Here is a 112089-nt window from a genome sequence, read left to right on the forward strand (position 1 = left end):
TCCCCGACAGTCGGGATTCCGACTGCTCCCTCGTGGGGGTCCACGACCCCCATAGAGGGAGAATAAAATAGGTGGCGAGCGCAGCTCGCCACCGTGCCCGCAGCGTGGCGAGCGCAGCGAGCCCGCAAGGGGCTTCATTGCGCTCCCCACGCTGTGCAGTCGGGATTCCGACGTCGGAGTACTGACTGTCGGAATCCCGACTGTCGGGGTATTATACCATACCCATCACCTGATGGTCAGCAACATACTGTAGTCTCGACCCCATACTGAGACGGTCGGGACCCACTTGGGGGTCAGGACCCACAGTTTGAGAACCGCTGATCTAGGTAGATTAGAGGAATAGTCAAGAGTATAGCAACTACAGTTTTTTTGCCAAAAAAATGCTAAATCATGCACTTGGGTCTCAAAAATCCAAAGACTAAATATTGTATAAATGGCACTATAATGGAAACTACTGAGGAGGAGAGTGATCTAGGTGTCACTATTTCAGGTTACTTAAAGGCAGGTAGGCAATGTAATACCGTGTTCTCCCTGCGAGTGAGAAATACATGGCTTTTACCCGGCATTAAAATGCCGGGGACTGCAGGGACAGACCTCCATTCTCACTGCAAGACAAATTCCCGGGTAAAGAAGTTCTACCAGGTAATTTGCCTTTTAATACGGGTTTTTATGCAGCGATAACGAGTCAACCCTTGTCTGCATACCTGGATCTCAAACATGGGTAATAAGAAGGGTTTTACCAGTGTATGAGATCAGGGTATGCAACCCATTCACACTGCAATAAAAAAAACCTGTGTTAAAAGGAAAATTTCCAGGTCGACATGCTAGACCCGGGAATTTGCCTGCAGTGAGAACAGGGTATAACAGAGCATATGAAGAAGGCAAGTCAGATGCTTGGTTGCATAGGGAGAGGAATCAGCAGTAGAAAGAAAGAAGTAATAATGCCACTTGGTAAGACCTCATCAAGCGTACTGTGTTCAGTTCTGGAGGCCATATCTTCAGGGCAACTATGGATGGTGTAATGGTGAGCACAATGGTTCCCAAACTTTTTAAAATCATGGCACCCTAGAGCAGGGGTGCCGCGGCCAGCCGCATGTCATTTATTTCTTCCCCTCAGCGCCGGGAGGAGGCTGCCGGCGAGGGGAAGGCAGAGGAGTGCGGGTCTCAAAGGGAGATCAAAGGTCCCGGCGGCTACGCACAGCAAGCAGGGCAAGGAGGCACCATCTAGTAGAGAAGGTCTCCCTGCTCTGCGTCCCCGCTGCTGTCCTCTCTGGCTGCCGCTGCCCTCTCTGACTGCCGCTGCCTGTCAGTGTCTCACTGGATGACAGGCAGCGGTGCCAGTATCAGGAAGCTCCCTCCCGGCTCCTAACTCCCCTTTGGCTGCATGAATGGTAGCACTGGCCGGCAATGGCATGGCCTGAAAATTAGGCGGAGCTACCTGGATGGATGTTGGAGAACACGGGAGGAAAGAGGTGGAGCTACACAGGGTCAGGGCTGATGGAAGGAGCAGAAGATGAACTGCCTGACAGATTTGAAGGTAAATAAAGGTTGAGGTTTTATTCTGTCAGTAACTGGTCTGCGAGTTATGCAGCGCTACTGCTGTCGGCTACTTATGTGGATGTTACACAGCACTACCTGTCGGCAACTGGTCTGGGTGTTTCGCAGAGCTACTACTTTTAGCAACTGATCTGGGTGTTACGCAGTGCTACTACTGTCGGCAACTGACATGACTGTTATGCTCCGGTCAGCAACTTATGTTGGTGTTATGCATCGCTACTACTGTCTGCAACTGATGCAGGCTTTCCACAGCGCTACCACTGTCAGCAACTGGTGTGGGCGTTACACAGCACTACTACAGTCAGCAACTTTTGCAGGTGTTACGCTGTGCTACTGCTGTCGGCAACTTGAGCGGGTGTTATGTTGCGCTACTAGTCGGCAACTGGTGCAGGCTTTAAGCATTGCTACTACTGTCGGCAACTGGTGCAGGCTTTCCACAGCGCTACTACTGTCGGCAACTGGTGCGGGCTTTACGCATCGCTGCTACTGTCGGCGGCACTCCCCGGCATTTTTTTATAATAAGCACACTGTCACAGCAGCATATGAATTATCAACGTTTCAGGTGCATTTATTGGAGCACCTTTTGTCAGGATACAAAAACGAAAGTTTTGGCTTGGAATAGACAGAATTTTTTTCACGGCACCCCTACTCCAAAAGTTCTGTAAATTGATTTGTATGTCATACATGGGTTTATTTATGGGTGAGGGACAGGATTAGCTTCTGTTTGTCCACATATTTTATTATTGGTAGCCCACCAGCAATGTTTTTGCCTTTTACAATGACCATAAATTATTGCAATTGCCTCTAGACCACTAAACCAAGGCACCCCGGCAAGTGTCCCGAGGCACCCCAGGGAGCCTAGGCACACAGTTTGGGAACCACTGGGTTAGCATTACTGCCTCACTGCACTGAGGTCATGGGTTCGATTCCCACCTTGGCCCTATCTGTGCGGAGTTTGTATATTCCCCCCGTGCTTGCGTGGGTTTACTCTGGGTACTCCAGTTTCCTCCCACAATCCAAAAATATAGTAGGCTAATTGGCTTCCAACAAAATTAACCCTAGAATGTCTGTGTGTGCACGCACATGTGGTAGGGAATATATTCTCTGTAAAACCCTGCGGAATATGTGTGCGCTATATAAGAAACTTAATAAATAAAATTCTGTGATGTAGGCCATGGCGCATGGCCTACATCACAAAACTTACCCGGAAAGACAAAATGATTTTAACATGTTTAGTTTAGAGCAGAGAAGGGAAGGGGGGGACATGATAGAAACTTTCAAATATATCAAGGGTTTTTAACAAGGTACAGGTGGGAGACATTCTTCACAGAAAGAGGAGAAACAGAACATGAGGACATTCTCTGAAAATAGGGTAGTGGATAAGTGGAATAGCCACACATCAGTACAGCAATTACAGTACAGCAATTTGAACATGCTTGGGATAGGCATATTGGTATCCTTACAAAGAAATAAGGATCAAATATGGTTTGAGGAAACATGTTTAAAAAGGGGCAGACTAGATGGGCCAAGAGGTTCTTATCTGCCGTCAAATTCTATGTTTCTATATTTAAACAGATTATAGTATTCTAGACAGCAAAATATTAGTGTATATCTTGATAATACAGAAAATCAACAAATCAATAAATCTATGCTTTTATTATATTCTGTTTTCCTGACTGCCGCTATTATTGCTGCAGATGACTTTAGCTTGTTGCACACTGTACTATTCACTGCGTATGAGGCCTTCCCTTTGCGCTAAACAGTTATATGTTAGAAGCAGCAGCCATTTTGTTGAACCATGACTTGCATAATAATATTATTAAAATGGCTGATCATTCAGAACAGAGCTATAAAAGTGATTTCTTATAGAATATTGTTTTTGGTTTTAGAAGCTTAAGAATGTGATGTTGACAGTATAATGTAGCAAGGACAGGAAGCTAGTCTCCACAAACTGAATAAGATGGGAACAAGGCCACACATGCGTAGACCCTCAAGGCCACTGAAGTTGGGTGTTGGGTTAATTATGACATCATGATTGAAAGCAGAGCTTTCCAATAAGACTCAATGCTTATGAGTAATTAATTAATTAATGTGATAAAGGTTTAAATATCAGAGTGATAGAGGGAGGAGGAAAGGCAGTTGAGAAAGAACAAGGAAGCACAGGGGGCTGGAGGTAATTATGAAGGAGGTTTAATCATGGCTGATCACTGTCCTTGAAAGGTGTCCATTTTGATTTGATTTAGAATTACTGTTTAAGTATTAGCTAATCAATTTTATGTTTCTTGTGTTAGTCTGCATTTGCAAATATCTGTAATGAAGCTATTCTTTAAGTAAAGCATTGTCATACCTTTTATAACAAGGTTGTGTGGGTGTGCAATCATTTCAGCGTTGCCGTTATATTTAAAGGTAATAAAGTAAATAAATTTGGTTTGGGTTATTTATCATATCTAATCTTATCAGATAAATATCTGCTTTATCAGTTGGAGGCCCCAGCGAGATTCAATGATGGTTGGTGTCCATATTTTATCAGTTATTGAGAAGATCAAAGTTTGAAAAAAATTAGCTATTGGAAAAAAAAAAAAAATGTGTAGAATTTTTTTAAAGTCGGTGCATTTGTGTACCCTAATCTTCTCAAACATCTGTTAAGGTATGGTAATCCACAATTACTTGAAGCGACTTCGCTATTTCATTATAAAACAAATAGATCGTAATTTAAGGCATGGAAAGACAACGCTGCATTTTGCAGACTGTCAGCTTGCTAAACCCCCCCCCCGCATCGCCCATTTCTTCTCTGTGTCAGAGAATAGATAAGGAGAGCAGCGAGAAACTTGGCAAGAAGTTGTAAACAACATTGCTTGGGTCAGGAAGGGTATTTCTTTGGTTTATTTGCAAAGCATGCAGACTATAGCAAGCATATTGGTATAAAGGTTATGCTGGCAATAAATTTTCTACTTTTTTAAAAAAAAAATATTCTTTAAATGACAGTATTTTTTTGTTTGTTTTTATTTTTGGAACGCGGTTGGATTGTTTGATGTATATTATCTGCTGAGGATATTGCTGAAGTAACTAATCTGTAGCGGTTGTTTTGATAATTAGAGTTTCTTTGTTTGTCCAATCTATAAATTTTAAAGAAGTTGCATATATTTGTTGTAGGTTTTCCCGTGCTTATAATTTGGTGATTAGAGATAGGTAGAGGAGATTGTGCATTTACGTCTCTTTCTGGTTGACTGGCCAGCAACATGTGGAAGAAATGGAATGCATGATTTATCCATAATCTGTATTGTTTGGAAACCCCCGGATTGTCTACTGTATATGGTTTATATAAGAAAATGTTAATAAATAATTAAGTATACGTTGCATTGTTAGAGCTAGCAAGCAGTCGGATTACAATAACAATTTGAGATAGTTTCTTTATATCCATAGACAGAGGTCAGTTAAAATACAGAGTTTAAAGGAGTAGACGCTAATATTGTAAGCCAAGTAACAGTTCATTTTTACCACCAGAATAAATAAAGTTAATTGGAATATTGTTTATAACAAAGAAAGTAAGATCGAGTTTATCTCATTGTAAAGTTTTTTTGGTCTCCTGTCTTGCGGAGATGAAGTCCGTAATGTAGGACTGATGTTTTTCTGCTATGGGTTTTTGATTTAATTTTTTTTTGGTTTATTAAACAAAGCAGCTGTGAGTTGGAAACTCTAAAGTGATGGATTCAGTTGATGTAATGCGAGATAAGGAGTTGTCCATGTTAGGTGAAGAAACAGGAAATGATCATGTGAATTCAATGTTTTTTTCATTTAATGAGTAATACATTTTGGATAAGAAAAGTGATATATATCGATGAGATATAAGTCCAATATAACATCTATTCTTAAAGGTTCATATTGATATATTAGACCGTGTTTTCTGTTGGCAATTTCTATTGCCTATTTGCTTAATCTGGATACATATATTGAATCAGATATACCTTGAGTAATGCGCAGATAAGTCCTGGGTTTATTTTTATTCTTATGAATGGAAGGTAATCAGTGATAACTGACTCAAGGCTGTGGGGTTTTCTTTAAGCCAATTTTTGTTTTGTTTTTGATTTGTGTTAATTTAATTTTGTTTGTTTTGAAAGGGGCAGGGCACTAAATTGATAGAGTATCATCTTAAGGGGTTAATACTGTGGCCACAGTTAGCTAGATAACCAGGGGAGATAGTGATCTAAGCGTGTAATGATCGCTTAGACAATGTGCAGATATGGTAACAAAGAATGACATATTGCATATAATTTTTTTATTTGACGAGTTGATTTTTTCCTGTGAAGAGTGCTGACCGGTAGCGAGATTCACAGGGGGTATCTGCCACCTACGTACAAGGTAGAATATATGGGGAAAAATAATAAAAGAAGACAGGGTGGGGGTGGTTAGTTGGAATTGGTGATGATGATGCACCTGTGAGGTAATGATTATTGGATGAGAGTGAACGCGCAATGGTCTGGTGACAGGTGGTGAAAGCTTCAAGAATTGAGATAGTATATCCCACTAACCCACATATGTTTGGAAAGATTGTACTGTCTCACTGAGGGGTTAATTCTGTTCAGTGAGAAGTGAGGAGAGGTGATATGTCTTTTAGAGCCTTAGGGAGAAAAAGAAAAAAATGGGGAAAAAAAAAGAATAATTTTGACATTTTTTGTTTATTTTTGAAAAAGCAGAAGGGAAGAAGTTTTTTTTTTCAGTGATGAGGAGAGAGTAAAATCAGAAATAACTCTGTAGGAGATTAAAGGCAGGAAATGGTTAATGAGATTGATAAGAGAGTAAAGTTTTATTCCTAAATAATGTGAAATATCCAATTAGTGTTACAGAACTGTTTTCCATAACAAGGACATGAAAGATTTTAGAATTGAAGATATTGTTTACCCTTTTGAAAAGGCACAATGAATAGATTAAAGTTATTGCAATGTTTGAATGGGACAGTGATCAGCCATACCCAAGGATGACCTCCAGCCCCCTCCCCATTGCTTCCCTCAAGGGATAATGTTGTTTTGTCAACATCTGTTTAAAAAACTGCCATTTTTTTTTCTCCAAATGACAAATGCTAATATGATGTCTGAGCTTAATAATACAATTGCTTTTGCTTGTTTTATTTAAATAAAAACCCAGCCAATAGAGGTGTGACCATTCCAGAGAAAAGATTAATTTACAAATTGATGCATTTCATTTTGCACAGAAAAAGCAAGTGTTTTAAAAAAAATATATAATATTATTATTATTATTATTATTATTATTACTGAGCCACTAGAAATTATTTAGAAAAAATATTGAGTCTGCAGGTAATGCTGCAGAATCCTTATCAAAGCCCTTATTGGAAAATACAGATTTTTATAGTGATTATTATAAGATGCATATTGAGTTGCATTTTTATGCTTACTGATTTATCTGATTGCATGTTGCCACTTTACTAGATCCATTGGTCATGCATATGAGCCCATAAATAAGGAATGGAGGTCACAATTAGGTGCAGCACTACTAGGTACTGCTACTAGTAATCACATTTGCTGCACAACTAATCATAATATTCTCTCAAATATTTGTAATGATTTAATGATTGTTTTTTTTCTCAGAGTGGTTTGGAAGAAATTGTGTATTATTAACAGGAATCCATGAGAGACTGCTGTCAGAAGGCACTAACCGATATGAGGACCCTCACGGGGTTAGAGGATTTTGATGAGTTTTTCATTACTAATCATGTCACAAGTTTCTAAACATCTATGGACCACAAGAAATAGTTTTTTTTCCAGATTTTACAACAACGCATACTATTTAATAGCCATAGTAGTTGCAACACTCCGTTATTGCAGGTTATCTGCCCAATGTGATTATTCTTATTATTTTTTTAGTGTAAATCAATTCACTTTACAGTTATGGAAGTATTACCGTCATCTAATCATTGATTCATGATCTGCATATCTCTTACTATCAAATAGCAGATAGTCAGGACTTACTACATTTATTTACAGCACAGTCCAATATACATGGACTCAATTAAGCCAAAGTTTTATGGACAGCCCCACTATGTCCTACAATGAGTTGCATGATTCCTACCACAATGCTGATTCAATATGTTTATGATCTAATGATGTGCTTAAATTCTTTACAGGATTCTCTTACTGACACCTTTTCTATTACTACTACTAAATCTAACTGACACAGAGCTGACAAAGTACAATATACTGACATCATTGCTTCATTTGAGGCTCTGATACACGCACTGACAGAAACCACAGCACTGGATATATCAGATTTATCATATACCTGTCTTTACTGTAATGAACAAAAAGCAGCGGCCTTGGGAGTTTGAACACATATACATGGGGGTTCACATAGACCCATCAGGTGCTACAGTTGCACACTTGACCGAGTGGCATCTGCTTTACCAACATGCTTAAGGACTGTGGCGGCTGCTGCAGCCTTTGTATAGAAATTACAGAACACCGCACACTATGTGTCTCTAATGCTACATCTTTTCTAATGAACTCTTCACAGACAAGACACATTTCCAGTGCATGGTTCTCTCGTTGGGAACTTTTCTCCCAGCGCCACATGACCTGACTATTGTCAGGTGTGGTACGCTAAATCCTGCTACTCTGCTACCTGGTGGGACCCGGGAGTCCCAGAGGATGGATGAGAGGCAGGATTTAGAACATGATTGTGAGGAATATTTAAAGCAAAATTTCTCCAATTAGACCTGATATCTCTGACACGCCACTACCATCTACAAAGATTGTAGTTGTCACCAACAAGGAGACTCAGGATGGCCATATACGGGATATGCGGTAGTATTGGATTTAGAGATCCTCATTTTCCATCGTGATTTTGCTATGATATAATACGCTAATATCACAGCAAGTAAAGGAGCTCATTGAGGCTGTGCAACTCCCTGCAAAGGCAGTAGTTGTTAAGTGTCAAGCTCACATGTTATAAAGTGATCTTGTTGCACTTGGTAACAAAAATAAGATGGCCACTGTTGTGAATCACACCACTATACAATTTAATGTTTTTTTAGCAGAAGATCATAAAACATCAAGAGTTGTGTATTTAAAAGGAATGTGCCAATGGATGATGAATGGATACAGTCAAAAGGCTAATGGCCTATGGAAAGATGGTGGGGGCAGACCAGTAGCTCCCCAAACCCCTCCTCCTGGCATATGCAGAAGCTGCCCATGGGATGACCCATGTAAGGAGAGAGGGCAGGTATTTTGATTTCATCTTATGCAGAGAAAAGGAGTCCCAAACTCATCTGCAAGAGAATGAACTCAGGAAAATTATTCCTATAGAACCATCAAACATTTCTCCTACCACTGGTCCATTCCTAAGGTTAAAAATATTTTTTTGGAATTTACATGCATATAAAATTGTCATTATATTTAAATGGTATCTGATATGTTATCTTGATTATAAGGAACATCCCAGCTGTCCCATGAACAGCATCCTTTACAGCAAAGAAATTTATTGAGAAATTTGTGTTCAGATATGTTATCCCATAAGGTATATGGTATTAAAAAAAAAAAAAAAAAAAAATCATAGAGGTACATATTTGACAGGAAAGGTATTCTAAGGAATAAATCAATGTATGGTTATTGAAGGTTGGTTGCACTCACCATTCACTAAAAGGTTTTAGTCAAAATTGAACATGTTAACAAATGCACATTGAGAACACATTATTTAGGGTGGGTGTGGAAATTACCATGAGTTGACTTGAAGTTTTGTCTTCGGTTTTGTATAACATTCACACTACTCCTCAGCAGCCACTGAACCTGTCCCCTTATAAGATCATTATTTTAATTGATATATACATTTTTTTGGGAGACCATCAATCCCTCTTCAACATCCAGCAGCAGACTTGTCACTCTAATTCTCACATCATCTAAATACTTTACCAGAAAAGCAAACAAGCTTATGAAGGGATGTTGTAATAAGGTCCAGCCTGGAGACTATGCAATGGTGAGAAAATTCTTACAATTAAATGTCTCATAGATCAAAGGCAAGACCCGTCCCTGTGAAACAAACCAATTGAATTAATGCATCTCACTGCAAGAAGGTTTCCGACCTGGTGGTGATATCAGTTGAAAGAAATAGAAACTGATGCAGATAAATATTGTGACTTTGATTCTAACTTAATAAACTTATTTGATGATGGGCCTGTCCAGGGCCCCCACACAGACCAAGACAAGATCCACGGAATCGGGGGGCATCCTTAGTGGTGTCCCTGCGGGTTGTGGGCAAGAAGAGGTCCACGGAATCGGGGGATACCCTTAGTGGTGTCCCTGCGGGTTGTGGACAAGGTGTAAAACAATGATTCCCATGAGTGACCAAGTTTCCCATACACTCACTAACTGAAGAAGTCATTTTTGTTTTTTAAGTTTTCATATTTTTATAGTGAATGAGGGTTACCAGGGATTGGTTGCTGGCAAGGACAGTGTGTATAGTTATCAAAGAGGTATTACTAGAGTCATGGTGGTGTATTCTACTTCTGCTTTTAATTTTAATCCCACAAGTATAATTATAACAGACACACATATACATTATACTACTGATGCTCCCAGGTTTCGGTATGCATCAGAGGATGGTAATAAAATACTGATAGCTAATATGTTAAACTAATTAAAAGGTTTAAAATAAATATATGAGTAATAACATAAAAGTAACTGAGAACGCCCACACCAGAACCATTGATAGAATACATCTAGTAAGGTATCAGTAAAGAAGAGGCATTCTAAGTAAGAATGGTAACAATGGTGCAAACATAATATCTATATGCAAACTGACATTTCTTCTTTAAGACGCTCATCATGAGCTGATAAAAAGAACAATAAGGTAAACTGATTGTTGGTTATATTGTCATCTACGGTATCACTCCGGTAATGTTGGGTTAATGGCTACTTATATTTGCAGTCAAATCAAACAACACTTCATTTTCTATGTAGGATTTACACAAGTGAATCTTATAAGGTTACTGACTCTCCCTAGGTTTAAAATTGGTAAAGAGTGTAATAACAGGAGATATTTTGGAGTACAACAAAACATGTAGTTATCATGTGACAGAGTTGGGTGTGCTAGTATAACATCTAGATAAAAAGGGTACTCATTGAATTGTTTCTCAAACATACCGTCTCGTAGGCCATGGACATTGCCACAAGGATTATAAGGTTTCTAAATGGTTACAAACAAGATCTATTGTAATAAAATTTTACTTTGACTAATTAATACAGTGGTGATTCAACATGAAGATTTGAAAGTAACACATGGTATATTAAAGAAACACACTTATTTACATTATCCCAAGTTTATAAAATTGTATTTGAATTTGTGAATATAATTAAAATATGGTACTAAATTGATGGTGACATTAATAGGAAAGTTGAATTAAATTATTTGGGTTGGAAACAATTTAGTTTATTGAACAGGTGTGAGTGATGTGATTCCCTACAGTTGGTTTATTTGGTTGAACCCCAATAACTGGTTCGCATAAGTCAATGTTATATATGCTTTAAGAAGTTTAATGTTTTTGCCAAGATAATATTATTGATTTTTCTGTATACTAGTGAAATGCTTCAAGAAGGTTTTCTGATGTATTAAGAGAGAAACAAATGATGCACAGTACGAGAGATATGAACTTTCTTCGTAATATGAAAAAAGTTGAGGATGGATTGATAATACAGAAAATCAACGAATCAATAAATCTATGCTTTTATTATATTCTGTTTTCCTGACTGCCGCTATTATTGCTGCAGATGACTTTAGCTTGTTGCACACTGTACTATTCACTGCGTATGAGGCCTTCCCTTTGCGCTAAACAGTTATATGTTAGAAGCAGCAGCCATTTTGTTGAACCATGACTTGCATAATAATATTATTAAAATGGCTGATCATTCAGAACAGAGCTATAAAAGTGATTTCTTATAGAATATTGTTTTTGGTTTTAGAAGCTTAAGAATGTGATGTTGACAGTATAATGTAGCAAGGACAGGAAGCTAGTCTCCACAAACTGAATAAGATGGGAACAAGGCCACACATGCGTAGACCCTCAAGGCCACTGAAGTTGGGTGTTGGGTTAATTATGACATCATGATTGAAAGCAGAGCTTTCCAATAAGACTCAATGCTTATGAGTAATTAATTAATTAATGTGATAAAGGTTTAAATATCAGAGTGATAGAGGGAGGAGGAAAGGCAGTTGAGAAAGAACAAGGAAGCACAGGGGGCTGGAGGTAATTATGAAGGAGGTTTAATCATGGCTGATCACTGTCCTTGAAAGGTGTCCATTTTGATTTGATTTAGAATTACTGTTTAAGTATTAGCTAATCAATTTTATGTTTCTTGTGTTAGTCTGCATTTGCAAATATCTGTAATGAAGCTATTCTTTAAGTAAAGCATTGTCATACCTTTTATAACAAGGTTGTGTGGGTGTGCAATCATTTCAGCGTTGCCGTTATATTTAAAGGTAATAAAGTAAATAAATTTGGTTTGGGTTATTTATCATATCTAATCTTATCAGATAAATATCTGCTTTATCAATCTAAATTCCAAATAATTAGTGAAATGACGTGTGTGTTGTGGCTCAGACCAGTGGGCATATGTAATAGGGTCAGAGTTTGCTGCTGGTGCAGGATGCCGGACAATCTTGTTTTTTTTTTTTTTTTTTTTTAAAGCAGCAATTATTTCCTAAGCATGGTTTTGCCTTATAAATGATTGCTGCAGTGAAAAAAAACGATCAAGATTGGCCTGCCTCCCACCCCTCCAGCAACTCCGACCTTATTACATACTGTATTGTGCTCTTTTGTGTGGCTCTGCATTGTTTAACACAACAGAAACATTAGAAGGTAAAATGTTAAACAATTACCCATTTTCATTAATACCCCTTGTGGACTGATAGGAGAATTTGGGCTATTGCACATGAACCTGGATTTTTGTCAGTGAAAATGTCTCACCCCTTGTCCAGTAACCCGGGACTCCAACCCTACTAGTGGGCAGAATTTTTCTTGGCAAAGAACACTGATAAGGCTCAATGTAAACAGGAAAGCCAGGTTGATGTGACCCTGATCACATCATAGGATTACAGCATAGGAGCAGACAGAATGGACAGTGAAATGGTTAGCAATAAGGTCATACATTCAGTTCCCACCACGGCTGTATATGTTGTTTGTATTTTCTTCCCATACTTACCTGGGTTTAATCCAGGTGCTTCTTGTTCCCTACCACAATCCAAAAATATGCTGGCAGGTTAATTGATTACGGAAAAAAAAAAAAAATCAACCCTAGTTTGTAAGTTTGTGCGAGTACATGGGCAGACTAGATAGGCCAAGTGGCAATATTTGCCATCAAATTCTATGCTTCTATTTAATCTCCAAGCGCCTTATCTGCACCTATCACTTGATCTAGCATCTGGAAAGCCGTCCACCCCCTCACAAATCTGCAGATAATATCAGCAGATTTGCGGCAGTGGCCGGTGTTGATGTGGGAGCTCTGCTATGTCTTGCGGATCCCTGCCTGATTACTACTGCGCATGCATCCGCACTTGTTTGTTTCCCGCATGCGCAGTAGCATCTTCTGGACTCCACTTGCACCCACATGGCAGGACAGATGCCTCTGTGTCAAGCTACTGCACATGCTCATTTCATGCTGCCTCATACCTCCCTCTCCATCTGCCTCATCCTACTATTCATTTAATTGTTCCTCATGCCCCCTCCCTTCTATTCATTTTATGATGCCTCCCCCTGCAAGTGCCTCCTAAAGTGCATCTCCCTGACAACAATATAGCCCCCAGCTTGTTTCCTCATACCGCTACACTACAAGGGGAAAAAAATAAAAGCCTTTAGAAAAAAATATATGACCTCTCCAGCCTCAGGTGCTGAATATAATCCCCCCCCCTGCACACTGTTAAGAGTCCACGTCGCTTCTTTGAGCATATGCCTAGCATAGAAACTATGCAGTTCAATGGGAGACAGGCACCGTGATAAAAGTCACTAGAATGCGAAAGGGATAGATCCACACTTCCGGAAAACTTTGTGTTTACGCGATACACACAATGGAGCCGGAAAAGGTGACATAACGCAGCGATAAGCGTTAGTGCATGTCCCTCCTGGAGTTTTGTAACAACCGAGCACAGTTCCAATTCTGGAAACCACTGTAAGGGTGCCCATCACGTGCGTACCTACCATAGGTGCAAGGGCTGCAGCTGCTATGGGGCCCGAAGCTGAAGGAGCCCATCTTTACTGTCTAAGAAATAGGTTTTACATACATACATTTATCACCATCAGTTGCTAAATAAGGGGCATTTACAAACTTTTGCTATGGGGCCTACGAATATCTAGTTATGCCCCTAGTGCCCATACATAGTGCGATATGTACTGTGTGTTTTGTACTAGATCGCATCTAGTTTAAATCGCAATTGCTTGCAGCACTCTGCAACTAGAGGAAAGGTCAGTGCCCCCAGACATTTTTCCCACTAGCACTGTTTGTAAGCTGGGTGTGATATACTTGATATCTGTGGTACTCTGGTCCTATAAAAAAAATATGGCCAGCCATGGAGACTATCTCTTTAATCAGACCACACTTGGGAGCTGACCCTTCAACCCAACACCAAATTCTCCACTTTATGCTCTTACACTTAAATCTTACAGTACATATGGAGAACTAAAGATGGTAGTTCCTAATTTTTGCGGCTACAGCTTACGCTACGGAACTTATATAGCGTAACCCACGCCACCCTGGGCCCACGCCACCCTCCTGTGTCCACACCACCATCTATTACCTCTAGTAAAGTTGTGGTGAGTGAAGCGGAGTGAGACGCCAGGCCCGCGAGGAGACAATGGTGCTATTCTGAAAGCGGCTATCGTAACTGGCGTAAGCTGTGGCCGCAAAGAAGAGGAAGTACCCTAAATAATTACTTAGCTCATGTTAAGATCTTGCTTCGAGTGAGGAAACCATGCTATCCATACAACTGGAAAGTTAGCCTACAGTGAGGTCAATGTCACCAGCTCTCATGTCTTGTGATATTTCACAAACCTTACGTAGTTGCTCCCACAAAACTTTGATTTTAAGCTCATTTGGACATTTCCATCTTTACCTTCTGTTCATGTTTTTGGAAGTAATCCGTTTGTTTCATGAGCCCAGCAGCGTACAGAGCTGTGTAATTGTTTTATTTATACCAAATAATCCATGGATTTGTGTAGCTGGGTTTGGACAAGGGCCTCATCCTGTCTCCCATCAAACAGCTGGCATTGTCATGGGGCTAATCTAAGGAAATTGGTAAGCTTTACGACTAGGCTTCTGATGTTTTCTTCCAAGCTGTTCACAAAATCAACCTCCCATTCAGATCGTCATTTAGTCCTCTTCATGACAGAAGTAGGTTGAGCTGTTGGCCTTTTTTCACTTGGTGATTACTTGTTCTATTGGCTATTTGAGGTGGGATTTCAAATTATTTTAATTTTAGAAACTATTTGTTTTGTACATACAGAATCCTGGGCAATATTCCCTCTGGTAGCCAAAGTAGTGGACACCTTACACATTAAGAGGGAAATTGCAGTTATTTTGCTCTCATCAACATAACACACTATCAAACTGTTCCATACCTTGGGCCTAGAACCAGCTCTTTATATTGTGGTTCATCCTTAAAACCTGAACCACCAGTGTGCCTTGAGGACTGTATTTGGGAAACAATGCTCTATTGTATGGTATAGTTAGGCTTTACATATCCCTTTAACAGGACTGAAACTAGGATTTTCATCACCCGGGGCAAGGCAGTAATCCATCATCCAGTGCCATACTTGCCTACCTGACCCTCTCTATGAGGGAGAAAATGCTCTGTTCCTGGACTTCCCTGGTAATGCATGATTCCATCACCTTTGAGTCATTGAGACAACTACACTGCAGTCTGCGTTTTACAGTGTTCACTTTATTGTCTTTCAGTCAATTATATTTGACAGGAAAGTTTAGCACACTCTTGTTCCTAGTTTAGTTTTTTGTTCCTCATTTCTACTTTCCTTTCTGAGAATTCTTTTGTTGTTGCCAATTAAAATTTTAAGAAAGGGTTTATTTTTTTGTAAAATAAATCATTAAACCCTTTAATACAAACAACTACTATTGTAATCACTGTTTATCAGCAATGATTGTAATATAATTATATTGGCTGTATTGATTTGAACAATGGGCCTAATTCAGACCTGATTGCAGTACAAAACCATGTGCACTGAAGGTGGGGCAGATGTATCGTGCTATGATGACACAATTCAGCGCAAATTGCGTCATTGGGATCTCCTTGGTCTGCCAAGGGGGTATGAGTACAAGGGGATGAGGGAGAGTTGTCCAGCTTTTCGGTGGCCCGGAGGTCCTCACGATTTTTGGGAGCCTCCTCGCCATTCCGGAAGGGTAGACAAGTATGCTCAAAGTACAATGAAACTTCCAGAGCCTCTGCCTAAATGGGTTATTACTATGTTCAAAAGTGTCCCCTGCTTTAGTGCTAAGGTGTGGAGATAAAGAAAAGAAATATGAACAATGCAAGGAAGGATAGACTTTTGTTTTGGGTGACATTCTCCTTTAACTTGATACGCAGCAGTGGCTCCCAAGCAGTGCACATTTTCCAGGTCGCTGCACAGAATCACAAGTGAAATAATTAGCACCACCTGTGGATCTTTTAAAATGTATCAGTAAGTTATGAGTGCACCGTGCATCTGCTGGGTGACCTAAAAAACATGAACTGTTGGAGGTCTGAACTGTTGGAGTTTCTGAACCACTGGTGTACAGTATGAGAAAACAAACAGGGTTGGGACCCACAACGCAAGTGGATCTCATGAGAAGTTCATGGGAGTAGCGCAGCTTAATAGTTTATTTTTATTTTTTGTAGGTTAACTATGGATGCATCAAATAATCTAGAATTCAGTAACTCTAGACACCTCAGTTACTATGATTTTAGTGTGCAGGAGGTTAAAAAAAATAACATTACTAATATCATTGTGTTCCTCCCTTTTGTGCATAGCTTGCCGAGCTGCCCATTTTCCCATATAATTTTGTTATACAGCATGAACTTGTTTTGACAGTTTGTCAGGCTGACTAAACTGGGTCTTTTTGGTACCAAATATTCTAGCTGAAGACTTAAGTACAGACAGTAATAGTGTGTACACCATACCTTCCAACATGACCCTCTCCAGGAGTGACATCATGCTCTGCCCCTGCACTCCCCTCTTACTCTATGATTGCCGTCACCTGTGTTGAACAGGTTAATTAAAAAGAAAGGTGGTTCACCACAGGTGATGGCAATTATACATTAAGAAGGAAGTCCAGAAACAGAGCATTGTGTCCCTCCTGGAGAGAGACAAGTTGGGAGGTATGTGTGCACACAGGCCGATATCGGCGGTGGATTTGGATAGCCATGTTTGATATAAGAGTTAAATGTTTTAGGAAATAGTATAATGTGCAGTAGCTAGCGTTTCAAATTATAATGATGTATAAAATACTGTATTACACCCAATGTAAATAAAACCAACGCAAAGTTGTTTGCTAGCTGCAAAGTAATTGGCCTTTCTCATAAAGCAGGTAACCATTTAAAAGGTTCTGAAATGTATCTAATTAAGGGATCTATTTACGAAGCCTTGGAAACGGAGAAAGTACCAGCCAATCAAAGTCTGCCGTGTTAAAGGATGTGTTTGAAAAATGAAAGTTGGGAGCTGGTTACTGGAACAAAGGGGTAGATTTATTAAGCTCGGTGAAGTGATAAAGTATCTGGTTTTTATCACCGGCCAATCAGCTCCTACCTGTCATTTTTCAAACCAAACCTGTAACTTCACAGTTAGATTGGCCGGTGATAAAAAACCTGACACTTTATTACTTCACCGAGCTTAATAAATCTGCCCTTTAATCTCCAACCCCTTTATCTGTCTCTAAAAGGGCCTACACACGGGGAGATGCTGAAGTGTTCTGAGCGATGGTAGATCACTCAGAACGCTCAGCAAGATCGCTCAGCACAGAGCAATGTGTCAGCGCTTTGTGCTCAGCGATCTGTCAGGGCCTGGTGATTATAGATTCATCCAGAATACTGGATCTTAATCGTTGGGCGATAGCGATGTGCGGATTGTGCATCGCTATGGCCCCTACACACGGATCGACGTAAGGCCATCTAGTGAGATTGCTTAGAAAATGCCCTACACCCCCCCCCCCCCGTTGTGTAGGTCCCATAAGGCTTAGTAAATAGTCCCCTTAATAAATAATTTAGAAATGGAAGTCAGCTACAGTCAGCATCCAAAGCATTTTTGACATACCACATACCATATAGACTGGAGCAATCCCAGTACACATATTCATACATATGTACATGTTATGCTGCCCCCTGCTGGTCTTATTACTTACATTTACTCAAGGTTTGCCTGGAAGATCAATTCATTTTTCAACAGCCGTTAATCAGAACAGAAAATTTTATTGACACAGATTTATAAGAGGAATAATTTCAAAGACAACTAAATGATAAGATGTCTCGTAAAATACTGAGTCCAGTCAGAGCCCACGTACAGATTCCATGTATCATTCATTCTCCTAATGTAACATCTCCGCTATGGCTACACAACATTGTATGACATTATATATACAAACACATATGTTACACCAGGCTGAGCGATGGCATAATCAACTATACTACCTGCTGATGGATGTTTGTGCATATTTGTATTTGGTTGAGTTTCAGCCAGGTTTATAGATGAGCCCTGTCACCCACCTGTACAGTATATCCAGTATAATACTGTAAGCACTGGACACAATGTGCTTGTAAGAGTATATAAACATCTGTTCATACAGCGCTTTATTATAATAATGTGTGTCCAGCACTCGTACGCCTTCTATATTGATCTACTCCACAGAGTCATTCATGGCTACCACCTTACTGTTGTTGTCAATGGCAGTATCAGTGATGGATCTGTTACAAGAGGTGCATCTTGCTAGGGTGGGAGCAGAATGGTAAGCAGACCCTGCAGAGATGTAATACACATGGGAAGCTGAAGGACAATGCTGAACACACATAGAACTCTATTCTGTAATGGAGAGGAGTAGTTACTTTATGAGGCTGTGTACACCAATAATATACCTGGACCTTTACAGAGCAGTGACACTTGCTTATCCCCAATATGCACATAACCCTTTGCAGACACAGCATGGAAAGTTATGTCCATAGGAATCGCTGTAAATCTGTTGCACAGTGATATGTAAGACTGTTGCTACAGAAAAGTAATATGCAGAGCCAAGGCACCCTCTATTGGACACAGCGGCCTAGACTTCTGTCTTACACAGTTATGGTACAGCTGGGGCCACACTGACGTTAACTCATTGAAGAAGAGCTCGGATCTGCTTGGATGTGGTGTCATCATGGAGGTGACGAGTTGTATATCTGAGACAAAGCAGAGATGGTGTTACTGTGCGTGCTGCATTTATTGCTGCGTCCTATATATACGTTATTACAGAACCCAAACTTGCTTACCGGAGAGCATTTAGCAGCCCTTCTGTGCTTGTTGATGGTTGGTCTTTCAGCACCTTGATGCAGCCTTTCATCTGCAAACAGAGAATTGTATATATCTCACACTGAAGGGATGACTTTTTATTTAAAGTGGATCTGTCACCTATATGTTTTTAATTGCATACATTTTTATTGAAATTTTGTTGCATACAACAATAAAGAAAAAGGATAAAACAAAACTTACAATGTAACATTATCAATAATAGCAATAACAACTGTCTCTGAGATAATGATATAAGAAAAGTGTACAATAAAATATAGGGTGATTTGAAGAATACCACCTCTGCATGGTTTTTACCTTTTGGATGAGTAAAAATAATAGACAATAAAGAAATAGTGTAGTCTCTATTGTAACTATGTGGTTCATATATTATAACCAGCAGCTTAAGCCACCGATGAGTTGTTCCACCTGTCCCATTTAGTATGATACTGCTGATGTGTACCTCGGGAGCGGTATGTGACCTGTCACCTATACAGTATGTAACAAATGTTTCAAAATAAAAAATATATATATATTTAATACACAGTATATATACACCATCTGATTACACTGAATCTTGTCTATCATTTTACAAGACAGTATATGCAGTATCAGGAAACATGGTAGATATGGAATACACACAAGGATGACAGTGGTCAGAAGACCAACAGGATTACCTTCTCCCAGAGGCTGACCTGTCATTCAAAGCTCAGCCCTGCCCCCGGCTCTCACATAGAAGCAGACCCAGCATATGTGCATGTGTATGAACACTAATGACAAAACCATCGATGAATATGCACAGAATAGTTACCTGCTATGGTGATGGTTTGTGTCACCATCACTATCAATGGCCATGCATATTTATTTTTCAGGCTTGCCTTATGCTGGGTACACACCAGGATGACTAGGGCCCGATCCCCTCAATCTAGATCCAATTCCGACCAATTGGATGTAGATTGTGTGGTGATTGGGCCCTTTTCTGTCCTGGTGTGGACCGATACCGATCCGATGCGCAGTCCCGCGGTCGGGTCGGTCGTTATTCAGATCCTCCCTGCTGCAGGGAGGATCTGAATAACGACCATACTGCCGGGTGCGGGTCGCCATTGGATCGGACCCGCTCACGGTGCACATCGTGAGCGGGTCGTGCCCCCCCGCATCATCGTGAGCGGGTCTGAAGAAACACTGACGACCCTCTCACAATGTGCATCGTGAGCGGGTCGTCGTGGTGTGTACCCTACATTATGGTCATATAGTACATGCACATTTCATTCTACATGGACCGTACATTACAAGTTGCATACTCACATCAATTTTGGAGGTTTTTGCAAATGCTCCTACTGGATGCACATGGTCATACAGAATGATCACGCCGACCATCACTCGCATGCAGAACAGCAGTGTCTCAGTGCTGGTGAAACGGCTGCGGTAGCCACTGTCGCAAAGAAAATATTAGAAATAGGTATAAGGCTGTGTGTTTTGGTGGGAGATCACTACAAACGTTATCATTTAGGGGGAAATTTACTAAAGGAAATTTGTAAAAAATAGGTGTATTTGTATCCAGAAATACACTTATTTTTGACATTTACTATCCCGAAAATATGGCAATTCGTAGTCGTATTGATGTGCTATCAATACGACTACGAATTGCCGTATTTTCGGGATAGTAAATGTCAAAAATAAGTGTATTTCTGGATACAAATACACCTATTTTTTACAAATTTCCTTTAGTAAATTTCCCCCTTAATGGCTGAAAGTCTAAAGGCAGGCATGTCTTTCAATTATGAGTAGCTTCAGCCTGCACATGTGTCACCCCATGCATGTCCACCTTGGCAAAGGATAGGCAAGAGGTTTGAGCTCTCTGTCTGTGAAATGGGTGTTCTGTTGTGAATTCATGTGAAAAATCCATCTCATGGAATTGTACATAGGCAAAGTAGGGGGGGTTACAGTTGCCCAGAACCCCCCCCCCCCCCTCTTGACAAGTGGCTACATTTATGACAACAATAACAATGATATATAATATGCTGCCAAATCATTCAGTTGAAGGGACAGAGCAGAGCTGCTGCACATGCACAGTGTTAGCAGCTTCTACCAATATGCAGTGCGCATGTGCGGGGTCCCTCTGCAAACAAAGCTGGTACGCCATCACTGGCCGTTCGCAACATAATTGACAGCCGGCGGCTGTTTGAGGGCGGCATGCTGGCATTTTCTGGGGGCGCCTGGCCATTGGGATGTCAGCGTCCTCCATCTCCCCGCGGCCATTGCAGCACCAAGTAAGTCTAGACTTACCCAGCGGCTGCAAATAGGGAATTCCATTCAACAATGGTGAGTGTTTTTAAATGAATTTCCCCGTGTGCATGGCTGAAAACACACTTGCAGCCGTGCACAAGGACAGCAGGGAAACTCTAGAGGGATGGCATTTACCTGATCGCTGGTCTCCGAAGATCTGAATGAGACCCAGGAGCCTTACTATAAGGTGGGAGAATGTGTGATTAAAAGTGCAGTATTGGTTCTGTTATGTTTGTGTAATTATTATGGTATGTTTAACCTTTGCATGACCATTATTAATATTATTTAAATGTTTGAGACAGCCTATACTAGAGACCATCTATAGCAGTGGTCGCCAACCTTATTTGGGGTGTGTGCTACTCGAGAAAAAAAAAATTGCTTGAAGAGCTACTAAAAATGTTTTTAGAAAAATCTGCTAATTTCTCATGTGGTCCCCGTACTTGCCTGGCCAACTTCCAACGTATACCCTCTCCATCTCGCAGTGACTCCCAACTACCTGCCCACTTATATCTGTGGAGCAGAGTGTCAGCTGCTGTCTCCCACCAGTGGCTACCAGTAGTGTGCATCTTCGTGGGTTCCAGGAGCAGCCTCCAGTCTGCTATTGGACAATGACACCGGATCTCTCTTCAGCTGCCGGTGGCTTCCGGGTTCTCTCTTCCTGCCTTGTGGTGTCTCCCGGATTCAGGTCCTGATTTCAGGCACTTAATCCCAGCTGACAGCAGTACAGTAGCTAGGCGAGCTACCCAAACTATGACCGTGAGCTACTGGTAGCTCGCGAGCTACAGGTTGGAGACCACTGATCTATAGTGTTCGATATTAATACTGTATTCCATACAGTATCCATTGTATAAAAAGACCAATGTGTGCATTAATTTCCAGGGTCGTTACTGGTTTCCTCTACCGCTCCAACAGACTCCCGCACTTGCTTTAATGTTCCGCAGATTGGGAGATTGTGAACTATGTTTGGAAACCCTCCTCTAGAAATCCTGCATTTGCCACTGTGTAGATGAACTTCCGTGCTTGTATGATGCATCAGAAGGGATGCATATTCTTTCAGAAGTGTACGTAACAATATTAATGACAGTAACAGGAGTGGATAGAAGTACAGTAATTGGTGCAACCATGTGCATGAAGACAGACAGATATTTGCATTAGCAAAAAGGAGCAAATATGGCGGCAGTGGACGGCTACACTCGTGAGCGCTTTGTGCCCAACTCAGAATTAGTCCCTTAATCATCATATAAGACCACACATGTAAATACTTGAAATTGGAAAATAAACATATAGCGCAGGATGCAGCCAGCTTAAAAATGCAGTTTACTGTGGTTTGGTCGCTATACATCAAGTGCCGGAATGGGATAAATTCTGGGGCTTGGACACGGTGGCCAAAGCCATGTTTAGATGGTGATGTCCTATAGAAGCCTATAAGGTTGACATGGCTGAAGGTCGACATGACTAAAGTTCGACGGGATCATTAAGTCGACACAATCATTAGGTCAACATGGGAAAGGTTGGCAGTCAAAAGGTCAGCAAGTTTTTTTTCACCTTTTTTTTTACCCAAATGTCGCCACAGTCGACATGGACACTAAAAAAGTGCACCGCTTCCCGTCACATGGCTCGCCATGCTTCAGGCATGCTATTTTATTCTCCCACCACGCCCTAGTGGATGGTAAGGCATGAAATACCGCCTGTCACATGTCGACCTACCCCATGTTGACCTAATGTCCCTGTTAACCTAACCCATGTCGGCCTTCAGTCATGTTGACCTTCATGACCTTCAGTGATCAACCTACCCTATGTCGACCTAGTGACCGTATCCTGTGATGATCACTCATGACAATATTGTGGCTATCAGAGGAAAATAAATAAGGGAGCCAGGCAGAGAAATGTTCAAGTAAATGTTGCTGTTGTTCAGCGGAATAGATGTAAATGTGAGTGAATGGAGAGTTGTGTGAACTGTAATTCTGCAGAGAGGAGTAACCCAGCCCCCATCTCCTTGTCTTCCTACCAGCCTGGGGCTTTGGGGGATGCTTCTACTATTGGAAACCGTCTGAGATAGAGAGGAAGAGAAATCAAATGCAAGACGTTCCCCTCTCTGTGACATTGCTATAGTGAGAATGTGTTTGTGCATATTATAGGTGTGGGTGCATACACAACTGAATATAATGTGATAAACTGATGTAGTATGTTGTATGTTGACACACCATTAATGGATTACTATGGTCGGGATGCAACAAGCATCACATTTTGCTTGCGATGCATCATCACATCTTTCTAAGCATAGCGAAGGCTAGCAATGCTGTATGCTGAATACATTCACAAAGGCCAGGTAGTGAGATTTGTAATTATAGGACTTCCAGGTTAAGGAACCTGTCATCCTTCCCTCGCAGCATCTAGTGATTTGTGGGGAGGGCTGGGAGGGCTCTGATTGGATCCCTTCAGCGGGGAGGTGCGATAGAAGCTTCAGGGGTTGACCTAATGCTTGTCTATCCTATGATCCACACCCTTTATCCCTAGCAAGCTTCCTAATATCTGCGGAATTCTCAGCTCTATTATAAACAACTCTACATTTATCTGCCATAACTTCTCTCACCTGATATGACTGATTTATTTGAGTTATTTTGTTTCTGTGCAGGGTAAATACTGGCTGCTTTATTTTTACACTGCAATTTAGATTTCAGTTTCAATACACCCCACCCAAATTTATCTCGCTCTGTACATGTTACATCTGCCCCACCTGCAGTGCACATGGTTTTGCACATTTTGACAACAAATTCGTACTGTGAATGGATCTGTATAACTTTTTTTCCTCAGATTGTAGTTGCAAACCTCTATTAGTGTCTGATAACCCAGCCATCAGAAGTTACTAGAGGTGGGATGGCATAAAAATCATAATCTGGCAGAAGCAAAGTATGTTATACTTACATGCACAGACAAAGCATGAAAGTATGTGCACATCCATGTTAGTGCTGTGAAGTATAATCATTTAATTTGTAGCCATTGTGTCATCTTCTATGGCATTATGGGGCTACTGTATGGTGGAAGTAAGGTCTGCATGTATCTGGTTATAACCCCACTTTAGGTTATACACTTCTGAGTATGTAGGCTTCACTGAGCAAATGGATGTTCAAAGACCACGGGTTTGGATTAGAATTTTGGGGTAAGGGAAAATGGTTTAGCGGTGGCACCACAGTACTTACGGAGTCTCCAGCATGACTCTGCACACACCTGCCATGGTGCTCAGACAGTCTGTTGTGTCCTCAATAGGCAAAGACTTGTTCTGTAAAGATAATGATGTCACTGGGGCACAGCATCATTACAATGTCTTCAAAGTATCACACTCCCACCAGTGCGTTCTATGAAGGATACAGGGCCTGATTCAGAGTTTTACGCAATGGTGATATCTATAGAATCGAGCAATTATTGGCTAATGGTGCATGTCACAGCCACGCTGTGCATGCATGGTGATTCTCTAGTGAATATTGCAGAGAGGATTTGTTTGATTGAAAGTGACCGTTTGTCAAAGGTAGCTGGCAGTGGTGGCATGTCCTAGCCTGTAAGTGCAATCTCATACACAGAAAATATGGCGCCATCGTGTTAGTTCCCATGGCCATTTTATGTGACCATAGTGTTAGTCTTGGGCATGACAATTGTATAAAACTCTGAAACAGGCCCATAGGACCTATCACAGATTGCTAGATTGGTAGATTACTCTCACTCGGTACCCAACATGTAAATGATACCTGTCTGACCTTGATACTCTATTTACCAATATGCCTCTTAATAAATGCTTTCCTCACAACCCATAATGCTCACCTCAGACACAAACTTAGTGGTTGCATTGCTCAGAGTTTTCAGCATAGGTGTAGCATCTGCGTAGAACAAAGACATGCGATTGGCCATTTCATTGTTTACATCACAGTCTGGATCCACCTAAGAGATAGAGATACACCCTTAGTACCGATAATACAACTGGGTAGGAGTAACTATTCAGAATGACACATTACCTGGAAATTGTTCAGCCGGTTGCGACTCACGGTTCGTCTGTAGTAACTAAAGTCATTTTGTATCGCAGGATTAGTCATCTGAGGAAAAGTAGAGGAAAACCATGTTATTGTTATACTGCTGACCAAATGTCAGAGGGAAGCTCTTGTGGATTACATGTAAATGTACACTACAGCAGAGTCAGTAAATGGACTGATTTTAAATTGAATCAAATTGTATCCAACAATTCTTATAGCCACATAGATTTCATGTGATTCCAGTATAGATCTATCGCTCGGTCACATCATCTGCCTGATAATGAACATATTTAACCACTAACAGAAAAACAGTTTCAAGTCTGTTAACATCATATGACTCCAACCCCTACTCAATAAGGAAAAAACTCTTCATTTGCAAGTAAGGTTAAATATACTCTACTAGTACGCTTTCCTAACAATGCCAAAACATAATCAGACATTGCTATTAATTAAATAGCCATTTGGTCTATTATGTTTAGAAAAGATAGTATTAATATATTAAATGTAAACATATAGATCAGGTATGCCCAAACTGTGGCCCTCCAGCTGTTGTGAAACTACACATCCCAGCATGCCTTGGGGAAATTTACTAGGAAATTTGTAAAAAATAGGTGTATTTGTATCCACTGCCATGTTGGTAGGACCAAGTACACAGAAAGGGGGGAATTTACTAAAGGAAATTTGTTAAAAATAGGTGTATTTGTATCCAGAAATACACTTATTTTTGACATTTACTCTCCCGAAAATACAGCAATTCGTATTCGTATTGATAGAACATCAATACGAATTGCCGTATTTTTGGGATAGTAAATGTCAAAAATAAGTGTATTTCTGGATACAAATACACTATTTTTACACCTATTTTTTACAAATTTCCTTTAGTAAATTCCCCCCTTTCTGTGTACTTGCTCCTACCAACATGGCATTTTTGCAGTAAGATAGCATTTCCAAAGACAGCAGGCAGGCAGCAGGAACTGATCAATGGCAACAATGGGAAATCTGATAGTCCACTAGGGGTATGGATCATAGGGTCAACACAACTAAGGTCGAAATGTATTGGGTCGACCACTGAAAGTCGATATTGGCTTAGGTCGACACCTCAGAAGGTCAACAAGGGCTTGGGTTGACAGGGTCATTAGGTCGACACAAGCATTAGGTCGACATGGGCTAGGTCTGCAGTTGAAAAGGTTGAAATGGGGTATTCACGTTGTTTGTCCAGAATCTCGACACAGTCGACATGGACACCTTGTCCCCTTGCATAGCATGTGCAGCACCATGCTTTGGGCACGGTGCAACGCTACTCTCGGCACACTATTTTATTCTCCCTCTTCGCCCTAGTGGATGGTAGGGCATGAAATATCGACTGTCGGTACATGTCGGTGCAATTTTTTTTTAGAAAAACCCATGTCGACTTTTTGATTGTCGACTAGCCCATATTGACCAAATGACCCTGTCGACCTAACAACACGTTGATCTTCTGAGGTGTCGACCCAATGCATGTCAACCTTAGGTTTGTCAACCTAACGACCATATACCAGTCATCTTAAATGCCTGTCCTTAGGTAAAAATTCCACCCAAAGCCAAACTTTCATAGCTTAGAGCAGTGGCTCCGAAACATTTTTAAATCATGGCACCCTAGTGCAGTGGTTCCCAACCCTGGTCCTCAAGTACCCCCAACAGTGCACGTTTTCCAGGTCACCCAGCAGGTGCACAGATTATTCAGTAACATTTTAAAAGATCCACAGGTGGAGCTAATTATTTCACTGATTCTGTGTGGAGACCTGCAAAACGTGCACTGTTGGGGGTACTTGAGGACCAGGGTTGGGAACCACTGCCCTAGAGCATCAGAATTTTTTCACGGCACCCCTAGTTTCTTATTCAGAAATTTGAAAAAAATTAAGTAAATTGTTATATATGTCATACATAAGTTTAATTATGGATGAGGGTCAGGATTAGCGGTACTCTTTACCTAGAACGGCGCCCGCGATCAGAATCGCGGGCGTCGGGGGTAAAAAATCGCGGTAATCGCGGGCATCGCGGGTAAATCGCGGGTACATCAAAATCGGGTACCCGCGATTACCGCGATTTTCCCATAGGGAACAATGTTAAAAAGCCTGATTGACCGCGATTTTACTGTAAAATGCCTCAATGCCCGCGATTTTCCCATAGGAATCAATGTTAAATGGGCTACAGAGCCCAAATAGCCCCAATTAACCCTTAAATGTCCCCCCAATTTTTGTACGCCACCCCACGATCCACGCCAACCCGAAGCGTGGCGAGCGCAGCGAGCCCGCGAGGGGCGGCGGTACGCGTCCTCCGACCTTTTCATGCCCTACTATCCACGTCGGCGTGGAGTTGAGAATAGAATAGTGTGGCGAGCGCAGCGAGCCACCGAGCCCGAAGCGTGGCGAGCGCAGCGAGCCCCGCGAGGGGACGCGGATACCTTCACAGGTAAACGCGTCCCTTCGCGGGCTTCACAGGTGTCCGCGTCGCCACGGACACCTGTGAAGTCCGCGAGGGGACGCGTATAACTGTGAAGGTATCCGCGTCCCCTCGCGGGGCTCGCTGCGCTCGCCACGCTTCGGGCTCGGTGGCTCGCTGCGCTCGCCACACTATTCTATTCTCAACTCCACACCGACGTGGATAGTAGGGCATGAAAATGTCGGAGGACGCGTACCGCCGCCCCTCGCGGGCTCGCTGCGCTCGCCACGCTTCGGGTTGGCGTGGATTGTGGGGTGGCGTACAAAAATTGGGGGGACATTTAAGGGTTAATTGGGGCTAATTGGGGCTATTTGGGCTCTGTAGCCCATTTAACATTGATTCCTATGGGAAAATCGCGGGCATTGAGGCATTGAATGCAAAATCGCGGTCAATTAGGCTTTTTAACATTGTTCCCTATGGGAAAATCGCGGTGATCGCGGGCATCGCGTCGCGGCCGTTTATGTGCTGCCCGCGATGTCGCGATCACCGCGATGGGCGCCGTTCTAGGTAAAGAGTACCGGATTAGCTTCTGTTTGTCCACATATTTTATTATTGGCAACTCACTAGCAATGTTTTTACCTTTTCCATTGACCATAAATAATTTTAAATGGTCCTGGACCACCAATCCAAGGCACCCCTGCTAGTGTCCCAAGGCACCCCAGGGAGCCACAGGACACAGTTTGGGAATCACTGACTTAGACCATGATGTTAAATGGATTCAGTTGACTTAAATAATATACAGGTTGAGTATCCCTTATCCGAAATGCTCGGCACCACAAGCATTCCGGAATAAGGGATTTTGGAATATTTTTTTTAAACATACTTACCTGTCCCCTGGTGGTGCCCCCGATGGTCCCTCGGCGTCCATGGAGTCTTCCGGCGTCCATGGCAGGCCTTCAGCTTCATCTCCGGTGTCTCCAGTGGTCCCAGGCATGCCGGTGACGTCACTGGCACGCGCACACACTCGCAAAATGCACTCCTGGGAAAGCTGGAGACGACGGAGAGGATGCTGAAGGCCTGCCATGGACGCTGGGGGACTTGGTAAGTATATAAAAAAGGGCTAGGGGGGGTAAAAGAAAAAATTCTAATTATTCCAAAAAAACACCGTTTTTGGAATAATTCGGATACGGGATGCCCGGATACGGGATACTCAACCTGTAATAGTAACAAAACTACAGAAAATGAGGGGATGAAGTTTTGCAAAAGCAAAGAAAACTCATACCGTTAATAATGACATTATAAATTGCTGAAGACATTAAACTGTGGTTCGAGCTTGCCAGTTTCTTACCTTAAGCTCATCAAAGCTGAGGGTGAAGTGCAGGATTTCAGCAAACTGTTTGGCCAGGGCCTGCTCTCTCTCCAAGTGCTGTGTTGGAGCATATGGGGGTGATGTGAGAGCTTCCAAGAGGCTGTGCAGTGCATTCTCTGTAGGGATCAATGATGAGCAGAACATATAAATATAACTTGCAATCCACAGGAGGTGTTTACATTCTGGAATGTTTATAACTTTTCTTTTAGCTTATCTCACAACTGTCCCTATTTCCACGGGACAGTCATGATTTTAGTGACTGTCCTGCATCCTGCCTGGGGCCGGCAGTGTCCCGGAGAGGGGGGGAATCTGTTGGGTGTCTCCCTATCACAGCAGTGAATAGACGCGGTGCGCATGCCCACAGCATGTATTCACAGGAGATGGAGGACAGGGGACATTGCCAAGAGCTCTCAGAATGCTGGCCATGCCACCCAGCGATGAAACGGGGGCGTTGTTTCGCAATTGCGGACATTTCCGCCAAGCCCTGTTTACATGAAGCCTTGCCCCTTTTTGGGATTGCACGTGGCAGGGCTGTGTGGGCATCATGATCCTGGATTGTTCAAAGTTGGAAGGTATGATTTTAGTAGTAGCACTAAAGGGGTGTGGATTTTAAGTTGGACAGGCAACAGGTCGACGCAAGCTAAAGTCAACATGGAAAATGATGCTACAAGTTTTTTGTGGAGGTATGCCGACATGGACACCATAATAGTGTACTGCTATTCTCGCCATGCTTCAGGCACGGTGCCTCACTGCACTCAGCACACTATTATATTCTACCTCTATGCCCACTGGTATCGTGAAGTGAAAAAGTCGGTTTTAAAAAAAAATTATAAACTCATGTAGTCCATTTTCTGTGTCGACCATTAACAACTTGATCTTTAGCTTATGTCAACTTTTTGTCCATGTTGAACTACACTTTTTTTTTCATGTGTCGACCTATTGACCTAGACACTGTCCACCAATCCACCGGGTACCTGTTGAAGGTACTAGATGACTATAACAGGACAGGATATGCACAATACTGGCAATGCAATGAATGTACTGTATAGAATGGAATGGCAGTCTCAGCAGATGTTTTTTCAGTGTAGCACCAGGAATATCTGTAAATGGATTTTGATTCATTTTAAATACAGTGAAATTATTCATGATAAAATTACCAAGTCGTAGAGAGAATTCATAGAAACGCTTAAGCTTGGCTACCAAAGGACAGACAGAGCGCCATGCTTCTTCCTGCAAGTGCAAATCCAATGGGTTCTGGATCGCCTAAGCATAACAATCAGAGAGGCAATTACAGTATGATACAGATTTCTGACTCATGTGTCTTGAATACATGAAAGCAAAATGCAAGGCAAAAAAGGGCGTAAATTTCTCTGAGCAACAGGGTTCTAAGTTGTTACCTATAATTCTACACTTGTCTGTGAGAAAAGCTGCCGCTAAAAAGAATGTGGTGCTTTCACTAACATTAACATTATACCAAACAGCCAATTATAGATGCCATTTTTGTAAGTATATATAATTATGCTGTAAAGAAATGATATGCATAAACAACAAGCAGAAATCTAGTTCTGTAATTCATTGTGCCCTGTAAACATACAAACAGTACTAATGTGTGTGCACAAATGTGCTGCCTGCCACCCTTGGGATAGTCATACAGTACAGTATTTCATGTAGAGTTAGGAGCAGAGCAAAAAAAATAAAGGGACAAAATGGCTCCTGTACGGACACATGTTTTTTTTTTTTTGTTTGCATGCAAGGAGAATACAGGCTACTTTTTCATACTACACTGAAATGTAGTATGATGCTAGGACACACCCTGTCCCAACCGTGAGGCTGATTCAGTATGACTGTCCTACAGGGGGGGTGCCAGTAGTGAGTGTTTTATACCCTCTGTGGGCAGAGGCAGATTTTCCACAAGGCAGCCTAGACACCTGCCTAGAGCCCAGCAGGCACCATATAGATACCCTTTCCCGAACGTTTCCATTGAGCTACTATCGCTTGATACCTGCACACACTACCAAAGTCACTGTAATGTTCTTTGATAGGATAAAAAATGATTGGACAACCAAAATGGTTTCATCCGCTGTATGTGGGCAGTCACATGTTACACAGGTATTCAGCCTACTTCCAAATGATCTAGAGCCTGATTCAACAACATGCAGCAAATATATAGTGCTATGGATTGTTTGTGCAAAGAGGGCCCCAAACCAGTATCTTGCTTTAGGCCCCATGAGGTATACATCTCTGTCTGTGGGAGTAGTACAGCCCTTACCTGGAATTGGCTATTTGATCAACATTAGTATCTGAGTCCCTTCATGCCCCAACACAACATAACAACATTTTAATACACACCCATAAACCGCTCATGACGCCGCACATGAAATTCCTATAGAAATGAGCATTTCCTGTTCTAGTCAGTATTTCCCGCCAGTTTCCCCCCCCCCCCCCCCCCCCCCCCCATTTCACACTAAGCTATTATCATGAATGTACACAAAAGGAAAAACTGAATTTCACGTATGTGCAAAGCAAAATCTTGGACAAATACGTATTAGGGAAAAAATACAAATCCCATTTATGAACTATATTGTGTCCAAGTTAGAATCAGAATCGTTTGATTTTTGTGGCCTGCAGTTTTTCCATGGTGGAAATTTGACACTTATCTGCTCCTTCTTTGTGCTTTGGTCCTAACTCTGCATGAGCCCCATTGTGAGCATGCAAAAATACAGTTATGAGTGAAAGTGAATGCTCACCTGTCTTATTTCCTGGCCAGCCCCCCGGTATGACTGCAGCTCAGCCAATATCCCCTGGGCCTCTTCTAGGACAGAGTTGACTTGATTCCACACTACTGTCTCTGCCTCTGTTGGCTGAGCATCTGTAAGTCGCAAACACAGTCAGACAGTGATTACAGCTATTGCCACAGACATAACACACCAGTTCTATGATGGTCTGCTTTAGTAATAACTGCAGGTCTTCTTTCTCAGAGGATCACAGTGTGTATGATCTTGGTAAATGGCCAATATCAGCATCGATGTTGTAGGAGGCAGCACATTTTTAGTAAGTATCCCAAGGTTAGTTAACAAACAAGGGAGCAGGTAAGTTCACAATGTTTATATTTCAAGTATGTCATCAATAAATATAGAATTTACAGCGTTTTTCAAACTTCTCTTTAGATACTTATTATAGGCAATGTTTTATACCCTTCTCCCCTCTGATTAGACTACAGATCCTCATACAGGGATCTGGAAACCTGACCTGGCTGTACTTTTAATAGTTTTATAAGAATATTGCAGCAGTTTTGTCATTGGCAATATTTTTTTTCCTTAGCAAACACTATGACTTCCACATAATAATATATAGTGATATATATTGATATTCAAAGATCTGAGGCAAGGTGGAAACGGCGAGTGCGGCCCTCAAAACGGCAGGGTTCACTGCAAAATGCGGTGGCCTTGCACCTCACTGTTTAGAAGAATCCTCACCATCAGAGGAACGTACAATACGGCAAGCAGCGGCGAGGGGGCTGGACAGTGAGGATGGCTGTTCCTTGTAAAAAAAAAAAAAAGCCACCTCGCTGTACAAACCCCCCCTCGCCCCCGCACTGAATACTGCTAAATATGTTTTACTGAAAATATCAAATTCTTAATAAGCTCTTTTTGAAAACAGTTACTAAGCATAAAGGGGCAGATTGAACAACAAGTGATAAAATGGAGCTCCAGCCAATCAGCTCATGTGACGTGACAGTATTTACAGTTTCCTATGTTGGGCTCTACAATTGGAAACAGCAGTGATAAAAAAAACTAACAAAAAAAACTGGGTAGTAACAGACCAACACAGAGGTAGGTGGGTCCTTCTCACAAATTTACAATCTATATGACAGTTAAGAGCTGATTGATTGAAGCACCATTTAAGATTAGTAAAGGGTGATATCAAGAATATATCTCATTGTTAAATCTGCCCCAAAGTATGATCAAGTCTGTTAAGGCCCTAGTGACCTCTTATCGGGTTACAGGAGATCATTTCACATGATCAAGCACACTTCATGTGCTTAAAATCTGTTATAAGAAGTTCTGTATTACCTTTGTTTCAAAGTGATAGCAGTTTTGGGTTAGAATGGCTTCTATCTATTGCGCAGAATAGATGGAATTCCCATTCGATCTATTCAATCTTTCTCATTTTTTTTCAGATTTTTGTAAAACCATCCAAAAATGGAAAAGACATGCAACTGCAAATCCATGTGTTTTTCCTCAGAAACGTCCGCTAATATGCAAATTTAGCATGTTTCCGCAAATGCAGATCCGGCTTTTTATAGAGCTTAATCTGCAGCGGCAATGGCCGGGATTGAACACGGACGGCCCAATATCTCCGTGGATAGGAACTATAGGGAATCATTGAATACCTCCCTATGTGGGTGTGCATACTAATACTGAACCATGTTGAGATTGCGGCCAGACAAATGATTGAGCTATTGTAGCTGAAATGTATAAGGGATTGTAGACTGCTGATAAAAGTATCCATAAAGCTTAATAAAATTCACTTAACATTTTCAAGGTTCATGAATTAATATTTTATTAGTCGGCAAATGTTGGAGTGATCATGATGACCAATATTGATTCCACAATGAGCATGATACCAATATTGATCCAATTAATCAATCAAAATAATTATTATTGGATAACCTAGTGGTATGGTTGGTTGAAAAGACTGACGGCCTTATTCTAGTTCACTCTTTCTGACAAAATCCTTCTTAGATGGACAAAACCATGTGCACTGCAGGGGGGCAGATGTAACTTGTGCAGAGAGAATTAGATTTGGGTGAGTTATTTTGTTTCTGTGCAGGGTAAATACTGGCTGCTTTATTTTTACACTGCAATATAGATCTCACTTTGAAGTAAAACCCCACCCAAATCTAATTCTCTCTGCACAAGTTACATCTGCCCCACCTGCAGTGCACATGGTTTTGTTCATCTATAGCCGTGTACACATGGCAGCGTTGTTTGCTGAAATAGCTGGGAATATGGTCGCTGGCGACTATATTGCCAGTGATGGGAGTGTGCCCCGGCGATAAATCGCAGGCTGCGCGCTCCCGTTTTCAGCCCTGTTATAATCGCTGGTCGCCGGAGCTTGCTCCCCCCGGCAAAGGTTTCTCTGGTCGCTGATGAAAATGAGATACTGAGCAATATATCTCCCCCGTGTGTATGCACCTTAAGGCTGTGTACACAAGGGGGCGATTTTGTCTAATATCGTGGGCAATATGGTCGCTGAGTGCGCGCTCCCGTTTTCTCCCCCGTAGTGATTGCTGGTCGCAGGAACATGCTCCTGCGACCAGCTGATTTCCACTGCCAGGCTCCCCCAGCAGTTTCTTTTGCATCAGTGACCATCTCTGGTTGCTGATGCAAATGGGAAACTGAGCGATATATCGCTCAGCGATATATCCCCCTATGTGTACGGGGCTTAAGAAGGATTTTGTCAGAAAGAGTGAACTAGAATAACCCCCTGAGTGACCTCAATTTTATGACCTCAATTTTATGACCTCGATGGCACAGAATGTTGGAATTACAGGTACTTGTTTCCTACCATGGCGCCTATCGCATCGCATACGATAAGGCATACGATGGTATGCGATGCGATGTTACGCGATGGCAGCCGATGTTATACAATTTTAAATTGTATACCATCGCATTGTATGGTATATACCATGGTATACGATTTAAAATTGTATAAGCACCGTAATGGGTGCTTATAATGTTAAAAGCACCCCCACGCCACCCCCACAATCAATGCAAACCCGAAGCTTGGCGAGTGCAGCGAGCCCGCGAGGGGCGGCGGTACGCGTCCTCCAACCTTTTCATACCCCCACTATCCACGTCGGTGTGGAGTTGATTTTATATAGCGTGGTGAGCGCAGCGAGCCCCGCGGAATACATGTAAAGTAATGCGCTTCCCCTCGCGGGGCTCGCTGCGTTCGCCACGCTTCGGGCTCGGTGGCTCGCTGCGCTCGCCACACTATGTAAGATCAACTCCACGCCGATCACATCACATGCAGGCATATGGCACGCGATGCAATGTCATACAACTTAATATCGTGGGCGCCGTGCTAGGAAACAAGTACCGAATTACATCTTAATACACACATACAGTACATTCGACACCTTACTAACCATAGTTGTTTAATAAAAATGTGAACGTTAAATGCAGATTATTTGTATTCTATTTACAAGTTGTTAATGACCCCATTTCTGCTATTTCCCTGTGAAAGTTTCATGTTACAGATCTTTAACTTTCACTAACAAGCAAATTCAACTAAATTCCACAAAAAATAATAATGACATGTTAAAAATAAATATAAAATCTATGAGTGTCCTTTGTGCCACTTTACTTTAAAAATTTAACCCATGTAAGCCTGCGACGTGGGACTATTGATGCAACGTTATGAAATGAATCATCATAATAGAAAATGCAGTGCTCTATGATGACATAAAATAAAACAAACTAAAAGTATAATAAAAATAAAAAAAAAATGGAAAAATTAAAATGATCTCACGTTCAAAGTCAAGGAAAAAAGTGGGACACTGTTCTAGGTCGTTATAAGACAAGACTTTTAGAAGGTTCCCCATCTGACACCTGGAAAATAAAAAGACAAAAAGGAGGGAATGATGGGGGGAAACAGTGTAAAAAGTAGGGAGGGAGCTGTCCTTATCCAGCCTCACTAACATTATACAGGTTGAGTATCCCTTATCCAAAATACGCGGGACCAGGAGAATTTTGGATAACGGATTATTCCGTATTTCGGAATATTTTAATATTTCAATGATGTATTTTGAAGTATCTTGCATTTATGCTGTATAAACACATAAAAAACACACAAATATATTTTATTACCAAATAAAATACACACAAATATATGTTATTTGTTAAAAAAAAAAAGGTTTCAAAACATGAAACTAAATGTGTGTACTATCTCAGATACTGAATTTGAATGCCAAGCAATCATTTTCTTGTACATATATAGTGCCAGTTACATATCATGTCCTCTGTACTGCTGTTACAAATGTCCCCAGTGAGTTTTTAGAAAAAAATATATATTTTTTTCACTTTCTGGAATGTATGGTTTTCGGAATAATTTGGATAACGGATATTCGGATACGGGATACTCGACCTGTAGTACTATTTTACGTTTTTAGAAAAAGTGTAATTATAAACAAAATCTGAGTACTCTTCAACATTTCTTGCTGCTGCACTTGACCTCTCATCAGTTGGAAGGCAATTATTAATTATTGGGTAACAATGCATAGCATACTGTGGTATTTATAGAACATAAAGCAATGCAATATTCAGAGTAATGCAGGCCCTACAGCTACAGCTCGAATTTACGTTTTGCAGTTCTGCAAATTGGCGGACAGAAATGGACTGAGATTTGTTGGGAATCTGCAAATAACAGTTAAAAACCTGACTAAGGGCCTTATTCTGGTTCACTCTTAGAGGCAAATTCCTTCTCAGATGGACAAAACCATGTGCACTGCAAGGGGGGGGGGGGGGGGCAGATGTAACGTGCAGAGAGAATTAGATTTGTTTTTGTTTTTTCTGTGCAGTGACAATACTGACTGCTTTATTTCCCACCAAAAGCTAATTCTATCTGCACGTTATATCTGCCCCACCTGCAGTGCACATGGTTTTGTCCATCTGAGAAGGAATTTGCCTCTAAAGGCCCCCATACATTAGTCCAACTTGTGCTAAGGACAAGTCAGACCTGATTTCCTCCTGCAGCTCCCGGGAGGGTTACACACGATTTGACATTTGATGTGCCAAGTTTTGCAAATGATACATCACATGCTATGTATCATATGCAACTCCCAGGGAGCTGCAAGGTGGAGGGAGCAGGGGGGTGGGGGACATCGAGGTAGTGGGAGGGGAACGCTGCGAGGCAGCTGGGGGGGGGGACGCTGCTAGTAGTGCAGAGGCAGCGGATGCTGAAGGGGACAGTGACACAGAGGCGGCAGTAACATAGAGCCAGGCAGGGGGAGCCAGGAGCTGTCAGTACTGAAAAAAAAGCCCATACAATGAATGGGCAGCCTGTGATTGGCTGAGCGCTCTCTCAGCCAATTGCTGACTGGCTCAGCTAACCAGACTGCCCATTCATTGTATGGGCTTTTTTTTCCAGCGCTGACAGCTCCCGGTTCCCCCTGCCCGCCTCTACGTTACTGCCGCCTCTGCATCCCCCGCAGTGTCCACTGCCTCTGCACTACTAGCAGCGTCCCCCGCCCCCCTGCTCCCTCCACCTTCCCGGAGCATTGACAGCTCCCTGCTCTGGCTCCCCCTGCCTGACTCCTTCGCCAGCATCCCCCGCCCCCCCGCCCGACTCCTTCGCCGGCGTCCGCCACCTCTGTGTCCTCTGCCCAGCTGCACATAAGATTTAGGTGTTTAAACCTGTGATTTGACCCGATTTCACTACCCGATCCATCTGAATCGGGTGAAATCGGGACCAAATCGCATAGTGTATGGGGGCCTTTAGAGTGAACCAAAATAAGGCCCTATGTGCCTTGTCATTCAAATAAAGTTCTGTGTTTAGATGCTACAGTAGTTCAACAATCTGTTGTAGGAAATATCCAAAGCAGTACGTGCCAGACATCTATGTAAAGATAGGTTGTAGTATACACAGCTCTCTACAAGTAAATACAAAAATGGAGAAAGGGCTATTTTTATATGTTTGGATATATATATATATATATATATTATATATATATATATATATATATATATTCAGTATTAGGAAGCCAGCAACACCAGATATTTCATGCAAAAAAAAGGGATTTTTGTAAGAACTTACCGTTCGAATCCCTTTCTCTGATATGGTCCTGGTGACACAGCTTCACATTGGGATGTAGGAGGGTCCACAGGAGCCAGGCACCTATCCTAAAGCTTTTGGAGGGTAGGCTCCTCCCCTACTGCATCCCAGACTCCTCAGTTCAATCTTTCAAAGCCACTGGAATACATTAACTCAGTACAACGCCTGCACCTATTATATGCACATTTTAAAATTTAACTTTTTTTCAACCAATTATAACATGAAAAATCATGAACACTGGCATACTTACTGAGCGTAAGGGAGGGATCGCTGTGTCACCAGGACCATATCAGAGAAAGGGATTCGAACGGTAAGTTCTTACAAAAATCCCTTTTTCTCTTTCAATGGTCCTGGTGACACAGCTTCACATTGGGACGTTCCAGAGCCGGTCCTTTTGGGTGGGTACGCTCAGGTCTGCAGGTTCTCATCACTGCTCGCCCGAAGATGCGTCCACCGACGCGAACTCATGGAACCTATCGGATTTGGCAAAAGTATGAACAGAAGACCAAGTGGCAGCCCTGCAAACCTGCTCAGCTGTTGCCCCACGTCGAACCGCCCAAGAGGTGGTGGACTGATCTGGTGGCATGCGCATTAATTCTGGCTGGCACAGGCCTACCAACTTTAGTATATGCAAACGCTATAATAGAGCGCAACCACCTAGCAACGGTCTGCTTAGAAGCAGGCCAACCATTATTATGTACATCATACAAAACAAGCAAAGTATCAGTCTTTCTGACACTTTTAACTCTGTCCACATAAATGCGCAAGGCGCGCACAACATCCAAATTCCTCAATTTGTCCCTTTTCCTTGAACCCTCTGGGGGATGAAACAGGCAAAACTAACTCCTGATTTAGATGAAAAGCAGAGACTACTTTTGGTAAAAATTGGGGTACTGTCCGAAGGACCGCCCTATCATCATGAAATATAAGGAAGGGAGCCTTGCAGAACAAGGCTCCCAACTCCGATACTCTTTTTGCAGACGCCACTGCCAACAAAAATACCAGTTTCCATGTAAGGAATCTAAGGTCAGCCAACCGTAATGTTCAAAAGGTGCCTTTTGAAGGCACTCCAGAACCAGAGATAAATCCCATGGTGCTACTGGTTGCTTGTAGGGAGGTTTCAATCGAGACACCCCCTGCAGGAAGTTCTGTACTTCCGTTAACAATGCAATCCTTCTTTGGAAGTAAATTGACAAGGCCGAGATCTGTACTTTGAGTGACTGAAGGCTTAATCCGGAGGAAAAGCCAACCTGCAAAACCTCCAACAATTTTGCCAATTTAAAGCGTGATGTGTATGACTTCTGTCTTTCACACCATCGAATATAGGTCTTCCAGACCCTATAGTAATTTGCAGAAGACACTGACTTTATGGCTTTAATTATTGTGTTAATCACTGCCTCTGAGAATCCTTTATTCCTCAAAATGGCGGTTTCAACAACCAGGCCGTCAAAATTAATCGAGCTGAATCCAGATGGTTGGACGGTCCTTGTTTTAGAAGGTCTGACCTCAGAGGTAGACGCCACGAGTCCACAGACAATCTCTGAAGCCTCGAGTACCAGGATCTCCTTGGCCAATCTGGGGCCACTAAAATCACTGGAATTGCCTGGGCCTGTATCCTTTTCAACACTCTCGCCAGCATTGGGACTAGCGGAAAAACATAAAGAAGATTCCCCTCCCAGGGGATAGTCATGGCATCCACTGCTTCTGCCAGTGGGTCCCTCGTCCTGGCATAAAACCTGGACACCTGATGGTTGAATCTGGATGCCATCAGGTCCACATCCGGGGTTCCCCACTTCAATGTAATTTGATGAAATATCTGAGGATTTAGGCTCCATTCCCCATCCTTCAGCTCCTCCCTGCTCAGGAAGTCTGCCTCTATATTCTCCACTCCTGGTATGAATATAGCTGATAAGGCTGGAACATACTGTTCCGCCCACAAGAGGATTCTGGACACCTCCCACATGGCCAGTTTGCTGCGTGTGCCTCCCTGGTGATTCAGATACGCCACAGCTGTGGCGTTGTCGGTCTGAATCCTTAAAGGGAGCCTCTGCAACCTGTCTCCCGCTAGAGAAATCACTTTCCACACAGCTCTCAGTTCCAAGATGTTGATCGGTAAGGCAGATTCCTCTGGAGTCCACAAGCCCTGCAGACGCAGGTCCAAGACTACTGCCCCCCCAGCCCCTGAGACTGGCGTCGGTAGTGACTACCAGCCAGCTCCAGGACTGCAGTGACCGACCCCACTGAAGGGAGTCCACGTCTGTCCACCATTTCAGGGAGGCTCGAGTTTCCGAAGACAGCACTATCTGTTCGGATTTCATGGTCTGTGTGATTCCTGACCAAGCCGTCAAAATATTCCACTGGAACACCCGAGAGTGGAACCTGGCAAACTGCCGCGTCTCGAAAGACGCCACCATCTTCCCCAGCAGCTTGAGGCACCTCCATACTGATGTGCTCCGAGAGCTGAGAATCTCCTGGACTAAGGCAACCAGATCCCTGGCCTTTGCCTCCGGTAAAAATACCCGATGTAGATGGGTAACCAGAATGACCCCCAAGAATTGGAGTCTCTGTGACGGCACCAACTGAGACTTTTGTAAGTTTAAAAGCCAGCCGTGAGCCTGCCAAAAACCCGATGGCTTCTGCCAAGTGACTCTTCAACATGTCTGCTGACTCCGCTCTGAACAGCAGGTCGTCCAAATATGGGATCACCGTGATTCCCCTCAGTTGAAGCACAGCCGCCATTACAGACATTATCTTGGTGAATACCCTTGGCGCTGTGGCCAGGCCGAAGGGCAACGCCTGGAATTGCAAGTGCATGGTCTCCTATCTCAAACCTCAATAGAGCCTGATGTCCTGGGTGAACAGGAACATGAAGGTACGCGTCCTGGACATCCATGAACGCCAAAAATTCTCCCTGGTCCAGGCTTAACAGCACTGACCGTAGAGACTCCATTTTGAAATGGTCTACCCACCAATGGATAATTAACGACTTTAAATAGAGAATCGGTCTGAAAGACCCGTCTGGTTTGGACACCAGAAACAGAGTGGAATAAAAGCCTTTTTTCCACTCCGCTCTGGGGACCGGGATCACCACACCCTTCTCTAAAAGAGAATGAGCCGCTCCCAAGGGAGCTGTACGGAGCCGAGCCCCTTATGGTATTGGCGTGGGAATGAATCTTCTTGGAAGAAGACCTTTGAAGGGAATTCTGTAACCCTGGGTTATAATTTCTAACACCCAAGAATCCCGGTCTAACAACGCCCATGCGTCTTTGAACAGTGTCAGATGTCCCCCCATCTTGACCACCGCCGGGCAAAACCCCTGGCAGTCATGCAGAGGGTTTGTCCTCTCCTTTTGTGTTTGGTTTCTTATGAAAGGAACCAATTTAAGACTTTTGGACCTTTCCCCTGAAGGGCTGCCCTCGAAAAGACGCACCTCCTCTAAGGGAGGGCCGCAAGGCCGGCCTGAAAGCAGAAAACCTTGATGTCTGCTTGGCTGCAGGGACTGGCAGGAAAGTACTTTTGCCACCTGTGGCCTGCTTAATAATCTCTTCCAGTTCAGAAGCAAATAACAGCTTTCCTTTAAAAGCTAATGCCTCTAAGGCTTTCTTAGACACATTATCTGCCTCCCAAGCCTTAAGCCAGAGCACTCTCTTGGCATTTACAGACACTGTGGAAACTCTGGCAGCCATTTTGAGAGCTTCCTCTCAGACTCCAATACATGCTCTGCAGCCGCTTTTAAGCTTCTCTGCAAGCAATAACACACAAGGGTCAGCGTGTAAAATAGTGCAAAAATTTCTGGCCCACACGATCATGGCCTTAGAGACCCAGGCTGAAGCAATCAGAGGGCGTAGGGTGTATCCCACCCCTTCAAATATTGCTTTGAGGTTACCCTCCAGCTTTTTGTCTACGGGGTCCTTAAACGCTGCTACCCCTTGTACTGGTAGCACAGTGGCTCCACCTGTGGCTTTGATACACGTGCCACAGAAGCATCTACCACTGGGACTTTTTTCCAGAGATCAGCATGCGCCTCAGGCATGGGGTACAGGCTTAGAAATCTTTTAGGTATCTGAAGCCTTTTATCAGGGGTTTTCCAGGCCCCTTTGCAGGGAGATATCAGTTTCTTTACGCTGTCTCATAAAAAACAACCTTTGCAGGAGTTTATCCTTCACAGACAAATTTAATGCCTGTTTAACAGCAGTAATAAAATCCTCTACCCCTGAGGCTGAGGACTCTTCAGAAACATCACCCTGATTGGTATGTCTGTGTACTCTCCTTCCTCATCAGCAGCTAATAAAGGCACTGAATAAGACCTTTTAGGGGTCCCTACATAATAACCATAAAACTTGTCCAACAAGTAATTTAAACCTGCTGATTCCCATAGCAGTATCCTGCATGACCTGTAATAAGTCAGGATCTGTCTGGGTCCGAGGCAAAGAGCTAGGGGACTGCTGAGAGAATGGCAATGGTCTAGGGAAGTTACCAGCCATCACTCTGCCTGTCCAGTAATGCACCAAAGCATTTTCAGACCTGCCCAAGGACTTAGCCCACGCAAGCTCCGATGCACTACCCTCTGGGGTTCACTCCCCATGGGTTTCACAGCAGCGCAATAAATACATAAGCCCCCCTTATCTGCTCAGGGACAAATCTCAGTGTACAACCACTGCAAGCGCTCAATGCATTTAAGGCTCCCTCCCCCAAAACCACAGACTGTTGCTCAGACATGATGTTCTCAATTAACACAGTCACAGCATTAAATGTACAGACATTATATACAGAACCAATATACTCAGTTCACTTAGCTTTCTGTAGTCTTCAGAATGGGGAAAGCGATGCCCAGGAAATCCAATCACTCTGTCAGGATCTGTAAGCCAGCTCAGCTCCGCTGCAAGCGTTCTGAATGGCGCCAAAACAGAGTGAGGGAAGGGACCAAGTCCCTGCTGCTGCGGGGTCTGTGACTTTTGGCGCCAACTACCCCCAGACAGCCGCTCCCATTGTAGGATCTCCTAGTTCAAGTATCTCCCCCTCAGCTGGGGACCACTCGGAACATGCCTGTAACAACACTGCTGTCCTCTCATATCAGGAGCTCAGTGTGTAAGCTCCGCATAAAATGGCCGCCGCCATCACGGAGCGCCTGTCCCCCATGATCCCCACCTAGCGTGAAGCCGGTTTCAGAGCGTTCCAGAGCCCAGGCAGCTTCTTAAAAGAAGCTGTAAGCGCTGCACAGGGAGGCCAGACAGCGTCTCCCTTGTGCACAGTGAGCTGACAGGACGCGCTTCTGTCAGCTCCTGCTGCGCTAGCAGTGTGAGGATTTACTAATGAGAATCCTCACACTGTGCCTACCTAGCTAGTGTAAAAGTTAATAAAATAATAAAAACCCTAACTAACTCTACTCCTTCGGCTGCTCCGGCAGCCCTTTAGAATAGCACCCACTCCAGTGGGCACCTAACACAAACTGAGGAGTCTGGGATGCAGTAGGGGAGGAGCCTACCCTCCAAAAGCTTTAGGATAGGTGCCTGGCTCCTGCGGACCCTCCTACATCCCAATGTGAAGCTGTGTCACCAGGACCATTGAAAGAGAAATATCAAAAAAGTTTTAATGGCATATTAAAAGTGCAATGTGACAGACACAAAGCAATCAATGCAGGAATGAGATGGAATACTTAGCAGAGTAGAAAGTCAAAAATTAACCATCGCAGCATTCCTGAATGCAGTCATACCGACAGCTGTTTCGGTGCACAAGTGATGCACCTTCTTTTTTGATATTTTTGCATGAAAAATCGGGTGTTGCTGGCTTCCTAATACTGATGGTATTATACCATTTATGAGCCTGGCACTCCGTGAATTACACCATCTAGGTGTGCAAGCTGGTCTCAGGATTTATATATGAATATATATATATATATATATATATATATATATAGTATTGGGATCCCTCCCCCTGCAGCCTAGCCCTGACCTTTACCAGCATTCCATGGGTTCTGGCGCAGGCATTGTGAGTGTTGCAGGGATTCTGGCGCCCGTCTTCTGACCAATGTAAGGATTCTGATGTCAGTATTCTGACTGCTGCCACTCCTGACTGCCAGTATATCTACCGCCAGTATGTCATGGTCAGAAGTACAGTCTTGTCTTACTGGCACTTCCCCACTGTCCCAGCTGCAGGCCAGTGTTCCACCAGCAGGGGAAGGTTGTGGAGGGGCACTCTAAAGCCGTGTACACACGGCTGCGATAGGGGCTCATATCGCTGGGAATATGGTTGCTGGCGACCATATTGCCAGTGATGGGAGTGTGCCCCGGCATAAATCGCCGGGTGCGCGCTCCCGTTTTCAGCCCCGTTCTAATCGCTGGTCGCAGCTGATTACCTCTGCAGCACCGCCGGCAAAGGATCCCTTTCATCAGCGACCATCTCTGGAGACACTGAGCAATATATTGCTGAGCTATATATCTCCCCCAGGTGTACACAGCTTAACACATGCCCCCATCATTCACACACACACACACACACACACACACACACACACACACACACACACACACAGCCCCAGCATGATGATAATGGGTGTTGTGGCTTGCAGGTTTAGCATTCCCTGTGAGGCCATGCCCCTTACTACTAAGCCACACCCCCACTTGCAACCTTCAGATGCGCAGATTTGTCCTAACCTCCTCTCCACACAAGTTGGGAGGTATGATATCTATCTATATATTTATTAGAAACCTATATTGACTGCACTCTAAATGAAGTTTTAAAAAAAACTTATTATGGAAAGTACATTTTGGCCCCGGCCAAATTCAGAAAACTGGTTCCTGATGATGTCATATTTAATAAGAGGTTCTGGAACTAAATTCCTGCTAGTTAGTTCCTGCTGAAAAAAAGCACTGTATATCTATATATAGTGATCATTTTAGCACCCTGCCTCTCTCAAAATAGTGCAATTCCACTTCCCTACTGGGGTGTCACAATCTACTAGCACAGGTCTGGTCTGTATATCAGTCCTAAAATACAGACCTCTGCTAGAAGTGCAACAGCAGAAGCGACGCAATGCTGCAAACACAGACACATTCTTTGAAAATATCTTGGATTAAATAGATGCACCTCAGGGTTAGGAGCTACTCCATTCACAAATCTGGATTGCTGATAAATTGGGTTTTTGGGAGGATTACTTACTGAAGCTTATTTTCTTCAAACAAGAGCAGCAAATAAAATGATGATAAAACCAGCTACTGAGAAAAGTTTTATGGCTCTAATTGAAGTGTACGGATGAAAGTTACAGGTGTTTGATGTTATTGACAGATGGGAATTTAGGAGATTTCAGTGGTACATAGCTGAGCTTAGACCAGAGCCGTGACCATAAATATCATATAATACAGACTGCTCAAAGAAATCAGGCAGAGGCACTGCCTAGTAGAGGAAAAAGAAACCAAAGACAGTTGGGCAGCATTTATGTACAATATAGCAGCCAGACATGCATAAGCCAGACATACATGGTAGAGGAGCCAGACATACAAGTTCATTGGGGCCAATTCAGGGGACAGCGTGTACATGAAAGTCAGTCCAGGCTTCATTCAGGTTTCATTATGAACAGCAGAAAATTAATTTGATAGTGAGCGGCCATCGAATGTTTTTTGGCCGTGTGGCCGCATGCTAAGGGATGTGTTAGCGTACACATCCCCTCGCATGCTAGAGAGGGGATTCACATGGTCGGAGGGGGCGTTCGGCTGGGCAGCATTTACCTGTTTGTTGGGCTGTGATTACATGCAGCCTAGAGGACAGCTCTGAATCAGGCCCATTGTTACTGGTGGAGTGTATCAGTTGTTGCAGTGGTATGAGTTCAGTTGCGATGTGAATATTCTGAGCAGTGCTGTAATTAGCTGTGTGTCAGCGGTGCCTTGCCCACAGCTCATCTGCACTGTCTGGCACATACCTTAAGGCCCCCATACACTATACGATTTTGGGACGATTTCATCCGATTTCGGCACTTTGGGCCGATAACCGGATGAAATCGCCCCAAAATCGCAGGTGTGTGATGTATGATCCGATCCGATGCGCGGTCCCGTGCGCATCGGACCGGATCAGGGAGGTCGGACGGTCAGCACATAAGATCATCCGACCTCCCTGTATGCTATGCATATGCCTGCCCACCTGTCAGGCATATGCATGCAGACACCGGGGGGCGGGGGAGCACGGCGGGCAGACACACTGACCTGGCCGGGCAGCTGTGATCAGAAATAGCAGCGCTGCCGCTGCAGGATGGGACGGGACGCACAGTTGCGGCTATTAGATTTTTAAAATCCCTGTCAAATGACCGGCCGTTCTGTGATTGGCTGAGAGCTCTCTCAGCCAATCACAGAACGGCCGGTCATTTGACAGGAATTTTGCAAATCTAATAGCCGCCACTGTGCGTCCCGTCCCGTCCCGCAGCGGCAGCGCTGCTATTTCTGATCACAGCTGCCCGGCCAGGTCAGCACCACTCGCCGCACACGGCACCCGCCGGGAACACATTTGTTTGCCGCCGCCCGCCCCCACTACTGACGCCGCCCGCCCCCACTACTGACGCCACCCGCCCCCACTACTGACGCCGCCCGCCCCCACTGCTCCTCACCGCCCTGCAGCTCCCCATTTGTTTTACATGTGATAAATCGCAAGCGATTTATCACATGTAAAAACTGGCTCATCAAGTGCCAAATTGTATGTGAGCCTCCCGGGGAGCTGCCGGGCGGCTCACAGGAGAATTGGGTCCGACTTGTCCTAAGGACAAGTCGGCCTAATGTATGGGGGCCTTTACCCCCTGACGCGTCACCGCCAGTGCGTCCCCTCTGGGTTCCCCTGCTGCCACATTCTGTCAGTCACAGCAGAGCCTGCTGAGCAAAGCGCCGTGTCTAGGAAACAGAGGGGGAGCACTGCGCTGGTCTGGAGGAATCCATCATGCATCGGACCACACAAAACAACTCTTCAGGAATGAAGGAACTGAGGCGAAGCCTCTCATTACACATGCGCAACTGGGAGAAACGCCACGCCATCTAAACACATTAATCCACTGTGATTAGATACAATGCTACTATAGCAAAAGTCTCCTTTTTATTTGGGCACACCATATGGGTATGGGCTCAGGGGCTTTAGGTGAAGGCCTACATGCAGCCTCCTTTGCAGAGTTTACTGACATGCAGAGGTATCTGGAAACATGGCACTCAGTGTGCATGCGCAAATCGCTCAGAAACGGCCATGGTGGCCATTTTCCAAATGAATTCTGATTGCAGTTCAGGGATGCCACTCTGGAGGGGTAGGTATAACAAATGGGTGCAGGGTGTGTGGTATTAGTCCCCCTGGAACTAAATGCCCAAGTGGAATTCACACCTTGCACTCACATACCTCCCAACATGACCCTCTCAAGGAGGGACACAATGCTCTATTCCTGGACTTTCCTCTTAATTTATGATTACCATCACCTGTGTCAAAGCACCTTTCTTATCACTTAACCTGATCAATACAGGTGCTGGTAATTATACATTAAGAGGGAAGTCCAGAAACAGAGCATTGTGTCCATCCTGGAGAGGGTCATGTTGGGAGGTATGCACTCATCATAGAAACGCCTATGCATGTGCAGTGATTACACCCCACACAGTTCACATTTTTCAGGTCACGCATTACTAACTGACACATTTTAAAAGATCCACAGGTGGAGCTAATTACTTCACTTGTGATTCTGTGAGTAGACCTCTAAACCATGCACTGCTGGGGGTTCTTGACCACCAAGTTTGGGAACCCCTGGTCTACACTAATGTTTTGTGTGTGAAAAGCCCAGTGGTGCTCCTTTTTTAACTGAAAACAGGGCCTGAATCAGACCTACTTGCTGGGCTGTGCGTATTTGGTATACAGCGAGCAGGTAAACACCGCCACGCTCCCTACCTCCACCCCAGTGCACAGCTGTGAGTGCATTTGCAGCTGTGCACACAGGGGGGTTGGAAATTAATCACCATCTAATGACTTTTCCCCTGCTCGTAGTGTAAACTCACCCGGCATTGCGAATACCGCAGGGAGAAAGAGGCCGCTGCTGACATTAGCGGCCCTCCCTCCCAAAAACCAAGGAACACCTGCCGTTTTTGAGACACTCCCAGAAAATGCGGGCATTATGCCCCATGTAAATCACCTTGCGAACAGCCAGCAAATGGTTTTGAATTGGGACCACAGAGCGATGTGTTTGCAAAGGTGCAGCTACATACATAACTACCTCACACAAACATAGGTGCAAGCCTACATTCTCATGTTCAGTTCTGCCTCTGGAAAATCTCTGCTTTTATTTGGCTTCATTAATTATAATTTTACTACAGTATAACTATATACTGTAGTTGTGGCTCCTTTATGTTCTATTAAAATCATGAGAGTGCACGCAAATGTTTTAATATGTGTGTCATTACTCCATATTTGAATATGTTTTTGTATTGTTGTAAATGTTCCTAAAAATGCACTTGCGCATATACATTTTTCATAGGTGAGCAAAGTGCCTGATCAGCACCAACTCTGATGATGCGTAAAACATTTGTAGCAATTTCCTTTGGCTCTGCAGTTAGCAGCTAAAAAAGGGAATGCCAGTATAAATTATTGAATTGCATTCAAATAAGTGAACCCACAAAACAGAAAATATTTTTCATATGTTGGACCTACACAAGGCCCACAGTTGTGCGTAGTCTGCATTCTGCAAACTATATTATAACTATATTATAACTATATTTACCTGACTCAACATCACCTACAGTCTGAACAACCTGGACACTGATCTCCACACTGAATTAAGTGCTGTCACACACTGCTTCTGTCTCCCTTATACATTACCTATACTTCCTGTAGGCTCTCCACGCTTCCAGTACATCACCTTCTCACTACTCATTCTAGACCACTCTAACCTCATTCTATATCACTACTCTGAACAACCTGGACACTGATCTCCATACTGCACTAAATGCTGTCACACACTGCTTCTGTCTAACTTGTAGGCTCTCCATGCTTCCAGTACATCATCTTCTCAATCTTTGACACTGTGGATCACCCTCTCCTCCTCCACACACTCCAAAACATTGGCCTCTCTGGCACAGTCTTCAACTGGTTTTCCTCTTACCTCTTCAACCGTTCCTTCTCAGTCTCTGCCTCTGGCTCTACCTCACCACCTTCTGTCCTTCCTGTCGGGGTCCCTCAGGGTTCCATCCTTGGCCCCCTTCTGTTCTCTCTGTACACCTCCTCTCTGGGTGCACTCATTAACTCCTTTGGCTTCCAATATCACCTCTATGCGGATGACACCCAAATCTACCATTCCTCTCCTGATCTGTCCCCCACTGTTTTCTCTCAAGTTTCAACTGCCTCTCTGCCATCTCCACCTGGATGTCTGAGCGATTTCTGAAGCTGAATATGGACAAAACCGAACTCATTATCTTTCCCCCACCCAGAGCTATGCCCCCTACTAATATCTCTATCACTGTTAACAACACCATCATCTCCCCCGTTCCCCAACTCCGCTGCCTGGGTGTCACTCTTGACTCCTCCCTCTCCTTTGCACCCCACATCCAAGCCCTGGCCCATTCTTGCCGGTTCCAGTTACGCAACATTGCTCGCATCAGGCCCTTTCTCTCACAGAGTGCAACTAAGCTGATCATGCACTCATTGGTCATCTCACGGCTCGACTACTGCAATGTTCTCCTCACCGGCCTCGCTCAATCCCAACTGGCTCCTCTCCAATCTGTCCTCAATGCTGCAGCCAGGCTTATCTTCCTCTCCCGCCGCTCTAATTCTGCCACTCCCCTTCAACAAAATCTGCACTGGCTCCCATTCCCCTACAGAATCCTCTTCAAACACCTCACACTCACATACAGGGCCATCTCTAATTCCATTGCTCCATATATCTCTAACCTCATCTCCATTCATAAACCCTCCCGCCCTCTACGGTCGGCTGACGACTGTCGTCTCTCCTCCACCCTAATCACTGCTTCCCATGCTAGAGTACAGGACTTTGCCCGTGCTGCACCCCTTCAGTGGAACGCACTCCCTCGCTCCATTAGAATCTCCCCGACCTTGCAAAGCTTCTAACGGGCACTGAAAACTCACCTATTCATCAAAGCGTACCCTTCCACTGCATAAACCAGCTGGTTCTCCGACCCCTTACCTTTTTACATCCTGCTATCTAACCACCACCCACTTGCTTGCACCTCTTGTAATCTGTCTGTCTCCCCTTCCTACTAGATTGTAAGCTCCTCCGAGTAGGGCCCTCTTCCCTCCTGTTGTCAAAGCCCTCTTCTCTTCACATTTCACTCACAGCTCTCCTATACTCAAACACACAGTGACCATCTTCGTCCGCATACTCATCTCCATCATTGGCATCAAGCCTCTAGTTGTATGTTATTTGAGTCCTCACTACTTATATCCAAGCTGTAATGTGTATTGAACTGTGGCGCTTTTTATTTGTACTGTATTTTTGTTATTTATTCAATGTTATGCCAAGCTTTGTCTCCCTTTATTGTTCCTTTGTACGGCGCTGCGAAACACTTGTGGCGCCTTATAAATAAAATTATAATAATAATAATAATAGCGTTCATTCTAGCACCCGCCATCTTTCAAAACCCATGCCGTTCCTCTTCCATGCCTGGGGTATCGCTGTCTACTGTAGTGCTTCTAGCACAGTGTAGTCTGTATATCAGCACTGAGATGCAAACCAGACGTGTGCTAGAAACACCACAGCAGACAGCAACACCCCAGGCAGGGAATAGGAACTGCATGAGTTTTGAAAGATGGTGGGTGCTTAAATATAGCCTATTCTGTATCCTATATCCTCCAGGGAATTCATACTTCCAAATGGTGCCAAAAGCAACATATCCTAAACCATTAAAGAGAAGAAAATAACTGTATGGTATACAGAGGAGAGGAGTGCGGTATCCAGATTTAAAAAAAATATGATGTGTTCACTTTAGGTAATATTATCATTTCTTGTTTTTGTCAATAAATGTAATTATGTTTGCATGTACATCATTACAATTAAGCAGTGACCCAGAGCAGAGCTAAAGCTGTGGACAGGCATTCAAAATGTTATGGGATTACCCGTCTAACCAGTCATATTCAGTGGCGGCTGCAGCACCGACCACACAGTGCATGAGGGGAGTTAGGACATATAAACATACATGTTATGCTGTATGCAATAGATGTGCCGCCTGGTAATCTGGATTACAGCACTGTGCGTATCATAACCCTCGGGGCTACACCTGGCACTCAGTATTTGGCTTCTCTTCTCCTTGCACTATAAGCCCGCCTCCAGACTCCCATTGGCTAGTTTCACAAGAGTCTTTGGGTGGGTTCATAGTAGGAGAAGAGAAGCTGCAGAACCACTACGTTCTCTGGGATAGCCAGCCTGCAGTACTGCCATCAGAAATGATGGGGCCCAGGACTGACAAAATAAGCAGCCCCCAGAACAACACACACTGGCCAATAGCCACTATACGCCGGCTTATAGCCACACACACACATATTGCCCCATAGGAAACGGGTGGGTCATGATGGGGAAGAGGAAGGGAGCAAAGCAGGTGGTGGTGGTGGAACAGAGCAGCAGTCATAGCGGACAGAGGTGATGGGACTGGGGAGCGCAGATGGTGGGACAGACTGAGGTTAAAATCAATTTACTATTTGTTCTACAATACAGGCTCAGAGCACTCACCGACATTTTAGTGATCTGGGTGAGAGGTAACAGTCACTGGCACCCCACCCCCATCTTGTAGGGCATCGCTGCGCTTTCCAAATGGCAGCAGGTTGCCAGAAGGGGCAGTCATATTTGTGATGGGGGAAATGCCTAGTCCCAAATGTAGTTAATAGCATTTCAGTTTGATAAATACACCTGTTCCCTCTCCCCAGCACCTACATTATATTGTAGCCTTCCCATTCAATAATCAGGCCTAGTTATACCAACCAGTCCCAATATCTAATTAACAGTATTGAAATTTCAGCTAATAAATCCCGACTGCAATACATTAGCCCCCCACCCAATTTACTATACATACCAAATTTACAACTTAGTAATACCATACCTCTCAACTTGTAGGGAGACAAAGGAGGGAATGAGAATTTCGGGGCGTGGCCTATACTTGCGCACAGCGTTTATTCCCGCTGCTCAGGGGGACTCCCAACAGCCCCCCTCTCGCCGCGGTAATGTCCCCGAAAACTGGGACATTCCCGCGGTAATTGGTACTGTTGGGGGGTATGTAATACCCATTCCAAGCTCACACAAAGCATTTTTTAGTACCCTCATATAACATTATTATCACCATATACATTCAGATGCACACTTATACACCAGGGGAAGGGCTGATATATGGCTATAGCAACAGATGCAGCAGGCAGAATCAGCCCCATAATCTTTGTACATCATTAGTTTTGTAGATTATTTGCATTGATCACATTTATATCATCAGAACCTTTTGAAGTCAAATCCAAGCAAACATTAAAGCCATAGCAAATGAATCATTGTGCAATGTGTAGCGGAACAAGTGAGTATTCCAGTGCCCAGTGCCAATCCACCTGGCCCCTACAGTATATCAGTCTTCAGCTAACTCTTGGTTCCAAACACATTTTCATCTTTCTCTTTCCTAGGGTTTTGTACATTACTAATAGTGATATTATAATATACATATTTCGGTACTTATATGTTAGTTGGGCGCCCACTATAGTTACTACACTCATACCCCCACTATCCATGTCTGCATGGAGTCGATTTTATATAGTGTGGCGAGCGCAGCGAGCCACCCAGCCCGAAGCGTGGCGAGCGTGTGTGGAAAACTAAGCAAATAGCTTAGTGGGCGCCCAACTAACATATAAGTACCCATATTTCCTAACAGACATTGCTCTAAACCATTGGTTCCCAAACAATTTTGAATGAAGTCACCCTAGAGTATCAGAATTGTTTTCATGGCACCCCTAGAACAAAAGTTTCTAAATGAGTAATTTCCCAAAACATTAAATTAAGTCAATTGTTTTTGTGTTATCCTTATGCTACACACCAGAACGATCATGATCAGGAGCAGATTGTACGATGGTCACACGATCTGTTGAAGCACACAATCTGCACAGAATCTTCATACGATCCAATCACAATCTGTACCTAGTTGAAGGGATCGTTTACAAATCCTGACTGCAGCAGGTAGGATCTCCAAAATGACCAAACGACCAGCGGGGAAGCGCATCAGATCAGATTCTGATCTAAAACACGCAAAAACATGCCCAATTTACATACAAATGTAAAATTGCTTTGAAATTGACGGGACTGAAGCCAAATCGTTTTGGTGTGTACCCAGCATAAGGTTCAGATATGTGATGAGGGACACTTTTTTCTCTATATATTTTTTAACCTGTTACATTGACCATACAGTATAAAATTTGAATCGGTCATGGACCACCAACCTAAGGCCCTCCTGCTCCCCCACCACACAGATTGGGAACCACTGCTCTAAAGATAAAACTCCAAATTATATATTTTAGCTTAGAGCAGTGACTGTAATGGAATCTAAAATTAAAAAGTCAACAATAGATCCCAGGCTAAAAATAATAAGAACTCCAGCATGAATGCAACGATGACTTATTATTGTGCAACTCCCTCTTCCTATTGGACAGAATCCCTTTCATCCTGTGTGACCATTGCACTCATGCTTCCTATTCTTACTGTCTGTGTCTTGCACTGTCTCTGCAGGACTGTCCCTCACACAGGGGTGTGCCTACTTATTCAGATGTCTGATATGATATCTGAAATAGTTCTCATTTCATATCCTATACAAACTTTCATAAACCATGCTGCCTAAATGCCCAACTCACATAGCCATATTAGACACACCACACACACTGCACTTTCACCCTTTACTCTTAAGACTCATACATATGGGGTGATGTATATGAGATTGGTGTGCTGAGAGATCTAGTATAGTCAGATCGCTCAGCACACAGGGCTTGGTAGATCACCCATGCACATGTAGCGATGTGTGTATGGGTGACCTGTGCTAACCAGTGTTCTCTGATAAGAACACTAGCGATTTGACTAGATCTTGTCTACATGTAGTCAAGATCTAGTCAGACGACGGAGCGATCCGTGCTTAATTCCTAAGCGATCCAATCAGATCACTTAGAAAACAGGTTAAAAATCGCCCTGTGTGTATGCCTTATTACTGTCACCCCAGTGTGACATACAATCACCAAACTCTTACTCTTTGCAATCATCTTGATATATACATTATATCTGCCACACACGCTGCAGCCTTGTTCTATCTAAAAATGTAACAGATTTTTATCACACCAGTAACTAGATGCATACCCGACTTACTTTCAAAATCCAGGAAAAAATGTGGACAATTTTCTAAGTCTTTGCCCAAAACCTTAATGAGATTTCCCATGACCCGTGGACCTAAGAAAGATAAGGATAGACAGGTTAAGTGACCAATCATACACAATATATACATACAGTTCTGTGCATCCTCACCCTAATGTGCGTGCAACATGCCTGGACGTCTGCCCGCCCCATAAACTCATAGAATAAAATGTACGGTAGCTGCGCATATACCCCAGTCTTAAGTGAAGGATTCTTGCTTACATTCTATAAGGAAATGCAGCTTTTGGTGATACCACTTCTGTTTTTGTCTAATTCTGAGATGAAGGAGGAAGCTGAGAGTCAGTTTGTATTTTCCTCACTTCCTGTGTGAAGCTCTCTGTGATCAGTACTCTAAACCATTGTGTGGCTGCTTGTACCTTACCGAGGAGGGGTGACTGCTTCTAGCACTGCTTGGATCTTCTCTAATACAGTAACTTTGCATTACACAATACTCAGGATCAGAAAATATAGAAGAGTTGAGATTAGAAATAAGGAGAAGTGAATGTTCATGCTGGAGATTAAGTTTTGTGAGTCATGTCTGTGCAAAGTGAGATGTACACAGTGTGAAGAGATTTCTGTATGGTAGATACCACTCTGATTACATGACCAACCTATCCATGTGCCTACTGCAGCCTCGTCCTTAGGATCAGGAATTGTGGGCCTTATTCTAGTTCACTCTTTCTGACAAAATCCTTCTTAGATGGACAAAACCATGTGCACTGCATGGGGGGAAGATGTAACTTGTGCAGAGAGAATTCGATTGGGGTGAGTGGGGGCTGCAGTATGGTAAGGTCTCCTATTGTACTGCTGTTGGAACCGGCAACATTGTAATGATCAGTGTGTACCCAAATGAAGTTTTCATTTTCTAATTTTAGGATGCATGTATTACACTGCCGAGCACTCTAAGAACTGCCCTGTATTACTGTATATATTTGGATGTAAGGATGAAAAGGACGTACTGGGTGATGAATGCTGTGTTTACATAGACTGATTTCCATTAAATATGGAGTTTGTAGCTGATGGCAAGAATTAACTAATTGGGGCCATACTTCTGCAATCTCTAAAATATGATTCATTGATGCTGCATTTTCTCCTGGTGTAATGATTGCTCAATCCACTAATATGTGCCCATATATTGCAGATAGGTTTCAGTGATTTGCAAACTTTGCTTATCTAAAGATTGGATCTACAAATCATAAACGTGGCTATTTTAATAGTAAAATGCTAGTATCATTCTACAAATTATCTGATCATTACCATACACTAGCAATCTATATCCCTGATGTGGTCAATGAAATACAACAACATGTTGGACAACCTAAAGTACTCATTCTGATCACTTTTTGTTGTACCCCATGTATTGCAGATTTTTTACCCCAATAATCTGCAAAATAGTGAACTGCCCTGCTCCACAGCAGATATATGGGCCCCATAAGACTGTCAGCTATTTAGCCCTGGAGGCCTTTACTGCAATGACCCATAGCCAATCAGTCACAATCAGTTTTCAATGCTCTGTGAACGGCTGAGCAACTATTCACCATACTGGTCAAATGAGGATCCAACCTTTATTGCACTGGAACCACTAGGATGACAAAGTTGCCACACCGGAGAATATGAGGCAGTTTAACAGAAGAATGACACAGTGTGAAGGTTTCATGCTGGCTGCCTCCTCTCTGCAGCATAGTAGACCCTGGCATTGTTCCATAATCTACTGAGCATGCACAGGTGTCCTGAAACATGGCGCCCATCCAGATTTAAAGCAAGCAGTGCCCAGTGCCTCCCAGAGGATCCAGCTACAGGGATGTACAAAAGACAGAACCCAGGCCCCGGCAGGCACACTGATCTGTGGGAAGATATCCCAAACATACTGTACATTGCCACTTTCAGACAGGGATCATAGTGTTGCTAGAGTTATCAGCACTAATGGGGAGTTGGGAGCAGGTACAGTAACCTTTAACCCCGCACAGCACAGAGTAAGTGGCTGTCTGTCAGTGGAAGATGGGCCCCTCCATTCAATATCCTCAGCTGGACACACTACAGTAAGCAACATGTTTACAGCATTTTTTTCAGCATGAGCCATTACACACTGTTAAGTCCGCCCCCCTGGACTCCTGTGAAACTAGGCAATTAGTTTCTGGGGGCAGGCTTAACAGTGTATAATGGGTATGCCGATTTCCAGGTGCAGCAATACGCCGGATGTACTCAGCGCTGGCGATCACCAGGGGATAGATCCAGTAAATATAGTACATACATGATAACATGTATGTATAAATGTGTTTAGCAATCCCCCTGCACTTCATGGTCCAATCAATTGTCCTCCAAAATGTGTTTAGCAACAGAGAGGCAACTCATTTATGTATTCACTAATCTATTCACTAATCTGCGACACTTACTTAAAGTACAATGTGAATTAAGAATATTGGTCACTTTTATTTTGTATAAACTCAAAAGGATATGTAGTTATTTAATGATTGTTTTCAGTAATACAATAATCTCTGTATTTACATAAGTGATTCAAATAATTATTGTTATATATTCAAACCTGACTGTGCAGCAGATATAGCGTTTTACATCCTCTATTTTGCTAATTTTGTGTATTCATATATTTTTGTATGTATAACATTATAAGTCATTTCATTAATAAAAGCTACATTTTGGATATACAAGAGTGCCCACTTATAACCTTTACTTATGTAAATACTGTAGTCGTTTTTTTTCTTTCAATAATTATATATATCAAGATGATAGTCTAGTGCTCGTACCCTCCCCCTTTCATGTATTACCATAATTAAAGGTATAGTAAATTTAAACTAAAAAAAACTAAGTAGGAATCTGACAAGGGTGAGTGTTGGGTAACTCCCTTTCTTTTGACAGGTGGGTGGAGGTGAGTCACAGTGAGAGGAAGTCAGTTCAGCACTCAGTGGCAGAGTAGACGGAAGCAAGGAAAGTGCTATATGGATAACCATATGTAGGAAGGGCCCTGCCATTGATATTTTACATGCTAAGAATGGGTAATACTCTCACCAATTACAGCTCTATGACCAGCAGCTGGAGAGCAGTCACCTGGAGTCACTTCATTAGCACGCGAAGCTGCAAAAAGAGACATAAAGTCAGTAAATATGGATAACGGGAAAAAGCACAGGACTTTGTGTGCCTCTTCAGTGTAAATATATATGACTACTCTATTGTTCACAGATATAGCAATGGAAGTTTATTTATTGTAGCATTCTCATCAGTGCCTAGCCCTAGTGTATAGCTATCCTACTTTTTTTAAGTTTTGTGCATCATACTCCTGACTTCTATACAGGTCAACCAAATCTCATTTATATCCCCATCAGTGTAAAGTTTCCTTGAGGAAAGACCTGGGTAGCTTGACCTGGAAATCCAAGCCAGGTAGAGAGTAGGGTTGAACCCATGTAACGGGACAGTTTATTGGATTTCCTGATGCTTGGAATTGATACAATCCCCAAGAGCTCCAAGGCGCACAAGTGCATTGTGAACAATGCCAACCCGAGAATACCTGGCTCAGAGGTGTGAAAGGGTTCTGTTCCGGTTTGGTACCGTATTCCAAATCCTGGGTCAGACATGGGACTTTAGTGTAAAAGGGGTGTAAGGCGTACTACATTATCTATTCTTCTAAATGCTCCAGGCTTCAATAGTGATCTCGAGAGAACACAATTGTTCTATAGATGGATCTAGCTGCTGCTCATAGATGCAATTTCCTGTCTGTATGCACTTTTCTCTGTATGTCACACAACTGTAACACTATAGTGGAAGTTCCCAATTTAGGACTAATGGTTTTTTTTATGCACAACTTTCACTTCTTTCTTTCGACTAGTATATTATCATTTACATTTAAACACTACGCATACAAGAAAGCATGAATGCCATTTGTACAGTGTATTCTACTTAAATAGCAGGACATTAACATTGTAACACTGTGGGGAAAAATCAGGGGAAATTGAGAGCAATCATGCTGTACTTTATCCTCCCAAGATACCTATCCTTCTATTAAGAATATGCTCTAGTGGTATAGCCTAAACTTTGTAGGCCTCTGCCCCATTGCTCCTAGAGAGACACCTCTGAACCAGAGTATTGCCTTAGTTAATGTTAGACCCAATAGTAGTGTCCTAGATTATTTTATGAACCATATTAGTGCCCTAGTTCACATTATGGCACATTGTAGGGTTGCCAATACACATTTAGGTACTTGTGTACTAGCACGGCGCCCACGATAATTAGTCGCCCGATTTTTGATCGCATCGCATGCCATAAACCCGATGGCATGCGATGCGATGCGATTTTGCCCCATATACGATGTTAAATTGTATAAGCACCCTAACGGGTGCTTTTAAGCAACCTAATGGGTGCTTACAATGTTAGATGGAACCCCACGCCACCCCCCAAGTATAAACGTGAACCCGAAGAGTGGCGAGCGCAGCAAGCCCGCGAGGGGCGGCGGTACGCGCCCTACGACCTTTTCATACCCCCACTATCCTCATCGGCGCGGAGTTGATTTCATAAAGTGTGGCGAGCGCAGCGAGCCACCAAGCCCGAAGCGTGGAAAGCGCAGCGAGCCCCGCGAGGGGATGCGTATACCTGTGAAGTTCTGCGCGTCCCCTCGCGGGGCTCGCCACACTTCGGGCTCGGTGGCTCGCTGCGCTCGCCACACTTTATAAAATCAACTCCACGCCGACATGGATAGTGGGTGTATGAAAAGGTCGTAGGACGCATACCGCCGCCCCTCGCGGTACCGCTGTGCTCACCACGCTTCGGGTTCACGTTTATATTTGGGGGGTGGCGTGGGGGTGCATTTAACATTGTAAGCACCCATTAGGGTGCTTATACAAGTTATAATCACATCCCATCGCATTGTATGGCATTGTATGCCATATACAATGCCATACAATTTTAAAATTGTATGACATTGTGGAACATCGCGTGATATTGCATCGCATGCGATATGGTCTACGATGCGATGGGCGCCGTGATAGTACACAAGTACCCACATTTATTTATTAACAGTTTCTTATATAACGCATACATATTCCGCAGCGCTTTACAGAGTAGTAGTTGAACACTCACATCAGTCCCTGCCCCAGTGGAGCTTGCAATCTATATTACCTGCCACATGTACACGCACACACAGACATTCTAGGGTTAATTTTATTGGAAGTCAATTGAGCTACCAGTATATTTTTTGGATTGTGGGAGGAAACCGGAGTACCCAGAGTAAACCCATGCAAACATGGGGAGAATATACAAACTCCGCAGTTAGGGCCATGGTGGGAATCGTACTGATGACCTCAATACTGTGAGGCAGTAATGCTAAACATTACACCATCCTTGATGCCACATTATGCAACAAATGCAAATTTTTTTTTACAGCAACAGGGCTGTGCGATGGGGTCCTCAGTGGCCCCATCGCTGGCTAATGCGTTCATGTATACCATCGATTTACAACTTTTCATCAACAATCCTTTAACAGTTGGCAGCCTACTGCTCTACACCCGCTACATAGACGACCTGCTGGTCGTGTGGGTGGGTGGAGCAGAGGCACTGAGTGCCATCCTGGATCAACACAATCTGACCTCGTCCCCGGTTAAATTTACTTACAACATGGATCCGGATGAAATTCATTATTTAGATGTCACCATCAAAATTACTGACAACCAGATTGGCACATCTTTATATGTTAAAAGTACAGATAGGAATAACACTCTCCTTGCCACCAGCCACCACCCTGTTCCATTAAAGAAGGGTCTACCGTTTTCCCAGATGCTCAGGGTACGCCGTATCACAAGCGACCCTGGGGATCAGGAGCGGGCTCTCAATGAAATGGTTAAAAAATTTGGACAGCGAGGTTATGCCCAAACAGAGCTACTAAAGGCTAAAACCAAGGTACTTAGTCTCACCCGTGAACAAGCACTGGTTGCTTCTTCGAAAAACAAAAATGTCGACCACAAACTAATTTGGGTCAATTCCTTCCACAATAAGAGCCAATCCATACAACGTATTACTAAAAAATACTGGCCAATAGTGGAAAGTGATCCAGCCCTTCCTAGCCTCCACAACAAAACTGTGATGTGCGCTTACAAGCGAGGCAAAAATCTAAAGGACCACCTTGTCAGAAATAACATCAGCTTCCCTTCGATTAAAGCTTCTACTTTCTTTGGAACCCCCAAGCCTGGCTGCTTTCGGTGCTGTGGCTGCACCACTTGCAGCTACATGGTAGCGGGCGATAAATTTAATCACCCATATTCGGGCAGAAAATTTAACATCAGACATAGGGTCAGTTGTCATACCAAATATGTAGTATACCTTTTAAGCTGTCCCTGCGGCCGACACTATGTCGGGAAAACCGACAGGGCCTTTAAAGAAAGGGCTACTGCCCACAGATCAAACATCAAGCTTGAACTGGCTGCTGGGCATGGGGAACACCCTGTCAGCAAGCACTTTGTAGAGGCCAGGCATTCGCTGACCTCATTGAGATACAGAATTATTGATCATATACCTCCCCTACCCAGAGGAGGTGACAGATTGCTCATGCTGCTACGTGCAGAGTGTCGGTGGATCTATATTCTGGATACACTGGCACCCCGCGGCTTAAATGAAAATCTGGGTTTAAGCTGCTTTTTATGATCTTTAATGTATCAGTAGTTGCTACATATTCCATTTAAATTATTTGTATTTGTGCAGCTACTTCCATGTAGCGCTTTTTGCATTATGCTGTTTAATATATTGTGGTTTTGGATTTTAAATGCTTCTTTATATTCTATGTATTGCTACAATGTCTATGTATGTTGCATTATAGCATCTCATTATTATTGTTCTCACAGATCACGTGACACGGGTCTCCTTCGTGACTCACGGCGTCGCCGTGGATACATGACGTCGTACTAAATTAGCCACTCAGTTAACATTATGACATGTGACAAATTTGTTTGACACTTGGTCAGTTCACATTCCCAGATACTTTTGTTCACTACTTACAAATGTTATACACTATTATTCAAATCTTGTCTAACAATCATTTCTCTGAAGCTTTTGCTTCAAGGCTGTGGGTACCAGCAACTGTGGCTTGGTAGAGAAATTGTGTTGTGTTGCCGCTGTCTGGGATGCCAGGTAACCCGAGCAGTGTTTAGGGGGAGAAACAAAGCACTGGACAGCCGGATACCAGCAGTGGGAGACCCTGGATTTGTTGTTGCACTACTGGAAAGTAGAGCAGATTTAAAACTACCAGCAGTGCTGCGGTACACTGATCTGGAGACTACCGATCTGGGGCCCACCAGACTGAAAGGGCCCACAAGCTGCAGCATTACCAGCAGTCTAATAATGTCAGACTGACTCATTACAGTACATGGATCAGAACTAAGTAGGAAGCCATCTGGTTGAAGAAATGGAGGGAAGCCACTCCCACAAATGTTGGCCAGCTTTATTTTCACATTGCAATTTCGGTTTGGACACATCCAACACATCTAAGGGGGTATTCAATTAGCTAATTGCTGGTAAAAAAAATCCCTGAGGTGCAGGGAAAGACTATACAATTAAGTAGCCTATTACCCATGCCAAAAAATTGCAGAATGAATAGATTTTTATCCTGCATGTGACCAGACTGTGGGACTCACGGGTATTTACGGCTAACTGAATACCGAGAATTGGGCACGATTTGAAAACCCTATAAATCTGTTTGCACATTTGAAATCACCTGCACCTGCTGTGCAACATGGTTTGTCCAGGTTCAAATTTTTTTTTTTTTATTATACTCTTTATTAAATTTCCGTTTAGCCAGGTACAAGAAAACCGATCCATTCAATCATAAGCATACTCTCGATGGATGGGCATCATTTAAATTTAAAGAAAAAACCATACAATATACTACATATTCACTTTAGAGGTCTGGAGACAAAAATCGAGGGCTCTGTTACTCTTTTCCATATGTGACTAGGGTATAGTTGAATAATCAATTGATTAAATGAGTAAATAGTTAGTTAGGGGCAGAGGAGACTTGTTCTTTACAACCTTCGCCAAAGATGGTTATGTTCGCTGAAAATACATCCAGCGTTGTAGCAATTGGCATAAATATTTGGTGGAGAGTAATAAATTATGAACAGGGGGGAATTGTTTTTGCGTCCTCTACCAAAGTTAGTTATATTTACCTAAAGTACACCGACATTGATGCAATAACATAGGCTTATGGAACTTGTTTACTTGTTATATCTATTATCCAAAAGACCATTGCTCACCCATGTTTGAGCGGTAAGTGACCTTGCTAGCTTCTGTTTGGGGAGTGAGAAATCACCCTCATTACATTATTTAAAGTGCCTTGAACATGATAAGTGTTTTAGTTATTTTCATATACTTGTTTGTGAAATACTCTTATTCTTAGTGCTTAATCTCTACATATTCATATAAACATATTCGTTCCTTGTGCTCTATTCTCGATTGCAGTGCATCACATCATATTCAAAAAAAAAAAAGAGAAAACAATTTTTATAACAAATATAATTGCATAGAGTGATCATAAACGTGACGTTTAAGCTTTGTGCGTTTTTATATTGTACTCGTCCCTACTCCCGCCCCCATCTGGCCCCCCAGGGCCTAGCAACCCCTGTTTTTCCAATATCTCGAAGCTAGCCATCTATCCCATATCTTGTGATACTTTGCAGGAGCATTTCTTTTCTGGTAGAGGTGCTTTTCTTGGTCGACTAAGAAATGAACACTTTCTATCCATTGATATATGTCTGGGCCGTGCGGAGCCATCCATGCTCTTGCAACTTGTACTTTTGCTATTGCAATCAGCCCTTGGATATACGCCCTATCAGAAGTTCCGATTCTCCCATCAGTTATCACATTCAATAAGCAGCATTTTATAGTAATTACCTCACCCGGAATCCCCGTTTCAGTTATTATATTCTCTACTTTACCCCAAAACTCCGCGACTAATTGGCACTCCCACATCAGATGGACAAATGTGCCTTCAAATACTTTACACCTTGGACATAAAGTAGAGGACAGACCATTGAACCTCACCAAGCGAGAGGTAGTCAAATACGCACGGTGCAATACGTAAAAGGACACTTGCTGGACCCTGATAGCGTTAGTAACTTTGAAAATTGAGGAGACCGCCATTTGCCACTCCTCATCTTCCAGCTGACCCAAATCCATCTCCCACTTCACTCTCAAAGCACCCAGATAACTGTCCGAAGTGGTCTGCCCCAAGTGGTCATACAGCCTAGAGGTGGAGCTTTCCCTACCTCCCTTCCTAATTGCTTTTTTAATAGAGGTTTCAGAAAACACTAGTGGGACGTTATGGAATCGTTCCTGCAGCAAGCTCCGCAATTGCAGGTACCGGAAGAAGTGTGTTTGGGGTACCCCAAACTCCTCCCTTAATTGCACAAAGGACTTCAGTGCACCGTCGACATATACTTGGCTCAGATGTCGTATTGTATATTGACCCCATGTTGCAGCCAGCTGCAGATTATCTAAGGTTTTCCGAGTATCTACCAAGGGGTATTCCGGGTCTAACCACTTCTCTCCTTCGCTTCCCCCCGCCTCTTTCCATATCTTAATCACTTGTACGACCAAGGGAGGATCTTTTGTTCGAGTGTAGCCCTGTAATAATCTTATTAATGGATCCACCCCGGGTGTAGATACCTCTACCAGTGCCTTAACCATCTTGCTCCCTTGGTCCTGAACTACCCACGCCTTCATTTGGGCTAACTGCGCTGCAATATAATATCTCCTTATATCTGGTGCGCCCAATCCTCCCTGCTCCCTACTCCGCATTAATACTTTAGACTGGACTTTATGCCTTGTGTTATTCCAGATAAATGAAAACATAATACTGCTAATCTTTCGGAAGATTGGCTTTGGGAGTAAGATCGGTGAATGCTGAATAATGTACAAAATTTTAGGTAACATAACCATCTTTAGTAAATTCACACGCCCTACCACTGTCAAAGGGAGACGGCTCCAGGTTTTACATTTTTTTGCCAGCTGATCCACCAGAGGGTCAATATTCAGGGCAATAAAATCCCTTGGATCCCTAGAGATCCAGACACCTAGGTATTTAAATGATTCGACCCACTGGAGAGGAGCCGGCAAATCTGTGGAAGGAGTGCCGTTCCCTGCGACTGAGAGGACATGCGACTTGCTCCAATTGATACGAATCCCGGAGTAATCACCAAATTCATTAATTACTTCCAGGATTTGCGGTAAATCTGGGATATAATCTGCCAGATAAATCAATAAATCATCAGCGTATAATGAGATTATTTCTCTCTCGTCCCCCACTCGCAGACCATGGTTTCTAAACTGAGCTCTTATAACGCAGGCCAGGGGCTCGATAGCCAGCGCGAACAAGACTGGTGACAGAGGACAGCCCTGTCTTGTCCCTCTGGTCAGAGAAAAAGGGGTTGACGTCCATCCATTAATCGAGACCCGGGCCTGCGGTTCAGCATACATAAGTTGCAACCACTTCAGAAACCTGGGTCCACATCCGAAAGCCTTTAACACCTCCCACAGGTACGGCCACTCTACTACATCGAAGGCCTTCGATGCGTCCAGTGAGGCCACCACCGGGTTCCCATCCATGGCCTGCGGGAGTTGGAGATGACTCTGGAGCCTACGTATATTAATGCTTGTGGATTTAGCGGGCATAAAGCCTGATTGATCTGGATTTATAATCTTCAATATATGCTTGTTCAATCTGGCCGCCAAGATCTTAGACAGCACCTTAGCTTCCACCGCCAGCAGGGAAATGGGCCTATAAGAATCAATGGCTGTGGGGTCCTTCCCTTGCTTATGAATCAATGTTATCCTAGCTTCTAACAGTGAAGGTGGTAGTTTGTTTGCCTCGTAGCAGGCCGTCAAGGTGTCTAATAATAAAGGGGACAGTTCTTCTATATAACTTTTATAAAATTCAGCAGGAAGCCCGTCTAAGCCCGGAGCTTTCCCACCCTGGAGATCTTTAATCGCAGCTTTCACTTCCTCCAAGCGCAGGGGAGCCTCCAATTCCTCCCTTTCTGTATCGCCTAGATGGGGCATTTCTGTCTTGGAAATATATTCCCCAATTTCCTGCTGGGTACATTGGAGCTGAGACATATAAAGCTGGGCGAAATAGTTCAATACCTCCTGCCCTATCTGTGGCGTTGAACTGAGGAGGGTACCGTCCGCTTTTCTAATGCAGACTATACTATTGGTAGGGACCTCTGAACGTGCTAAATAGGCCAGAAATTTCCCTGGTCTGTCGGAGAATTGATAGCTATTTCTCAATCGGCTAGCAAGTTGACGGTCATTCTGCTCCCTTAGGACCCTCATCCATTCTGTCTGAGCCCCCAACCACTCCTGCCTCGCTGGATCACTACCTTCCCTTAAATATTTAATTTCAAGGTCTATGCATTTCTCCTCCAACAACAGAGTTTTTGCCTTGCTTCCCTTTAGGATCTCACTGATCCTTTTCTTAATAGACCCCCTAATACACGCTTTAAAGGCGTCCCAGACCGTAGGGGGAGGTGCTGACCCCTGATTGTTGACCCAGAACTCTTCCCATTGGTCCAACAGTTTCCCATCTTTCCTAAGATTCTGTATCCAACAAGTATTTAGTCTCCAGAATCCCCGGCCCCTTTCCCCACCCTCACCTATTTTAAGGAACAGGGGGGAGTGGTCAGAGACGCCCCTGGCCCTGTACTCGACCCCTTCCACCTGCGCTGAGGTATTTTTCGAAACCAATGCCAGGTCAATCCTCGAGAATGTACGATGAGAGGCTGAATAACATGAATATTGCGTACCCGAGGGATTCATAGCCCTCCATATATCAATCCATCCAATGTCCTGGACAAAGCGGAGGAAGTTGTTATTATTTCTTGGTAGCGTCCCTGTGACGGGACTCCATCTATCTGCCGCTTTATCCAGGACATTGTTAAAGTCCCCCAAACAAACGGTCACCACCTGGGGCGCCCCTGCTGCAAACTCTGCTGCCCTTACAAGAACCTCAAGATTAAAGGGGGGGGGGGGTATATACACAAAAAAAAGCAGCATCTGCAGGTCGTTGATCCTACAATCGAGGAATATATAACGGCCTGCAGGGTCGATCTTGAACCTGTTACAACTGAAGGTAATGGTTTTTCTAATAAGAACCGTAACTCCACGGGAAGAGGACGTAAATGGGGCGTGGTAGCTTTTGGCTACCCAGCTTTTGTCCATGGAGCGTAGCTTACTTCCCACCAAGTGGGTTTCAACCAGCCCAATTACATCCGCCTTGGATTTCTTCACTTGCTCCAATACCAATGAACGTTTAACCTTATCGTTAATCCCCCTAACGTTCCACACCAAAATATTAACCATCCCGCCTTATGTAAATGTTATACCCACTTTTGGTACCAAACCCCACTAACCCAGGGTCAACCATCCTGATGTACTCATCTCCATTGTCGCCTCTGCCACCTAGGCCACTCGGGTTTGTCTCCAGATCCTCTTCACAAAATAACATAAAATACCAAACAATCACATCCATCCAACCCCCCTTCCCCACCCCATCCCTCCCTGCATACCCTCCCCTTGAAGGCATACTTATCCGACCACCCTTTCCCTCGAAGAAAAAAAAAAGAAAAAAAAAAAAGGGAAAAAACTCTTGTTTTGTGGGGCTTTCTAGAAAGAGATACTTAGGGCCACCAATATGAGGTGAGCACCCCAGCAGCTATATTATTTAGTTTTAACGTCTTAAAAATCTAATCAAGGAGCCATCTGTCGAGTACCCGGGACCCATCTGTCCAACCACCTAGCCGCCTCTTCTGGTTTAGAAAAAAAATAAGTCTCTCCATTGTGTATAATCCTAAATTTCGCAGGAAAAAGCATAGAATATTTGATGTTACACTGTCTTAGGCGTTTCTTAATGTCCAAGAATTTGGCACGCTCTTTCTGGGTTTCTAAGGCAAAATCTGGGAATATCGCAATATTAGAGCCATCGTGCAGCAATTGGCCTTTGGTGCGAGCCATTCTCAAAATTACGTCCCTATCTTGAAAGTTAAGGAATTTTACTATCAGCGTACGCGGGTGAGCCCCAGGTGGAAGGGGCCTGGCCGGGACCCTATGAGCTCTCTCAATTGCAAATTGATTTGAAAATGCTGCCTTCCCAAAGATATTCAGTAGCCAGTTTTCCACAAACTTAAGTGCATCTGTGCCTTCAGAATGCTCGGGGAACCCTACGAACCGCAGGTTGTTCCTCCTGAGCCTTCCTTCAATATCCAGGAGTTTAAACCTGGCTTCGGCAAGCTGGGTAACTAGCCCATCCACCTTGGAGGACCATTGTTTGTTAGAGTCCTCCAGTGCCGATATCCTCGACTCAACTTGCTCCACACGATTATGCAACAGTGTGATCTCTGTTTTGATTGATATCACATCTGACTGGACATTCGTTATTTTTTCAGAGAGGCGCAACTCGCTATTGGCAATGGCCTCGAGGACCTGCTGGAAACTTGCTTCTGTAGCGCTGGGGGGCGATTTCTCTTTAGATGGAGTTGTACATGGGGTAACTGAAGATGACTGGGATGTGTTAGCTTGGGAGCGTGCGTACTTTTCAAGTTTTGCCGCTGCGGCAGTGTTTGTCTTCCCCATTGTAGAGGTTGGGGGGGAGGGAGGTATGGTCACGCTTTCAACAACACGCTGCAAACTAAGGGGTTTCTGAGCCCTGCTTATACGGCCAAACTCTCCTGAGCTGCAACTTATTAAAGTCCTGAGACCTCAGGCCCTCACCCCACCAGGGAATTGTATGCTGTTCACTGGCTTTAGTCTGTCCAGGGTAGATGCAATCACGAGCAGTGCCTGCCCTCAAAAAGCTTAGAGAGTGCAAACAGCAGGGCCAACACGTATATAGGAACACTCCAAGTTGTCTGACATTTCCCCCAACAACAGTAAGCTTATACTGCACCCGGTCCAGATGATTTCCAGGAGAATGTTCTAATTCAGCGCTGCCCCCACTGGACTGCAGCCATTCGGCTCGCCTCAGCACCTCCAGGTATCCTCTGCTCTGCTCGGCTGCGTCCTGTCCCCCAGCCTGCCGCGTTCTAGCGCCGCCGCGTCTCCCCCTCCGTCTTCCGGGTAGAGACTTCAAGGCGCCCAACAGTGACGCGCTGTCCCCGGTAATGACGCAGCCGGCCCGGCTCGCGTACCTCGGCCTCCACACTTCGCCCGCCACAGGTCAGCGCCACAAGTCAGCTCACGCACGCCCAGACAGCGAGTTGTCTCCGGCAGCACTCCACGGTAAGCTCCCGCCACGGATACACGCTGCTGAGGAGCTCCAGCCTCCACACCTCACACCCTCACCGCCGTGGCCCCGCCCCCGTGATCGTCCAGGTTCAAATTTACTTGCTCTTTCTTGCTTTATTCCCAACCAAGGTTGCCAAATTTCTTGAGGCAGGGCTGCTGAAAGCATGGGAAAGGGGCAGGACAGTGGCAGAGCTGCAGGGTAACAGTGCAGTTGGAAAGTGTGGCCATCGCGTCCTCATGGTCACGTCCCCCGATAACAGAGTTTTTACTGCATTTTTTCCTTCAGTGCATCCCGTCCAAACAATGAACAGGAACAGTGTCATGATGGAATAGCAAGGAGAACCTTCCTATTTTCCTTGAAGAACATTGCACCTAATTCAAACCTGACCGCAGGACAAATTTGTTCTCAAAATGGGCAAAACCATGTGCACTGCAGGTGGGGCAAATGTTACATGTGCAGAGAAAGTTAAGATTTGGGTGAGTTCATTTGTTTATGTGCATGGCTGCTTTACTTTTACACTGCAATATAGATATCAGTTAGAAGTACACCCCCACCCAAATCTAACTCTCTCTGCACATGTTACATCTTCTCCACCTGCAATGCACATGGTTTTGCCCATTTTGAGAACAAATTTGTCCTGCAATCACGTCTGAATTAGGCCTGTTGTTTACCAGAGATTGCTAAAGACCATTAGTAAGCCAAAAGACTACTGGAAGAATGTTCTGTGGATAGAAGAGTCTAAAATACAACTTTTTAGTGTACATAAACAAAAAAAAGTTATATTTGGAGTTTACAAGCATTTCATTTCACTGCATACCAAGTGGCAAGCACAGTGTTTGCAGCATCGTGGTTTTGCTGCATGAACTAGGATCTATGAATTCTGGATTGTGCCAGAAAATTCTGCAGAATACCAGGGTCAGTGCGCTTGAAATAGAGCTACGCAGAGGCGTAACTAGTTCACTTTGGGCCCCATAGCAAAATTTTAAAGGGGCCCCCTCCCCCCAACACACCATTGTCGTTACAATGTTACTTAGGGGGTGGGGGGAGAAAAAGTGAGAGACAGAGAGGGGGTCAGGGAAAAAGAGAGTGAGTAAAAGAGGGGTGATCAGGGAGAGCGTGTGCTACATGGAAAAATATTAATGAAAGGGTAGCGCGAGAGGGAGGTAAGGGTAAGGGTGTGAGTAGGAGTAAGAGACAGAATGTCAGAGACAGAGGGAGAGAGAAAGAGGTAAGAGAATGAGGGTGTCTGCCCCAACTAAGAGGCTTTAGAGCATACGAAAATGTGGTAAAAACCCTGATAACGGGGGTTTACAGCATTTTCGGTTTAGGGCATCCCACCACAGCGAAAAAAGAGTGACAGGGTGAAAAAGTGGCAGAGGGGGCGTAAGGGAGAACAAGGGGGAGACAGGAAAAGTGATAGAGGGTGTCAGGGCAGAGACCATCAGAGAGAGAGAGGAAAAAGGTGGGAAGGAGAGAGAGATAAGGAGAAAGAGAGGGCGGAGAGCAGGGCAATAGAGAAAAGCTCCGTACATACTGAGCGATTTGGTCACTGAGCGATCTTGACTTAATATTGCTCAGCGACCAAATTGCCGTGTCCCATTTTCATCAGCGACAAAGGAGACACTTTGAACGTGAAAGGCGCTGGTCAACCACTACAGGACGACCGCTGCCCTGTACACGCTGAGCAACCATATCCCTGGCAATATGAGCTTAAATCGCTCCGTGTGTATGGGGCTAAAGAGAGGATAGGGAGGGGGAAGAGAGAGGGGGGATAGGAGGAGAGGGGGAGGGTGGGATAGGAGGAGAGGGGGGGGGAGATGGGAAAGGACATGGAGAAGGGAGAAAGGAGTGGTGGTAAAGGGGGAGAGGAGAGGGAGGGACAGGGGGAAATGAAGAAGGGGGAGGAGAGAGAGTAGGGGTTTGAAAGGGTTGTGAGAGGGAAACAGGGACTGTGCCCCCTTATTACAAACGAAGTACCTGTATACACCTGACAGTGGCAGCTGGGTCTCTTCCTCTCTCTCCTCCCAGAAGGACCCAGTCCCCTGCTCACCAGCGCCGTGTGATGTATTGCCTCCTCCCGAAGCTGGGTGCCTTGTTGCTTCCTCCCGAGGCCAGGTCTCCTACACACCGGTGGTGGGTGCCTTCCTTGTTCCCTCCTCCCGATCCCGGGTTTCCTAGCCACCAGCACTGGTTGCTTTTTTTGGTCCTCCTGACCCCTGGTTCCCCGTCCACCGGAGCTGGGAGCCTTGTTCCTTCCTCCCACCGGGTTCATTTCTCCAGAGGCCAGGTCCCCCACACACTGGCACCGGGTGCCTTGTTTCTTCCTCCTGACCCCGGGTTCCCCGGCCACCGGCGCTGGGTGCTTTTCTTACGATCCTCCTGGCCCCGGGTTCCCCGCCCACCGGAGCTGGGACTCGGGAGCCTTGTTCCTTCCTTCCACTGGTTTCCCCGCCCACCAGCGCTGGGTGACGGGTTTGAGTGGTTTCCTCCTCCAATTCGTCATCACAGGTCCCCGCTGGTGTAGGCTCCGGGTCTCCTGCTCCCTTTTGGCAGCGGCAGCAGCGTTGGGTCTCCTGCTGCTGCACACCAACCCTGCAGAGCCTGAAAGGGGGCACGCGACATGGATATAGACATTGCCCGCTACAGTAGCGCTTTTATAAATAAATAAAAAGGGTGCAGGGGACTGCCTGCTGGGGCCTCGGGCCCCCCCAGCCACCGGGCCCCATAGCAGCTGCATCCCCTGCACCCTCTATAGTTACGCCACTGGAGCTACGCATTAGATGGATTTTTGCAGCAAGACAACAACCCTAAATGTACAAATCTCTGTACAACCATATGCTTGAAGCAGGGGTGTGGTCTACCCCTACGTCTGCATGGAGGTGGCTATCCTCAGCTTTACACCATTAAGCTCCAGCCAAACACAGCATGTGGGCCTTGCAGAGCACCTCTCTGCACCTGCTGTGTCCCAGATATGTGCACATATTGGCCCTTATTCAAGTTTGATCGCTCCCCTGCACGTTCGCACGGGGAGCAATGTTTCGTTCATGCGCAAAAACTTTTATACGCATGTGCAGCCGCATTGTGCAAGTGGGGGTTGGGAATTGATTATTCACCGGCCGGTTCACACATAGCAGTGCGGATGGGGGACGTGGGGCGGTGGACCGTGCTTGCGTCCATGGGAATGCCCAGCGTGTCATGGGTGTTCCCATGATACGCTGGCCGTTCCCATGGAAATTCGCCAGTGACGTGGGTGCAGGGGGTGGGCAGCAGACATCAACAGATTTCAGTTGCACGTCTACTTCCCGTGCAGGGACCTGTAGATCTAAGACACCAGAGTGAATGCTTGTAAAATCATTGAATGATTTTGACCCTGCACGCAAGGCTGCGAATGGGTGCTTATGCTAAACATCCATTCGCATGCGTGGGGGGGGATCGGCATGAGAGGGGGTGGGTGTTCGTGCAGTCAGCATTTAGATGACCCGCAAAGCTGCGAATTTCACTATTTTAGCGACTCTATGGACTTTAAGTTTATACTGCCTTTACTCTGTGTTTTAACAGTATAATATTCTCCTGTGCAGTTTGCGGCCAGTAATGACAAGAGGAAGAGGTCCGCCCTGTCTAAAGTCCCCAGGGCCCCCTGAAGACTTACTCCGGCCCTGCCTGGATATAGGGCATGTAGGGGTGTAGGTAGCGTGGCTGACATATGCCGACAAGCGGTATTTCATGCCCTACAATCCACTACGGCGTGGAGAGAGAATATAATAGTGTGCTGAGCATAGCGAGACACCAGGCATGAAGCATGGTTGAGCCCATCGAGCCATGCGAGGACGTGGTGCACTGATGTCAAAACATGAAAAATTCATGTCAACCTTTTCACTGTCGAACTTCCCAATGTCAACCTAATGCTTGTATCAACTATTTGTCTGTGTTGACCTTCAGTGGTCGACCCAATGACCCATACCCCTGCCAACCGCTATTTATCTTGTTTTACCAACAGCATTATAGACACTGTCCTGATCTGCATGAATGTGGGTATGTAACTGATGGTGCCACATCCTACCAATTCAGGATCAATCCTAGAAGCATTGTTGCTCAGAATGACTTTACTATTTCTGTATATACAGGCCAGGGTAGAACTCAAGCTGCCCTCGTGTTTTTCTTTGCCCTTCCTTTTTTTTTCATACAATAGTACTGCAAAAATTTCAATAACAAAATTATGAAAGACAAAACTACCAAAATAGATGAAGAGGAAACTTTGTGCCTGATTTGGACCTGTTTGCAGTCTTGAAAACAGGTAAGCTCTGCCCCAGCCCCCCCACCAGCATGCGGGGGGGATGTGTACTCGGGGGGATGGCCCAGAGAAACTCTTGATCCCAGGGTTTAAACATGCACATGAAAGCATATGCGCAAACCCCAAATATCAGGGTAGGGTCCGAATTTGGCCCCCTATGAGTCATTCTGAATCAGCCCCTTTATGCTTTATGTTCTTTATCCACAATATTATAACACATTGCTGGAGTAATTGCTGCTCAAGGGGAGGTCACGTCAGTTACTGGCATCCTAGAAACACATACTTTTTCCAATACAGAAATTGAATATTGCATCACTTTGATCATTAAATAAATACATCAATAAATATAATCAATAAATGAATATATATAAATATATATATATGGACAGTTTGTATAGGCACTCCTGGTGTATAACAATCCACTGTAAATGCCTGGGTGCCTTCTCATGTGCTCCCGCACAGCATATACGAAATCGGTAGGCAGCAGCACTCACAGGACTTCTTTAGAACAGAAAAGTACAGACACCATGGTCTGGCAACGTTTCGGCATTTATTACCATTTTCAAGCCCGCTGCCTACCTGTTTTGTACATATATATATATGGCCATTTCACAGTAAATTCACTGTTTTGCAGCCCCGGAGTGACGCCTATTTTTATATATATATATATATATATAAATATTTCCTGTGTGTGATATCTGGTTTATTTTGTTTTCTTTATCTAGTTTTAAGACTTAGCAAAGGTGGGTTGCTAAAGCCACCTTGAGTGGCGAAACATGTCAGGGAGCTGCTTGGACACCCCCATTCTGCCCATTTATACCGGATTGAAGTCTAAACCATCTTCTGGGATATACTCATTTCTAAAAAGAGAACTTTACACCACCCTCATTTGCATTTACTACAACAATTCTCCACAGAAGTCCCCATACCCACAGAATTGTGTACTGGACTTACCAACTATCCTGTGGTAATCGGTAATTTATGCCATCTTGGACCGACCGTACGGAGGACTGTTGGAGGACTCACATACCCTATTAAGGGTGGTAACTATCTCTACTCAAATCATCTACTCCCAGGGGTACAATAGGAACGGACTCTCTGGTAGCACCGAGCAAATTATTGTGGTGCCCATATATTGTTTTATTGCTTTTATATGCTATATGCGCATCATTTTTTTAAAACTTATTATGTGTTATTAAAATCTTGGTTAAAGAACATACGGTACTTGTTTCCTAGTACGGCCACACCGATTTCCATCGGGGTGGTCGTGTCGGAAAAATCGCGTCGGTCGCATCACATGCGATTTGGTCGCATGCGATGCGACCGACGTGATTTTTTAATTTAATCAAATGTGAATAGGGTCCCCTGGGACCCGATTTTACATTGGATTCAATGTAAAATATTCCCTAGACCCCCAAATTTAACACCGTAAACCCCACCCCACGATTGACGCCACCCGAAGCGTGGCGGCGGTGCGCGTCCTCCGACCTTTTCATTCCCCTACTATCCACGTCGGCGTGGAGTTAAGAATATAAAGTGTGGCGAGCGCAGCGAACCCCGCGAGGGGCCGTGTATAACTTCACAGGTATACGCGTGCGCTCGCCACGCTTCGGGCACAGTGGCTTGCTGCGCTCGCCACATTTTATATTCTCAACTCCACGCCGACGTGGATAGTAGGGGAATGAAAAGGTCGGAGGACGCGCACCGCCGCCCCTCGCGGGCTCGCTGCGTTTGCCACGCTTCGGGTTGGCGTCAATCGTGGGGTGATGACGGGGCCATATATAATGTGAAATGGGTCATATTGCACCTATTTCACATTTTTTACTATGTGAGATGGACTTAATCAAGTCCATCTCATCTTGTGCCATTATAATGGCACAAGACCGACGCGATGCTCCCGATTTCAATGTTAAAAATTATTTTAACATTGAAGCCTATGGGGAAATCGGGGGCATCGTGTCGGTCGCGTCGGGGCCAATGTTAATGGTCCCGACCGACGCGATGCCCGCGATTTTTCCTTTGCCGGCAAAATGGACCTGATTTCAAAGGAAATCGGGTCCATCGTGGGCATCGTGTACCTTAACTTAAAGGTACACGATGCCCAAGATTGTGGCCGTGCTAGGAAACAAGTACCGAACATACAATCTAACTTTTTTTCATTTATTTTCAAAATTTGTGCGCTGCTATACACACCCTCCTGGATCACTTCATGATGTAAATCTCCTCATCATTGTACTATTTGTGTAAGGACTAGTACTGTGTACTATGTCACTGTGCAGCAGGGGAAGGATGAAGCGAATGTCACGATCCACACACTTTCTCCTTGGACCTTCATTAGAGATCTCCTGGAGAAAAGTGTGCTGTTCACTTACGGTTACAATTCATTATTATTGTTATTAGCAATGATTTGTGGGCACCACAGTGCTTTGCAGTGGCATATAGTAAAAAAAAACAAACAAACAAACAAGGAAAACATAAAATAAGGACATACAATATAGATGCTCGCAAGAAATATTAGCTCTAATATGCCATTTTGGGAAATTAGAAATAACACATACACATGGGTATAACATTCACAAATGGGATTGGTACTAAATCCCGGTGGTCGGATTCCCGGGGTTCAAAATCCCGAGGCCGAAATCCCGACAAAGGGGGGGGCGACGTGGATTGCCCCCCTTGCGGGCTCTCAGCGCCCGGTGCCTCGCTGCGCTCGGCACACTAATGTATTCTGCCTCTATGGTGTCGTGAGCACCCTTAGAGGGAGAAAGTGGTCTGTATTCCGGTGTCGGGATTTTGAACGCTGGGATTCCGACCGCTGGGATTCTAATTGCATCGAAAAGGAATGTCCAACCATATTATTCTCAATAAAGTGTGGAATATAACCCTTGATAGAGTCACAACTTGCATTCATTTGCCTTTCAAAATAAAGATATTTATGTATATGAAATTAAGGATAGTCAGATAAAAAAACAAATTTTTTTTTTTGAATTCTGTTGTTCTTTGGGGTTTTCTTTTTCTTGAACGCAGCTTACAGATGATAAAGATCTTAGCCAGACATAATGGCATGGATGTACAGCTGCATGGTTTGTGTAAATCTATTATCTTTTAATTCTAAGACGCCACATAAGAGCTTACATACTAAGGGGAAAGGGTGAACAGATGGAGGATGAATTGGTACGGATCCATGTAGATGGGTAAAACTTAGGATATAATAAACTCTCAGAATACTCAACAGTTTAGGCAATAAAGACAGCAGCAGTCAGGCAATACCTCTTTTTTTTTTAAGTGACTTAATCAATGTATTACACCTCCACATCCACATTGGCAAGATCTAGTCATTGAACATAAGTGGTTGAATCTATTCCAGTGTTATTGTACCTTTTAGTGCGGTTAGGCCAGTGGTAGCCAACCCTAGCCCTCTAGAGCTACCAACAGTTCACATTTTCCAGACAACCTAGCTGCTGCACAGCTGCACTCATTAATCACTGACAAATTTAAAAAGATACACAGATGAAGCTAATTAGCTCACTTGTGATTCTGTGAGGAGACCTGCAAAACATGCACTGTTGGTAGCTCTTGAGGACTAGGGTTGGCTACCCCAGGGTTAGGCAATGAATGCTAGTATAAGCCCATAGGGGTCTTCTTCCATTCCAATATCCAATAATGAACCAATCAATTGTTTGGAGTACCATGGGATCTTTCTGTCATTTTTGGGCCACACATACTGGCTGAATTGTAATACTTCAGTGTGTTTGGCAGCATAACTCTAATCTGTATCTACTTAGTTATATCTTGTATAGATTATCTAACTGTTTTCCTATCCTTATCTGCTACTGCATGATGGTGATGCTAATATTAGTGTTTATTTCTATAGCTAGGGTATTTTGTTTTAATCTTATATGACTATAGGGATAGTTTTAGTAAAGAAAAAAATTGGAGGAAATGCATTTATATTGTTTCTGTGCAGGGTAAATACTGTCTGCTTCTGCATGTAGCCCACATATGCTAAACAGCTTTATTTTTATACTGCAATTTAGATTTCCATTTGAACATACTCCAGGGTCTGGTTTATCAGCTTCCGCATCCTCGGTTGCGGATATGATGTAACTATATCGGCCCAATCTGCAATGCAATAATTGCATGGATGTACTATCAATTATCACATGCAGGGACAAAGCATAGGATATTGTTAACAATATCGGAGGTGTATCAAATTGTATAGTACAGTGGTTCACAAACTGTGTACCGTGGCGCCCTGGGGTGCCTTAGGACACTTGCAGGGGTGCCCTAAGTTGGTGGCCCAGGACCAATGAAAATTTTTTATGATCAATATCACAGGCGAAATCAGTGCTATCAATGATAACATGGACAAACAAGTAGCAAATCCTGTCTCTTACCATGTAACTGACCCTAAGGACGACATATAAACACAATTTACTTAATTTAATCTATTTTTTCTAAATGTATCAATAATTAACATTCAGACTAGGGGCGCCGTGAAATTTTTTGATGCTCAAGGGTACCGTGACTCAAAAAAGTTTGGGAACCACTGTTATAGTGTGTACCACTTACAGACAAGCAGTGTTTAATTACAGTATACGGTAATTACAGAGGACTGTTTGCCAATCTTATTTTCTGTGTATGGACAGCAGTAAATGGATTAGTTTAAATAATTCCAATTACATAATTAATGTTGGAGGTAACAATAGGTGAAATGTAAAGCCTTGGTAGTGTTTTACATTGTTTGGGAACATGCCAAATCTCCATGCATAAAATTTATATATATTTATTAAACTTGTTACGCTGGGACAAAGCGTCTGAGTGGGGTGTGGTGTAGCTCACAGGCAATGTCTAGGTCAACAGCAAAATGCCAACATGCACACTGACAAAACCTTTTTTTTTGTTCACATTTTTGTTTGGTGTCCAATGCACATGGACCCTCAATTAGTGTACTCCATTCCCTAATATGGCTTGCTTCGCTGGCCACACCATGCATCCATGTGGATGGTATAGTATAAAAAACAAAAATATAAATAAATCCCCCTTTTTGGCGTTGACCTACACTTTGTCTGTCAGACGCAAAGTGATTGCGCATGCTCCAATACTTCCCTTCATACAACCTCGGGGGGGGGGATTTTTTCACAAATTTGGCCCATAGAGTATTATTGTCGTTAACAAATATTTATGTTTCTCTTATATATCTAAACTCCTCCTGTGATAACTTATTTGGGGATATTTTAACTGGTTCTGCTTAAATGTAACCATGTCATATCCCCATATCCATTATACTCTATACTGGAAGACTTAAGGACTGGATGAACTCAAATCTCATTACTACTTGTCACCGATCTCCCCTACATCACCGACTATGGATGGTGTAATGGTTAGCATTACAGGTCGAGTATCCCGTATCCGAATATCCGTTATCCGAATTATTCCGAAATACGGACATTCCAGAAAGTGAAAAAAATTATTTTTTTTGCTAAAAACTCACTGGGGACATATGTAACAGCATCACTGGGGACATGATATGTAACTGGCACTATATATGTGCAAGACAATGATTGCTTGGCATTCAAATTCAGTGCTGAGATAGTACACAAATTTTGTTTCACGTTTTGAAACCTTGTTTTTTGAACAATTAAAATATGTTTGTGTGTATTTTATGTGGTAATAAAATATATTTGTGTGTATATTATGTGTTTATACAGCATAAATGCAAGATACTTCAAAATACATCATTGAAATATTAAAATATTCCGAAATACGGAATAATCCGTTATCCAAATTTCTCCTGGTCCCGAGCATTTTGGATACGGGATACTCAACCTGTACTGCCTCACAGCACTGAGGTCATGGGTTTGATTCCCACCATGGCCCTAACTGAGCGGAGTTTGTATATTCTCCCCGTACTTGCATGGGTTTCCTCCGGGTACTCCGGTTTCCTCCCACAATCCAAAAATATATTGGTAGGCTAATTGGCTCCCAACAAAATCAACCTGTGTGTGTGTGTGTGTGTGTGTACATGTGGTAAGGAATATAGATTGTCAGCTCCACTGGGGCAGTGATTTATGTGAATGTTCAAATATTCTCTGTAAAGCGCTGCGTAATATAAGAAACTGCTAATAAATAAATATACCCCACTTTCTATATTTTAAAAGATGCAGCATTACTTCCTGCCTAGGCAATGTCACGTTCCCCACAGTTCCTGACAGTGCGAAGTCTAGGCAGGTGCCAGACACATAAGATCTACACTGTATTAGCCCATTATAAACAATCACATACTAAAGAAGGGAGAATTTTGATGGGACAGCTTTGAGCCCCTCGTGAAACTCTGTTCCATGTGGAAACATCTGTATCTGTATGTACAGTATATGTTACGCAGGCCCTAGAAGATTGCTGCAGCCTGAGCAGACTAAAGACCAATCACACCAGTGGTGTTGGAACTACCATTGGTGCAGCAGGTGCATTGCACCGGGGCCCCTGAAGACTTAGGGGCCCACTTCTGCCACCCACTGCTGAGTGGCATATTGTGAGTTGGGTTGGAGTGGAAGAGGAGGGCCCAAAAATGTAGTTTTGCACCTGGGCCAACCACTCATATGATCCGGCACTGCACACCACAAACCTATAACTAAACTGTGCATGGATTGCAATGATCTAGGCTGGCAAAGAAAATAGCCATGCAGCTAGCCTAGTGAGTGTTAGCCAATGGCTACTACATGGATTGCTTTCTCATTATGCTAGATTGTAGAATCCTTTTGTCTGTTTGAATGGAGCTACAATATATAATGTGAGTGTGTCAGTCTAGTTACAGTTGTGTGTCTGTGGCATTACAAACAGAGGGCTATACTCCTCAGCTTTAAGGGTTGTGTTATTTCTCTATAATAAAACATTATATACATTCATAAAGATTGCACATGTAAGGCTTCCCTGCAAATGGCACATACTGCTGAGCATCCAATGGACATATCATATTCCAGCTTAGGAGACAGATATATATATATATATATATATATATATATATATATATATATATTTTTTTTTTTAATATACAATTTAGTGTGATGGCTCTGCTGTTAAATGCACACTGGTATGCACAGCTGTACATTGTACATGTAATGCATTATATCATGTTTATATGGAAGTAGTTTACTTCAGCTTCCTTAAAACACTAATGTTATAAAACATGTTCTTCATTTTCTTTGTTCCATCATCATATGATGTGTTAGATCTACGTGCTTAAGCATCACTTCTGCTGAGCATTTGAGGGTCACTCCACTCCATGTACCACTGCACTGAGCTGCAGCCAGCTCCCAACCTCCTCTCTGCTGCCTCTCCCCTTGAATCAGCTGTATCTCCTAACACAGTACGAATCCATTATCCAGCATCACTAGGGGGAAAGAGGACTGTTAGGGCTGTTTCACACAGTACGGTTCCTGCCGCACGGTGAAATCCCGTACGGCCAGGGAGCCGTGCCGCACTCAGCAGTTGTGAATGGACACTATTGTGTCCATTCACACGGGACGGCCACGGCCCGGCCGCACGGCTGCAGCCGGATCCCCCCACTGGAAGGGACGGCTGCCGGGCTGTGGCCATCCCTGCCATTATAAAATTCTGAGTGCGGCGCGGCTCCCTGACCGTACGGGATTTCACCGTGCGGCAGGAACCGTACTGTGTGAAACAGCCCTAAGGAGGGGGAGAGGCACAGTGCGGCAGGAGAAGTGGAGAGAAAAATGGAGGGAAAAAGGAGAGGAGGCATAGACAGACATCACAAGACGGAGAGAGCACTGCAGGCCCTTGGCATTCCCATCTAATATCTAGAAACAGTGCTTCACAAATACTGCATCCACAGATTCATGTTTCCTATGGTAACTACATCCTGCAGTGTAGACATTATGTCAGGCAATACATACACAATGAAATCCAGGATTGTAAAATAACATTGTTTTCTATATAGAAATATACCTTGGTCCTTGGTATATGCACCTTACAGTTGATATGGCACTATACTAAATGGACACATTTTATCATACCCATACAGTCATGGATACACCGTTGTACAGACAGAAGGATATGCAGGGGTATGCATATCTTGCACATGGATATTATTCATATACACACATATATTTGAATAAAATGATCTTACATCAGTAAGGTCCTCCTATTGGTGCATATGTACATGGTACATTGTGCAAAACATGTAGTGTGTAGCCCTGTCCTCTGCAGTCCTACTATGTCTTTATCTTTCTGCATCTTCAAACGCACATCCTAGACACATGTACATTTCCATAGAAATTACACAAGTGCTTATGGGATATATAATTACACACATAGCTATAAAACATGCACACGAATACACACAGATCTAACCAGGATCCTTTTCTCCCCCACACAGTGTCACACACAGCACTCACCGCACAGCCGGCTGCAGGAGCGTGTGAGGATTGGAGAGTCAGCAGCAGCACAGTGTAGCTGTGTGTGTATGTGTATGCCTCTGTACCAAGAGTCCTGCAGCTGCTAACTGTGCAGAATACATCACAAAAGCAGACACCCTCCCCCAGACCAACTGTGACGTCTACATGGGCAGATTAACTGCCTGAATGCTGAGAGACCTTGTATATTACACCCATGCACTGAACCTCGACTTTCCTAGTTCCATGCAGCACACCATCACCTCCCAGTATATTAAATACTAGTGCTAGCTAAAGACATAAATACTGCCCATCACTAATCTGAAACTGCAATTGGACCCTCTTACCTTAATATTACCTGCAAAAATATGCTCACCTGGTATAAACCGCAGATCATAATTCAAAGGGTCGGATGCAGGAAGCTTAAAAATGCAGCCAAATCTCAGAAAATGCAGCTTTTGCAGCAGGTTTGGCTGCATTCTGCATATATACAAGCATGCTTGGATGTGGTGGGCAAAGGCATCTTTAGATGGCTTTTGGCGCACTGCCCCCTGAACTTGGAAGTTCAATCATCCCACTTACCGCAAGAGCTGACCTTTGGGAATTTCTTCATGCATAGTAAAAGCCAATATTCATGTGGTGGGTGGTGCGATATAGAGCATGCAAAATGTGATGCTTGATGCATCCTGCCATTAATATGTTACACTCAAATTAACATTGATAGTTGCATATTAATTTCTCTGAATAGCACATATTAATACTGTTCAATGTTTAATACTGTAATACCACTTTTACACCAGAATACCGGATAGGACCCGGGAAATCGAACACGGGAAATTGCCAGGGCATGCCCTGCCTCAGACCCCATTTACACTGCACTTCAATCCGGGTTATTCCCGGGTAAGGCCCTTTCACACTGAAAACGGATCAGCCCTGTCTTTCCTTGCTGGTGTCATTAAAAATGGACCATTGGGCTGTTTGAGATGAGGTCACAAGAAAGGGAAAAGGGAGGGGGTGGGTTCTGCTCCCAGCATTGCAGCAAAAATGGCAGACGGAGTAGCTGTGTTGAAGTTGCAGACATGGTGCAGATCAGGTTTGGGGTCAGCCAAAGTGGAACACACTGCGTGACAGCCAGTGTGTGCTGCAGCAGATGAGGCTGTAAACACAGTGTGGAGTGTGCTTGCAGCACAGAGCGTGGTAACGCTGCTGCTGCGCTGCTACATGCGCCCTGTGCGGGTCTCCAGCAGATTACATCATCTGCCAGAGCTGCAGAAGCACCAATCAGCTCTTTGCGCCCCTCTACCCACCAAATAACCCGGATAATGGCCATTTACACTACCCTGAGCCCCGGATAAGCCCCGTGTCCGACCCTGAACATTTGCCGGGTCAGATTCCCGGGGAACAGTAACCGTGTTATTTTTTTTAAGCCCATTTACACCATGCCCTGCCCCGGACTGGAGCGGCAATATCCCGGGTCCAAACTCTGGTGTAAAAGGGGTATAAGCAATCCTCATCTTCCTGCGCACCTCTATGGGGTGCATATACAATGGGTGATTGTACTGTTCAGACATCATTTTTGTCCAACCATTCCAGAGATACTTTGTGCACATTGCTTGGATTTGAATGGCCCCCATAAGGTTTTATCATTCCCAGAGTTCATCTACAGAGCCAAATTAACAACAGTACAACTGGGGTGCTCGCCCAAGGGCCCCTTCACTGGGAAGTCCACACACATTGCTACATCACCAGTGTGGGGACACTGGGACATATGTCATCTGGGGTTTCTGTGTGGCATAATGTGAACTGAGGGTACTTCGGTGTGTTTAATGCCCCCACAAGTTAGCTGCTGTTGGACCCTTAAAAAATTGTAATCCATTTCTCTTCTGTCAGCAACAGAATCATGAATGAAAAGCCTAACGTAGCAGGTATGTAGGAAGAAGATTCACTGAAAGAAATGTCAGGCACATATGATGAGGAGATCTCCTCTGTACCAAATGATGTTACTATGGAGACAGCAAACAGCAGCCAATAAGAGCTCCACATACCTAGCAACTGAATTCCACACACCCAATAGGTATTTGGTATTATATGTAACAGGAGAAAACAGTGTCTGCTCAATAAGAAACATTTCTCAAAGTGCATAACTCACATTGTCAGCATTGCAGCCAATCTGTCAGATTTTATACAATGCTTGAAGGGACAACAAATGTTGCATCTTCTATGGGAGGAGGCAGACAAATGTTGGGAATTGGACTTTGATGTGAAAATTTCAGTTAGAAGATGAGCCACAGATTATTTTTTTTTTTGGGCGGGGGGGGGGGGGGGGGGGGGGGTGCAGCACTTAATTCTTGATATGGCAACACCTACTTATTCCTGAACACACAAACATGTGCATAAAACACACAATGAAAACCTCATATTATGAAAGTAGCACATTTGTTCTGATAAGGTATCTAGTAGCTTATAATATAGGGTTTTTACTGAAGCCTTGTCCAGCACATGCCGGACATTGTCATTACTTGTGGTGCTGCGGGGACTGCTGAAACCTCCTTTATTATGATTAGCCACAGACCCTGTTTTCCCGAACATTTCTACCGAAGACAGAATAGTATTGTTTGGTGCTGCAGGTCTCTGGAAATTGTCCTGGAACCCATTTGTTACAGATGCCAGGGATGGTTGGCCATTCTGTCTGTCCATTAACTTTGGAAATAATGTTCCACACACCACGTACATTCCTAGTTCGGCTTTCACTTAATGTCTACTGTAACACACAGGGGCAGAACTTGTAAGTGGTTGTAAGCTGCTAAATATAATTTGGGCCCCCCACCTCCATTCCATCCCAGGTTCACAACAATGGGTGGCAGAAGTGAGCTCCTTAGTCCTCAGGGGTCCTGGTCAGAGGCGGAACTAGTGAGTTGTGGGCCCAGGTGCAAATATATGCTTCGGCCCCCGCCCACTGCAGAACCGATTACACATTATGCTGCACACTGTAGTGGCCATTACACATTTTTCCCCACCATAATTCCCATTACACATTGTTGCACACTGTAATGCCCATTAAACATTGCTGCACACTGTATTGCCTATTAACATTATGCCACACACCGTAATGCCCATTACATTATGCCACACACCATAATGTCCATTACACATTATGCCACACATGTAATTCCCATTACATATTATGCCCCCAGTAATGTTTACACATAATTGCCCCCAGTAGTTCCCCTTAAACATCATACCTCCCAACTTTTGTCGGCCTCAATGCGGGACGCAGCTCCTGCGCGCCGGATACGCGCAGGAAATTTCGGGGGTGTGGCCTAATTTCGGGGGTGTGGCCTAATTTCGGGGCGTGGCCTATATGCGCGGCTCTCCCGCGAGGCCACGCCCCCATTTTGCCGCTATGGGGGCATGACCCAGAGGCTCTGTGAGCCTCTAGCCATGCCCCCAGCCCCCTGGCTGCGGGAATAGACGCTGTGTGCATGCGCACAGCGTTTATTCCCCGCTGCTTAGCAGCCGACAGGGGGGACTCCCAACAGCCCCCCCTCACCACGGGACACTGCCGCCCGCGGGAGGGACAGCGGGACAGGCCCTGATAATCGGGACTGTCCCGCTGAAATCGGGACTGTTGGGAGGTATGAAACATTGCTCACATTAGTGCCATATAAGATGGGAGGAGAGAGCTCACCTGTGTGGTGTGCGCTCAGCTCCTATGCTGCTGAGCGGCTCATATAATCGCTGATGGTCATTTGAAATATGGCACAGGGTAGTGAGCCAGTTGGAGCTGACGGTCCAGCAGAGGTCCGCTAACTGCGGCTTCTGGTCCGTGAGCTCTGATAGGCTAGTGGGCAGGAGCCATATTTCAAATGTCTGTCAGTGCTGGTTTGAGCCCCTCAGCAGCATAGGAGCTGAAAATACACCACACAGAGCCATGGCGATGGGCAGTGAGTGGTCATGTGCTGCTCCTTCCCCCCCAGGACCCAGCACTCTAGGCTGCAGCCTGCCTGATCATCCTAATGGTATATCAGGCCCTGGTACCCTCACTGTAGTATAATTATTATATATCAACCCCCTCCCTAATCAACAGCCCCCACCTTGTAGTTGTATTAATATTAACAGCCCCCTCTCCCATAGTATTATTAATATTAACAGCCATCATGTCCTTTAATTAAAATGTCTGCCCCTTCCCCCTTTATGTACTTTATATATAGCATACTTACAGGAGGCGCGAGTGAAATGATACAGACCCTGAACCAGGCAGCTGGAGGAGCAGGGAGGATGCAGCATGGGACCACAGAGCCGGCATATGCCCGCCAACCAGCTCGGACTCGTCTCCTAGCATCAGCAGGCACCAGCAGCAGTGTGAACACACACACGGCTCCCTTCCTCTGACATGTAACAGCGGGGATCGGGCGGCTCTCAGCTCAGCAATCCGCGGCAGCAGCTCCAGATCCTCGTGCGCACCCCACACCATAATGCCCATTACGCCCCATACCATGATGCCCATTACACCGCACAATGTGATGTCCACAGTGCCAGATTTGCCCCCACAGTGCCAGATATTCCCCCCACAGTGCCAGATACACATATGCCCCCATAGTGCCAGATATGCCCCCACAGTGCCAGAGACACATATGCCCCCACAGTGCCAGATATGCCCCCACAGTGACAGATACACATATGCCCCCACAGTGCCAGATATTCCCCCACAGTGCCAGAAACACATATGCCGCCCACAGTACCAGAATTTCCCACCAGCAACTCACCATTGTTGCTGTCTCTCCATCTGCTGCTGCTGGTGGGGGGGGGGGTCCGGTGGGGTCCGACAGCCCTCCTGCTCCCCCGAGCCACTTAGCCAGTCACTGGCTGCGGGCCGCGCTGGATCACCATCCACCTCCTCCAGGCAGCCCTCTTGCGCTGGCCGTGGCTTCCAGAGCACGGCCGCGGCTACAGGAAAATGGCCGCCGGCCTCCTGCACTGAGGACATGTCCATTTTCCTGTAGCCGCGGCCGTGTTCTGGAAGCCACGGCCAGCGCAGCAGGGCTGCCTGGAGGAGGTGGATGGTGATCCAGCGCGGCCCGCACCCAGTGACTGGCTAAGCGGCCCGGGGGGCACATGGCACCCTGTCCCCCGGCCCAGCCTGCCCCTGGTACACGGGGGTGTGCACTCAAACTGCACATCATGTGTAATGGGTACTATGGTGCCATCAAGCAAGAACCCCCTAGCAATGAGCACGTAGGTAAGCAGCATTTATGTGGCATATATGTAATGGGCATTATGGTTTGTTATATAGTATGTAATGGGCATCGTGATGTGTGGCACAATGTGTAATGGGCATTATGGTATGTGGCCTTATGTGTAATTGGCATTACGGCATGTGTAATGGGTATTACGGAGTTTGCTAAAATGTGTAATGGGCATTACTGTGCATGGTGTAAAGTGTAATACCAAACCCCTTTTTGTGATGCCACGCCTCCTTCCCATGAGGTCACTCCCCCTTTTTGCTGCGCCGCGCAAAGATCCCTCTGCTGTTATGTCTAGATCTGGGACCACCCATTACCAGAATTCTAGATTTGCCTATGCTGCTGACCTGTTGACCATGCATACTCAGACCCCATGGCAGCTCACTGAGCATATTGCAGGGATTGGAAGAACTTCTTTCAGAGCCACTGTCCCTGCAGGTGCTTCTTAATACTTTAAGGAGATAGTACTTCATATTGCAATGTAATCCTGGGTGCTAAAATCTTGCCCAGATCATATTGCATTGATAAATGGGTGCCTTATTCTTGAAATTGTGCATGTTCTTCCCATTATACCAGTAGATTCAGCAACACATCACTGAAATGGTTCTAGAGACACTGGGCTGTGATATTAACCTCTCAGGAATTAGTTTTAAATACAAACAAAGTTGCACATGAAGCACAACAGACTTGGTTGGAGAAAAATCAGAAGCATCATAGCAATTCCTATATAGATTAAGATTCATTCGCTCACAGGTGTACAAGTATCACCCATCAATCTGATCAGTGTAATCTAGCAAAGTAGTTTGGTCACTTTCAGTTGTTTTATAAGTGAAGCCACAGTGTATGAGAACACATCTGTGAAATACCCTTGCTTCCTTCCAAATATTTACTGCTGCTAGCCATGGATATTTTATAATTCATGCTCACCTTTTATTTTTATAAATATGCTTAAAAATCAGTAAATTGTTGCTTGTCAACTATTAATTCCCAATTTAAATTAATTCTGATTTACTATGAAACACTATATAATTAGTCACTAATAATCTTATAAACATGTCACCAAAAGTAATTGATATACCTTATTATCAAAATGATCCCATTGAAATACTGCAACTTATTTGCATGGACTTTGCATATCAATAACAGAATCGCACAGCGATGATAGCAGGTGGGGAGGAAACAGTTTTATATGTAGCCAGCATGTATTTTACACAGTGTGCAAGTTGATTGCAAACCAACCAAAATCAACCCCTAGGACAGGGGTTCCCAAACTGTGTGCCGTGGCACCCTGGGGTGCCTTGGAGGACTTGCAGGGGTGCCCTGGGTTGGTGGTCCAGGATCAATTCAAGTTATTTATGTTTAACATTATAGTCAAATTGTGCACAAACAGAAGTGAATCCTGTCCATTACCACATTACTGATCCTAATGATGAGATATAAACACAATATATTTAACCCCTTCCCGACATTTGACGTACATTTACGTCATGGCCGGGAGGTACTTCCCGACACATGGCATAAATGTACGTCATGAGTTTAAACTGTCACTGCGTCTCGAGACGCAGTGACAGAGGGACGATGTCTGCTGTCCCTGACAGCAGACATGTCCCTGCATGCCCAGGGGGGGCTGCGATGTCGCCCCCCCGTCGGCGATCGCTGTGATTGGCTGTTCAGTGTGAACAGCCATTCACAGCGTTTTCCTGTGTTACCAGCGAATCGGACGCTCGGTAACACAGGTGTCAATCACCGCCGGGCGTCAGGGGGCATGAGGGGGTCATCGGTGACGATGACACCTCACCCCACCCTCACCCCACCTGCCCCCAAGGCTGTGATTGGTCCGTGGGACCCACGGACCAATCACAGCCAAGGCGCGACATTTAAACTGACGGTGACTGCGCTGCAGACGCCATTCCGGTCTGGAATAGCGTGCAGAACGGTCACCGTGCCTGCCTGCCGTGAATACCGACCTGATCCTTGCTAATACTTACCTGATCCTTGCAAATACCTTACCTGATCACCTTATCACTGCTTGTAGCGTGCTGGACGCTTCCTGGATCTGACTTCCTGAGACTTCCTGCTGCTGCTGCAGTGTGATAGAGAGATAGAGAGATAGAGAGAGAGATAGAGAGAGATAGAGAGAGATAGAGAGATAGTGACAGAGAGAGCTATATTTTGTGTCTGCTACCCCCCCTTTTTGGGGGTGCAGGGGTTTTCTATATATAAATAACTGTCAGTGCTGCTGCTGCAGTGTCATACAGTGATAGATAGTGATAGATAGTGATAGATAGTGAGAGGTAGAGAGATAGAGAGATTTGTGTCTGCTACCCCCCCTTTTTGGGGGTGCAGGGGTTTTATTTTATATATATAACTGTCAGTGCTGCTGCTGCAGTGTCATAGAGTGATAGATAGTGATAGATAGTGAGAGATAGAGAGATAGAGAGAGATAGTGACAGAGAGTGATAGAGAGTGTATATTTTGTGTCTGCTACCCCCCCTTTTTGGGGGTGCAGTTTTTTTTTATACATATAACTGTCAGTGCTGCTGCTGCAGTGTCCTAGAGTGATAGATAGTGAGAGATAGTGAGAGATAGAGAGATAGAGAGAGATAGTGACAGAGAGTGATAGAGAGTGTATATTTTGTGTCTGCTACCCCCCCTTTTGTGCTGATCAGTATATCTGTGCTAATCAGCAACTTTTTGGGGGCGCAGAGGTTTTTTTTTTATATATATACCTGTCAGTTGCTGCCAGTTGCACTGTCAGTTGCACCAAAGGTTGTGCACCTGCTGTCCCTCACTGGTAATCAGTGTCGCATCACTGATCACCTTTTTTTTTTTTTTGTGAGTGCTGTGGGGTCTTTTTTAAATTTTTTTTTTACACACACTGATTTTGTGGGTGTCCTGTGGCCACTGTGCGCCGATCAGTGACGTACATCACTGATCAGCTTTTTCGGCACAGGGTTGATCAATTTTTTTTTTTTTTTTTTATCAGATTCCTGTTGCCTTTGAGCGCTGTTCAGTGACAGACGTTACTGACCAACATCTGTGCTCAATTTTTGGCGCAGGACCTTTTTTTTTTTTTTTAACCCCTTCAATTTTTTATTTTTAACCCCTTCATTTTTTTTTTTTTTTATTGGTATAAAGTATTTTTTTTTTTCTGCACCACATACACACTACACACTACATACCCCCCGGATTGAAATAAAGTTTGTACCCCCCCCTACACTATACACGTGTTGAAACATTTCACTACCAGTAACACAAAAATAAAAATGGCATCCCAAATGTCCTCCCAAATGTCCTCCCAAATGTCCTCCCAGTCATCCAGGAGAATGTATTCAGTGGAGGAGGCATATGCCATGCTTGCCTCTGACTCTGACACAGGCAGTGATGCAAGTGGGGAATTTGAAGGATTCGTCTTAAGCTCCTCTTCCTCCTCTGGTGATGAGGGACCCCCTCAAAGACGCCCCCGTAGATCAGCTGAGATTCCCCCCCCAATAATTGATCTAGTATGGACCCCACCACCAGACAATTTTGAGCCCCAGGTTCCTGAGTTTTTGGCCATGCCAGGAATCCAATTTGATTCCACAGGTCTCAGAGAAATTGACTTTTTCAAATTATTTTTCTCTGATGATTTTATAAATTTAATGGTGGACCAAACTAATTTATATGCCCAGCAGTTTATTGCTCAAAACCCCACGTCATCATTTGCTAGGTGGACCCCTGTAGATGCAGTAGAGATGATGACGTTTTGGGGTCTGGTGTTTCATATGGGCATAGTAAAAAAGCCAGAAATTAGGCAATATTGGAGTACAGATGTTCTGTACAGTACTCCATTTTACCGTATGGCCATGCCCCGGACTCGATTTGAGACAATTCTTAAATTTATACATTACACCGATAATGCACAGTGCCCACCCAGAGATGATCCCACCTTTGACCGGCTATTCAAAGTCAGGCCGGTCATTGATCATTTCAGTGCCAAATTTGAAGAGGTGTACATCCCTGAAAAATTTATTTGTATCGACGAGTCCCTTATACATTTTAAAGGAAGGGTTAAATTCCGCCAGTACCTTCCCAGTAAGAGGGCAAGGTATGGCATAAAAATGTATAAACTGTGTGAAAGCACCTCAGGGTACACCCACAGGTTTAGGGTTTATGAAGGGAAGGATTCAAGAATTCAACCGCCAGAATGCCCCCCCTCCCTCGTAGGTGTTAGTGGGAAAATTGTCTGGGATTTAGTGCACCCCTTCCTGGATAAAGGTTATCACCTCTATGTGGATAACTTTTACACCAGCATCCCCCTGTTTAAGGCCCTTGGTTCAAGAGGTACAGCAGCTTGCGGTACTGTGCGCAAGAACCAAAGAGGCCTCCCAAAAACGCACATTGCCCAAGTAATGAGAAGGGGTGAAAGCAGGGGAATATGCAACGAAAATATGTTGTTGGTCAAATATAAGGACAAGAGGGATGTCCTTATACTGACAACAATTCACGGAGACAGTACCACCTCCGTCCCTGTACGAGGTACCAGTACCCACACCTCAAAACCTAATTGTATCCTGGATTACAATAGGTACATGGGCGGAGTGGATCTTTCAGATCAGGTACTGAAGCCGTACAGTGCCCTGCGGAAAACAAAAATCTGGTACAAGAAGGTGGCCGTGTATATCATCCAGATGGCACTGTATAACGCTTACGTGCTATTCCGTTCTACCGGCCAGAGGGGGACATTTATGCACTTTCAAGAGGAAGTCATAAAGGGCCTAATATTTGGGAACCAGCAGGCAGAGGGCCCCAGTACTTCTAGTACTGGCCCCCGTATTGTACCAGGGCAGCATTTTCCTGATGAAATCCCCTCCACTGGAAAAAAGGGCAGGACACAAAAAAGGTGCAAAGTTTGCTATAAAAAGGGAATAAGAAAGCAAACTATTTTCCAGTGTGACACTTGCCCCGACAAACCCGGCCTATGTATAAAGGAGTGTTTTAAAATATACCACACATCTATGGAATATTAGGTTCATAATTTCACCGTGCTTCGGGGGTCTTGCTAATGCCACATAGCACCCACCATTCATTCCACCAGAATCTGAGCCGCAAAATCCAAAAATCACTCCTTCCCTTCTGAGTCCTGCCATGCACCCAACTGGTATTTTTTGGTCACATGTGAGGCATTGCCGTACTCGGGAGAAATTGGGGCACAGATTTTGGGGTGCTTTGTCTCCTTCATTCCTTGTGAAAATGAAAAATTTTGAGCCAGAACTGCATTTTTGTGCAAAAAAATGTAATTTTTCATGTTCACTGCCCACTTGTATCAAAATTGGTGAAACCCCTGGGGGTTTGAAATGTACACTATACCCCTAGATGAATTCCCTGAGGGGTGTAGTTTGCAAAATGGGGTCACTTGTGGGGGGGTTCCACTGTATTGGTGCTTTGGGGGTCTTGCTAATGCGACATAGCACCCACCATCATTCCACCAGAATTTGTGCTGCAAAATCCAAATATCACTCCTTCCCTTCTGAGTCCTGCCACTTTTTGGTCACACATGAGGCATTGCCGTACTCGGGAGAAATTGGGGCACAGATTTTGGGGTGCTTTGTCTCCTTCATTCCTTCTGAAAATGAAAAATTTTGAGCCAGAACTGCATTTTTGTTTAAAAAAATGTAATTTTTCATTTTCACTGCCCACTTGTATCAAAATTGGTGAAACCCCTGGGGGTTTGAAATGTACACTATACCCCTAGATGAATTCCCTGAGGGGTGTAGTTTGCAAAATGGGGTGACTTGTGGGGGGGTTCCACTGTATTGGTGCAACATAGCACCCACCATTCATTCCACCAGAATCTGTGCTGCAAAATCCAAAAATCACTCCTTCCCTTCTGAGTCCTGCCATGCACCCAACTGGTATTTTTTGGTCACATGTGAGGCATTGCCGTACTCGGGAGAAATTGGGGCACAGATTTTGGGGTGCTTTTTCTCCTTCATACCTTCTGAAAATGAAAAATTTTGAGCCAGAACTGCATTTTTGTGTAAAAAATGTAATTTTTCTTTTTCACTGCCCACTTGTATCAAAATTGGTGAAACCCCTGGGGGTTTGAAATGTACACTATACCCCTAGATGAATTCCCTGAGGGGTGTAGTTTGCAAAATGGGGTCACTTGTGGGGGGGTTCCACTGTATTGGTGCTTGGGGGGTCTTGCTAATGCGACATAGCACCCACCAAAATTCCACCAGAATCTGAGCTGCAAAATCCAAAAATCACTCCTTCCCTTCTGAGTCCTGCCATGCACCCAACTGGTATTTTTTGGTCACATGTGAGGCATTGCCGTACTCGGGAGAAATTGGGGCACAGATTTTGGGGTGCTTTTTCTCCTTCATACCTTCTGAAAATGAAAAATTTTGAGCCAGAACTGCATTTTTGTGTAAAAAATGTAATTTTTCATGTTCACTGCCCACTTGTATCAAAATTGGTGAAACCCCTGGGGGTTTGAAATGTACACTATACCCCTAGATGAATTCCCTGAGGGGTGTAGTTTGCAAAATGGGGTCACTTGTGGGGGGGTTCCACTGTATTGGTGCTTGGGGGGTCTTGCTAATGCAACATAGCACCCACCAAAATTCCACCAGAATCTGAGCTGCAAAATCCAAAAATCACTCCTTCCCTTCTGAGTCCTGCCATGCACCCAACTGGTATTTTTTGGTCACATGTGAGGCATTGCCGTACTCGGGAGAAATTGGGGCACAGATTTTGGGGTGCTTTGTCTCCTTCATACCTTCTGAAAATGAAAAATTTTGAGCCAGAACTGCATTTTTGTGTAAAAAAATGTAATTTTTCATTTTCACTGCCCACTTGTATCAAAATTGGTGAAACCCCTGGGGGTTTGAAATGTACACTACACCCCTAGATGAATTCCCTGAGGGGTGTACTTTGCAAAATGGGGTGACTTGTGGGGGGGTTCCACTGTATTGGTGCAACATAGCACCCACCATTCATTCCACCAAAATCTGTGCTGCAAAATCCAAAAATCACTCCTTCCGTTCTGAGTCCTGCCATGCACCCAACTGGTATTTTTTGGTCACATGTGAGGCATTTCCGTACTCGGGAGAAATTGGGGCACATATTTTGGGGTGCTTTTTCTCCTTCATACCTTCTGAAAATGAAAAATTTTGAGCCAGAACTGCATTTTTGTGTAAAAAAATGTAATTTTTCATTTTCACTGCCCACTTGTATCAAAATTGGTGAAACCCCTGGGGGTTTGAAATGTACACTATACCCCTAGATGAATTCCCTGAGGGGTGTAGTTTTCAAAATGGGGTGACTTGTGGGGGGGTTCCACTGTATTGGTGCTTGGGGGGTCTTGCTAATGCGACATAGCACCCACCAAAATTCCACCAGAATCTGAGCTGCAAAATCCAAAAATCACTCCTTCCGTTCTGAGTCCTGCCATGCACCCAACTGGTATTTTTTGGTCACATGTGAGGCATTGCCGTACTCGGGAGAAATTGGGGCACAGATTTTGGGGTGCTTTTTCTCCTTCATACCTTCTGAAAATGAAAAATTTCGAGCCAGAACTGCATTTTTGTGTAAAAAATGTAATTTTTCATTTTCACTGCCCACTTGTATCAAAATTGGTGAAACCCCTGGGGGTTTGAAATGTACACTATACCCCTAGATGAATTCCCTGAGGGGTGTAGTTTTCAAAATGGGGTGACTTGTGGGGGGGTTCCACTGTATTGGTGCTTGGGGGGTCTTGCTAATGCGACATAGCACCCACCAAAATTCCACCAGAATCTGAGCCGCAAAATCCAAAAATCACTCCTTCCGTTCTGAGTCCTGCCATGCACCCAACTGGTATTTTTTGGTCACATGTGAGGCATTTCCGTACTCGGGAGAAATTGGGGCACATATTTTGGGGTGCTTTTTCTCCTTCATACCTTCTGAAAATGAAAAATTTTGAGCCAGAACTGCATTTTTGTGTAAAAAAATGTAATTTTTCATTTTCACTGCCCACTTGTATCAAAATTGGTGAAACCCCTGGGGGTTTGAAATGTACACTATACCCCTAGATGAATTCCCTGAGGGGTGTACTTTGCAAAATGGGGTGACTTGTGGGGGGGTTCCACTGTATTGGTGCAACATAGCACCCACCATTCATTCCACCAGAATCTGTGCTGCAAAATCCAAAAATCACTCCTTCCCTTCTGAGTCCTGCCATGCACCCAACTGGTATTTTTTGGTCACATGTGAGGCATTTCCGTACTCGGGAGAAATTGGGGCACATATTTTGGGGTGCTTTTTCTCCTTCATACCTTCTGAAAATGAAAAATTTTGAGCCAGAACTGCATTTTTGTGTAAAAAAATGTAATTTTTCATTTTCACTGCCCACTTGTATCAAAATTGGTGAAACCCCTGGGGGTTTGAAATGTACACTATACCCCTAGATGAATTCCCTGAGGGGTGTAGTTTGCAAAATGGGGTGACTTGTGGGGGGGTTCCACTGTATTGGTGCTTGGGGGGTCTTGCTAATGCGACATAGCACCCACCAAAATTCCACCAGAATCTGAGCTGCAAAATCCAAAAATCACTCCTTCCCTTCTGAGTCCTGCCATGCACCCAACTGGTATTTTTTGGTCACATGTGAGGCATTGCCGTACTCGGGAGAAATTGGGGCACAGATTTTGGGGTGCTTTGTCTCCTTCATACCTTCTGAAAATGACAAATTTGGAGCCAGAACTGCATTTTTGTGTAAAAAAAATAATTTTTCATTTTCACTGCCCAGTTGTACCACAATTGGTGAAACCCCTGGGGGTTTGAAATGTACACTATACCCCTAGATGAATTGCCTGAGGGGTGTAGTTTGCAAAATGGGGTCACTTGTGGGGGGGTTCCTAACTTTTAGCATCTTATGGTGCCTTGAAACCTACATGGTGCCTAAAAAATAATCTCATAAAAAGGAGGCTCCAAAATCAAGTAGGTGCTCCTTCTATTATGAAGCCTGTGGTTTGGTCACCGTGCACACTAGGGCCACATATAGGATATTTATGAAAACAAAAGAATTGGGGGAATCAATTTTTAGTCACATTTCTCTAGTAAAATGTACTGTGTTCCTTATAAAAATGTATTAAAATTGCAAATCTGCAAAAAAAAAGAAATTTTGAAATTTCACCTACACTTTGTTTTAATTCCTGTGAAACACCTAAAGGGTTAACAAACTTCCAAAATGCTGTTTTGAATACTGTGAGGGGTGCAGTTTTTGAAATGGCATAATTTATGGGGGTGTCTCACATACAAGTCCCTCAAAGTCACATCAGAACTGAACTGGTCCCTAAAAAAATCAGTGTTTGAAATTTTCTTGAAAATTTGAGAATTTGCTATTCATATTGTAAGCCTCCTAGTGTCCCAAAAAATTAAAAGGAAGTTGAAATAATGATGTCAACATAAAGTAGACATATGGTCTATGTTAGTTATTCACTATTTTGAGTGGTAAGATTATTTGTCTCACAAGCAGAAAATTTAACATTTTGCAAATCGCTAAATTTTCCATTTTTTCACGATATTTTGGTATTTTTCACAAAAAAACACAGACTGTATCGACCCAAATTTACCACTAATTTGAAGTACAATGTGTCACGAAAAAACAATCTCAAAACCACTGGGATAAGTAAAAGCAAAAAAAAGTTATCCCCACTTAAGTGAGACATGTCAGATTTGAAAAAAAGGGCTCTGTCAGGAACGCAAAAACTGGCTCTGTCAGGAAGGGGTTAACTTAATATTTGTTTTTAACTTTCTCAATGAGAAACCTGTAGCCTAGGGGTGCCGCAAAATAATTCTGATGCTTTGGGGTGCCATGATTCCAAAAAGTTTGGTAACCCCTGCCCTAGGAGTACAATGCCAGCCAGCAGGAGATTAATGGCAAAATGGAGTGTAGGCAACCATATATATATATATATAACATCGTCTCCCAGTCCCCATCAGCATGTGTGTAACTGTATTTACAATATACATACATAAATCCTACATACAATATACAGTATATATACAGGCACACACATGCATACATACACACACCTATGTATACATTCACTCACATATATACATAGTCAAACACCTGTATGCATACATATACAGTCACACACCTATTCAAAGACAGTCACACTCATGCACACATACAGTATTAGTCACACATACACACACAGATAAATACACACAGCGCACCTTCCTGTCACACTCACCATGCTCCGCCCCCTTTTCAGACTGCTCCTCCGGAGCCTGCTGCTGGCTGGTTCATAAAACTCTTGGGAGGCATGTGAGGGGTGTGAGGAGCTGAGAATGATTACTAGCCCCCTCTTGACAGACAGTACAGTGAATAAACTAAAAGTGCATCAAAGCTCCCAGCAGCACTGAGCGTCCATGAGAAAGAACTGCTAGGACCTGTAGTTTACTTTCAGTTCCATCCCTACAGTGCACCCCTGACCTGGTTTTCCAGCAGTCTTAGGTGCCGAGTTATGTTTTTGCTGGTGGATGCTCAAACCAAATATAGGGGAGTGGCTTCATGAGGAAGGGGAGTGGCCACAAAATAATCCCATTACATATATTAGATTTATTTAGTTTGACCCCCCCCCCTCCCCCCCCATCAATGATCACTGTTAATGCCAAATGCTTGATTTGTGTCACACTGTCTCTAGGGATGGCCATGGTTTATGGGCGATGCCAAATAATTTTGACATCGATGGGGGAGAACCAGATGGTTTCCCACCATTGATGTCAAGCTTAAACTAATAGTTTTGTTTTGCTGTTTCCTGGGACACTGAGCATAGCTCCGCCCAGGACACCCGTAAAGCCCTGACCCCGAATTCTGATTGGCCTGTCAAAGACAATGGATGACCATCAATATGTAAAACATTAATGGTCATCCATTGCATAGTTATGCCCCATCGATGGCCAGTTGCACTTTTTCCATCTATGATATAGTTAATAACAATGCATAGGAGTATGCATCGTTAACAATTTTCAGCATACACACTAAGCGATATTGCCCAGAAGGGCCAAAATGAGCGTTATCTTTTTAAAAATTGGGTACTTATTTCCTAGCACGGCGCCCACAATCTAGATTGTATGTGTCGGGACGATATTGCAAGCATTGCATGCATCTTATGTGTTTGTGCATGGACGAGATCGACGAGATATACAATCTATACAATTGAAAAGATTTTTAATTGTATGTACAATATCGCATCTTATGGATCTCATCTTATGGATCTCATGGATCTTATGCATCCATAAGATCCATGAGATCCATAAGATAAAAGATCCATCAACACCAAGCCGAAGCATGGTGAGCGCAGCGAGCCCGCGAGGGGCGGCGGTACGCGTCCCACGACCTTTTCATACTCCTACTATCCACTTCAGCATGCAGTTGATTTTAAATAGTATGGCGAGCGCAGCGAGCTACCGAGCCCGAAGCGTGGCGAGCGGACGTGCATTACTTCACAGGTATTACGCGTCCCCTCGCGGGGCTCGCTGTGCTCTCCACGTTTTTTGATGGATCTTTTATCTTATGGATCTCATGGATCTTATGCATCTTATGGATGCATAAGATCCATGAGATCCATAAGATGAGATCCATAAGATGCGATATTGTACATACAATTTAAAATCTTGGTACTTGTTTCCTAGCACGGCCACAACGATCATGATCGTGGGCATCGTGAGGAAAAATCGGGGGCATCGCGGCCATCGCATGCACTAAAAAATCGGGTGCGATGGTACCGACACGATGCCCGCGATTTCCCCATAGGGAACAATGTTAAATGCATCAATTTACCTGCGATGCCCCCGATTTTCCATAGGAATCAATGTTAAATGGCTCAATTGACCCAATTCATCATAGGGAACACTGGTAAATGGGCCAGAAACCCAAAAAACACCGCTGAACAGTGAAATGTCCCCCCAAAAGTAGTTGACGCCACCCCACGATCAACGCGAACCCGAAGCGTGGCGAGCGCAGCGAGCCCGCGAGGGGCGGCGGTACGCGTCCTCCGACCTTTTCATACCCCCACTATCCACGTCGGCGTGGAGTTGAGAATAGAATAGTGTGGCGAGCGCAGCGAGCCACCGAGCCCGAAGCGTGGCGAGCGCAGGGAGCCCCGCGAGGGGACGCGGATACCTGTGAAGCCCGCGAAGGGACACGTTTACCTGTGAAGGTATCCGTGTCCCCTCGCGGGGCTCGCTGCGCTCGCCACGCTTCGGGCTCGGTGGCTCGCTGCGCTCGCCACACTATTCTATTCTCAACTCCATGCCAACGTGGATAGTGGGGGTATGAAAAGGTCGGAGGACGCGTACCGCCGCCCCTCGCGGGCTCGCTGCGCTCGCCACGCTTCGGGTTCGCGTTGATCGTGGGGTGGCGTCAATTACTTCTGGGGGGACATTTCACTGTTCAGGGGTGTTTTTGGGGTTTTCTGGCCCATTTACCATTGTTCCCTATGATGATTTGGGTCAATTGAGCCATTTAACATTGATTCCTATGGGAAATCGGGGGCATCGCGAGTAAATTGAGGCATTTAACATTGTTCCCTATGGGGAAATCGGGGGCATCGCGTCTGGACCATTTAAGCCTTTTTTAGCCGCATACGACGCGACCGACGCGATATTGACTTTTTACAATGCATTTTAATGGGAAAATCGGGGGCATCGCGTCGGTCGCGTCGTATACCACTAAAAATGACACCCGATGCCCGCGATTGTGGCCGTGCTAGGAAACAAGTACCAAAATCTTTTCGATTGTATGCCTTAATTAAGGCATACAATCTTATGCGATGGGCGCCGTGCTAGGAAATAAGTACCAAAAATTGTCTAGTGTGTATACGGCTTAATTCTCTTGCCCAAATGTTTACAAAGTTTTTAAATTATCATTGTTACCTAACCCTGTTCATATATTCAAACACATCTATCCATTTGAAGTGGAATTTTGGAAATGTATTTGTATTGTGGAAAGAGAGGAGAGTGTATGGGGTAGTGTGGGAATGGATGAGTATGGCTAGTTATGATGGGAAGTTCTAATGGGTGACGGATCAGATGGTAGAAAGGAGCCTTACGAAAAGGTCAAGGGAGATTTGTTACAATACTTATGTGATTTATTTTTTAATTATTTATCTATTTATTTATGTGTTTTAAATAAACAGTGTAATGGTTAGCCTTAATGCCTCACAGCACTGAGGTCATGGGTTTGATTCCCACCAGAGGAGTTTGTATATTCTCCCTGTGCTTGCATGAGTTTACTCTGGGTACTCTGGGTACACCGGTTTCCCCCCCACATTTCAAAAATATACTGGTGGGTTAATTGACTCCCCAAAAAATTAACCCTTGAATGAATGTGTGTGCATGTACATGTGGTAGTGAATATAGATTGTAAGCTCCATTTGGGACTGAATTGAATGTTCATATATTCTCTGTAAAACACTGCAGAATATGTGTGCGATATATAAATAACTGGTAACATTTTTAACCCCTTCCTGACAGAGCCAGTTTTTGCGTTCCTGACAGAGCCCTTTTTTTCAAATCTGACATGTCTCACTTAAGTGGGGATAACTTTTTTTTGCTTTTACTTATCCCAGTGATTTTGAGATTGTTTTTTCGTGACACATTGTACTTCAAATTAGTGGTAAATTTGGGTCGATACAGTCTGTGTTTTTTTGTGAAAAATACCAAAATATCGTGAAAAAATGGAAAATTTAGCGATTTGCAAAATGTTAAATTTTCTGCTTGTGAGACAAATAATCTTACCACTCAAAATAGTGAATAACTAACATAGACCATATGTCTACTTTATGTTGACATCATTATTTCAACTTCCTTTTAATTTTTTGGGACACTAGGAGGCTTACAATATGAATAGCAAATTCTCAAATTTTCAAGAAAATTTCAAACACTGATTTTTTTAGGGACCAGTTCAGTTCTGATGTGACTTTGAGGGACTTGTATGTGAGACACCCCCATAAATGATGCCATTTCAAAAACTGCACCCCTCACAGTATTCAAAACAGCATTTTGGAAGTTTGTTAACCCTTTAGGTGTTTCACAGGAATTAAAACAAAGTGTAGGTGAAATTTCAAAATTTCTTTTTTTTTGCAGATTTGCAATTTTAATACATTTTTCTAAGGAACACAGTACATTTTACTAGAGAAATGTGACTAAAAATTGATTTCCCCCAATTCTTTTGTTTTCATAAATATCCTATATGTGGCCCTAGTGTGCACGGTGACCAAACCACAGGCTTCATAATAGAAGGAGCACCTACTTGATTTTGGAGCCTCCTTTTTATGAGATTATTTTTTAGGCACCATGTAGGTTTCAAGGCACCATAAGATGCTAAAAGTTAGGAACCCCCCCACAAGTGACCCCATTTTGCAAACTACACCCCTCAGGGAATTCATCTAGGGGTATAGTGTACATTTCAAACCCCCAGGGGTTTCACCAATTGTGGTACAACTGGGCAGTGAAAATGAAAAATTATTTTTTTTACACAAAAATGCAGTTCTGGCTCCAAATTTGTCATTTTCAGAAGGTATGAAGGAGACAAAGCACCCCAAAATCTGTGCCCCAATTTCTCCCGAGTACGGCAATGCCTCACATGTGACCAAAAAATACCAGTTGGGTGCATGGCAGGACTCAGAAGGGAAGGAGTGATTTTTGGATTTTGCAGCTCAGATTCTGGTGGAATTTTGGTGGGTGCTATGTCGCATTAGCAAGACCCCCCAAGCACCAATACAGTGGAACCCCCCCACAAGTCACCCCATTTTGCAAACTACACCCCTCAGGGAATTCATCTAGGGTATAGTGTACATTTCAAACCCCCAGGGGTTTCACCAATTTTGATACAAGTGGGCAGTGAAAATGAAAAATTACATTTTTTTACACAAAAATGCAGTTCTGGCTCAAAATTTTTCATTTTCAGAAGGTATGAAGGAGAAAAAGCACCCCAAAATCTGTGCCCCAATTTCTCCCGAGTACGGCAATGCCTCACATGTGACCAAAAAATACCAGTTGGGTGCATGGCAGGACTCAGAAGGGAAGGAGTGATTTTTGGATTTTGCAGCACAGATTCTGGTGGAATGAATGGTGGGTGCTATGTTGCACCAATACAGTGGAACCCCCCCACAAGTCACCCCATTTTGCAAAGTACACCCCTCAGGGAATTCATCTAGGGGTATAGTGTACATTTCAAACCCCCAGGGGTTTCACCAATTTTGATACAAGTGGGCAGTGAAAATGAAAAATTAAATTTTTTTACACAAAAATGCAGTTCTGGCTCAAAATTTTTCATTTTCAGAAGGTATGAAGGAGAAAAAGCACCCCAAAATATGTGCCCCAATTTCTCCCGAGTACGGAAATGCCTCACATGTGACCAAAAAATACCAGTTGGGTGCATGGCAGGACTCAGAACGGAAGGAGTGATTTTTGGATTTTGCGGCTCAGATTCTGGTGGAATTTTGGTGGGTGCTATGTCGCATTAGCAAGACCCCCCAAGCACCAATACAGTGGAACCCCCCCACAAGTCACCCCATTTTGAAAACTACACCCCTCAGGGAATTCATCTAGGGGTATAGTGTACATTTCAAACCCCCAGGGGTTTCACCAATTTTGATACAAGTGGGCAGTGAAAATGAAAAATTACATTTTTTACACAAAAATGCAGTTCTGGCTCGAAATTTTTCATTTTCAGAAGGTATGAAGGAGAAAAAGCACCCCAAAATCTGTGCCCCAATTTCTCCCGAGTATGGCAATGCCTCACATGTGACCAAAAAATACCAGTTGGGTGCATGGCAGGACTCAGAAGGGAAGGAGTGATTTTTGGATTTTGCAGCTCAGATTCTGGTGGAATTTTGGTGGGTGCTATGTCGCATTAGCAAGACCCCCCAAGCACCAATACAGTGGAACCCCCCCACAAGTCACCCCATTTTGCAAACTACACCCCTCAGGGAATTCATCTAGGGGTATAGTGTACATTTCAAACCCCCAGGGGTTTCACCAATTTTGATACAAGTGGGCAGTGAAAATGAAAAATTACATTTTTTTACACAAAAATGCAGTTCTGGCTCAAAATTTTTCATTTTCAGAAGGTATGAAGGAGAAAAAGCACCCCAAAATCTGTGCCCCAATTTCTCCCGAGTACGGCAATGCCTCACATGTGACCAAAAAATACCAGTTGGGTGCATGGCAGGACTCAGAAGGGAAGGAGTGATTTTTGGATTTTGCAGCACAGATTCTGGTGGAATGAATGGTGGGTGCTATGTTGCACCAATACAGTGGAACCCCCCCACAAGTCACCCCATTTTGCAAAGTACACCCCTCAGGGAATTCATCTAGGGGTATAGTGTACATTTCAAACCCCCAGGGGTTTCACCAATTTTGATACAAGTGGGCAGTGAAAATGAAAAATTACATTTTTTTACACAAAAATGCAGTTCTGGCTCAAAATTTTTCATTTTCAGAAGGTATGAAGGAGAAAAAGCACCCCAAAATATGTGCCCCAATTTCTCCCGAGTACGGAAATGCCTCACATGTGACCAAAAAATACCAGTTGGGTGCATGGCAGGACTCAGAACGGAAGGAGTGATTTTTGGATTTTGCGGCTCAGATTCTGGTGGAATTTTGGTGGGTGCTATGTCGCATTAGCAAGACCCCCCAAGCACCAATACAGTGGAACCCCCCCACAAGTCACCCCATTTTGAAAACTACACCCCTCAGGGAATTCATCTAGGGGTATAGTGTACATTTCAAACCCCCAGGGGTTTCACCAATTTTGATACAAGTGGGCAGTGAAAATGAAAAATTACATTTTTTACACAAAAATGCAGTTCTGGCTCGAAATTTTTCATTTTCAGAAGGTATGAAGGAGAAAAAGCACCCCAAAATCTGTGCCCCAATTTCTCCCGAGTATGGCAATGCCTCACATGTGACCAAAAAATACCAGTTGGGTGCATGGCAGGACTCAGAACGGAAGGAGTGATTTTTGGATTTTGCAGCTCAGATTCTGGTGGAATTTTGGTGGGTGCTATGTCGCATTAGCAAGACCCCCCAAGCACCAATACAGTGGAACCCCCCCACAAGTCACCCCATTTTGAAAACTACACCCCTCAGGGAATTCATCTAGGGGTATAGTGTACATTTCAAACCCCCAGGGGTTTCACCAATTTTGATACAAGTGGGCAGTGAAAATGAAAAATTACATTTTTTTACACAAAAATGCAGTTCTGGCTCAAAATTTTTCATTTTCAGAAGGTATGAAGGAGAAAAAGCACCCCAAAATCTGTGCCCCAATTTCTCCCGAGTACGGCAATGCCTCACATGTGACCAAAAAATACCAGTTGGGTGCATGGCAGGACTCAGAACGGAAGGAGTGATTTTTGGATTTTGCAGCACAGATTTTGGTGGAATGAATGGTGGGTGCTATGTTGCACCAATACAGTGGAACCCCCCCACAAGTCACCCCATTTTGCAAAGTACACCCCTCAGGGAATTCATCTAGGGGTATAGTGTACATTTCAAACCCCCAGGGGTTTCACCAATTTTGATACAAGTGGGCAGTGAAAATGAAAAATTACATTTTTTTACACAAAAATGCAGTTCTGGCTCAAAATTTTTCATTTTCAGAAGGTATGAAGGAGACAAAGCACCCCAAAATCTGTGCCCCAATTTCTCCCGAGTACGGCAATGCCTCACATGTGACCAAAAAATACCAGTTGGGTGCATGGCAGGACTCAGAAGGGAAGGAGTGATTTTTGGATTTTGCAGCTCAGATTCTGGTGGAATTTTGGTGGGTGCTATGTTGCATTAGCAAGACCCCCCAAGCACCAATACAGTGGAACCCCCCACAAGTGACCCCATTTTGCAAACTACACCCCTCAGGGAATTCATCTAGGGGTATAGTGTACATTTCAAACCCCCAGGGGTTTCACCAATTTTGATACAAGTGGGCAGTGAACATGAAAAATTACATTTTTTACACAAAAATGCAGTTCTGGCTCAAAATTTTTCATTTTCAGAAGGTATGAAGGAGAAAAAGCACCCCAAAATCTGTGCCCCAATTTCTCCCGAGTACGGCAATGCCTCACATGTGACCAAAAAATACCAGTTGGGTGCATGGCAGGACTCAAAAGGGAAGGAGTGATTTTTGGATTTTGCAGCTCAGATTCTGGTGGAATTTTGGTGGGTGCTATGTCGCATTAGCAAGACCCCCCAAGCACCAATACAGTGGAACCCCCCCACAAGTGACCCCATTTTGCAAACTACACCCCTCAGGGAATTCATCTAGGGGTATAGTGTACATTTAAAACCCCCAGGGGTTTCACCAATTTTGATACAAGTGGGCAGTGAAAAAGAAAAATTACATTTTTTACACAAAAATGCAGTTCTGGCTCAAAATTTTTCATTTTCAGAAGGTATGAAGGAGAAAAAGCACCCCAAAATCTGTGCCCCAATTTCTCCCGAGTACGGCAATGCCTCACATGTGACCAAAAAATACCAGTTGGGTGCATGGCAGGACTCAGAAGGGAAGGAGTGATTTTTGGATTTTGCAGCACAGATTCTGGTGGAATGAATGGTGGGTGCTATGTTGCACCAATACAGTGGAACCCCCCCACAAGTCACCCCATTTTGCAAACTACACCCCTCAGGGAATTCATCTAGGGGTATAGTGTACATTTCAAACCCCCAGGGGTTTCACCAATTTTGATACAAGTGGGCAGTGAAAATGAAAAATTACATTTTTTTACACAAAAATGCAGTTCTGGCTCAAAATTTTTCATTTTCAGAAGGAATGAAGGAGACAAAGCACCCCAAAATCTGTGCCCCAATTTCTCCCGAGTACGGCAATGCCTCATGTGTGACCAAAAAGTGGCAGGACTCAGAAGGGAAGGAGTGATATTTGGATTTTGCAGCACAAATTCTGGTGGAATGATGGTGGGTGCTATGTCGCATTAGCAAGACCCCCAAAGCACCAATACAGTGGAACCCCCCCACAAGTGACCCCATTTTGCAAACTACACCCCTCAGGGAATTCATCTAGGGGTATAGTGTACATTTCAAACCCCCAGGGGTTTCACCAATTTTGATAAAACTGGGCAGTGAACATGAAAAATTACATTTTTTTACACAAAAATGCAGTTCTGGCTCAAAATTTTTCATTTTCACAAGGAATGAAGGAGACAAAGCACCCCAAAATCTGTGCCCCAATTTCTCCCGAGTACGGCAATGCCTCACATGTGACCAAAAAATACCAGTTGGGTGCATGGCAGGACTCAGAAGGGAAGGAGTGATTTTTGGATTTTGCGGCTCAGATTCTGGTGGAATGAATGGTGGGTGCTATGTGGCATTAGCAAGACCCCCGAAGCACGGTGAAATTATGAACCTAATATTCCATAGATGTGTGGTATATTTTAAAACACTCCTTTATACATAGGCCGGGTTTGTTGGGGCAAGTGTCACACTGGAAAATAGTTTGCTTTCTTATTCCCTTTTTATAGCAAACTTTGCACCTTTTTTGTGTCCTGCCCTTTTTTCCAGTGGAGGGGATTTCATCAGGAAAATGCTGCCCTGGTACAATACGGGGGCCAGTACTAGAAGTACTGGGGCCCTCTGCCTGCTGGTTCCCAAATATTAGGCCCTTTATGACTTCCTCTTGAAAGTGCATAAATGTCCCCCTCTGGCCGGTAGAACGGAATAGCACGTAAGCGTTATACAGTGCCATCTGGATGATATACACGGCCACCTTCTTGTACCAGATTTTTGTTTTCCGCAGGGCACTGTACGGCTTCAGTACCTGATCTGAAAGATCCACTCCGCCCATGTACCTATTGTAATCCAGGATACAATTAGGTTTTGAGGTGTGGGTACTGGTACCTCGTACAGGGACGGAGGTGGTACTGTCTCCGTGAATTGTTGTCAGTATAAGGACATCCCTCTTGTCCTTATATTTGACCAACAACATATTTTCGTTGCATATTCCCCTGCTTTCACCCCTTCTCATTACTTGGGCAATGTGCGTTTTTGGGAGGCCTCTTTGGTTCTTGCGCACAGTACCGCAAGCTGCTGTACCTCTTGAACCAAGGGCCTTAAACAGGGGGATGCTAGTGTAAAAGTTATCCACATAGAGGTGATAACCTTTATCCAGGAAGGGGTGCACTAAATCCCAGACAATTTTTCCACTAACACCTACGAGGGAGGGGGGGCATTCTGGCGGTTCAATTCTAGAATCCTTCCCTTCATAAACCCTAAACCTGTGGGTGTACCCTGAGGTGCTTTCACACAGTTTATACATTTTTATGCCATACCTTGCCCTCTTACTGGGAAGGTACTGGCGGAATTTAACCCTTCCTTTAAAATGTATAAGGGACTCGTCGATACAAATAAATTTTTCAGGGATGTACACCTCTTCAAATTTGGCACTGAAATGATCAATGACCGGCCTGACTTTGAATAGCCGGTCAAAGGTGGGATCATCTCTGGGTGGGCACTGTGCATTATCGGTGTAATGTATAAATTTAAGAATTGTCTCAAATCGAGTCCGGGTCATGGCCATACGGTAAAATGGAGTACTGTACAGAACATCTGTACTCCAATATTGCCTAATTTCTGGCTTTTTTACTATGCCCATATGAAACACCAGACCCCAAAACGTCATCATCTCTACTGCATCTACAGGGGTCCACCTAGCAAATGATGACGTGGGGTTTTGAGCAATAAACTGCTGGGCATATAAATTAGTTTGGTCCACCATTAAATTTACAAAATCATCAGAGAAAAATAATTTGAAAAAGTCAATTTCTCTGAGACCTGTGGAATCAAATTGGATTCCTGGCATGGCCAAAAACTCAGGAACCTGGGGCTCAAAATTGTCTGGTGGTGGGGTCCATACGAGATCAATTGTTGGGGGGGGGGTCTCAGCTGCTCTACGGGGGCGTCTTTGAGGGGGTCCCTCATCAGAGGAGGAGGAAGAGGAGCTTAAGGCGAATCCTTCAAATTCCCCGCTTGCATCACTGGCTGTGTCAGAGTCAGAAGCAAGCAGGGCATATGCCTCCTCCGCTGAATACATTCTTCTGGATGACTGTGATGACATTTGGGAGGACATTTGGGAGGACATTTGGGATGCCATTTTTATTTTTGTGTTACTGGTAGTGAAATGTTTCAACACGTGTATAGTGTAGGGGGGGGTACAAACTTTATTTCAACCCGGGGGATATGTAGTGTGTATGTAGTGCAGAAAAAAAAAAAATACTTTATACCAATAATAAAAAAAAAAAAAAATGAAGGGGTTAAAAATAAAAAATTGAAGGGGTTAAAAAAAAAAAAAAAGGTCCTGCGCCAAAAATTGAGCACAGATGTTGGTCAGTAACGTCTGTCACTGAACAGCGCTCAAAGGCAACAGGAATTTGATCAAAAAAAAAAATAAAATAGATCAACCCTGTGCCGAAAAAGCTGATCAGTGATGTACGTCACTGATCAGCGCACAGTGGCCACAGGACACCCACAAAATCACAGTGTGTGTAAAAAAAAAATTAAAAAAAGACCCCACAGCACTCACAAAAAAAAAAAAAAGGTGATCAGTGATGCGACACTGATTACCAGTGAGGTGCAGCAGGTGCACAACCTTTGGTGCAACTGACAGGTATATATAAAAAAAAAAAAAACCTCTGCACCCCCAAAAAAGTTGCTGATCACCTCAGATATAGTGATCAGCACAAAAGGCGGGGGCAGCAGACACAAAATTTAGCACTCTCTGTCACTCTCTATCACTCTCTGTCACTATCTCTCACTATCTCTCACTATCTCTCACTATCTATCACTCTAGGACACTAAAAAACCTGCACCCCCAAAAAGGGGGGGTAGCAGACACAAAATATACACTCTCTATCACTCTCTGTCACTATCTCTCTCTATCTCTCTCTATCTCTCACTATCTATCACTATCTCTCACTATCTATCACTATCTATCACTATCTATCACTCTATGACACTACAGCAGCAGCACTGACAGGTATATCTATATATATAAAAAAACCTGCGCCCCCAAAAAGTTGCTGATCAGTTAATTTATACTGATCAGCACAAAAGGAGGGGGCAGCAGTCAGTTATATAAAAAATATATAGCACAATCTGTCACTATCTCTCTCTCTCTCTATCTCTCTCTATCTCTCTATAACTATCACACTGCAGCAGCACAAAATATAGCACTCTCTGACACTATCTCTCTCTCTATCTCTCTCTATCTCTCTCTATCTCTCTCTATCTCTCTATCTCTCTCTATCTATCTCTCTATCTAGCTATTACACTGCAGCAGCACAATTTCACAGCACAGGAAGGCACAAGTAGCAACAGGATCCAGGAAGCATCCAGCACACTACTAGGCACAGATCAAGCAGTGATCAAGCAGCGATGAAGCAGTGATCAGGTAAGTATGGAGCAAGGTTCTGGTCAGTATATGGCGGCAGGTGGCACGGTGACCGCACTGCACGCTATTCCAGACCGGAATGGCGTCTGCAGTGCAGTCACCGTTAGTTTAAACCCCCCTCCATGGCTGTGATTGGTCCGTCGGTCCGACGAACCAATCACGGCCTTTGGGGGCGGGCGGGGTGAGGTGGGGTGACACCAGTGTCACCCTTACACCCCGCGGTGATTGGTGCTGTACTTTACAGCACCAATCACCTCCGATCCCGTGTCACCGGCGAACGTTATTCGCCGGTGACACAGGAAAACGCTGTAATTGGCTGTTCACACTGAACAGCCAATCACAGCGATCGCCGACGGGGGGGCGGCATCGCAGCCCCCCCGGGGCATGCACGGACATGTCTGCTGTCAGGGACAGCAGACATGTTGAAACTGTCACCGCGTCTATAGACGCGGTGACAGTTTAAATCCATGACGTACATTTACGCCATGTGTCGGGAAGTGCTTCCCGACCATGATGTAAATGTACGTCAAATGTCGGGAAGGGGTTAATATAAGCACTACAAATTTGCAGTCTATTATATGGACATTTATTTATGCTACCATATATATAGTTTTTAGGTCCACGTGGGTCCGCTAGAGCTGAAAATGACCAAGGGCCTACAGTGCTCATGTGGCCAGAGCCATGTGGGTTTGTACAGTCCCTACACTCAGGGCCGGCTCTACCATTAAGGAGCTTTAGGCAGCTGCCTAGGGTGCCGGGATTTTGCTTATCAAAATATCAAGGATGTCTGTGAGGATCCTTGTTGTACTTAATGCTGGTGGCTGCTGTGGAACCTCTAAGACCTCACCTCTATACTTTTCCTTGAGGCATACTACCCTACTTTGGGGGGGGGGCGGGGCGCAGTAGGTTGAAGTTTTGCCTAGGATGTTGAGAAGCCTTACGCCGCCCATGCCTACACCATACAGTCCTACACCATACAGTCCCTACACTCTCCGCCACAATGTCTCCCTAATATGTCAAAGCAGACAAATTGCACCATTTTGTCAGGAAAAAACAAATATAAGTTTAATATTATGATTTTTGGCCAACTGTGTGGTCATCATCTTGTCTTGCTATCATGGCGATGGTCTATATTTATGTACAGCGGGGTTGCCTACCCTCCCGGAATGGCCGGGAGGGTCCCGAAAATCGGTCCCCCCGCCCCCCCCCCCCCCTCTGATTGCGCCCCCCTTCCCCCTGACCGCGGCGTTTAAATTACCTTATGTCTGCAGATCTTCGGGGGAGGGGCGGGGCTAAAGCATCATAATTGTGCCATCTGGCCCCGCCCCCTTTCCTTAACGGGGCGGGGCTTAATGATGTCACATTTAAGCCCCGCCCCCGAGCTCCTGCTGAAAGTCTCCTCTCCAGGCTTCTCCCGGAGAGGAGCTTTTAAAAGTCGGCAACCCTGATGTACAGGCATGGAGCTTGTAGTCCTATCTGCCCCATTGTTAATTTCTACCCTATATTTTAATGTGCCTTTTAAAATGTATTATTGATTACATGATTTACTATAAATATATTACTGATACTGTAATCATACACTTTCTATGTATCCTACTGCAGAATTAGTAAAACAAATGCTCTATCTACTGGTAGTTTTATGTTATTGTTTCTACACAAAACTAGAAACATATTTAATAAATGTTGGAAGCAGTTGTTCTCATTTCTAGAGACAGGTTATAAAGATTTGTCCCTGGAAAATACTTCTTTTTTTTTTCAGTTTAAACCAATAAATATGCCAGCATTTTTAACTGGAAGTTTGAGACTTAGGGGCTTATTCAGAATCTCTCCCTTTGGCCACATGAGGAGATGGCGGCGGGAGGGGGGGGGGGCTGTTCAGCCAATGGTGGTTATGGGCTCCCTATGCAGCAAATGTACGCTGCCTAGCGAGCCACCCTGGATCAGGCTCTTAACGCATAGTTGCCTACCTTCCTGCATTCTGCTGGAGACTCCCTAAGATAGCAGCAATCTCCCTCTCAGATTTAGCAGTTCATTTTTACACTTATAATTATTCTTCCTGAAATACTTTTACAAAAATAGGAAAGTATGGTTAAACTGCATTTGGAATTTATTGCATAGGCATCACATTTATTACCATGAATAGAGATACAAAATAGTCCATTACAGAAAATTCACATAAACAAAGGAAAGAAAAGAATGTCTCGGCATGGTGTACCTAAATGGATTCACACAAATAAAAGTTAACTTTTATTAACATAGTTAAGAATAGCAATATATAAAAACACACAAAACAACATGAATGGGGTGTGTTTAAAAAACGGCAGCTCACTAACTCAGAACAATTGATTGACCTTATTAATATACACTGTTAATAGGTAGTACCCATTGACACCGATTAAAGAAATTGAACTAATATCTGATTTATCTGTGTCTCAATTGGGTAAGGTCTTTAATATTGGGGTGTAGGGTATAGCCACAATGGGTTTCTTTTTGTATAGTGGAACCAGTGAGTGGTATACACATAAGAGGTCTAATACATTTTGTGGATTAGGTGCAACATGTCTGCTTAACAGGTTCATTATGCAGATAGGGACACACTGTGCTACACAACACTAAAATGGTCTACATATATGTCGACCTGAATGGTTATTTGTGAATTCATAAAAAGTGGGGGATAGCAGTATGAGCCTAGAGAAGAGTGTCCACCTAGTTACTATCGTCCTACATGGTAGTTAGTATGGTCATACTAAGTGAAGGATTAATTAACATGAGTATATAGTGGTGTGTGGAGGCTTTATTATCAGTAATCTGGTTAAATAACCAAGCCGTGTGCATCACGCATAGAGATATTCTCATGTATCATAATATATTATCCTTACCACTATATATAAATAGTGCCAGTTAGGGATTGCTTACGGATAACCCTGTTTGTGTCTTAGGGTATCTGTGCAGAGTCAATGTGCTAATGATGTTAACATAACCCCAGCACGTGGCAATAAATTATGAACGTGAGATGTGGCGTTCCCAGTCTGGGGCTCTCCCTAAGGGCATATGTGA

The 112089-nt window shown here is 44.0% G+C and overlaps 1 protein-coding gene across 3 annotated transcripts; it reads right to left on the bottom strand.

Moving 5' to 3' along the window:
• Positions 1-17986: 17986 nt before the first annotated feature.
• LOC146060517 (CYFIP-related Rac1 interactor A-like) lies at positions 17987-81508 on the bottom strand. 3 transcript variants are annotated; one of them, XM_083173793.1, is made up of 13 exons: positions 81355-81507; positions 57405-57470; positions 54336-54416; positions 35708-35787; positions 31918-32039; positions 30328-30433; positions 29150-29286; positions 25366-25443; positions 25175-25291; positions 24559-24638; positions 20378-20504; positions 19057-19127; positions 17987-18966 (listed from the first exon to the last, which is right to left on the bottom strand). In XM_083173793.1, the coding sequence occupies exons 4-13, from the start codon at positions 35778-35780 to the stop codon at positions 18903-18905; spliced, it is 975 nt and encodes a 324-aa protein (XP_083029919.1). In that variant the 5' UTR covers positions 35781-35787; positions 54336-54416; positions 57405-57470; positions 81355-81507; the 3' UTR covers positions 17987-18902. The 3 variants fall into 3 exon arrangements, with proteins under 3 accessions (XP_083029919.1, XP_083029918.1, XP_083029920.1); XM_083173792.1 differs by lacking the exon at positions 35708-35787 and having other exon boundaries at positions 54327-54416; positions 81355-81508; XM_083173794.1 differs by lacking the exon at positions 35708-35787.
• Positions 81509-112089: the final 30581 nt, after the last annotated feature.

The sequence above is a fragment of the Crinia signifera genome, chromosome 2, assembly GCF_055691185.1.
Source record: "Crinia signifera chromosome 2, ASM5569118v1, whole genome shotgun sequence".
Classification (NCBI taxonomy): domain Eukaryota; kingdom Metazoa; phylum Chordata; class Amphibia; order Anura; family Myobatrachidae; genus Crinia; species Crinia signifera.

Excerpts from the sequence above, each read along its gene's own strand:
- LOC146060517 (XM_083173792.1), bottom strand. The coding sequence starts at position 54,405 with ATGGGAAATCTCATTAAGGTTTTGGGCAAAGACTTAGAAAATTGTCCA. Across the intron at positions 25,444-29,149 it reads TCAGCTTTGATGAGCTTAAG|ATGACTAATCCTGCGATACA; the intron begins GTAAGAAACTGG and ends ACTTTTCCTCAG. Across the intron at positions 18,967-19,056 it reads GGGCTGCTAAATGCTCTCCG|ATATACAACTCGTCACCTCC; the intron begins GTAAGCAAGTTT and ends GCTTTGTCTCAG.